The 144,179-nt window shown below is 42.9% G+C and overlaps 2 protein-coding genes across 4 annotated transcripts; both read left to right on the top strand.

The window, feature by feature from the left end:
• The first annotated feature begins 7,404 nt into the window (after window positions 1-7,404).
• Window positions 7,405-17,892, top strand: LOC112214696 (myozenin-2-like). The gene is made up of 6 exons (XM_042298360.1): window positions 7,405-7,629; window positions 8,777-8,860; window positions 9,742-9,908; window positions 11,773-11,878; window positions 14,096-14,282; window positions 17,259-17,892. Exons 2-6 carry the CDS (start codon window positions 8,779-8,781, stop codon window positions 17,497-17,499), a joined length of 783 nt encoding a protein of 260 aa, XP_042154294.1. The 5' UTR covers window positions 7,405-7,629; window positions 8,777-8,778; the 3' UTR covers window positions 17,500-17,892.
• A 19,864-nt stretch (window positions 17,893-37,756) lies between these two features.
• LOC112214883 (inactive ubiquitin carboxyl-terminal hydrolase 53-like) lies at window positions 37,757-92,446 on the top strand. 3 transcript variants are annotated; one of them, XM_042298358.1, is made up of 18 exons: window positions 37,757-38,218; window positions 56,975-57,166; window positions 57,321-57,695; window positions 58,604-58,696; window positions 58,925-59,059; window positions 60,976-61,086; window positions 61,990-62,072; window positions 62,204-62,288; window positions 62,878-63,024; window positions 64,890-65,039; window positions 67,465-67,633; window positions 69,427-69,579; window positions 70,975-71,121; window positions 75,897-76,713; window positions 79,903-79,970; window positions 89,165-89,234; window positions 89,444-89,982; window positions 90,204-92,446. In XM_042298358.1, exons 3-18 carry the CDS (start codon window positions 57,552-57,554, stop codon window positions 90,278-90,280), a joined length of 2,988 nt encoding a protein of 995 aa, XP_042154292.1. In that variant the 5' UTR covers window positions 37,757-38,218; window positions 56,975-57,166; window positions 57,321-57,551; the 3' UTR covers window positions 90,281-92,446. The 3 variants fall into 3 exon arrangements, with proteins under 3 accessions (XP_042154292.1, XP_042154293.1, XP_042154291.1); XM_042298359.1 differs by having other exon boundaries at window positions 56,975-57,695; window positions 89,447-89,982; XM_042298357.1 differs by having other exon boundaries at window positions 56,975-57,695.
• The last annotated feature ends 51,733 nt before the right edge of the window (window positions 92,447-144,179 follow it).

The following is a 144,179-nucleotide window of genomic DNA, read 5'->3' as shown; positions in this document are numbered from 1 at the left end:
TTTTTTGAGTTTGTACTATAGGATGCAAATTTCTGTTTGAAAAAGCTAGCTTTAGCTTTCCTAACTGCCTGTATATATTGGTTCCTAACTTCCCTAAAAAGTTGCATATCACGGGGGCTATTCGATGCTTATGCAGAACGCCACAGGATGTTTTTGTGCTGGTCAAGGGCAGACAGGTCTGGAGTGAACCAAGGGCTACATCTATACCTAGTTCTACATTTTTTGAACGGAGCATGCTTATTTAAGATGGTGAGGCACTTTTAAAGAATAACCAGGCATCCTCTACTGACAGGATGAGGTCAATGTCATTCCAGGATACCCCGGCCAGGTCAATTAGAAAGGCCTGTTCACAGTGTTTTAAAGTGTTTTAGGGAGCGTTTGACAGTGATGAGGGTTGGTCATTTGACTGCAGACCCATTAAGGATGCAGGCAATGAGGCAGTGATCACTGAGATCTTGGTTGAAAACAGCAGAGGTGTATTTGGAGGGCAAGTTAGTTAGGATGATATCCATGAGGGTGCCCGTGTTTACAGATTTGGGGTTGTACCTTGTAGGTTCATCGATAATTTGTGTGAGATTGAGGGCATCAAGCTTAGACTGTAGGATGACCGGGGTGTTAAGCATGTCCCAGATTAGGTCACCTAGGAGCACGAGCTCAGAAGATAGATGCGGGGGCAATCAATTCACATATGGTGTCCAGGGCACAGCTGGGGGCAGAGGGTGGTCCATAGCAAGCGGCAACAGCGAGAGACTTGTTTCTGGAAAGGTGAATTTTTAGAAGTAGAATCTCAAATTGTTTGGGTACAGACCTGGATAGTACGACAGAACTCTGCAGTTGATTGCAACACCGCCCCCTTTGGCAGTTCTATCTTGGCGGAAAATGTTATAGTTAGGGATGGAAATTTCAGGGTTTTTGGTGGTTTTCCTAAGCCAGGATTCAGACACAGCTAAGACATCCGGGTTGGCAGAATGTGCTAAAGCAGTGAATAAAGCAACCTTAGGGAGTAGGATTCTAATGTTAACATGCATGAAACCAAGGCTTTTACGGTTACAGAAGACAACACATGAGAGCACCTGGGGAGTAGGGATGGAGCTTGGCACTGCAGGTCCTGGATTAACCTGTACATCACCAGAGGAACAGAGGAGAAGTAGGATAAGGGTACGGCTAAAAGCTATAAGAACTGGTCATCTAGCACGTTCGGAACAGAGAGTAAAGGGAGCAGGTTTCTGGGCACGATAGCATAGACTCAAGGCATAATGTACAGACAAAGGTATGGTAGAAATAGAGTACATTGGAGGTAAACCTAGGCATTGAGTGATGAAGAGAAAGATATAGTCTCTAGAGATGTTTAAAACCAGGTGATGTCATCACATATGTGGGAGGTGGAACAACATGGTTGGTTAAGGCATATTGAGCAGGGCTTTTGGCTCTACAGTGAAATAAGACAGTAATCACTAACCAGGACAGTAATGGACAAGGCATATTGATATTATGGAGAGGCATGCGTAGCCAAGTGATCGTATGGGTCCAGTGAGTGGTTGGGCTGGCTGGGAACACGGCGATTCAGACAGTTAGCAGGCAGGCCTTAGAGGGACGTCGCAATGGGGGAAAAGTCTGTTTTTGCCTGCTCGTGCGGTGACGTTGATAGAACAGTCGTGGAATTAGTAGGGTTGCAAGTAGCAGAGGGGTCCAAGTCCAATTGGCAAAATGGGTATAGTGGTCCAAGAAACTGGCCGGTGGATCAGCTAACAGTCCAATATGCTATAGATAGCTAGCAGGCTGTGGTCAGCAGAATGAGCCTTCAGGGGAAGTCACGCCTGAGGGGCCTTTTGGGATCCTCGGGCAGATTATGTCGGTATTCCAGTCGTGAAGGATCTGCGGGGTTCCGTGCCCCGTACCGGCAGTAGAAGGGGTCTGGATATTGTAGCCGAAGAGTGGGCTTCAGGAGTAGCCCAGGAGCCCTAGCTGGGAGATGGTTCAAGCGTCGGCTAGCCGCAGGCTAGTTGGTGCTTGCTACGGGACAGAAACGTTAGCCAGGAGTAGTCAACCCGGGTTGTAGTTAGCTAGCTGCCATGATCCAGATGAAAGGGTTCAGAGTTTGCGGTAGGAGAGAAACATAGGAGAGAAACACAGGTCCGGCATGCGCTGGTTTGAAACGCGTTGTATTAACTGGCGAGAGCTTTCCGAGCTAAAGGTTAGCTGACTGATAGCTGGTAGCTAGTTAGCTAGCTAACTTCAGTTGAGGTATTCCAGTTCAGAGGTAAATAGAAATACTTTAGAAAAAAAAACAGATCCACACCACATTGGGTGAGGCGGGTTGCAACAGAGTATTTTGAAGTTGAGGTTTAGGAAAAATATTAAAAAGAATGCGAAGAAGAAGATATATACATGGGACGAGACAAGACAAAGAAAGACATCTGACTGCTACGTCATCTTGTGTGTGTGTATGAGTGCATGTGTGCTAAGGTGTGAAGAATCAGAGCAGGTCAGTCCAGTTCAAGTTTTCATCAGTCTTTTGGCTTGTATATAGAAACCGTCTCTGAGCCTGTTGGTATCAGACCTCTTGCTCCGATACAGTCTTCCTGGCGGTAAGGGAGAGAACAGCTCGTGGCTGGGGTGTGTGGGGTCCTTGATGATGCTGTGTGCCTTCCTCAGGAATCACTTCGAGTAGATGTCCTGGATGGGTGGGAGCACAGTCCCAGTGACGTACTGGGCCATCTTCACCACCCGCTTTAGGGCCTTGTGACGGGGACTGAGAAATTCCCTTACCAGGCCACAATGCACAAGTCTTCAGCGATGTGGATGTCGAGGAACTTACAACTGTTGACTCTCTACTGCAGTCCCCTTGATGTGGATCTGGGCATGTTCCCTCGTCTGCTTCCTGAAGTCAACAATCAACTCCTTTGTTTTGCTGACGTTGAGGGAGAGGTTCCTGTCTTGACACCACAATGCGAGTTCACTTACCTCCTCCCTATAGGCTGACTTGTCTTTGTTGGTTATCAGGCCTACAACCATGGTTTTGTGAGAAAAACTTGATGACGGACTTGGTGTCGTGCAAAGCCATGCAGTCGTTGGTGAACAGGGAGGACAGCAGAAAACTAAGGACATACCCCTGTGGGGCCTCTGTGTTAAGATTCAAGATCCAGTTGCGGAGGATGGTGTCAAGACCCACAGCTCTGAGCTTGGTGTTGAGCTTGGAGGGAACAATAGTGTTGAATGCTGAACTGTAGTCAATGAACAGCATTCTCACATGGGTGTTCCCCTTTCCCAGATGTGTTGCGGCCATGTGAATAGCAAAGGAAATGGCATCTTCCATGAATCTGTTGAAGCGGTAGGCAAATTGGAGTGGGTCCAGTGTGCCTGGCATGCCACCTTGTTTTTCTTGGGGACTGGGATGATGGTGGTCTCCTTAAAGCAGGTGGGGACCACCACCTGGGACAGGGAGAAGTTGAAAGTGTCTGAAAAGATGCCTGCCAGCTCGTCAGCACACACTCTGAGGACACGGCCAGGGATGCCATCTGGGCTGGTGGCTTTGTGAGTGTTCACTGAAGTTCTCACGTCAGCTTCGGACAGAAAAAGAGCCTGGTAGTCCAGAACAGCGAAGTCTTTCTGGATGGCTCGGTATTGTTTGCCTCGAAGCGAGTATAGAATGTGTTAAACTCATCTAGGAGGTAGGCTTTGTCAGTCAGTGATAGTCTGTAATCCTAGCCATATGCGACGCAAGTCTGAGTTGTCATACATCAACTCAAGTTTGAGTCTATATGAGTCTATATTTTTGCCTCCCTAATGGTTTTGCGGAGCTCGTACCGGCTTAGCTTGTATGTGTTGCGCGACACAGAGTCATCGGTGTTCGTTCTGCTTACATTCAATTCTGCAGTACAGGCTCTCAGCATTGTACGGATATCAGTATATCCAGGATTTTTGGCTGGGGTATGTCCAAATTTTTATTATGGGTACAACATCATCAACACATTTCCTAATTTACTATACACTGACAATGTATATTCCTCAATGTTGATGACGAGTCCTGGGTGGATGACTCTGAACATATTCCAATCAGAATGTTCTCAAAACAATCTTGCAGCATTGAAACTGCTTCCTCTGTCCAGTGCCACACTATTCTCTGTGTTGGTGGATCCTTCTTGAGTTGCTGCTTGTAGGAACAGAGAGATGTGATCTGTTGGCTGAAGTGGGGTCGGGGGATGGCTTTGTTATCATCACAGATGTTTGTGTATACATGGTCAAGCATGCCGGATCGTCTTGTGGGCCAGGATACGTGTTGGTGATATTTTGAGAAGTTTTATTTTAAACGGGCTTGCTTCTGGGAAACTGACTGCTTCCGGGTGAGAGGATTCTTGCTGTCAGTTCGCTTAGTGTCGCCTTGGTTTTTGCTTGTGGTGGCATGTCCACAGCTGTGCTGCCTTCAACACAGTTTGACCACAGCATCCTCCTGGGTTGACTGAAGGAATACATAGGTCTCGACAGTACCACCCATAACTGGTTCACCTCATACCTTTCAAACCGCACACAATATGTTGATGACACACAGATCTACATAAAACCAAACCCTGGATTCCCTCTCTTCGATTAACACCCTCACAAGCTGTCTAGATGACATAAAGGCCTGGATGTCAAACAACCTCCTGCAACACAACAATACTAAAACAGAAGCAATCCTCATCGGCACTCCCCATCACACCAAAACCAGTCCCATCACCACTCTTACCTTTGGCAGCCACTCCATCCCACTGTCCTCCTAGGTCTGCAACATTGGGGGTGTTACTGGATTCCTCCCTCATTTTCTCTGACCACAAAATCTGTCTGCAAAAAATATTTATTTCACCGGAGAAACATCACCCAGCTTTATCCTGCTCTCTCCAAACCTGATCTGGAAAAGATGGTCAACTCCCGAGTCACCTCCCGACTCTATTACTGCAATGCCCTCCCCTAAAAAAGCATCCACGGGCTGCAGCTTGTGCAGAACAGCGCTGCCAGTGTCCTCACAGGAACACGGAGATCTGCCTACATCCCACCCATTCTAGCCTCTCTCCACAGGCTACCCATCCAAATTAGAAAAAATTGAAGCCTCCTGTTAGTCGTCAATACCCCTCAATGCCTATGGTATCCAATACCTCAAGTGAACAGCCTTCAGGGTCACTCTAGTCAAATGATCAAAAGACTCCTTGCAGTCCCCCCCACCTCCGCCTGCCCCAGACCACCACGTCCTTTAAGTCTGAGCTTAAGAATCACTTCTTCAAACTGGCTTTCACATAATACTTTCTACGTTGTGGTGTCATTTGTTGGTCTTATATGTTTGTTTCAAGTTCTATTGTTCTGTCCTCGTCACCTTTATTATTTTGTGTATCTTGTATGGTACTTGACCGCTAATGGAATTTATTATTATTATTATAACACACGTGAATTCCCTCGGCATATAGTTGCTATTTTAGCGTCAAATTATTGCACATACATTCTGAGCAAATAAAGTAATAACTAATGCAAAAATCGCCATTTTACTAGCCATGTGTGCAGCACTATGCTTGATGTTTAGTCCCTCCGAGTCACACGCTCCATAGCCATTGGGTAGGGTTTGTTAGGGGGACTTGTTGCCTAGGAGACAGTTACATAATGGCAGGGGGTCTACAGCAGCTGTGCTATGGAGAGTGGTGCAGCATTAGAACAAAAGAGCAGTCCTGTCCCACTGTCAGCATGTGATGATGCTTCAATCTCCAAGTTTGATGCCACAAAGTAGCATAACGCAACAGTCAGCAATTGAGTTGGATAGACTAGAATAGGATAGAAGTAGTGAAGAACTGTGAATGTTGTTCAACAAACTCCTCAACATCCTCGGTTTCTGTTTTGGTGTAAAGATGAGGGATGGCCTGGAGAAATGAAACCACTATCAAATTCATAGACAGAGCCATGGATGCAAGGACTGACCATCCAATACATTAAAGTTATAGTTTTAAGCATGTTTTTGAAGCTATACAGTGTTTGTGTATAAACATTGGAGTAAACCAAGCTTATATTTTGGTTTATGATGGGGTATGACGGTGGAACTAAGGTCATAAGGCATTTATAATTCTTTAACAATCAATGGGTAACTTTATATATAAATTACTTTATAGGTCCAAAAATGTATGCAGCAACTGCAGATTGCCCCTTTAAGGTTTATATAATCTAATTCGTGCTTGTGGATGAATTTACTTCTGCCTTTCACGAAGTTATAGCTAATTGAAGACCATTCAAAAAGCCTACAAAGTTCCAAAATGACAAGGCTGGGTGCAGTTAGGTCCTGGTAACTAAACTATTGGTAGTCCCATAGTCGTTGATGCATTTGGTGCACCGGAAATATAAAACCCCACCTCTCAATTAACTCTACTGCCACCTAGGGTCCAATACCAAAACGGTTCCTTTCAGCAGCTTAGGAAGAGTTTATAGCAGATACATATCCAATCATTTCAGCTCCCTGAACAGGCCGTTGAGGTCTACGCTACAGATATGTGATAAGGATTGGTAATATAAGGGTTTTGTCCTTGGCTCTACTGGAGGGAGAGGGGTATTTACAACCCCAGCCACACACACTTTCCAACATGTCCTTGCCCATCAGACCAAGGGAACTATGGGAGATGGTATGGTGTCAGAAAGGGGGGGGGGGAGTAGTGGCTAGGCAGGAGCTAGCTCGGCAGCAACCCCTGCACCCAGCCTAAGCTTCTGTACAGACACTGAGCCACGAGCGAGAGGGAGGGAAGGGGAGTGGTAGCCGCTATATTTAGCCCCCCACCGCCCGAACCACATACCATTGGGCGTGTTCGAGCGGATCACTTTTGTCTAGTCAGTGACCATTGTTGGTCACCGCCTTTCGAAGTGTGTTGCATTATAGAGATAAAAATTGGCCGACATGCGCCTGCCTACATGTCGACAACATGAAAATCACGTGATTAAAAGGTCACGAAGATGACTGCAAGTTTCTGCAGTTGCCCTTCACCAACTTCATCCTGCAGCCGTCACCTGCATTGTGGAAGGAAGGCTCTACTGCCAACCAATCATTAGGGTCTTTTGTTTGACCCACGGGAACATGACCAAAGACGTGACTGAAACCGGAACCAACTTTGCCGCAATTCAAATATAGCAGGCTACATTGGAAATACTGTATACAGTGTAAATGGATTTCATATTTGAGGCTCCCTCTCACTAATTGATTGTACAATGTACACACATATGATTTCAGTTTGTGAGTGTATGATATGGGGGTTGGAGATGTTTATTTTGATTCTGCCATGTCGATCTGAGCCTTAGTGTCCGACTTTCGGCTGTCTAGTTTCACCTACCTTGACTTCACTCCTCGGTCCTTCACATAGTCGGGTTGCTTTAGCCTTACCACTCAAACATGCCCAATAACTAGGACACACACTGACACCCACACAGCCAGTCACTCATCCAGCCAGCTACCAAGCCCCCTCACCTCCCCCTCCTTCTCACTCACCCCCGTTAAGTCTTCAGCACAGGGGAGTGCAAGGACCCGCGCAGGTCGCCCCACCCAGTCTGACCTCCTCGCCCCACGTCTTCCTAGCTTCCGTAAGGATACAGGCACATGCTGAGACGCCCCTAAAAGGGACCTACACACAGGTAAGGTGTCATAGGCATAGGGTCACTTCCTAGGTGCTGTGCCTATATGTTTTGCTGGGTGATACCACAGGGTGACATTGATGTTTCAAGCTTGTTTGGGACTTTCAATAGTCCAGGCGTTATGATTGACAGAGCTGTAGTATTGTCCAATCGAACAGTTTTTCTCTTGCATCCCCATGTCTTGTCAATGTAGGACAACTTGATGTAAGGTACACACGTAGTATGTCTACTATATGATCCCTCATAAGACTTAATGCAGCCTGATATGTAAATGGCTTACTGTAGGGTGATGAATGTCATAATGCACGATGATGTCAAGCAATATTTTTCACAATATTTCCAAGTTCTCCATACATAGTGTTTTTGGTGCTATTCCCTCAAACTTGACACTTTTTCAACAGTGGATACAAATAGATTTAAAGAGCGTATGAACTAACAGTGAGAACTTCTTTGGACGTTTATTGACCTCTCTGGAGGTGACACTAGCGACGCTAGAGCTAAGAATGCTTTAATTAAAATGGTCAGATTGTCGTATAGGAATGGCCCTCAGGCCAAGTGAATAGACAAGACAAGTACTTTGATTTCTCTGCACGTTACTCTGCTGTTGTCTTTACCTAAATGATGTTTACCGAATGACTTACTGAATGAGCAGCTATTCATACGGATACAGATTTTTATGTGGATTTCAAATGAAAACAAGATGGTGCATCGTACATCTAGACCAAGGAACACAATGGTATGATGTGGACTGTTGCTTTTCCCACATCTTGTCAACCGTCACACATGCTTGCTGTGACATTGCCCGTCCCATACCCAAGTCCTTTCTCAACCCAAAAGGGTGATCCCAAGCATATTGATTCTCGCTTCACCACCGAGTGAGTGTCATGTCTGCCGAGCATGTGCTTGGCGTTTAACGGCTCAGGGTTATTTAAAAGGGATGTGTTAACTTTGCCCTTTCAGCACTACCAATAAATTGTACCTGCTGCGGTGGGTGTTTGTTCGTGGCAGAGGGAGTGTAATGTTGGTGAGGATAGCATGCCTTACTGTGCTGCGCGGCATTGCTTCCTTTGGTTTGTTAAGCTAGTTGCTACGGCACAAGGCGTGCCGTCACATGCTGTCCCTTGTGATATTGTTTCCCCGGGGGCAGGGATGTCGCAGTTCTCTACCATGACGACCAACGAGAGGAAGATGCAAGCTGCAGCCATCTGTAGGGAGGTACAGGGTCCTGAAGGTATGGTACGACACGTGGCCTCTCTCTCCCCCCGCTGCCTCCCTTCATTCATTTCTAATGTAAAAAAAACACATGGACACACATGAACAATTTAACTGCAGTCATACAGTACAGACAAATACATGTGTGTGTGCCTGTAAACAAAGACAAACACGCACTCTCTCTCTCTCTCTCTCTCTCACTCAATCTATACAGACTCTGTAACGGGGTATCATCTAGTTCACTACTGGTTTCCAAGCAGCACCATTGAACCGGTCTGCGGCCTTGGATATAAATAAGCAAATGTGAAGTTTTTTTATTACTCAATGTAATCAATCCCTTTGTCGTTGTCCTTTGAACAAGCTATTTCTGGGAGGGGACAACTGCATGGCTCATTGGGGAGAGAGAGAGAGGGAGAGCCTGAGGGCCACTGACAGCTGAGGGATATTCTGTCAGGCTGGTTTGCTTTTGGCTCATTTGATTATGAGGGGGGATTTCACTGCTAATCACAAACAAGGGGGCCAACATGAGAGGCTGTCTGACACAGAAAGATTATTAAAAATGTATTGTATTATTGACAGCATACAATATATTAAGTCAGCGAGATGGGTAATGGGAATATGTTTACAGTGAAAGGTAAATCAGTAGAATGTAAATAGACAAATGTGAATATTGTCAGTATAACGAGCATAACTTACTCTGACAGACTACAGACTGTATGCATAATAGGGTCATTAAAAAGTAAGGACGTGTGGGACACTAGCTCAGCCAAACACAGATAAAACCATAACAAGGGCATGCACAGCTGAGGTACAGAATGACACAACACACACACACATCACCACCCACCTTTCCCCATACACACCATCCCTACTTTCTCAGAGCTGTTGTGTCTCTTCCAGATGCAGAGATGGACCTGGGGAAGAAGATGAGTGTCCCTAAGGATGTGATGCTGGAGGAGCTGTCTCTGGCCTCCAACAGGGGCTCCCTCCTCTTTGAAAAGCGCAAGAGGCGCTCTGAAAAATACACCTTCGAGAGCATCCAGAATGTAACCAACACACAGATCAATGTAAGCAACACAAACCCCTTCCATGTACAGTACACGCTAGAATGTGAACGCTAGCTAGATGAAAAACTCTGGATACTACAACGACAATCAAAAAACTGGAACAAAGTTGCTGTTTCAACATGAACATTTATGGGAAAATGAGCGATGAGGGAGATAACCGATACCATTAGCATTTGTTTTGGAGCTCTACACGATTGTGATGAGAGATTTAAAGAAGGCTCATCACAGAGTTTCCATTCGGTTCATTCAAACCATTATCAATAGCGTTCGAAGAGCTTATCTTGTACTGTAGGAGACTGTCATCTAGTGATTCATTCTTCCCAATCCTATAGTTGCCTATACACTGACGAGGAGGAGAACGGCAACAGACACTTGACGAACACTATACCTAATTTCCTGATGAAACACATAAGCGCTTGAGATGATTATCAGACTGCAGCCTTACTGCTGCTCAAGACTCGGACACATTGCAGAAACAGCCTAACGGCTAGAGTAACGGATAGGGGGTGACGGATAGGGGGTAACGGATAGGGGGTTGTTTCTGGATAAGGCCTTGTACTTGCATAATAGCTATGAGATTCGGGCATAAGTTAAAAGTCCTGTTTACAAGCTTTGTGTTTGGATGGGCAGTGTGCCAAGTCTTCATCTTTTCGTCCCGGCAATTTAGGCCACTTAGGCCCTAGCGGCTACTTTAGGCCCTAGCGGCTACTGTAGGCCCTAGCGGCTACTGTAGGCCCTAGCGGCTACTGTAGGCCCTAGCGGCTACTATGCTACTCAGACCATACAGGGACATTTCCCAATATACTTTACCAAACTAATTGAAACAGAGAGTCCAATCTGTTTCTTTCCATTTAGAAGTCACATCCAGGACACTTCCTCTGATACCTAGTTGTTTGAGCCTGTAAACACACACACACACACACACACACACACACACACATCCAGGCAACTGCCGAAATAAAGGAAACACTTGAGTAAATGAGGGATACAAAGTATATTGAAATCAGGTGCTTCCCCACAGATGTGGTTTCTGAGTAAATTTATCAATTAACATCCCATCATGTTTAGAGTCATGAATAACATTCCCAGTCGCCCATTATTTTGTCTACCATGGCTAGAAGAAGATATCTCAGTGACTTTGAAAGAGGGGTCTCAGATGAGCATAGAGGGTTTAAAGGGTGGGTCGTGTGTGTGTGTGTAAGTCTTAGTCACTAGATCTCAACCCAATTGAAAACGTATGGGAGATTCTGGAGCAGTGCCAGAGATAGTGTTTTCCTCCACCCTCACCAAATGAAGTCATTTCTCATGGAAGAATCCAATAGATTCTGCAAGTGTCTGGAACTCTATGACAAGGCGCATTGAAGCTGTTTTGGCTCGTGGTGGCCAAACACTCCATTAAGACACTATATACTGGTGTTTCCTTTATTTTGTCAATCACCTGTACATTTTAAGGTTGTTTGGAATATATTGGACACTGAATCTAATGAAATTATTAAAACTCTAAATGAAAATAGTTTGATCTTGCAGTCCCCGTTTGTTTACCTTTTGGGGCAAAGGGGAATTTATTTCAAGTTGTCAACATTTCCTGAGGAAGTCCTGGCATAAATTAGTACAAATATCACTGGGGAGGATGAAAGTTACCCACTGTGGACCACAGCACAGGATATTCATACATGGGAAAACAATGCTCCTTATGTTACTGGCTCTACATAAGACAGTCACTGAACTCTCCATCGTTCTCCCAATCTCACTTACTCTTTCTTAACCCCTCTATATCTCTGACCTTTGCTCTAAACTGTCTCTGTCCTTGCCTTTTCCCTCCCTCTCACCTTCTCCTTGGAATGGTGTAACTCTTCAAACGCAGAGTCAAGAAACCACAGAAAGCAACAGCTTGGGAGTGGAACAGTCTAAAACAACCACGAACACGCCTGATCCGAGCAACACCCCCAACCCAGACAACATTGCACCAGGTGGGTGCTGCTAATGCGACAACCTCTGCTCTAAATTCATGACCCCATGACCCCTACGACTCATTAACCTGGATGTCAGTGGAGTCATTAGCATGATTTATACTAGCACGGGTGAGCCGGTGACATTGAAGTCATCAAGCCTTGGCCAGTTGAAAACATTTATTGGACACCTGCATCGGGCACAGAGCTCAAAACCTTAGGCCAAATTAAAAATTACGCAGCCCGGTGAGAATATCCCTGGCCTTATGTCCTTTCAAGAAAGTAACCCTAGCCCCTTACCCACTAGACAGGATTTTACTTTTATTAAGTAATATGGTCATAGCTACATCTTGCTCTATGGTAGAACTTTTGGTGCTAGTAACGTTTACTCCTTTATTCACATGAGGTAAGTGTATGGATAAAATAGGTGTTGGTCCAGCTGGATTTAACAAACTATGAAATGTTTAGCTACAGCGTGGCGATAGTCTTCATTGTTTTGGCATTTTATTAATTCCATTGCATTTTTTTGTACTTAGGCGTCTTCGTGGGGGAAAACATTATTCTTGAGTGGAATCTTCCGGCTCCAGGGCAGGAGCATTCCTTCTCCTTCTCCCCCCTCTCTATCTTTCTCTGTGGATCTCTCCCTCACTCTCTGTATCTATCCATTCTCCCCCTTCCCTTCCCTCACTTTTTATGGGCGACCTTGGGGATAGTTTGATAACAGTCAAGTTTCCTCCACAGGAAATGCGCAGAGTATTTCCTGTGTCCACCACTCGCTATCCTCTGAGAACCATCAGGAAGAGAATGGCGCTCGGATCACGCTCAACCTCCTGATCCAGCACCGTCAACATAATATGGACACCAGTTAAGCCGATGAGCACATGGAGACAGTTTGTGATGCTATTTTGGGAACATACGACTACGCCACCACCTTGAGTGGGAGGAGAAGTCCGTGGACACAGCGATAACAGTAGCCGAGAATTGGGGTCAAAGGGTATCGGATGTCACACAATGACTCTTAAATTAGCCAAGAGATGAACCCAGATGTTTCACTTTTGGGTGTCTAATGGCTTGTTGAATAGTGTGAATAGGGAAGGGAAGCAAGGAAATGCTGGCTACCGAATAAATCACTGCACCGCAATCAGACTCGTGTTGAAATGTTACTCCACTGATATACCCGTATCGATAGCCCTTTACATTACAGAGTGGCAAAAGGGCTAATATTATGGTAATACAGTGGTAATAGATATGTAATACTACAATGTTATCACCATGGTAGCACTTTATTCATTGCTGTAATGTCAAGTGCTACCCAAATATCTTATCCCTCTGGTAGTGTGGGTCTGACGGACTGGCTCGAGATCATGACGCGAACGTGAGAACATTTGGAACAATGCTTCACATTTGGAACAATGCTTCAAAACATGCAGTCAAAACTTTGTCTCTAGTCTTGTTGTCTATATCTACCATGCCTTAACCCCATGTCATTAATACAGTGATCTCCCTTTCATCTTCCCAACCCCCAGTGTTTCCTGCAGTGCGGCAGTCACAGTACATTTCCCACAACACATTGGAGCAGCCAAATGTGCAGCCATGCTCGTGAACACTTCTCCGTGGCCCCAAGTAGATCTTGTGGTTTGCGTTTGTGAAGGAAGTTTCTCAAAAAAAAAACAGCAGAACTCCCCTGAGGAGACAATGTTTGGTCTTTCTCATTTCCTCTTTTGATAAAACAAACTCCGAATATTTTGTTAGTTGTAAGAGGGTTGGACGTGACACAGCAACACTCTACGTTACGTAACACGTGTTTGCAAGGCGCCCCTGGCGAAGAACACTAGTTTTGAAGGATACTTATTTGGATAGGCCTTCCCTGTCACCCTTACACCACAGAGTAAAATGTCCTTCATGTTGGTTCACTGTGAAACTTAACCATATTTTGGACCATACAGGGAGAACCCATACATTGCTGCACTTTGTTTATATTGAGGTTTGTGCAAGACAAAAAATTCAGCTTGAGAGTACTGTATATGACCTGATAGATTCCTCAAATGGCATTGTAAATCATTACACCATCTCTCTGTTATGCAGTTTCTCACTGCCTCCTCTTCCTTATTTCTATGTCTAGCTCTCCCTCTGATTCTTCCTCTCCCGCTCTCAACTTCTTCTACCGCTTTGACAAACTGTACCGAATGGAGTCACAGGGCCCTTACACCAGATTCTCTCTCCCCCTCTTTTGCCCAGGTTATGGTGGACCTCTAAAACAAATGGAACCAGAGAAGTTCAACAGCACATGCCTCCCCAAGTCCTACCACTCCCCCTGGGACCAGGCCATCTACCACAGCGACCCCTCCCTGGCCGATAGCCTTGTCAACCACCTGGCAGAGCTAGAGGCCAAGCCTGAAGGACCAGGGTACAAGAGCTTCAACAGGTATGACTGATGATGGACCTGTCCTGGACCATACCTTGGCTGAAATAGTACAGTACTTGCCATGCCGGAGGCTGGTGCAGTAGTAATGCTCCCGACTCTAGACAAATTATACCCCCAGGTTCAAGCCTTCGCTCAGCTGACTGAGGGCAGCAGGTAGCCTAGCGCAGTGGTTCCCAAACTGTGGGGCCCCCCCAAATTTTTTATTTTTATAAATACATACAGTACCATTCAAAAGTTTGGACACACCTACTCATGCAAGGATTCTTCTTTATTTTTAAAAATAATTTTCTACATTATAGAATAATAGTGAAGACATCAAAACGACGAAATAACACAAATGGAATCATTTAGTAACCAAAAAAAAAGTGTTAAATCATAATATATTTTATATTTGAGATTCTTCAAAGTAGCCACCCTTTGCCTTGATGACAGCTTTGCACAATCTTGGCATTCTCTCAACCAGCTTCATGGGAGGTAGTCACTTGGAATGCATTTAAATTACCAGGTGTGGCTTGTTAAAAGGTAATTTGTGGAATTTCTTTCCATCTTAATGTGTTTGAGTCAATCAGATGTGTTGTGACAAGGTAGGGGTGGTATACAGAAGATGGTCTTTTACCAAATTGGACTAAGTCTATATTATGGAAAGAACAGCTCGAAGAAGCAAAAAGAAATGACAGTCCATCATTACTTTAAGACATGAAGGTCAGTCAATCCGTCAAATTTGTGCAGTCGCAAAAGCAATCAAGCTCTATGATGAAACTGGCTCTCATGAGGTCCACCACAGGATAGGAAGACCCAGAGTTACCTCCGCTGCAGAGGATAAGTTAAAGTTAAATGCACCTCAGATTGAAGCATTTATTTTGGCTGCAGAGTTCAAGTAATAGACACATCTCAACATCAACTGTTCAGAGGAGACTGTGTGAAATCAGGCCTTCATGGTCAAATTGCTGCAAAGAAACAACTACTAAAGGACACCAAATAAGAAGAAGACACTTGCTTGGGCCAAGAAACACGAACAATGGACATTTTACCGATGGAAATCTGTCCTTCGGTCTGATGAGTCCAAATGTAAGATTTTTGGTTCAAACCGCCGTGTCTTTGTGAGACACAGAGTAGGTGAACGGATGATCTCCGCATGTGTGGTTCCCATCATGAAGCATGGAGGAGGTGGTGTGACGGTGCTTTGCTGGTGACGCTGTCTGTGATTTAAGGCACACTACCACAGAAATCTGCAGCGATATGCAATCCCATCTGGTGTGCGCTTAGTGGGACTATCATTTGTTTTTCAACAGGAAAATGTCCCAAAACACACATCCAGGCTGTGTAAGGGCTATCTGGCCAAGGAGAGTGATGGCGTAATGCATCAGATGACCTGGCCTCCACAATCACCCGACCTCAATCCAATTGAGATGGTTTGGGATGAGATGGACCGCAGAGTGAAGGAAAAGCAGCCAACAAGTACTCAGCGTATATGGGAACTCCTTCAAGACGGTTGGAAAAGCATTGAAGCTGGTTGAGAGAATGCCAAGAGTGCAAAGTAGTCATCATGGCAAAGCGTGGCTACTTTGAAGAATCTACAATATATTTAATTTGTTTAACACTTTTTTGGTTACAAAACAGGATTCCATATGTGTTATTTCATAGTTTGGATGTCTTCACTATTATTCTACAATATAGGAAATAGTAAAAAACAAAGAAAAATCTTAGAATGAGTAGATGTGTCCAAACATTTGACTGGTACATTTAATTACATTTTTTAATGAACTCAGTTCTTCTTTCAACTTACTTGAGAACGTTGTAATAGTAGAGTGCAATTTTGGAATTGGGTAGTGCATCATCAGTTTCCTCTTGTCATGTCAGTCATTGCATACCTCAGAGAGGTATTTATAACTTCTCAGAAATGTCCAGATAAACTAGCCCACGTTTTTTTAGCTAGGTTCTTTGGCCCATAGATTTTGTAGCAATGTTCGAGTCACTGAAATATCACATGGCATGGTAAAATGTATAGAATTGCAAGAAAATGTACTTTAAAAACTGCTCTTTGTTCTCTGCACCCCATGACAAAATGTGTAGAATTGCAGGAAATACACTTTAAACCTGCAAACTGTTCTCTCCATCAACAAGAGGGGTTGGACAGTTTGTGTCATGAACAGTGCTTGTGCCCATAGAAATAGACGTGGGGTGTGGAATGTTCCCCAATGCTGCAAGGGGGGGATTGAGTGAAAACCGCTAGGCCAAGGGTTCCCAAAGTTTAAGAGCCAGAAGATCGCTGGTTCGAATTCCAGAGCCAGCACGGTGGGGGAAGAAATGCTGTTCTGCCATTGAGCAAGGCAGTTAACCCCCAACAACTGCTCCCCGGGCACGGCTGACGTGGATGTCCATTATGGCTGGCCCCCGCACCTTTTTGATTCAGAGGGGTTGGGTTCAATGAGGAAGACACATTTCCATTGAATGTATTCAGTTTTGCAACTGACTAGGTGCCCCCCCTTTCCCTGACTGGCTGTGCCTTTCCTTACTGTTCTTCCTCCTAGGTCTATCCCCCGAATCTTGTTTCTAACTCTGTCCTGACCCTCCAAAAATATATACATTAAGGAGTTTTGATACTCAGATCTCCTTAAATAAAAAGATGATGCTTTACCCTTGCAAGAAACAAGTAGTGTTTCGAACAGTTGGTTTTCTACACAACATTCTCTATGTCTACTAGGCAGAAATGTATAGAAATGTAAACTTGCTTTTACACTTTGGTAGCGGATGAAGTGTCCACTGACATACTGTACATTCCTTTATCTGACTCACAACATCGTCAACAGATACACCATACATCTCTTACCATACATCCCTTACCATGTCAACAGAACATGTCCTCCAGCCAGAGGCTTAGACTCTTTGATGACTTAGTCAATGTGTCACTTCCCCTCTGCCTTGTTAGTAGTGCAAGGCTAATATTAACATTGTCAATCCTCTATCCATCTCCAGAGTGGCTACCCCGTTTGGCGGCTTCGGCGGCAAGTCCACCATACCGGCCCCATTGTTCAAGGCCCCCGACGTGGAACACAACACCATGCCGGAGCTGTACCCAGAGCTCCAGGGGGAGCCTGCGGTGCAGAGGCCCACATTCAATAGGGTGGCCTGCGGCTGGGCGGGGGCCAGCACCCCCGTCATCCTCCCCAAAATGCACCTGGATCCCATGTTTATCCCAGAGTCCGATGACCTTTGAACTTCTGGCAGTTGCTCAATCTTCTGAGATGCTGCTTGGTTTGCTACCCAAAAATCCTTCCGCTGGGTTAGGGTCAGAATAGGGTCAGGGAAGGAGGCATTTTTGATTGCCTGATTAGGGTTAGTTAGCTACTTTTTTGTGGCGAAAAATGCAAGTTTCTCTGATTAACTGATCTGCCCATGCCCAAGGTGTTCTGCCTATCTCCAAACTGCACTTGAAGTAAGTAAACCAGCTAGTTTACACTAGCTACAGTTACTAAATACAGTATAGGATATTTACATACTGCACATTGATGTGTATAAGATATAATGAATCTGCCTGATGACATTTGATTACTGTATTAGTTGTTTTTGAGCTAAATAAAATGATGTAAAGCACAATGTTATAATTTCAGTTTACAATTGAATTGCATTTTTTCCTGCTGAATTACATCAGCATATACAGTATCCCTTGTGATTGAGACACATTTTTTTATACTGAGTTACAGTTCATATACTGAAATCAGTCAAATGAAATAAATAAATTAGGTCCTGATCTATGGATTTCACATGACCGGGAAGCATACAGATATGCTTGTTGGTCACAGATACCTTAAAAAACAAGTAGGGTCGTGGATCAGAAAACCAGACAGTATCTGGTGACCACCATTTGCCTCATGCAGCACAACAAATCTCTTTGCATAGAGTTGATCAGGCTGTTGATTGTGGCCTGTGGAATGCTGTCCCACTCCTCTTCAATGGCTGTGTGAAGTTGCTAGATATTGGCGGGTACACATAGATCCAGAGCATCCCAAACATGCTCCATGGGTGACATTTCTGGTGTGTATGCAAGCCATGGACGACTGGGTCTTTTTCAGCTTCGAGTAATTGTGTACAGATCCTTGCAACATGGGGCCGTGCATCATCATGCTGAAACATGAGGTGATGGCGGTGGATGAATGGCATGACAATGGACCTCAGGATCTCGTCACAGTATCTCGGTTTATTCAAATTGCCATCGATAAAATGCAATTGTGTTCATTGTCCATAGCTTATGCCTGCCCATAGCATGATCCCACTGCCACCATGGGGCACTCTGTTAACAACGTTGACGTCAGCAAACCACTCGCCCACACAACGCCATCTGCCCGGTACAGTTGAAACCGAGATTCATCCGCGAAGAGCACACTTCTGCAGTGTGCCAGTGGCCATCGAAGGTGAGCATTTGCCCACTGAAGTCGGTTACAATGCCGAACCGCAGTCAGGTCAAGACCCTGCTGAGGAAGATGAGCACGCAGATGAGCTTCCCTGAAACGGTTTCTCACAGTTTGTGCAGAAATTCTTTGGTTGCGCAAACCCACAGTTTCATCAGCTGTCCGGGTGGCTGGTCTCAAACGATCCCGCACGTGAAGAAGCCAGATGTGGAGGTCCTGGGCTAGCATGGTTACACGTGGTCTGCGGTTGTGAGGCCGTTGGACAGGCCGCTAAATTCTGTAACACGTCGTCAGACGTTATGGTAGAGAAATTATCTGGCAAAAGCTCTGGTGGACATTCCTGCTGTTAGCATGCCAATTGCACGCTCCCTCAAAACTTGAGACATCTGAGGCTTTGTGTTGTGTGACAAAACTTTACATTTTAGAGTGGCCTTTTATTTTCCCCAGCACAAGGTGCACCTGTGTAATGAGCATGCGGTTTAATCAGCTTCTTGATATGCCACACCTGTCAGGTGCATGGATTAGCTTTCCAAAGGAGAAATGCTCACCAGCAAGGATGTAAACAAATATGTGCACAAAATTTGAAAGAAATACGTATTTTTTCTTCTCATGAAACTTGGGAACAACACTTTACATGTTGCGTTTGCACTTTTGTTTACCTGCTTATCTACAGAACTCCACATGCAACTTCATTCAAATTCAAAAGTGAGATTCTTTCATGGCTTTATGAATAATAAGAATAATCTGGAGCCATTATTTTACAGATTTGACTTCATGCACTCCATGAAAACGAGGAAAGTATATCACACATGATATAACGGCGTTGGGGATGGGGGCACCCTGGGCAGTTATGATGAGCACAGAGAGGGAGGGAGTGAGAGAGATATACAGACAGCCAGACAGACTAGCAGTCAAATGAATATATACAGACAGACACAGGCAGGGAAGTAGACAGAGAAAGACAATCCATTCAAACAGAATCTTGACATGTGTAAAAGACAGCTTTTTGTTTAGCTGCCCATCCTCACCAGAGCAGTGTGAAGCAAGTTAAATGTACTGCCCTTGTGGCTTGCAAGACCGGTCACCGGTGATCTGAAAAAAATTGGGGTCTCGGCAAATGTCAGCTTTCGGAGAGTGTTTTTAATCTTTTCTCTCTGTACATTTAAGCAATAAGGCATAAGAACCCAGGGGTTATCGTGTGATAACTCCTGACTAAGGGCTGTTCTTAGGCCCAAGGTTGAAGCCTAAATGGTTTGAGGGCCTTATGGTCTTTATAAAAAGGTTGCCAACATATTTATAAAAATAATGACATTTTCATTAAAAACATTATTTTCATATATTATAAATCTACTAGAGAGCTGGGAATATAGTTACAGGATGAACAGGTGAATTTTTTCAGCCTTATACCATTTCTCAAGATGAAAGGACAAATTCAGCTACCACAAAGAGAGAACTTTATACTTCATAAAACAACACATGCCAAAGACAGTTCTCCATCTCATGTAAATCGGCTGGACAATTAATCTTTCTGCATTTCAATACTAGAAAGTTGCTGCAAACCCACTCCCTATTGCCCCATAATGACAGGGACCACTGATTATGGTTGACAGACAGCGGTCAAATGGGGTCCAGTGGCTACATGCATTCCTAGCCTCTGTTTTGGCAATCTGTGTAATGCACTGGCCCACATGAACCTCCCCGTTGAATGTCTTATTGAATCCTTCTTCATCAGTCTCCTGAGCGCTCTGTGTACACTCAGCATCTGAGCATGGCGGCATTGCCAAGACCGTTACGCTATATCCAGCCTGTTTATCAAGAATGGCCTGGCCTCTCTTTGAACTTTGACTATCCCCGGTATCAAAACTCAGATAGGAAATATTTGGCTGGTGATGGGTTGGGTTCCCCCAGGGGTGTATTATTTGGCACGGGATAGCATGACGGGAGGTGGGCCGAGCGAGTCGAGGGGCTTTTGATTGGCAGACCAAGACATCCAGGAATATGGTCGAAGACAAGGCCTGCCCAGTCACTACTGTACACACTGTGCTCTGGGGAGTATTGTAGATGAGAAGATAAATCAGCAACTCTTTGAAGGGCAATGGGAGTGTTCTTCAAAAATAACCATTTCAATTAAATAATTTCATTGTTAAAAACGGACACGTTTCGGGCGAATGCCTTCGTCACGGTATTTTGTAAAATCCAACAAAAACATGGCCGATAGTATAGACCATTACCCGGGTTATGTACCACACTCTCTGGGGCATTGCGGAGAAGATAAGACTACTTTTGCCCTTCAAATCGTGTGATTGCCAGAGATTGTGAAACGCGGGACAGACAGACTCAACAATCACAATTTTCATTGGTTTTCGGAACTTCATAACTACTACCCAAACATGCCAATGGTGTTCTTCTTGTTGTTACTTCTAACAGAGTTTAATAACATGTTAGTCTGCCGTCTGAATGTTTATATAGCACTCCCACGGTCTTGCGAAGCCATCAATTGGTGCTGTTGCTACTGCATGTACAGCCAGTGAGTGTCATGGAAAAGTACTTCAGTCCCCAGAGAATTACTCTGCACAAACAGCACCAAAAGCCACTTTTTTTTTGCAGCTGACACACACGGGCTCTAAAAGGGTGAGACTCATCTCCCAAAAGGGTTTCCTCTAACCTTTCAATGTCTCATGTAAAGAGCCTGAAACAGAGTAATAGCAGAATAGATTCCAGGCTAATAGCGGGCTATTGTACAGGCTAAAACGGCAAGGTCTCACAAGCACAGCTAAAGGGAGGTGTTCTGAAAGTGAATGCTGTACTGTTGCTCTCATGGGCACCTGTTTCTGTCTGAGAATGTGGTTCCTCAGAGGACCATGGGACATATTTGGAGAGTTTTACTAGTAACATTTTATGTTGGTTTCTACCCTTGTCTTAACTCTGCAGGCAGACACAACTTTCAAACATACAGCGCTGCATTTGGGACGTGGGATAAGTAGTCCTTAGTGACATTTGACCTCCACACGTGTTCTAAATGACTGATATCCAACCATTGGGATTTTTGGTCCTCCAGGAGTAGGTCTAATCCCAGACACACCCACAGACAAAACATAACTTTTAGTTAAAATAGCATTTAAGAGGATCTCCATTTAAAGTACTGTTTGGTCCAGGAGTAGACCTCTTTTTCAGTGTATATCCAATGTATTATTAACAATACTGTAGATGGTGTGAATATACTGCAGGCTTTGGCCTGGTTCTAGTAAATGGACACAGCAAGTGGTCTACTTCACAGGGGTTGCTCAACCCAGTGTGATGGACAAAAATACAAGTGAAGAAAATATCCTGAGGTTGGTATAGGGTTACTGATGAGGTGGGGTCAAAGGGTAACAGGGCACATGCACGCTCCATGGGAGATGTGACTCAAATGTCATAAATGGCAGTGCTATATCTCACTGTATATAGTTTTCCAATCAAGTAGTAGCGTTTTTTAATCACACCATTACTGATTAGCCTAGTACACCAACTACATCATTACCGATTAGCCTACCAGGTCATTACCGATTAGCCTAGTACACCAACTACATCATTACCGATTAGCCTAGTACACCAACTACATCATTACCGATTAGCCTACCAGGTCATTACTGATTAGCCTAGTACACCAACTACATCATTACCGATTAGCCTAGTACACCAACTACATCATTACCGATTAGCCTACCAGGTCATTACTGATTAGCCTAGTACACCAACTACATCATTACCGATTTGCCTACCAGGTCATTACTGATTAGCCTACCAGGTCATTACTGATTAGCCTAGTACACCAACTACATCATTACCGATTAGCCTACCAGGTCATTACTGATTAGCCTAGTACACCAACTACATCATTACAGATTAGCCTACCAGGTCATTACTGATTAGCCTAGTACACCAACTACATCATTACCGATTAGCCTACCAGGTCATTACTGATTAGCCTAGTACACCAACTACATCATTACCGATTAGCCTACCAGGTCATTACTGATTAGCCAACTACACTAACCACACCATTACTGATTAGCCTACCACATCATTACTGATTACCCTACCACACCATTACTGATTAGCCTACCACACCATTACTGATTACCCTACCACATCTTTACTCATTAGCTTACCACATCATTACTGATTAGCCTACTACACTAACTACATCACTACTGAGTGCTGCGCCCACGGTTAATCACAGACTGTTTTTTTTTATCCAGAGAACTTCAGAGAGTACAACTAAAACCTAAAACTCTTTCCTCATTGAGTGCGAGTTTTAAAGTTATAACTGCATAATTAAACACTGAACAACTTTGGTTCATGCAAGCAACGATGGTAATTAGATAGCATTGAGACAACTGAACAACCAAGATTTAGTTCCTGTTTACATGAGAGCCTGCATCCTCGAGACACCAATTAAACAGTGCAGTTTCACAACGAGCCAGCCCATGACCTTTCCCTCTGGGGTTGATCTACAGTAAATGCCTCCCCTGCCGAATGGCCAATGTACAGTATGTATTAACCTCTCTCATTGGTTAATGGGCAGGAAAGAGTAATGAACTTACAAGCAAGTGACATGCTTGAAACAAAGTTATGGCTTGGAATCGAGACGACAACTTTCCCTTCCACAATCGAATGCCCTTTCCTGTTTCAGGAGTAGACATTTGAGGAGGAAAAAAAAAAGAGGTGGAATTCCACTCTTTGTATTTTGTCCATACAAAATCACCCTCCGTTTTATGACGATGTTGAAGTGGAAAGAATAATAAATGTCTCCTATCCCTGATTGTGGAGGCTTTGTTTCCTTAACAGACAGTACCGAGGCGATAGCATCACTTCCACTGCGAGTGCTGGGCCCAGACTGCCACGGATACTGCAAACACAGCAGCAAAATATAACACAGTCACCACTTGGCCGTGTGCGCCAAAGTTAATGTAACATGGTCAATTGCCCAATTTTTTTTTTGCTTAAGTCATCCCCCTTTTCCCCCTAACTGCAGCAGTTAACAGCTCACAGCAGCGGTGTATAATATGAGTCGGTGCAGGGCTTTGAAAAAAAAGGGCAGATGAAGATGTTGGAGAGGAAAGTTCAAGTGAATTAATATATACTGTATATCTACACTCTTTGCAGTCGTCCCTGATTACGTAACGCTTGTTAACAAGACACCTCACCTGCACCAGAGGTTTCTTTGTATATTACTCATTTCTCGGACTTCATGCTACATGCAAAGTGAAGCATGTCAGACTGACACACACATACACTACATGTCCAAAAGTATGTGGACACCTTCTTGTGTCCGCAGTCGGCGTTCCAATTCATCCCAAAGGTGTTTGATGGGGTTGAGGTCAGGGCTCTGTGCATTCCAGGCAATTTCTTCCACATCGACAAACCATTTCTATTTAGACCTCGCTTTGTGCACAGGGGCATTGTCATTCTTAAACAGGAAATGAGGATGTTGCCTGTAATCCATAGCTTCTGGTTGGGATGTGTACGTATGGTCAATGTGGGGACGATGTTGTCGATGCCGGTGACTGATGTGGTAAACTCCTCAATGCCATTGGTTGAATCCCGGAACATTTTCCAGTCTGTGCTAGTGAAACAGTTCAGTAGCTCAGCATCCGCTTCATCAGACCACTTCAGCATTGAGTGCATCCCTGGTACTTCCTTCCTCTCAAATTGTGCACAAATTTGTTTACATCCCTGTTCGTGAGCATTTCTCCTTTACCAAGATAATCCGTCCACCTGACACGTGTGGTACATCAAGAAGCATGATCATTACACAGGTGCACCCTGTGCTGTGGAAAATAAAAGGCCATTCTATAATGTGTTTTTTTCAAACAACACAATGCCACAGATGTATCAAATTTTGAGGGAGCGTAAAATTGGCATGCTGACTGCAGGAATGTCCACCAGAGCGCTTGCCAGATAACTGAATGTTCATTTCTCTACCATCCGCTGCCTCTGACATCGTTATAGAGAATTTGGCAGTACGTCCAACGGGGAGCAGTTTGCTGATGTTAACGTTGTGAACAGAGTGCCCCATAGTGGTGGTGGGGTTATGGTATAGCATGCATAAGGTACAGACAACAAACACAATTGCATTTTATCGATGGCAATTTGAATGCACAGAGATAACGTGAGGAGATCCTGAGGCCCATTGTCGTGCCATTCCTCCACCGCCATCACCTCATGTTTCAGCATTATAATGCACTGCCCCATCTCGCAAGAATCTGTACATCATTTCTGGAAGCTGAAAATGTTCCAGTTTTTCCATGGCTTCCATACTCACCAGACATGTCACCTATTGAGCATGTTTGGGATGCTCTGGATCAACGTGTACAACAGCGTGTTCCAGTTTCCACCAATATCCAGCATCTTTGCACAGCCATTGAAGAGGTGTGGTACCACATTCCACAATCAACAGCCTGATCAACTCTATGCGAAGGATTGGTGTCATGCTGCATGAGGCAAATGGTGGTCATACCAGACACTGACTGGTCATACCAGACACTGACTGGTCATACCAGACACTGACTGGTCATACCAGATACTGACTGGCCATACCAGATACTGACTGGTTTTCTGATCTTACGTCCCTACATTGTGATCAACAGATATCTGTATTCCCAGTCATGTGAAATCCATAGATGAGGGTCTAATATAATGTATTTAGATTGACTGATTTCCTTATATGAACTGTAACTCAGTAAACTCTTAAGTTGTTGCGTTTATATATACATATACACAGATGTGTGTGTGTGTGTGTGTGTGTGTGTGTGTGTGTGTGTGTGTGTGTGTGTGTGTGTGTCAACCTGGTTAACAAGCTCTACCCATTCACCAAGGAACCATCCATAAACTATTGGCTGTTTGGTCAATATCAGTCATGATTACAAACAAATTAATGACAGGATTCTGAATACACTCCCCGTTACGTCCTTCTTATTCACCATGTACCCACTAATGTCCAAAACAAAACACTTGAACATGATGTTCTGTCTAAAACACTACGGGTAGTGCTACTATTGAATTACCACTAACGAGCCGCTATATAAAATGTGAATACCCCTAGTTACATAAGAGAGAGATTAGACACGGTTCATTTCCACAATGGGGGCCATGGGTGCTAACAACTTGTTCTAGGCCTATATTTATCCAAGAATTATAATCTAGGGTATCCAGTCCACCCACTACCCAGAGTGGGTGAAAATGCACTTTGGAGAATACATTTTACTTCCTTATGTTATAAAAGACATTTTAGCCAGACAAATATGATACATTTTTTACAAGAAAAAGTGTGCTTCACATAAGTAGGAACAGTTCTGTGAAAGAGCAAGCCCGACAATGTGGCCTTGTTTTTGAACGCTAGCGGTTGTCCCCATTTTCAAACAGCGTCTGCCCATTGCCAATAATAGAAACAAGTATGGATTGAAAAACCAGACAGTGATGCTGAAAATATCCCTGCTGTCCTTCAAATGGCTTGCTGCATTTGGGGTGAAACGGCATTAAGCCGCCTGGTGACCCAATCAATGTCACCAACGAAATCAAAAATAAACATGAGCTGATTTCTCTCCACCTAGGGGATTGGTCAATATGTTTGGTAGGCACAGTGAGTCATGGGGGATGCCAACCTAAATTGCTAGCTGGTGAGAGAAACATCAATAGTCCAAACTAAGTGAATGAAAACATAACATTTGGATTTGAGAGATGTCAGATGTTAACTCCAAATTGAACGCAGCTTATTGCTTTTATCTGCTGTGTTGGGAATTGAGGGAAAACGGCTTGGGTTGGTGATACGCCAGAGGACATGGGTTTGTCATTTGAGCCTCCGGGCAAGGCACTGTGTTCAGCAAATCACTAGCTGTTCACTGGGGGCTTTTCTCAAGGTGAGAAGTCAGGGCAAGCAGAGGCAGAAATCCTCAGTGGGCCGTTTATGTGCAGGCAGTGTCTCCTTGCAGAGCTGGCAAAGTCTATGTAATTAATCTTTAATTAAAATGCCCTTCACAACCCAGTCGAGGTAGGGTAGTGTTGAGGATCAGTGGTTTGCTATGCTGTCAGATGTGTTCATGAACTGTTTGGTCTCGAATTCGGAAATCTATACTTTGCATAGAGGGTGGGTTGTAAAATACCAGTAACTTTCTAAAAAATTCCCAGGTTTCCAGAAGTCTCAGTTGGAAGATTACTGGAATCAGGAAATCAGGAATCCTACAACCAGGATTTCTGGTAAACTTGGGAATTTGTGGAAAGTTACTGGAATTTTGCAACCATTTGTGTGTGGATAGAGCAACTTCTCAACCTCACTGATTCTGAGCATAACAGACTTGAAAAGTATTTAAATGCCAATTAAATGTACTCCTTTCTACAGGGAATATGTTCAAATTACACTGCTCAAAAAAATAAAGGGAACACTTAAACAACACAATGTAACTCCAAGTCAATCACACTTCTGTGAAATCAAACTTTCCACTTAGGAAGCAACACTGATTGACAATAAATTTAACATGCTGTTGTGCAAATGGAATAGACAACAGGTGGAAATAATAGGCAATTAGCAAGACACCCCCAATAAAGGAGTGGTTCTATAGGTGGTGACCACAGACCACTTCTCAGTTCCTATGCTTCCTGGCTGATGTTTTGGTCACTTTTGAATGCTGGCGGTGCTTTCACTCTAGTGGTAGCATGAGACGGAGTCTACAACCCACACAAGTGGCTCAGGTAGTGCAGCTCATCCAGGATGGCACATCAATGCGAGCTGTGGCAAGAAGGTTTGCTGTGTCTGTCAATGTAATGTCCAGAGCATGGAGGCGCTACCAGGAGACAGGCCAGTACATCAGGAGACGTGGAGGAGGCCGTAGGAGGGCAACAACCCAGCAGCAGGACCGCTACCTCCGCCTTTGTGCAAGGAGGAGCAGGGCAAGCAGAGGCAGAGCCTTGCAAAATGACCTCCAGCAGGCCACAAATGTGCATGTGTCTGCTCAAACAGTCAGAAACAGACTCCATGAGGGTGGTATGAGGGCCCGACGTCCACAGGTGGGGGTTGTGCTTACAGCCCAACACCGTGCAGGACGTTTGGCATTTGCCAGAGAACACCAAGATTGCCAAATTCGCCACTGGTGCCCTGTGCTCTTCACAGATGAAAGCAAGTTCACACTGAGCACATGTGACAGACGTGATAGAGTCTGGAGATGCCGTGGAGAACGTTCTGCTGCCTGCAACATCCTCCAGCATGACCGGTTTGGCGGTGGGTCAGTCATGGTGTGGGGTGGCATTTCTTTGGGGGGGCCACACAGCCCTCCATGGCCTCGCCAGAGACACCCTGACTGCCAGTAGGTACCGAGATGAGATCCTCAGACCCCTTGTGAGACCATATGCTGGTGCGGTTGGCCCTGGGTTCCTCCTAATGCAAGACAATGCTAGACCTCATGTGGCTGGAGTGTGTCAGCAGTTCCTGCAAGAGGAAGGTATTGATGCTATGGACTGGCCCGCCCGTTCCCTAGACCTGAATCCAATTGAGCACGTCTGGGACATCATGTCTCGCACCATCCACCAACGCCACGTTGCACCACAGACTCTCCAGGAGTTGGCGGATGCTTTAGTCCAGGTCTGGGAGGAGATCAGAGAACACCAAGATTGGTGTTGGCCACACACACTACTAAGCCTCATTTTGACTTGTTTTAATAAGGACATTACATCAAAGTTGGATCAGCCTATAGTGTGGTTTTCCACTTTAATTTTGAGTGTGACTCCAAATCCAGACCTCCATGCGTTGATAAATTTGATTTCCATTGATAATTTTTGTGTGATTTTGTTGTCAGCACATTCAACTATGTAAAGAAAAAAGTATTTAAAAAGAATATTTCATTCATTCAGATCAAGGATGTGTTATTTTAGTGTTCCCTTTATTTTTTTGAGCAGTGTAGTTCAGATTTGTTTTCCATGGCAGTTTTATGCCCATAGTCATTGTTAAGAAATATGGTTGATATAGAGTATCGTTGTAGCTATTCAGAAACACCTAAACAGCCATGTATTTTTAGTTGTTGCCACAGTCCTCTAAGACAGGGGTTCCCAAAACTTTTAACTCGAGGCCCCCCCCCCTCCAGCATTGGAAAAATCCGGCACCCCGCCCTGCGTGCATGCGTGCGCATGTGCCACGTGTATTTCGATGGGCACGAGCACTGTTTATGAAACAAACTGTCCACATCCCTCTTGTTGGTGGAGAGAATTTTGCAGGTTTAAAACTTATTTCTGGCAATTCTACACATTGTCATGGGGTGCAAAGAACATTTTGCAGTTTTAAAGCTCATTTTCTTGCAATTCTAGACATTTTGGGATGTCTAATGTGTATTCATGTGATATGAATGACAGAAAATGGGCTACAAAACAAACAAAAAGATGTTAGCTGGCATGGGCTAGTTGATCTGGACATTTCTGACAAGCTATAAATAGCTCTCTAAAAAAGGTATGTACTGAATGATGATGCACTACCCAAGTTCGAAATTGCACCTTGTACATTCTACTATTACAACGTTCAAGAGCAAGTTTAAAACCGGAATGAGTTCCTTGAAAATATTTTTAGATGTATATTTCTGTCGGGGGGGGGTGATACGCGTCCCCCTTGCCTACCCCTCGCGCCCCACAGTTTGCAGTTTGGGAACCACTGCTCTAATATACAGTCTCCATTACCTCTGAACAAGAGAAGTGCTAAGCGTAATGCTGCTGGAAGGACAAGTTTGGTTTACAGCTTTGGCGTTGTGCTGTCTGCAATGCCAATGACCCAGAGCTGGACAATGAGAGACCAATGAGCCGTTGATTCCTGGGAGGCATTTACATTAGGTCTAAACCGGACAATGACCTGTCCATGCACATGCTGCAACTATACAGTAATATTCAGACAGACTCAGTGTTGCAGAGCGATGCTGATGTGGCACAAATCTGTGGATTCAACTGCTGATATGCAAGCCATCCCCAAGGTCACAAACCAACTTTTGAAATGTGTTACTCAACTTGGAAAGGAAATAGCCGAAGCCTGATCCATCTGTACACATAAATATTCAGTGGCATCACTTCAAAGCAAGGTGAGGATGTCTAATGTTGGGAAGAGAGCGTCAAAAATAAAGTCAGCTCAGTACATGTGCAAACCACCCTACTGATATCAAAACACTTTTTTATTCATTCTTTCCTGTAAGCACAGAAACATTCCTAGCCTCTTGGGAGGGACTGGTATGTTATCATGTTCCTAGTGTAATTGCACTTCAGTTTGTTGTTGAAGTACACCAACTTTATTTCAAGTGCTGACTTCTTAATTCCCGTCGAAGAATTCCCCACCCGGTGAGGGGATAATGTCCTCTTCCTTACTGTAACAAGCCAGTGTCCACTGCATGGTTTTGAATTGGTGATTGTTGATAAGGGCTCAGTGGCGTAGGCTCTTAGCTCACATCACTTAAAATGATTAACACACTAAATGTGTTCCTTGGTCTGAGAGGAAGCACTATGTGTCCCCCAGGGAAACGTTTGTCGAGGGAAAAGGCATTGTCTCCTCTATTGCGCTTTCAAGTACTTCCTGGGGAAGGCCCGGGCCATACTGTGACCCCCTTTCACCACACATTTGATCGTCACATCGGATTTCCACGACCACTCTTTGCCATTGGACAGCTTTGTTTAAAAGCCAATGTTTAATTCAGTGCAAGCTCACAAGACATTTTGCCCGCCTGAAAATGATTAGCTCATATTGGGTTGTACAACTGATTGGATCAAGTGTGAGAGCTACACTGCATCAAAGCTGATCGATAGGACTGGTTGCCTGGCGAATCAAAATGAATTCTTCTGTTGCTCTATGTTTGCTACATACTTCAGTCTGTGGTGGCCATTGTTGAAGCCGTTTGTGGTGACATCAAAACGAGGGGTGTTGTACAAAACAAAGTCATCAGTGATTGGATAATCTCTAACCAATCCGAGTATCAAAGCCAATGATACATTTTCGAAATGCCGCTTCACCCACGTGTGTTCTGGTTCTGGCCCAACCCATCGGTTTGTGGGACCAATCAGAACCGTTAGAATGCGTTGGCGTTCTAAAAATTGTCTGGGAGGTACTCGGATCCATGCAGAGAAGAAACTAACGTCCTTGGGCATGGCATAGCGTACGGTCGGAGCAAGGAGTCTGGGTAGGCAGCCAATAGGACCGGAGCCCAAAGCAGCAGAAATTATATTTCATCACTTTAAACTTTGTCCCAAATTTAGCTCACTACTTCAGGATCTTCAAGATGATAAAAGAGGATTGCACTCTAAAGACTACTGTCAATCAAAATACAATGCCATTCAAAGCGCTTTCAAATCTGGGAAACAGATGGTTGAAAATTTGAGGTTAGATGACCTTTGCAAGTCTGTGTATATTCCTTTTTTTCTGCCCCATAAGATGGCAAAAATAAAGCCACAGCCAAACAAAACTGTGTTTGAGTGAAAAACATGTAATATACAGTACCAGTCAAAAGTTACTAATTAAAAAAACATTTTTTAAATCCTACATTGTAGAATAATAGTGAAATCAAATCAAACTTTATTTGCCACATGCGCCGAATACAACAAGTGTAGACTTTACCGTGAAATGCTTACTTACAAGCCCTTAACCAACAGTACAGTACAAGAAGAATCAAATATTTACCAAGTAGGCTAAAATAGTAATAATAAAAAGTAACACAATAAGAATAACGAGGCTACATACAGGGCACACCAGTACCGAGTCAGTGTGCAGAGGTACAAGGCTAGTTGAGGTAATCTGGACATGTAGGTGGGGGCGAAGTGACTATGCATAGGTAATAAACAAACAGCGAGTAGCAGCAGTGTACAAGAGGTGGGGGGGTGTTGTCAATGGCGATTTTTATGAATTGTTCAGCAGTCTAGCGGCTTGGGGGTAGAATCTGTTGAGGAGCCTTTTGGTCCTAGACTTGGCGCTCCGGTACAGCTTGCCGTGCGGAAGCAGAGAAAACAGTCTATAGAGACTGGAGTCTGACCATTTCATGGGCTTTCCTCTGACACCGCCTATTATATAGGTCCTGGATGGCAGGAAGCTTGGCCCCAGTGTTGTACTGGGCCATTCGCACTACCCTCTGTAGCGCCTCACGGTCAGATACCGAGCAGTTGCCATACCAAGTGTTGATGCAACCGGTCAGGATGCTCTCGATGGTGCAGCTGTCGAACCTTTTGAGGATCTGGGGGCCCATGCCAAATCTTTTCAGTATCCTGAGGGGGAAAAGGTTTTGTCGTGCCCTCTTCACGAGTGTCTTGGTATGTTTGGACTAGAGGTCGACCGATTATGATTTCTCAACGCCGATACAGATTATTGGAGGACCAAAAAAAGCAGATACCGATTAATCTGCCGATTTAAAAAAATGTATGTGTAATAATGACAATTACAAAATACTGAATGAACACTTATTTTAACTTAATATAATACAGCAACAAAATCAATTTAGCCTCAAATAAATAATGAAACATGTTCTATTTGGTTTAAATAATGCAAAAACAAAAGTGTTGGAGAAGAAAGTAAAAGTGCAATATGTGCCATGTAAGAAAGCTAACGTTTAAGTTCCTTGCTCAGAACATATGAAAGATGGTGGTTCCTTTTAACATGGGTCTTCAATATTCCCAGGTAAGAAGGTTTAGGTTGTAGTTATTATAGGAATTATAGGACTATTTCCCCCTATACCATTTGTATTTCATTAACCTTTGACTATTGGATGTTCTTATAGGCACTTTAGTATTGCCAGTGTAACAGTATAGCTTGCGTCCCTCTCCTCACTCCGACCTGGGCTCGAACCAGGAACACATCGACAACAGCCACCCTTGAAGCAGCGTTACCAATGCAGAGCAAGGGGAACAACCACTCCAAGTCTCAGAGCGAGTGACGTTTGAAACGCTATTAGCGCGCACCCCGCTAACTAGCTAGCCACCCCGCCAACTAGCTAGCCATTTCACATCGGTTACACCAGCCTAATCTCGGAAGTTGATAGGTTTGAAGTCATAAACAGGGCAATGCTTGAAGCATTGCGAAGAGCTGTTGGCAAAACGCACGAAAGTGCTGTTTGAATGAATGCTTACGAGCCTGCTGCTGCCTACCACCTCTATCAAATCATAGACTTAGTTATAACATAATAGCACACAGAAATACGAGGCTTAGGTCATTAATATGGTAGAATCCGGAAACTATCATCTCGAAAACAAGACGTTAATTCTTTCAGTGAAATACGGAACTGTTCTGCATTTTATCTAACGGGTGGCATCCATAAATCTAAATATTCCTGTTACATTGCACAACCTTCAAATCCCCGAGCTGACAAGGTACAAATCTGTCGTTCTGCCCCTAAACAGGCAGTTAACCCACTGTTCCTAGGCCGTCATTGAAAATAAGAATTTGTTCCTAACTGACTTGCCTAGTTAAATAAAAGGTCAAATAAAAAATAAATATGCAACGCAGGACACGCTAGATAAACTAGTAATATCATCAACCATGTGTAGTTGACTAGTGACTATGATTGATTGATTGTTTTTGATAAGCACATTTTTAAATATATTAAAAAAATAAAAATAAAAAAATAAAATAAATAAATAGGCCAAATTGGTGTCCAAAAATACCGATTTCCGATTGTTATGAAAACTTTAAATCGGCCCTAATTATTCAGCCATTCCGATTAATCGGCCGACCTCTAGTTTGGACCATGATAGTTCGTTGGTGATGTGGACACCAAGGAACTTGAAACTCTTGACCGCTCCACTACAGTTTGGCCGGCCATTTCCTGTAGTCCACGATCAGCTCCTTCGTCTTGCTCACATTGAGGGAGTGGTTGTTGTCCTGGCACCACACGGCCAGTTCTCTGACCTCCTCCTTATAGACAGTCTCATCGTTGTCAGTGATCAGACCTACCACTGTTGTCGTCAGCAAACTTAATGATGGTGTTGGAGTCGTGTTTGGCCATGCAGTCGTGGGTGAACAGGGAATACAGGAGGGGACTAACTACACACCCCTGAGGGTCCCCAGTGTTAAGGATCAGCGTGGCAGACATATTGTTGCCTACTCTTACCACATGGGGGCAGCCCGTTAGGAAGTCCAGGATCCAGTTGCAGAGGGAGGTGTTTAGTCCCAGAGTCCTTAGCTTAGTGATGAGCTTTGTGGGCAGTATGGTGTTGAACGCTGAGTTGTAGTCGATGATTCTCACATAGGTGTTACTTTTGTCCAGGTGAGAAAGGGTGGTGTGGAGTGCGATTGAGATTGCGTCTTCTGTGGATCTGTTGGGGCGGTATGCGAATTGGAATGGGTCTAGGGTGTCTGGGAGGATGTCGTTGATGTGAGCCATGACCAGCCTTTCAAAGCACTTCATGGCTTGAGTGCCACGGGGCGGTAACCATTTAGGCAGGTTACCTTCGCTTTCTTGGGCACAGGGACTATGGTGGTCTGCTTGAAACATGTAGGTATTACAGACTCAGTCAGGGAGAGGTTGAAAATGTCAGTGAAGACACTTGACAGTTGGTCCGTGCATACTTTGAGTACACGTCCTGGTAATATGTCTAAGAACAGTGGCTCTGAATGTTGACCTATTTAAAAGTTTTGTTCACGTCGGCTACCGAGAGCGTCATCACACAGTCATCCAGAACAGCTGGTGCTCTCGCGCATGCGTCAGTGTTGCTTGCCTTGAAGCGAGCATAAAAGGCATTTAGCTCGTTTGGTAGTCTCACGTCACTTTGCAGCTTGCGTCACTGAGAAGCTCGCGTCTGGGTTTCCCTTTGTAGTAGTGAAGACATCAAAACTATTAAATGACACATATGGAATCATGTAGTAACCAAAAAAGTTTTAAACAAATCAAAATATATTTTAGATTCTTCAAAATCGCCACCCTTGATGACAGCTTTGCACAGTCTTTGCATTCTCTCAACCAGCTTCTTGAGGAATGCTTTTCCAACAGTCTTGAAGGAGTTCCCACATATTCTGAGCACTTGTTGGCTGCTTTTCCTTCACTCTTCGGTCCAACTCATCCCAAACCATCTCAATTGGGTTGAGGATGGGTGATTGTGGAGGAGAGATCATCTGATGCAGTACTCCATCACTCTCCTTCTTCATCAAATATCCCTTACATAGCCTGGATGTGTGTTTTGGGTCATTGTCCTGTTGAAACAAATTACAGTCCCACTAAGCGCAAATCAGATGGGGATGTCGTATCGATGCAGAATGCTGTGGTAGCCATGCTGGTTAAGTGTGCCTTGAATTTTAAATAAATTACTGACAGTGTCACCAGCAAAGCACCCCAACACCTCCTCCAAGCTTCACGGTGGGAACCACACATGCAGATTGCAAATTTGTACTCGTCAGACCAAAGGACATGAACTTATCCTCTGCAGCAGATTTAACTCTGGGTCTTCCTTTCCTGTGGTGGTCCTCATGAGAGCCAGTTTCATCATAGTGCTTCATGGTTTTTGCGACTGCACTTGAAGAAACATTCAAAGTTCTTGAAATTTTCCGGATAGACTCTCTTTGCTTATTTCAGCTGTTCTTGCCATAATATTTACTTGGTCTTTTACCAAATAGGGCTATCTTCTGTATACCAACCCTACCTTGTCACAACACAACTGATTGGCTCAAACGCATTAAGAAATTCCAAAGTAATTTTTAACAAGGCACACCTGTTAATTGAAATGCATTCCAGGGGACTACCTCATGAAGCTGGTTGAGAGAATGCCAAAAGTGTGCAAAGCTGTCATCAAGGCAAAGGGTGGCTACTTTGAATAATTTATTTTAATTTGATTAACACTTTCTTGGTTACTACATGATTCCATATGTGTTATTTAAAAGTTTTGATGTCTTCACTATTATTTTACAATGTATAAAATAGTAAAAATAAAGAAAAACCCTGGAATGAGTCGATGTGTCCAAACTTTTGACTGGTACTGAACGTGTTTGGTCAACAACTCAAATCATTAACTGTAAAAGTTGTCTCTGAAGCTTGAAATTACATCATGTTTTGCCTCTGGTATCATGTGACCTTGTTAAACTACTCTTTCTCAAGGCACTAGGGGTTAATGAGTTACATTTTCTATTTCCATGAAGGAAATGAGAGTGAGCGAGAGCAAGAGAGACAAATCACAAATCATCATCTGCATGGTGTGACCCAGAACTGTTATTTGTATTGATTTAACCCTTACCTATCCAGGAAGCTCACTGAGATGAAAAAGAGATTCTAAGGGAGACCTGGTCCAACAAATACAGCAGCAGAGGGAACAATGTGCCAGTCAAATATGAGACGTAACGACTTACAGACGTAGACACACCATAAACAAATTACAGATGTAGACACATACATGTAGGTTACAACTATAAAATACAAAAGTGGAGCAAAGTAGCCTATACTAAAGAATATAATACAATAATAGAATGCACAATATTTGCATTCTACACTACTGATTTTTTTGTTGTTGAATTTTTAAAATAATTGTATTGCTTTCTTTATATAACAGGATTGGGCAGATGTTGTTTGGATAACAGGATTCTTACATCACATTTTTGTAGGCCCTACAGCTGGGGTGTAATCATTTGTCCAAACAGTAGCATTTTGCAACGAAAAGAGAGAGTCTCTATTGGACAAATTCAGCTAGGTCCCGCCCAGTTTAATTTGCTTACATTTAAGAAACATTTTGCAACAGAATTGAGGTAATGATGTCAGTTCTTCATAATCCACAAGCACAGGTAAAATTGACAAAATATTCAGAACAGGTTGATTTGTCCTCCACAATAATTTAATATATGATATGAACATGCCATAAACAATGGCAAAATTTGTAGAATTGCAGACTATATATTTTTTTTAAAGAGTAGCATGAGATGAGCAATAAAACACCATATTTTTCTCTGAGCCTCATTATATATATTTTTTAAATGCAGGAAGTTAGCCGTTTTCCTAAAACAATCTGTTTTACTCCCATAAATATCATTATTGTTCGTTTTTGGGGGACCCCTGGAGGTTGGTGCCCCATGGCCCCAAATGTTGGCTGGAATAATATTTTGGCTGCCCCATCGAGTTTATACAGTCGGGAGACAGACTGATCAATATTCAACAACACAAGTGTCAGTCTGACCATGGTACTGTATGTTCACACTCAATTATTATTACACAGTATGTATGTATTTTATTTGGACATAAGGTAGGGGAACTCGAACTATAATAAAACTCTGTCTTCATATTTTGCGTCTTCTTAAAGCTGCAATTTGTAACTTTTTGGACGACCTGACCAAATTCACATAGTAATGTTGGTTATAGATCTGTCATTCTTTTTGAAAGCAAGTCTAAGAAGATGTAGATATGTTCTATATGTGTTATTTCTATGCTTCCATTCTTAAATTCATTTTTTTGTGTCTTACTTTCCAGTTTTGCACACCAGCTTCAAACAGCTGGAAATACAATATTTTTGGTCATGAAAAAGATATTTCACAGCGGTTTAGGTGGTACAATGATCATCTACACTATTTGCTTGTTTTGACACATTAACTGAAATTTGGTGAACTATTAGAATTGTAGCAACCAGGAAATGATAATACAACTCAGTCTTAATGATGATGAAGATATCCTTCCACTTACAGCTTTCAAAATCCCTCTCCATATACCCCTCAAGAGATAAATCATGTCAAACTGTGTAGAATTACAGGAAATGCGTTTCAAATGTAAAAATAAAAAATCCATCTACTGTTCTTTGGACTCGTCCCACCAATATCTAGGCTACACCACAATTTCGCCCTTGTTATCCTTGTTTTAGGCCTAATTGTCGCCACATTGCTTGCGTTGGAAGGCTGTATATGTAGCCGAAGCACCGCAGGCTATTAACCTGGACAAACTATGTAAAAATGCATAGCCAACCGGTATGCTAAATTCGACTCCTTCCACACCTGCCGCCACAATATTCTCAAACTGCATCCTACCTGAGGGATTGGTGGCGGAAAGTTCACAAGAAAGTGCAGTGAAACTCCTCCCTTCGCTCGCAGAGAGTCGTGGTTGCTGCCTGTGCGAACGTGGTTCAGTAGGCTACAGAGGGCTGCAGTAAATACAGTGCCGCTCAAGAGGCGGGGTTTGACCTCGCAGCTCTGAAAACATCTCTAATCCAGTATTTCAGGTGCCGAAGTCGATCATTGCTCACTACATCTGCGCATCAACAACTGCAAGAAACATACGACTCTAAAAAACGGAATAGCCTACAGCAAGTGAATGTGACGGATGGTGTCAAAAATTGGAATTATACAGGAAGAAAGAGTCCGTAACAACGATAACAGCAAAGTTGTAACACGTGCTTTTAGTTATGTGGTTTAATTTATAACGAGCCCTCTGTATTTTTTTTTACCGCAACGACTGTTGGGACAGTATCATAGGCGTCGTCGATTTCTTCCCGAAACTCCTAGGCTGTTTCCATTTCAAGAATTCAAACACATTTGGAAGAGCTGCAAATTCCCTCCTTGTGATATATTGATATTTCTTTAAAACGGTGAGTGTTGTGTTCTTTTGGTTTAGGTTGGGTTGTTTGTTATTTTCTCTCTACTATTTCCAGCATCCACGCGCATGAGGCGTAAATGTACCTGAATTACAGGTAAACTCATTCGAAACGTATGAAATCGCTGGTGAACTTCAGATTTGTTAGCCTATTATATATATATATATATATATATATATATGTGTGTGTCATTGGCCTATTCATGAACGAAACAAAAACGTCAAACTATTAGTGCGGTATTAGTAGTGCTTATATGACTGCATGAAACAAAAAGTAGCCTTCATGTGATATATATATAAATACAAAAAATTGTGGAAGGGCCTGGCTTGACATATTTCCTCATTGTTCTTGCGACATTGTATCAACACACGAACAAAGACTAGTCTGTCACATAGCCAGTTGACACTGACAGCAATTCATAAAAGTTAATTTATTTAAATCCTCCCAAACCCATTTCCCATAAGCTATGCCATATTTTTGTGCCTGATCAATCATGTTATTGTTAAAAATCTCCAACAAATAGGCCAAAATACTTGTGTAATTGCAACCGTGGCCTGGTTTTATTCTCACATACACCTGAAAGATGCAGTGAAATGTTGTTTTTACAGGGTCAGCCATAGTATTATCACGCCACTGGTGCAAATTAGGGTTAAGTGCCTTGCTCAAGCGCACATCGACAGATTTGATTTTTCCCCACCCAACTCGTGTTGGCTACTCGAACCAGAGACCTTTTGGTTACTGGCCCAACGCTCTTCTAGACTACCTGCAGCCCCCAAAATGTCCAATGCAGCAGTTTTTATCTCCAATATCCAATTATTTCTGGGTAACAATTACTATGATTGTTTTCAATTAAAATGGTCAAAAATGAACAAAAGTGGCTTTTTTTTTAGCAAAGAGCAATTTCTCAAGCAAGAATTTTGGGAGGACTGTCACTGCTCAATAATCCCTCTGAGTGGGAGGGGAAAATGGAAAATTAGCAGAAATTGACAGAGCGGTTTGGAACTCTTTCTTATTGGTCTATTAACTCATTTGATTTCACCAGGCAGACCAAAACTCCATCCCACCAAAACAGGCAGACATTTGAGTCTGTCTTTTCAACAGCTCTTACACTAAAAGGGCATTATCATTTTCAAAATGTCACAGTATTATTCCAAACTCGGTGTGGAAATATACTCTCACCGAACAGTTTTAGGTACACCACCCCGTAAAAAAAAATGTAGCGCTTCTACAGACCGTGAGTCACATGGCCTTGGCTTGCTATATAAAGCAGGCAGACCGGCATCGAGGCATTCAGTTATGTTCGATTGAACGTTAGCATGGGCAAAACGAGTGACCTAAGCGACTTTGAGCGTGGTTTGATCGTTGGTGTCAGGCACACCGGATCTAGGATCTCAAAAACAGCTGCCTTCCTGGGCTTTTCATGAACAAAAGTGTCTAGGGTTTCCAGAGAATGTTGCGACAAACAAAAAACATCCAGTCAGTGGCTGTCCTGTGGGGGAAAACAGCTCGTTGATGAGAAAGGCTGAAGGAGAATGGCAAGAATTGTGCAAGCTAACAGGCGGGCCACAAACAGACAAATATTGCTGCAGTACAACAGTGGTGTGCAGAACAGCATATTGGAATGCACAACTCGTCGATCCTTGTCACGGATTGCAGCAGATGACCACACTGGGTTCCACTCCTATCAGCTAAAAACAAGAAGTGGCTCCCGTGGGTAAGCGATCTCCAACACTGGAGTATTGAGCAGTGGAAAAACATTGCCTAGTCCGACGAATCCCAGTTCCTGCTGCGTCATGCTGATGGCAGATTCAGGATTTGGCGTAAACGGCATGGGTCCATGGACCCATTTCTGCCTGGTGTCAACAGTACAGGCTGGTGGTGTACCGACCTTCCAATCTGCAGCAATTGCGTGATGCAATCGCATCAGCATAGACCAACAACCCTGTGGAATGTTTCCATCTTGTAGAATCCACACCCCAAAGAATTCATTCTGTTCTGTAGAGGGCTAGTTTTGTTAAGAACCGCAATGTTCCGTCTGAATATTAACACTCATTGCTCGCGGTACCGTTTTGGAAGCATAAGGACCTTTTCTTTCATATCAGAGAGAAATCATTTTCTAAAGTGTAATTGATACACAGCCTTTATAGGGCTAGGGTTAGTTTTCCCACATGGCCATGTATCCATGTTACAGCCATAGCCGTGGGAAGTAGGGGTGCTGAGGGTGCCTCAGCACCCCCTGATAAATCACAATTTAAGAAGAAAAGTAATTAATACTAAAACACAATTCCCCAACAAATGAGTACACTAGGCCTTTATTACTCCTTTATGAGTGGAGCAAAGAACTCGTCAGCAGAGCAGGGAGAAATGTATTTCTAGAACCGTATATCACAATTGAAAATTGATTCATGTTTAGACGGAGTATTTTATTTGGCTGTTTTGGCTGCCAGAGCCAGGCTACCTCTAAAAAAATAAAAATAAAAGGTCCTTGGACTTTAAGGAGTAACGGTAGGCTCCTTAATACATCTTGGGCTAAGCTACTTAGGCATTTCCATTCATGAACATATCTGTTCTATAATGAACAAAAATATAAATGCAACATCTGAAGTGTTGGTATGTTTCATGAGCTGAAATAAAAGATCCCAGAAGTGTTCCATATGCACAAAAAGCATATTTCTTTCAAATTTTTTAAATCCCTGTTAGTGAGCATTTATCCTCTGACAATATAATCCATCCACCTGACAGGTGTGGCATATCAAGCAGCTGATTAAACAGCATTATTTAAAATTATTTAAGGTAAGTTGACTGAGAACATGTTCTCATTTACAGCAACAACCTGGGGAATAGTTACAGGGGAGAGGAAGGGGGATGAATGAGCCAATTGGAAGCTGGAGATGATTAGATGGGAATTATGAATTTCGCCAGGACAATGGGGTTAACATCCCTACTCTTACGATAAGTGCCATGGGATCTTAGTGACCACAGAGTCAGGTCACCCGTTTAACGTCCCATCTGAAAGACTGCACCCTACACAGGGCAACGTCCCCAATCACTGCCCTGAGGCATTGGGATATGGCCCTCCAATGCCACTTCCAGCAGCATCTGGTCACCCATCCAGGGACCAACAAGGACCAACCCTGCTTACCTTCAGAGGCAAGCCAGCAGTGGGATGTATGGTGGTATGCTTCTGGCACATGTGCACCTTGTGCTGGGGACCAAAGGACCTCCACATTTGGCTTCTTCACCTGCGGGACCATCTGAGACCAGCCACCCGGATAGCTGATGAAACTGAGGAGTATTTCTGTCTCTAATAAAGCACTTTGTGGGGAAAAACACATTCTGATTGGCTGGGCCTGGCTCCCCAGTGCATGGGGCCTATGCCCTCACAGGCCCACCCAAGTCTGCACTGATTTCTTTATATAAATCTTTGAAATGATTGTGTTTAAAAAATATATTTTTGTTCAATATATTTGTCATGATGACCACTAGTTTCTTAACACTGCCAATATCACATTTCTGTACATGATTCACTTTTACAGAACATTCAGCAAACATCTGAGTGATAAGCAGACAGTCAATTAGTATTTTTACCACATAGCTCAGTGCTTTTGAAATACTGTCTTTTTGTATGACCAGGTGAGTACAGTTTGTACTCAACTCCCCAGTGAGTTACACTGATGTGAGGCGAGTCTTCGACACCTTATTTTTTCCCTAAAGCCTTGCTAGCAAAATTAATACCTCATCCTGTCCTCAAACATCAGGCTCTCTTTTATTTTATTTTTTTATATTCCTCACAATCAAAGGCACAGAGGTCATTAAAACCCTGAGTTGTGGGTAAGGTATTACAAACCGAATGAAAGTGATCTCATCAGAAACCAATGGTTTATTCTAGACTATATGATATTGTAGGCTACTTTTATGTACATTTATGTGAGTTTCTTTGAATTATTTAGAGGTGAGCGAGTGGTGTTCACTTAGAATAAAGCTCAATATGAACGTGTTATGAATATAGCCTACTTATTAATCTATTTTGGGACAACAATGAGCCTCGATTGTGACCGGGTTAGATTTTCTCATTTGACAAAGCTCCAAATTCAGTTGAATTGATATGAATGATAGTATATGTTTTAGAATAAACTTCTTTCCATCACAATTAATATTGGAAAATAGACTTCATTCAGAAATTATTCTCTATTTTACACAAACCGTATGCACTCCTCAGTATAACAACTCAACATTTTGATGATCTTTTTGTGACATTCGCTTTATTGTACACCACTAGATAATGCTGTTTTTAGCCCATGGATAATTTATCATGCTAAACTTTTTTGGCGATCATTTCATTAGAACCAGTAAGGTAGCTTCGAGAAAATAATAGAATGCTGAAGGACCAGCTTGTTTCTGTAGCAGCATGGCCCATGTTACACAATGTGTTTACTCAAGAAAATTAATGGGATATTTAAGGGAGGAGTTGTTTCAGAAGTTCATGGTTGTCTATGGAAGTTTGTGGGTGGGATGTTTTTGTGCTTCACTGGGATAGTCAAATCAAGTGCCATTTGGAAAAGAAAAAGTGAAATCTCAATGCAGTGCAGTTCACCAGTCAGTTCTCATCAGCACTATTTATGAGGTTTGATTTTACTGTACCTGGTAGTATTGTAGTACGAGTCTGGTCTCGAGACCACATTGAGTGTGGCCTTGACTCTGTGTCAGTACATTTGTACTTGGTCTTGGACAGTGAGGACTAGTAATTTCTTCCCAAGACCAGCTGAGTAAAATAACTCAGAATTATCAGCATCCATTCAGTCAGCGCATAAAACTTCTTCACCAGGCCAAATATCTACGCTCCTTTTTTGAAACATTATATTAACAGCCTTTATATCTATTGTAGACATGTTTGCATAGTGGAGAACCTATAGGCCTTCAGTGTGTGACAGGTTCCTGATTTTGAAAGGACAGCAACCGTAATACCAGCACACTCATGCAGGAGAGTGAAAATGTAAAAAATCTCTAGGAATTAAAAAATAAAACATAGGTGGGCTGTTGGGGAAACTTTTTGGCAAAATTAGTGTGCCCCACTTCACTGCATAGGGCCGGTGGAAAGGCGGCAGTCGCACACAGCATAATGTTAACGGATAAGCAGTCCATAAACTTGGTCATAATAAGCCAGTAGGTCCCAATCATAAGAATACAAAAACACAAACATTAAGCGTTTCCAAACCGATTCGGGATGCACTGTTTCAGTTTCAATGACTCAATATTCTGGACAAAAATGGACGAATGTAACTAAGGCTGGAATGTCAATGCAATCAAACTAGCAACGGCAATGATCACAAGTCACTCATAACATGGCTAATAGGCTAGCATGTCTATTTATGTAGTAAGCTAAAAACACGGAGCCTAACGTTTGCTAGCTAGGAGGATGTCATGCCATTGGAGGAGTGGGTGTTTATTTTTTGGTGGCTATATACAGTTAGTGATGCAGGTATCGTTTGGTTAGCTAGCAAGAACTTGAACGACTGTTACTGTTGACTAACCCCATTCCGTACAAATCTGCGCAACCGCGGCATTCAAACGAGGCTGCAGTGAAAACTCATGGGATTGTAGCGACTGTGTTGGCATCAAAATCTGGGGTGTGAACTATATTTCTATTGAAGTGTTGTTTGACATGGTAATGGCCCAATTAGTATTGGAGAAAAGTTTTAAAAAACGGACCCCTCTGACGCTGTACCTTTTTAAAATTGTGACATGATGTAGCGTACAGCACGCATAATGCAACTCCTTCTGTGTCGGACAGCTTCTCCACCAGGTGTAGTGCTTCTCTCACAGATTCAAAACAAGAAAGGGACAGGATAAGGGGGATATCTAGTCAATTGTACAACTGAATGCATTCATTTTTTTGCGTCATCACTGCAGCCATCATGGCTCTCAAAAGCCACGACAACCGCTGTTTACTTCTGAAGATAACTTTAGCGCCGCCCTAAAAACACGATTCAATTCGACACTAACCTTCAAATAGGTATGTAATAACACATTATATAAACTCCTTGTAGTGTTTATTTACATTTTAGAGGTGATAGATTGGACCGATCGGGTAAAAAAAAGAAGCTGTTTCCCCACACAGCTTTCCCTATCACGCAGTAGGTTTCACTTCCTGACCTGCCATTTTTAAAAAGACCAGACGGAGCTCATTGCTTTCTTAAATCATGCAGAGATGGGCAGCTAAAATAAGGTCAATTGTACCTTACAGGGTGATGTACAAAAGTGCGTTAGCTAACTATAAACAGAATATCTCTTGTGTATGTAAATTCACTCTGGCCATCTACTCCAATTTCAGAGCACCCTCAAATCAAATTAAAGTTTATTTGTCACGTGGGCGGAGTACAACAGGAGTAGACCTTACAGTGAAATGCTTACTTAGAGGCTCTAACCAATAGTGCAAAAAAGGTATTAGGTGAACAATAGGTAAAGAAATAAAACAACAGTAAAAAGACAGGCTATACAAGTAGCGAGGCTACATACTGATACCAGTTAGTCAGGCTGATTGAGGTAGTATGTACATGAATGTATAGATAAAGTGACTATGTATATATGATAAACAGAGAGTAGCAGCAGCGTAGAAAGAGGGGTTGGGGGGGGTCACAATGCAAATAGTCTGGGTAGCCATTTGATTACCTGTTCAGGTGTCTTATGGCTTGGGGGTAAAAACTGTTGAGAAGCCTTTTTGTCCTAAACTTGGCATTCCGGTACCGCTTGCCATGTGGTAGTAGAGAGAACAGTCTATGGCTGGGGTCTTTGACCATTTTTAGGGCCTTCCTCTGACACCGCCTGGTGTAGAGGTCCTGGATGGCAGGCAGCTTAGCCCCGGTGATGTACTGGGCCGTACGCATTACCCTCTGTAGGGCCTTGCGGTCAGAGGCCGAGCAGTTGCCGTACCAGGCAGTGATGCAACCAGGACATGGGAGACCGGGGTTTAATTCCCCGACGGGGTGGAAGGAGTAGGCTGTCCTTGTCAATAAGAATTTGTTCTTAACTGACTTGTGTAGTTAAATAAAGGTTACACTAAGAGCATAACATTTCTGCACCCTAATTTTGTAATTCTAGTCTAACCAATACCCAAATGGAGATTAAGTGAAAATAAAAATCTCCTTGATTTGTCAAGACCAGTCCGCATGCTTGTCTCAGAGCTGTGCGAAACGGTGTTAAAATGTTGTAGACTTTTGCTTCAAATCCTATTGCTTCTAACTTCAAGATGCTCTTTAAATAAATAAGACCTACACCACTTTTAACAGCACATTACACAACACTAGTGGGACTCATGTCACCTACAGTATATCAAAAAATATGACGTGACTCTCCTCCAATAATGTATTATGTATAGAGGATTGGAGGATATTTCTACAATTCAGTGATATTTATTCCCACGTAATTCCATAACTAAATAAACATCGGCATTTTGAAAGAGTATTTTTATCATTATTTTATTAATGAAATCATTGTTTTAGTTTGAACGTGCAGACTGGTACTAAGAACAGAACAGTCGGAACGTTTCCCTAGTCAGCGCCATTATTAGTGCGATGCCCCTTAAATATTTTGGCGATTTAGTTTTTCATATAATGTAAAATGAACATGGGGTGAGACATTCTTGAACATGGGGTGAGACATTGTTACTAATTTGTAAATGAAGCCAGTTTGTTATTTAGAATTATTTCTGTTTTTAGAGGGAGAAAAAACAAAAACCTACAGTCATCTTATGGGTCTCCCAGTCGAGGCCGGCATGGGTATTGAACCAGCATCTGTATCAACACAGCTGTCTTAGACCATTGCACCACTTAGGTGCTGCACAATGTGACCAGTCGGGAGTGACCTACAGTACTACAGTACGAGCAAAATAAAATTATAATAACCTTAGTGTAACAACAGTTTTAGCAAGTAAAACTGAAGTCGTGTACAATTATCAGTTTCTATTTAGTTTTATGTCGCCCATTCATTGTCAGTCAGACACAGTAGGACCCAAAAGCATAATCAGTGCTCTAACTCCCCCTTGTGCTGGTCTGGAGCAATGAAGTGGTGACTCAGGGTACCGTACTAAACCACAACTGACCTCTAAGTCCCACGGCGTAAGCTTGCAACTTCTTAAAGGAGGAACCACTGTATATGAACAGTTTTCATGTTGCTAAAATTCCACTTTAAATGCAACAATGTTTCAATACATGCGTTATTTTCAAAGAGATGTCAAACAACAGCAAGCGCACTGCAATAGAGAACACATTTCTACTCACCAGAGGATGATCATTTGAAACTTAATTTCTTATTGAAAGTTATTCTTGAAAAGGGAGAGGCTAACAAATTAGCAACAACATCCTCTTTGATAACACCTCCTGCAAACTAGCCGACAACAAAAGCTAGCTAGACCGTGGGAAAAATACCGCTCGGTATTGAGTTGCCATATGATTTTGTAAAACAGTCCCACTCATTAAGTCAAAGTGTGATTGGTTGATTCCACTGTCACTCGAACATTTTGCCCAAATACAGTTGAATGGCAGATGCCTTTTTATCTAGCTTCCTAGCCAATGGCTGATTTTTAGCTAGCTAGATTGATCTTCCCAGAGACCATTGTTAATCCTTTCCTTTCGAACAAACTGAAGAGATTTAATTATTATAATCAATATTTTATAAATCCCTTCTCTGAAGGCCCATTGTTCCCCACTGTGGTTAGTAATAATTTGTAGAGTGGCTCTATTTTCCTTCAGAATGCATTTTTTTTCACTATTCGAATGTCTAAAGAATCCATATGTTGTTCTGAAATATGAACACAGAAGTACTGGACATTTTGAACTGTTATGGTGGTGACTTGATCAAATTTACAATAATGGTCTTGAATTGGACTCACATTTTTCTGGTCTTGATTTGGTCTTGGTCTTGAACACAACACTGGTACCTGGCTTTGATGATAACTTGTGCCCCATTTGTTGGCCTATGTAGCAACTGCATCGTCCATTCATTAAAGCCACAGTCTGGAGGTGGTAGGCTACATCAGAGTGGACCACTAACTAAAATGTAGACAATGGAGAAAATGCATCCAATCACATTTTCACTGTAGTGTTCAAAGAATTTACATTCCCTGCAAGCAACATTCATTTTTCAAACATGTTTTGAAGCTATACATACTTTTCTTACAAATTACACAAATCTTACAGGCATTAAAGGGCTAAGCCAGAGTGCACTAAAACCCTCTCATACACACACCCTGCTTGCAGAATTTCAATTAGCTGCTGGAACTGAATAAACTCATTAATCTGTTTTAAAATAAATGGGGGGTGGTGGGGGGAGTTGTTGGCCATGGCTCTAACATTTATTAGCAAGTCGTGGGAAGCAGCGAAACATTTAGGAAGTAGTCTGAACAGTCTAAGGGAGGAAGTTATATTTCAATTGGAGCCTTTAAAAAAATAAATACAGAATCTGTTTTTGGGAACATTTTACTTCTGTTCTCTCCCTATTCCACTCTCGCTGTGACCGAATGGGGGCTGTTCGTTGAGTGGCTCTCAGCGAGGTGTGGCTGACCTGTTCAGTTTCACAGGGTTCAAGTAGTGTCCACGTGCTGGAATGTTTCAGCAGGAAGTTCACACAGGAAACTTCTGTTTGCCTTGGAAAATCAAATAAAAATATTTGGGTTGCGTACACATATTTGAAGATGTTATCGCAGGTGCAGCAAAATGCTTGTGTTTCTAGCTCCAACAGTGCAGCAATACCTTTTAATCTATCTATCAAAACAATTGAAGAAATTAAGAAACATCCTAACGAGCAATGTCAGAGTTATTTATATCTAAATAAATAAGTGTGTGGACAATATATTAATAGAAAAGGTGTGTACAGCTGTAGTTTTATAAGATTAACCTTGACTAGAATACAGAATGTGCTTTTGGAAAGTATTCAGACCCCTTGAATGTTTCCAAATGTTATGTTACAGCCTTATTCTAAAATTTATGAAATAAATAACAATTCTCAGCAATCTACACACAATAGCCCTTAATGACGAAGCGAGAACAGGTTTTTACCAAATGTAAATAAGGTATTTCTGTTTTCTATTTTAATACAAGTATTCAGACTCTTTGCTATGAGACTCGAAATTGAACTCCGGTGAACCCTGTTTCCATTGATCATCCTTGAGATGTTTTGACAACTTGATTGGAGTTCACCTGTGGTAAATTCAATTGATTGGACATGATTTGTAAAGGCACATCTATCTATGAAAGGTCCCACATTTGACAGTGTTTGTCAATGCAAAAACCATGGAATTTTCCATTGAGCTCCGAGACAGGATTGTAATTGAGGCACAGATCTGGGGACGGGTACCAAAACATTTCTGCAGCATTGAAGGTACCAAAGAACACAGTGCCCTCCATCATTTTTAAATGGAAGAAGTTTGGAACCACCAAGACTCTTCCTAGAGCTGGCTGCCTGCTAAACTGAATAATCGGGGAAGAAGGGTCTCCTCAGTAAAAGGCACATGACAGCCCACTTGGAGTTTGCCAAAAGACACCTAAACTCTCAATCTCTGATCTGATGCAACCAATATAGAACTCTTTGGCCTGAATGCCAAGCATCACGTCTGGAGGAAATCTGGCACCATCCTTATGGTGATGCATGGTGGTGGCGGCATCATGCTGTGAAGATGTTTTTCAACGACAGGGACTGGGAGACTAGTCAGGATTGAGGTAAAGATGAATGGAGCAAAGTACAGAGAGATCCTTGATGAAAACCTACTCCAGAGCGCTCAGCACCTCTGACTCAGGTGAAGGTTCACCTTCCAACAGGACAACAACCCTAAGCACACAGCCAAGACAATGCAAGAGTGGCTTCGGGATAAGTCTCTGAATGCCCTTGAGTGGGCCAGCCAAAGCATGGATTTGAACCCGATCGAACATTTCTGGAGAGACCTGAAAATAGCTATGCAACAATGCTCCTCATCCAACCTGACAGAGCATGAGATGATCTGCAGAGAATAATGGGAGACTCCCCCAATACAGGTGTGCCAAGCTTGTAGCGTCATACCCAAGAAGACTCGAGGCTTTAATCGCTGCTAAAGGTGCTTCAACAAAGCAGTGAGTAACTGGTGTGAATACTTTAAAAAATACAACATTTTATTATTATAAATTAGCGAACATTTCTAAACCTGTTTTTGATTTGTCATAATGGGCTATTGTGTGTAGATTGAGGGGGGGAAACTATTTAAACAATTTTAGAAAAAGGCTTTAATGTAACAAAATGTGCAAAAAGCCAAGGGGTCTGAATACTTTCCGAAGGCACTGTAAACCGTGTTCTATGACTATATACATATGGCAGGGCAGGGTACTGAGCTGAGGCCTGCTAGTGGTGACTATTTAACAGTCTGATGGTCTGGAGATGGAAGCATTTTTTTGTTGTCTCCGAACTTTGATGCACCTGTACATCTCCGCCTTCTAGATGGTAGTGGGGTGAACAGGCTGTGGCTCGGGTGACTGAGGTCCTTGATGATGATCTTGGCCTTCCTGTGACACCGGGTACTGTGGATGTTGTTGAGGGCAGGTAGTATGCCCCTAGTGACGTGTTGGGCTGACAGCACAACCCTGCGGACTGTGCAATTGCCGTAACAGGCAGTGATACAGCCCAACAGAATGGTCTCAATGGTGCGATTGTAGAAGTCTGTGAGGGTCTTAGGGAACAAGCCAAATTTCATCAGCCTCCTGAGGTTGTAGAGGTGCTGCTGTGCCTTCTTCACCACACTGTCTGTGTGAATGGACTGTTTCAGGTCGCAAGTGATGTGCACGCCGAGGAACTTGAAGCTACTCACCCTCTCCACTGCGGCCTGTGGATGGGGGGGTCGTGCTCTGCGGTCTCCTGAAGCTCTTTCATTTTGTTGACGTTGAGTGAGCGATTTATTTCCTGGCACCACTTTTGCTCCATTCTGCAGGGAATTCTACAGTTTTTGTTTCTTTCTGTTATTTCAGGATTTTCATCAGAGGGGTCTTGTTTCATTTCCCCACAGCTGAGCCCAGTTTCCTCATGGTCAGCTTGCATTTTTACATGGTCAAAAAGGTTTGAGGATTTTATGTTTCATGAAGTCGTACTGCCAAGGCCTCTGCAGCAACATCTAGGGATTGTGACATACACAAGTGTTTTCGATTGAAACCAATTGAAGCAAAAATGTGTGTGGGAAGCAAAGTGAGGCAGGTTCTGACCGAGTGTGGGGGACGATATCAATAAACATTGGTTTTCTCTTCACTTTCGCACTTCACTGCATTTGCCTAACGGCAGCTTTAAATGAAGTAGTCAGTGAAGTATTGAGCGCACATTGGAATGGATCAATACCAAGGTTTGGGTCAATTTCAGTTCAGAAAGTACACCAAATTCCAATTCCAAATTTCCCTCAATGAAAAACATGGAATTTGTGTACTTCCTGAATTGACTGGAATTCAAAATTCAACCCTGGCCAACACCGAGAAGGCTGGCTTTAACTGTCTGGTGTCTGCCCCACATGGGAGAATTGTTGAAGTCCAGGGGCCTCATTTTCCCGCAAAGGTTGATAGTTATAAACATAGAACTTGACGGGAAAGTGTGCGTATCTCTACGCAAATCCCAAACCATACGTGCGCACAACTTCAAGAAGGTTGGTCAACTGTATTGCAAGCAAATAGGCTTATTGATTGTTTTGGGGGGAAATGGGAGATGTTTGTTGCACAGGAAATATAATAATGGTAGGCTAATAAAAACATTCAAACGTAGGCCTAATGATAAAACGGAGGCATTTTGAACAACAATTTGCATTTATTTTGCATAGATGTGGACTGTAGCATTTACTTTTAAATAGTTAGAAAGGACAATGAATCTTGCAGAATGCGCGGCCAGTGTTTGGCACCCGCTAGGCGGCATGCATTTTTAGTTTGAAGAAGTCACTGAAACATTCTGCCCAGACCTCTACAGAAATGTGATCATATTTTTCATTGGGCTTTCTTTTACGAACTGTCACAATCCAGTTTCAACATCTCCAAGTCATACAGAAAATGAGGGTGTTTTTGTTACTATACAAGGTGAATAGACAGCCTGGTAGTGCTGTAGCGCTCAAATATAATATGTCTCTGATTTTATCGATGAGAATATGTGTATATGTTGACTGTTTGATTACTATTTGATTTGAAATGTACACGTGGTTGATAAATGAGGCCCCGTTACATGAGGGTGGAAGGGACATGACATTTCCAGTTGGTCAAGGATGTTTCCTCTGTTGATTTAATGGATGGCTAACTGTATGTCAATCTACTGAGTCCTTAACTTGCTGTAGGTTTGCAGAACATGGCTTTGAAAGCAGTTAACCACAGTTTGATTGTTTCTGGCAAGAACATATAGGCCCCAATAGTACCAGCTGAGAATATTTAGTAGGTTTTCATTTTATTTTTTGTACCCCCTTTTTTCTCTCCCTAATTGCGTGGAATCCAATTGGTAGTTAGTCTTGTCCCATCACTGAAACCCCCGTACGAGCTCTGGAGACGCGAAGGTCGAGAGCCGTGTGTCCCCTGAAACACAATGCCCTCTTAACCTGGAAGCCAGCCGCACCAATGTGTAGGAGGAAACACCGTACAACTGGCGACCGTGTCAGCGTGCATTGCGCCCGGCCCGCCACAGGAGTCGCTAGTGCGTGATGGGACAAGAACATCCCTGCTGGCCAAACCCTCTCTGACCCGGACGACACTGGGACAATTTTGCACTCCCCATGGGTCTCCCGGTCGCAGCCGGCTGCGACAGAGCCTAGACTCAAACCAGGATCTCAAGTAGCACCTCTAGCACTGTGATGCAGTGCCTTAGACCACTGTCACCACTCAGGAGGCCCATTTTGTAGCTTTAATATATCTATATCCATTCTAACTTAGGTTTTTCAGTATGCAGTTTTCCACATATGTCAGGGAACTAATCAAATAAAATCCTTGTCAACCTTCAACGCCTTTGTCTGCTTTTTCCTTGCCAAATTGCCGTAATTTTGCGAACAAACAGAACACTCAAATAAAACCTCGGAGAGCATAAGCAAGGAAGGCAAACTTCTGAACCTTCGAAGTGTCAGCAAACGACAGTAATATGTTTCCTTGGTAGGTATTTGTTTTGTGTAGTGTTGAATTGGGAAGTTAACGTTCCCTTTATTCCCCAAGTCTGTGTGAAAACAACTTACGATTGTTCAGTTTATTACCAACTGTAGGTTCTAGAGGGAAACTGTAGTCTTTAGACATTTTATATAGGAATGTGTTCTTGGCTGTTAGTTCATCAGATACCTCACTTGTCCCCTGTTATATTTTTGTGCATGAGTAAGTATAGTGACAATGGATGGACATGGTTTCTTTTGTTATTTCCAAAACATGCGCTGTCTGGTTCTCATCTATTTTGGGTCAGGCGGGGTGTCATGGCAAACAGTCTCCGGTGGTGTCTCGGGGGGATTTAGGATATTTCCATTTCACACGTGCATGTAATGTGTGAAACAAGAAGAATTCTGGGGGGGGGCGTCATAGCAAACAGTGGAATAGTTTCTAAAAGTATAGAACATTTTTTTTTTTATAGCAGCTGTCTTAGGTTATTTTAAGTGTGATTTCTGAACATGTTGAGTTGACCACAGTCAGGATTTGGAACAGATTGGTCTAATTAATTTAATAACACACAGGTCAAAGTGCTGGGAAAAACAACTTGTTTGAATATGTTTTTAAATTAGTCATGGAATATTACGAACGTTAAGTTGCCGTATTAAAATTTTTGGCAGTCATCCAAGTTATGTTGCCATAGACAGCTCTTAGCTAAAATGTCAAGAAAGAAAAAAGTATATATACACTTTTCATTAAGATTGACACCCATAGATTTATCCTACTGCATACATTTAAAGTGCAATGAGCCACACCATTTCTCATTTCTCCTTTATTGTCTCATATGCCAGAATCTCAAGATGAGCAACATCTTCAGAGAGAATATGATATACATTTAAAGACCATTGTTAATACCTAATTTGATTTGAGGCCAAAAAGCAGCAGCTAGCCTGAAAGCACTGGGCATTCTGTCACCCCAGGGAACTAGTTTCACCACTGAATGTGTTCTCCTATTGGGAAAGCCATCCATCAGTGTTGAGTCGGAGTCGGCGAGTTGTGGGGAGGGACACGCTTTAGCCGTCACAAAGGTGTGTAATGCGCCAGCTAGGTGGGATGATGTATTGATCTGCATTGAGCAAAGGCACACTGCACCACTGTCTAACATCAAGGATTCAGTATGGAAATGCCTCGGGGAGTTTCATATTGGAGGCAACGAGTGGGAAAGTCAGTTATTGAAGTTGTTACACAGGTATTAGGGCAACATGATGTCAAATTAAAACACACTGAGCTTTGCCTTTTTGTGTTTCTGTAAAATTGCCAGTGGCTGCTTCTTAAACAGTCACGTTTTGTTATTATTTATCTGACATATGTTAAAGGAATGTTACAGTTTGATGACAGACCGTCTAATGAAAGGCTCTTGACATTTCCATATAAAATACATCAGTTAAACCTCTGAGGCCATTCATCAACACATCGCTAATAGATCAATTACATCACCAGATGACTTAAATGTCCCGTTTGCGGTCTTCATGTCTAACAGACATACCCTGTCAAAAATGCTGACGCAGAACAGACACTCTAGCTGATTGCTCAAAGGTGCTAGCCTTATCATTTTTGCTATGACGAGATAATTTTTGTTTGTTTGCGCTTGGAATTCGCAAGACACTAAGCAAGACTCTCTCTTTACAAAGGACGTCTCAACTCCTTCATGTGCTTTGGTCGATTCCAAAAAATCCAGACCAGTGAAATGACTCTGGTGACCCCTCACTTGGCTACGAATCAACATAATGCTTAGGATATTACTGCTGACCAAATAATGATTTTAGAGGAATATTGTGAAGCAGAATAACAGAAAATGACTGACCGTACACAAAAGTGCTTCAGTAAGAGGAAGTCTGTGTCTGTAATTTTCGGTTTATCTTTCCAGTTCTAGTCAGGGATGCAAATTACAGTTGTTGTTGAACAAGGATATGCAAAACGAATCCAATAGAGATGTGATGGATAGGCCCCTTGAAAGGCCTGCCATCTCAGTTGAATGTGCTTTTCATTGAGATCAGATGTTTGTTGGTGGATTTTGCATGTCTGCACTTTTTGTTAGACCCAAGGATAAGTGATCAAGCCACACTGTGCTTTATAAACAAGTCTTGCCATCATTAACAAAGACTCATTTTAAAGCTGCAATATGTAAGCAGTAGATCTGTTCTATGTGCGGTATTTCTATGCTTCCTGTTCTTAAGTTTTGCCTCTTATTCTTTCCACACTATACATTGCATGTTTTGTCACAAACTGAAATTCACAGGGGATTAATAAGGATCCACCCCTCTTTAAAAATATATATATTTTCACCTAAAATGACATACCCAAATCTAACAGTCTGTAGCTCAGGACCTGAAGTAAGGATATGCATATTATTGATACCATTTGAAAGGAAACACTTTGAAGTTTGTGGAAATGTGAAATTAACGTAGTGGAATTATAACACATTTAGATCTGGTAAAAGATAATACAATGACAAAAACATGCATTATTTTGCATTTAAAACAAATGTTTATAACATCTTTGAAATGCAAGAGGTCATAATGTATTATTCCAGCCCAGGCACAATTTAGATTTTGGCCACTAGATGGCAGTGTATGTGCAAAGTTTTAGACTGATCCAGTGAACCATTGTATTTCTGTTCAAAATGTTGTATCAAGGCTGCCTAATTGGTTTATTAATACATCTTCAAGTTCATAACTGTGCACACTCCTCAAAAAATTGCATTTTATTATTTCACTGTCAGAGCTATTCTAAATTGGACAGTGCAGTTAGATTAACAAGAATTTAAGCTTTCTGTCAATGTCAGATATGTCTATGTCCTGGGACATTTTCTTGTTACTTACAACATGCTAATCGAATTAGCCTACTTTAGCTCAACCGTCCCGCAGGGGACCCACCGATCCGGTAAAGGTTTTAACCAATGTATAACACTTGTATTTTCACGAGTGTTTATTACTATTTTTGTAATTTGAATTTGGCGCTCTGCAATTTCACCGGATGTTGTCGAGGTGGGATGCTAGCGCCCCAATGAGCCCAAAGAAGTTAATAATGGTGTTGGAGTTGTGCTTGGCCATGCAGTCGTGGGTGAACAGGAGTACAGGAGGGGACTAAGCACGCACCGCTGGGGGGCCCCCATTGAGGATCATTGTGGCAGATGTGTTGTTGCCTACCTTCACCACCTGGAGGCGGCCTGTCAGGACGTCCAAATGATGATAATTCTCCACATAAAACCCCTAAAGATGGACTAGCCCATCTGGCATTTGCCAGAACTGCCCTATGGCAAGTCCGTTTCTGACTGCATGCCTTAACACACAATATCTACCTGTTGCAGTCGATTACTAATGCTGTGGATCTATTTGTTGATTGTTAAGCAATGAATGGCACTTCACTGGTCTACATGGGTGCTTGTGAGCTGTAGAATACAGGATTTGCATCATCATGTAGTCAGAGGTGCCTAACTTAAAACAGAAGTATGAATTGTATGACCTTGGAAACTGCTGCTCAGTGTCATTTTATAGCTTCTAGATCATTTCCTCTGATTATCCCACTTGTCTGAACTTCCCCTAACCACATTTTTAGCTATATAAGTAACACTAATGTGAATAGAATACACATTTGTGTTCCTCAGCTAACATTTACAAGTTTCAAACAGACAGATAAGAACAACAAAACACCACATGGTTTAGGAAGCTTGTTGGTTGACTGTGGTCTGCTGGTTCCCCAGTGGGATGTGTCACCCTAATAACCTTGGTACTGAATTGCCCGGCTCCTTTAGCACAAATACAGTATATGTACATGCATTGTACTTAAACAACCCTTAACCAGCATGTCCAAAGCGAGCAGATGACACCGGCAGCATTCTGGGAAACAGCTCTGTTTGTCTCTGTCGTGGCTGCCTTACGGGTTGGTTATTGCATTTGAAGTTCAGTGTGCCGGTAGGCCCTTGAGCATGTGGGCTGCACTGCTTCCAGGATCAACTGAATCTCAAATGGTTGATGACACGTGTCCCGGTTATGTTTTTGAGAGGAGATGGTGAGCAGTAGGTCAGGCTGGGCAGGATAATGCCATGTTAGCCTAATGCTAAGTCTGCTCCAAGGCGAACACGCACATTGGCATGGCTATGAGAGGCACTATGTGGCTTAATGTTGAAAGACTGGCCATTGACCAGGCATTGAACCTGAAGGAAGGCGTGCTGCAAGTATCTTATTTGCACTACATTGTTTACTGGGCAGATGATATTACCGTGTAACTTGGCATAGCTCCCATTTTATTGTTTAACCTTCAACTCGGAAGCTGGGGCACGACTATTCAAAGTGACAAGGTGACGAAAGGTTTAAGCTTTACAGCATGTAATATGTATGTACAGTTGCCTATAGTATCTTAGTTTGGTGGACTTTGGAATTTGTGACCTGATTTCTCGGTGAAGCCTGATGTTTACTATTGCCAGACATATAATTTACTGACTAGAAGGATCCAAACACCCCTTTTTCAATAAAGGTCATACAGTATTGCACAATAGGTCCTCAAGAGAATGTTTCTCCTGGATATTCATTTGTTTTCAGTTAAATTATTATTTTTGTTGTGACTCAAGTCTCCTTTCACTCCTTTTCTTTTACAGATCAGACCCAATTGACATCCAATGGTAAGAGCTGCCTGGATAGATCTTCGCTATGGATGAACCTTGGAAAGGGACGATCAATTCTATTTGACTGCTCTATAACGTCAGGCCAATGTGGAGAGCCCCCAGAGACAACCGGGACCCACAGCCCCTCCCATCCCTGTACTGAATCCCCAGTGCAGAATGATCCAGGTTGGAGAATGTCTAACACCCCTACTTCAGGAGTCAAACGGCTATGCATAAGAACAATCGGACTAGCAATCTGTTTTGAAAGTATTTTCTCTGGATTCAAAAGACTTCCTAGCCAGTGACTTAAAATAAAAATACATTTTTTGTGACATTTCAGACTTTTCCAAGTGGTGGACAAGGTAACATTACCTTCCTATCGAGCTGTGGAGAGGTGGCAGTAGTCGCCCATGTGTAGCAGGAAAATAGCTGCTGATAGCGGAATAACGTAGCCTCAGATTGTCGGGGTTCGTTTCTTGACTGGGCGAGGGATCCCACCGCTACCAGCAACGAGCCCCAGTCTGCCTCACCGAGTCACTCCACTCCCGTCCAAAGGCAGACACTCTATCAAATGGCATGGGCCAAGTTCTTCAGAAAGCCGGGGGGCAATCTCGCCAAATCCTACCAGCCGGGGAGCATGCTGTCTCTAGCCCCCACAAAAGGCCTGCTGAACGAGCCGGGGCAGAACAGCTGCTTTCTCAACAGTGCCGTGCAGGTGAGTCCTAACTTACCAATAAATAGTAAATTGTTACTGCATGTTTTCTTCATATGCAGCAGAGGTAATGGCCATGAATAGAAATGCTTTGTTTTTGAATGGTTATGTATCCAGAACAATGGGATGGATCTAGAGACACTGTTAATCTCTGATTAGGGACATTAGTAAAAGCTTAATGTAAATTGCAACAATGCCAAATCCCTTTATTGCAACACCTGGTAAGCCGAGTCGATACAAAACATGTTCTCATTTCCAGTAGGCTACGTCACTCATGTTAGCGTTGCATAGTTTTAAGAAAGGACTCGACAGCATGTCCCCCCGGACAAAAATATTTACCAACACCAGCATTACGTTACAGCCTCAAAGCCCATAGCTTAGTCACTGTAAATATGTCAGTATGTCCCGGCAAGTTACTGGAAGGTTGTTTTTGGCTCGTGGGATGGCAGTTGGCGACAGGGTTGATGGGCGCAATCATCCCGCGGTGAGGTCACTCTTCCAGGCTGTGACTCAGGGGGGCGAGACATGGCTGAGCTGGGTGACGATGTCTGACACCGAGGGCTATGTTTCCAAGGAACAGTAGCCTTCCTTTATTCCCCCTCCCTCCCTCCTTCCTCTGTCCTCCTCCATGGCCTGACTCAACCAGAGACCCCCTTTAAATCTAAGCACCATCTACCACGGAAGGCCATCATTTCCACCCATAAATATTAACTGGCCCTGAAGTGTCACATTTGGAACTGAAGAATTGTTTTCTAAAACAAATCTCATTTAAAACCGGTCTTTCATCAAAGGTTATCAGGAAGGATTAGCTGGGCAAGTCTGGGTTATAATGAGAGTTGGGTGTGGATAATGAGGAACTTAATGAACATGACAATACTTTGTCAATATATTTTCTTCAATCCATTGTTCAGGTGCTGTGGCAGTTGGACATCTTCAGACGCAGTCTGAGGCAGCTTCCTGGGCACTTCTGTCTCGGAGACTCTTGCATCTTCTGTGCGTTGAAGGTATGCACCCTACATCAAGTCTTACAGTTGTTGCAAGCAATCACAATATATTAAAATTACTTTTTAGGGCTTTATTGTTGCTGACACGTAGTTGTCCCTTGAACTGCTGTTAATAATTCATTTAAAATGTTTTCATTTTCAGGTTCTTGAAAGTCAGTTAGGTTTGTTCAGAAACCTTGAATTAAATGAATGGTCTGGTTAATTCCCAACTTCTTTCCTTTTCCGCAGGGCATCTTCTCCCAGTTCCAACACAGTCGGGAGCGCGCTTTGCCGTCGGACAACCTGCGTCATGCTCTGGCAGAGACCTTTAAGGACGAGCACCGCTTTCAGCTCGGCTTCATGGACGATGCTGCGGAGTGCTTCGTAAGTTTCCCATGGTGATCGACCAAGCTTACCGGCTTAACCCAGGTATCCAGTGGTGCCTCTGAGCGGAGGCGACTGGGGCCTCCCCAGGGATAGACTGGAATGTGTGTTGGGGACATATGAGGGCAGACGTGCTGTAACAAATATTTCAGCAAGGTCACCGTCTGAAAGAACCCTGTCCCCTCTCCCACCAATCTCCTCGACACAACCCGAAATATATAATGGTGGCGGGTTATGGAAGCAGAAGCACCATCTTTGGGCCTTTACGGTTTCCTCACTGTGTATGCAGCATCACTCCGAGTGGTTTAAAGATGTCTCTATGAGCACTCTGAATGATTCATTATAACCATAACTATTCAGTCCACTTGTGCTTAGTTTGGCGATCATCCACTGTAATAGTAATGCTTTCTTACCCTGTTCTTTTTAACACTCATTCTATACCCAACAGGGAAAATGTCATTACAAGCTCAGACCCTGGAATGTTCAGATGCTTCAACACCAACTAAGAAACATCCAGGATTTAGGAATATTACTGTACATTACATCTAGTTTTTGACTTCATCTTCGTTAATGATTTGTTCCTCTTTAGCCATAGGGATTAGGGGACGGTACACTCCAGTACATTGTGTTCTCTGTCTGCGAGTATTGGGTTTGACGCCGTAGTGAAATTGCTGTAAACCTACTCAGCACAAACGTACACTCATTTTCTGTTCAGCGCAGCAGCTCTCGAGTGGGGAGGTCATTCACTCAGGAGGGCTCATTCTACAGTGGAGGATAAATGGATTTGAAAATTAAGTCTCTCGTTCTCTGTAGAACAGGAGGTGATGAGAAAAAGAGAGGCCAGCCAAACCAAATAACCAATGAGCTCACTCTCCGAGCTCCCCGGCAACACAGGGAACTACTCACACAGGCCGTTAGTAAAAATTTACCTCAGACTCCTGTGGTTTCCGTCTCGTACTGGAGTTTGTTTTGAATAAACAATGATTTAGAAAGAACCACAATCCAATCAAATCCAAGGTGGTGGTCAGAAGATCAGGTGCCAGACAAAACAAAAAATGAAATGTTTGTCCTGTAACCAATGTCCCATTCTCAGTTTGGCAACAACCCCGTTTTAATGATATAGCTAGAATAGAAATGTAACGTGAGATCACAGGGTTTTCTCCCTTTATTTTTACCTGCAATTTGGTCAGGCATGTCATCTGAATCATTCTAACATTGTTACAACTGGTTTAATTCTCAATGTACGTTTCGCTGTGTGCATGTTCAGATTTGGCAAGGCCGTGCATATAGCCATTCTCTCTTTTTCCTAAGGACCTAATAACCATGTGAATCTTAGGTTCACATGCGTAAATTAAAGACCAAATCAAGGCCCTGTAATGCTTCAGCCGGTACGACTTGGATTAATTTCTGAGCAGAATTAGCCAGTGTCAGATTAAATCGCTGTGAAATGGTGTAGGTCTAAAAGCAGCCTGACTCTTTCATAAACCCAGTGGGATTCTGTAGCAACGTGTGAGTTTCAAGTGGAGGCCGCTTGCACTCAGACTGGTTCCTTAACTACAGTAGTGAGGCACCGCATAACTCCCTAGCTGTTAAATGTCACAAAACAATACAGGTTTATACAGATGTATCAGGGGGGAAGTATTGGTTTACCAGATGTTATTTTTCTCTTTTAGTGGTACATTAAGGAGATAAGTGTATAGCTGAGGGTGAGTTGAGGGCGATACATGCTGAGGAAAAAATTATTAGCTGATGATTGCTAATATTTCAATAGAGGGGGGCGATTACCAAAGTTTCAATTTGAAAATGTGAATATTCCTTTGGATAAGATCAAGCTAACTTTGCTAATGGTGATTCGGTGAAAACTATTACATGTTTTGTTTTGACCCATTTCTTATCGTCATGGTATATTTCCACAGGAGAATATTCTGGAACGGATCCACCTGCACATTGTGCCTGAGGAGACAGATGCCTGCACCTCCAAGTCCTGCATCACACACCAGAAGTTTGCCATGACACTCTACGAACAGGTTAAAGGAAACTCCTAGCATTTGGTAGCATACACACACACAGGTCCATATCCAGTTGCAGGCACAGGGATCACACACACACACACACACACACACACACACACACACCATCCGGGGGTACAGCAGCAGCCACATGGAACACTGTCTGAGATAGGAGCTACCCAATTCGTCACATCTCCAGAGTGGGGTTGCTACTCTGGAATAGAGAGGGGGGTTTTCCTCAGATCCCTCCCTGCCGGTATGATGTTCATCTCACTAAATCCCAGAGCAGTCCTGTCGTCAACGTATCAGACAGCTTTGATGCAGGGTTTGATGGTGATGCATAGGTGGCCAACTCTGAGAGCAGGTAGATATGCGAGCTCTTCTTCCAGCAGGGTTTTACACACCTGATTCCATTAATCAGCTGCTCAACAGGTTAGTGGAATCGGGGGTCGTGTGGTGTTGGGACCGCTGGGGTCAGAGCGCGTTGTGTTCGAGTGCACTGTAGCGGATAGTTTGCTGTGCTACAGTTACAGTATGGTTGGAACAAAACACCTGTATACCCCAGTAGCTCTCCAGCAGGAGGGTTGCTTTGATGTTTCGGTAGAGGCCCTATAGTGTAAAAGCCAGCAGTGCTGTGGCCCAGTGTTGAGAAAGGAGGCAATAGATGACGTCTGAAGACCGGACACAAAACACAACTCACCCCGCCTGCCACTTTTCCTCTCAACTGACAAACAATCCACTCTCTTCCATCACAGTTCACACAAACACCCTAAAGTAGTAATTTCCCCATAACTGCCCCCAAACTACTACACCTCGTGAAATGACACGCTGACTTGATAATTAGTGCTTGGCAGTGGCTAAGCGGCGCCTAGCTAACGGCCATGTGTCTGTGTTGTGTTCCTGTTCCCCTCTCCCCTGCAGTCTGTGTGCCGTAGCTGTGGGGCATCCTCCGACCCCCTGCCCTTCACTGAGCTAGTGCATTATGTCTCCACCACTGCCCTCTGGTAAGCCATGCTTACTGACGTCACACAAAACACACATTCTCCATGTTCCTCTTAGGGTTACTGAGTGACTTTTGTAGCTTTGTCACTCTCTCTCTCATATTTTTCTCTCACACTCTTTCTGGTTCTCTCAGTCAACAGGTTTATCAGAGGCGGGACGAGTCATTTGGAGAGCTGCTGCAAGCGGCCAGCACCATCGGGGATTCCCGAAACTGTCCGGTAAGTGTCTGTCCTATCAAGCATTAAGAAAATCATACATTGATGTCAATGGCAGTTTTGTGCAAAAACTAGCACACGCATATCTCAAGTCAGGATGCAGCTCCATTCTCATCACACTAGACAACTAGTAGGGGGCGATGTCGGAAAGTCACTAGCAAGACAACAGCAGAACAGCAGAACCCCCCCCCCACTGTGAAGTCATATTTAGGGTTCTTGTTACTTAGTTGTCTGGTTAGTTAGCTAATAGAGCTGGGACGATAGCAGTATCGCAATATTTTTTCCCATGGCAAAAATGAAAACACAAAGCCGATCAAACTCTTTGGTCCTTTAAAAACCTGCTTTATGTAAAATATTGTGTGCTATAGCTTGGAAAATAAGGACATGTGACTCTGGATGACAACCATAATGATGTTTGTTTCCAACATTAGGGCTGTTTTCCTAAAGATGTGAAATCCACTTTCTGTTTGTTTCCTTGCCACGATTCAAACGAGTATCGCAATACCGGTATTGTCCCGGCCCTGTTAGCTAAACTGGTTAGTTAGCTCTGCTCCCCTAGTTATCTGTCTCCTCCCTCTCTCGCTGTCACCAGAGTAACTGTGGCCAGAGGATCAAGATACGCCGAGTCCTCATGAACTCCCCGGAGATCGTCACCATCGGCTTCGTGTGGGACTCAGACCAGTCAGACCTCACGGAGGACGTCATTCGCTCGCTGGGCCCACACCTCAACCTCTCTGGGGTAAGGATGGCAAGCCAGCAGGGACAAAAAGTACAACAAACTGATTATATTATTACAAAGATCAGTTCAATATTGTAGCGTAGTCTTTCCCAAACTTGGTACGGAGGCCCCAAGGGTTGCACATTTTGGTTTTTCCCCAGCACTACACAGCTGATTCAAATAACCAAATCATCATTAAGTTTTGTATTATTTGAATCAGCTGTGTAGGGCTGGGGCAAAAACCAAAACGTGCACCCCTTGGACTGAGTTTTGGAAACACTGATGTAGCGCTTTCAGTCTGCTCTTGTGTTTTGTTTATTGAAAGTGATGGGTCGTAGAGAAACTAAAAAAGGTTCAAAGACAGTGGAGAAGTGTACTTTTCCAATCACTGTCATAAAAAACCCATTGGGCAATGCAAAGTTGGATCTTTGATCGGGGCCAAAGACCTGTGAAAAAAGTTAGTGATGGCCAAGACCTTCCACATCAGATTAAAACATGTCTAATTCTCTGTCAGCCCGTCATAAAACAGATTAGTCAAGTAGTGTGATTAAAATTGCCAAAGCAGTGATTGCACCCAAACAAAATGGCCACCTTACCCCCCCCCAAAATGTGAACCCTGGAAATAGGAAAAACAACAATAATACAAAAAAACAACAATAATACACTATTTAGAATTGGTCGAGCTCCTAAAATATGGTTCAAATCACTGCATTCTGGTTTTACTCTCTTTGCTTTCTGTCTTTTTCTGTTTGTTTGTTTGTTGGAGCCTCCACAGCTGGTGTTCCTTGCCCTGGTTGTGTTGGGGTCAGTTTATTTCGGTGCCATGGAGCATATGGGGGAAATAAAGTGGGCTTTATCCCTGCGTAAGTCGGAGCGTTGCGTAAGCAGTGCGTGGTGCAATGCCCAGTTGGCCCATGCCGCTGATCAAAAAGCCCCTGCTGCATGGCCAGATCGTGTCAACACCCCCTCAGTGCCACGATGGAAGAGTACAGTGTTTGTGTGCGATTTGTTTGTGAGAGAGTCAGAGAAAGGTTACATGTGAATGTGTGTATATTATGTGTAAGAGAATGGTGCGTGTCTGGAAGGTGTGTGTGAGTCCATGTTGGAGTACAGAGTGTCCTTGGCATGGGTGTACAGGAGGTTTAATTTGTAGCACTCAACTCTGGCTGACACTATCCCTGTTCCTTCAAGAATAAAAGGAAATGAGCTTCACTGAAACCTGCTACAAATCTAGAACAAACTGTCATAGGCCAGGAACAACATATTACACAACACCATCTCCCTTGAATACTACAAGCACAGATTCCTCTCTTCCCCTCTCCTTGTTTTGAGCGCATTCCAATACTGGATTAGTCTAGCTCGTCTAGCAGAACCCCCCCCCCACCAAGTACCACAAAGGGCTTGATTCATACTTGTACTGTTCATGTGACTGTGCTGGGTGTTGGAGAAAACCTCCCCCTGCCTAGGAATCCATTGTCTCCTATGACCAAAGAGAACCAGCCATTCAGGAAAAACAAGAGGCTATTTCACAACCTCCTCATCCAGTGGTCTATTCAAACTGGTGGGAGGATGACATTATACTGACGATTGCCTGAGCAGCTAGAGATGTGTAAATTTACCATGCAGGCGATGCCAGCAATAGTTGAAGGGCAATTTTACTGTCCAAATGCTACCGTGTGGATGACAAACATGAATGTTTTTGGTAAAATGCTGTATATCTGACTGAGAAGGTTCTGCTGTGTGATAAGACTGTTAGTCCATTGAGCTAAAGTTTGGGGAGCCAATTTAAGTCTTTAGGTCTTAGTCAAGATTACTCATGGGCAGGGTGGGAGTGTTTTGGGCAAAATTTGACCAAATAAAGTAATTTTAAGTGTGTGTGTCTGCAGCTCTTCTACCGGGTGACAGACGAGCATGCCAAAAAGGGAGAGCTTCAATTGGTTGGGATGATCTGTTACTCCAGTCGCCACTATTGTGCCTTCGCCTTCCACACCAAGTCCGCCAAATGGGTGTTCTTCGACGACGCCACAGTCAAAGAGGTGAGGGAGGGGAAAAAGACATGCAGTCCTCCTATCAAGGGAGTGAAAACACTACACCTCAACCGACACTCATAGCATCTCACTCTTTCGCTGTGCTAACATATGCTGCTTGGACCACACACGTATAAATGCATGGACAGGCGCACACCACACGCACTAGCCTCTGTCTCGTTTGCTGTAGTGGTTCACACACACTCCCTCTCCGACACTATGACCAGAACAAGGAATTCACCAAGTAACTAAAGTAACATTTTTGTCGGTAACTTTCTTTAAAGGGATTTAACTAGTTGATTTGAAATAAAATCAGGAATACAGTCTGACATGAGAGGATTTTCCAGGAAGCTGATGTATAATATCATGGGATAAAAATCTGCTATTATCTGGAGCTAAAGCCTCCCTAGACAACAACTCAAAGTGCAGAAATGTACTCGTCTGAGCTGATGAAAAGGAGACTGGCTCCCTGAGCCATCTCTTATCTCCACCATCTTCTTATAAGGGCCACATCGATCTTTCTTCACCACCCCCGGGTTGATGACTCTTCAGTGGGGTTGAACAGTCTGCAATAATCACCAACACCCACACATGTTTGCAAGGGTGCACACACACACACACACACACACACACACACACACACACACACACACACACACACACACACACACACACACACACGCATGCAGCAGCACTAGTATTAGGTTTTCCCAGTGGAAGCAAGTCTTTCCCTAGTTAATTGCATCATCAGTCATCCAGTTTTTTTTTTTTTTTTTTTTTTACCTTTATTTAACCAGGCAAGTCAGTTAAGAACAAATTCTTATTTTCAATGACAGCCTAGGAACAGTGGGTTAACTGCCTGTTCAGGGGCAGAACGACAGATTTTTACCATGTCAGCTCGGGGGTTTGAACTTGCAACCTTCCGGTTACTTCTGGTTACTAGTCCAACGCTCTAACCACTAGGCTACCCTGCCGCCCCAAGTTGAGCTACACTGTTTAGTGGACTTCCACATTTCAGGATATCAAATTGAAATGACTGATGGTAAGAATTGGTATGTTGTGTGTGTGCATGCATATGTGAGAATGATAATGTACAACACTGGGTGTGTCTGTGTCCAGTCCATTTGATTGGACTGCGGTGCAGAGGCTGGCTGGCTCGGAGTCAATCCAGCAGCAGCAGCTTGTGCTGTGTATGCACTTCAGCCCGACTGGGACAGAGTGCTACAAGCACAGCACCCGAGCCAACCAAATAACACGCCATATACCTGCTGTGTTGCTACTCATTCTCTTACGGCCTCACACCAAGTAATGAGCAGAAATACCCTACAGTTTATGGATGGCTTTTAAAACTATATTTATATTTGACATTTATGGTTGCAGTTTGTTGACTGTCATAATTGCTTGTATCAGTTATTGCAGGGGTTCAGCGGTTCCACTAAGCCTATGTTGTTGTTGTCCCAGGTGGGGATCAGTGGCCAACATGAAAAATGTCAACTTTGAGCACCCTCTCTCCATCTTTTAATTAGACCCCCCCCATTTTACTGTCACATTCCTTTCTTGCTCTTTCTCCTTCCTGTCTCTCTCTCTCACACCTTCTGCTCCTCTCTCCTTCTCCTTCCTGTCTCTCTCTCTCACACCTTCTGCTCCTCTCTCCTTCTCCTTCCTTTGGTTAATTAAGGTGTACACTAGCAGCTGTTAGCCTCCAGTCTGCCTCTGTGGCATTTTGTAGTGAGGCACGAACTCTGTTCAGCTAATGTGATTGTGAAACTGCTTCAACGCATAATATTCACTTATGATCCAAGAGAAAGGGACAATGTGCTTTCGCAGTGCACAACAATGTCTCCTTGGACATTCTAAAATGATATTTCCTCCCTGAACCCTTTTGTGACATGTCTGGTCTATGGTCACCATATGTTTTGAGGGTAGTGGTTCAAAGAATGTCCCTGAATTCAAGCAAGCATTGTCAACATTTGTCCTCTGGGGTTTTTGTTTGTGCACTATCAATTTAAATGAGGCATAAGATAGTATGTACTCTGATAATAATATTTCTTAGAGCCCAAGCCCTTTAAATGTATGAACCAATTCAATTACAAGTCAGCATTTTCTGCACGGTGTACTCCAAGGTACCTAACATTTACATAGTTAGGTTTTGGCAACTGATGCTCATCAAATAAATAGTCTCTTCAAAAGTAGTAATGTGTATTGACTGGCACTAAATGACACATTTGGCTTCTGACAAGACCTCTCTGTCTAATGAGATAAGGAAAACTGGTCGGTGCCAGTAAGACACGGGGAACATTTTATTTTCTTGTCACATTGGGAAAATGCCATTTCGCCTTTCTGCCTGTCAAGCAGGAACACACACACACACACACACACACACTCTTCATGTGAGTCTCTTATTGACCTCCCAGTCTCATCTCCCCTATCCTAGATTGGGACCCGGTGGAAAGATGTGGTCACCAAATGCACCAAAGGCCACTTCCAACCCCTCCTCCTATTCTACTCCAACCCAGATGGCAGCGCCATCTCCGTAGACGACACCTCGCGCCAGAACACTGACCACTCCTGCTACAAGTCCCCCGTCAAAGGAGACGTCCAAGGTATACATCGCAACAAAGTGACATTCTTTTTTTAATTTATAGGAAGAACTACACACTACCCCTAGAGTCATGGAACTTTTACAGCACATTGAGGGGAAATAACTGCTTTCAATTTGCGTATCAAAATGATGCACAAATATATATATATTTTTTCAGGATGCCAACAATATTAAGTCAATTGTACAATCACTTTTCATGGTGTCATCAACCCATGATGTGACTTCTGTTGTTTTTGCGATGGCGATGCAGTCTATCTCGTGGTCTTGGTTTAGGTCTTTTGGAGACCAGATTCAAATGGCCCCCCTTTCCAAAATGGTTGAACGACCCCCTTAGCTTCACTCGAGACGATTCCCAGGAACCACACACCACGTTTATAATTCATAGTTCCTTTTAATTCATGCTTAACATGGGGATGCTATATTTAAGTTGGTGCAGTAAATTCTCAGCGAGAGGGGGTCCTAAAATAAGTGCTTCTATGAGTAGAGATCTCCGGCAAGAGCAATTTGGAATTCATGCCAGCAAGTGTTGCCAATGGTGTGACTGTGGTTACAACTTCCTTTTAACAGTGTGTACTAGCCAAATGACCACCACTGCCACAGAGCAGTGGTTCTCAAACTTTTTTGGCTAGCATCCCCTTTAACTATTTTGGTCTAAATTTGAGCCCTGTTCCGGATGCACATGAGTTGCTTTCTGTGAAGTGTTAGCCTCACCACATTCAGTCGGAGATAGACTGTAAAAACAAAAAAGGGGTGGGGTGGGGGGACTACAGTACATGTTGTAGTGTAGAATTCTGTTTTGTTAATATGATTGGGTCGATGGGTCTGTTCGGGCCACAATTTTGGCATTTTGAAGTCTCTCAATGTGCTTGAGATTTTCTGTTTTGACTGTATGACCAGAAAATACATGCAGTTGACAAAAGTGACTGACTTTACAAATACGTGCTGGACTTCAAAACAAGTTTGGGATGCCCATCACTTCAGTTGGATTTATGGTTGCAAAATTCCAGTAACTTAACTAAAATTCCCTAAATCCTGTTTGGAGGATTCCCAAATTCCCTGCTTAATTGTTTCCTGATTCCAGGAATATTCCAAACCGGGATTTCTGGAAAAACTGTCAATTTGAGGAAAGTTCCCAGAATTTTGCACTCTAGTTGGATTACTGTTTATTAGTGAATTAGCTAACGGTGTTCCAACCTTTCTGTACCACTCAATACTTGATTTGAAACTGAACTACGAGAGTTCATGAGCAGAAGGCATTGAACAATATCTATATGTTTTATTTTTTATTTTACTACGACCTCGACCATAATACCCGTCGCTGTTGGCAATATCAAGAAGTTGTACATTTGTACAGCTGAACATTTCTGTGTGAGGATTAAAAACCTCTGGATTTGTTTGGGGTGGGGTTTATCCCCCGTAATGATCTGCTCTCTAACTCTCTGAGCTGGCCTCGCCCCCAGGTCGTGATGGTGACTGCGGCTCACTGGCCTTCAGAGGCGTGCTTTAGAAGAAAGAGAAAATGTTCTGTTACATTTTCAAAAATGTTGTTAATTGGGTCGCGCTAAACTATAGATTTTTTTTAATAGAAATTTTTCCAGAGATTTTTGGAATCAACTGAAATGTAAATGGTAATAGGAAGCTTATTTACATAATACCTAAGAATTGCTTGTTGGAATTGATCCCCACCCTGGTTTGTCTCACCAGTAGAAACGGATCCATGAAGAGACATAGGCCATCCATATGTAAAAAAAAAAATAAAAGATTCTGTCCCTCTCCTCCTTTTCGACCAACCAGCGCCCTCCTCTCTACTTCCGGGCCCCAAGAAACTGGACCTGACCAGAGAGAACCTGAATGCCCTGCTGGGCCCCAGCAGCTTCAAACAGAATAGCCAGACCCCTTCCACCTTTACCTGGGGCAGTGGCCAGACTGGCGGGGGCCGTGGACCAGGTACGACAAGGGGTTGGTGGCGGGAGGATATGATGGGAGACAGGAAGAGGAATGGGTATTTCTACACATAGCTATGGAAGATGGGTATTATCAGAGTGAGACATTTGCGAGGTACATGATAGGTATTGAGAGAAAAGACTGAAAGATGTGACGGGGTTAGAGGTAGAGAAGATTGCAGGTAGATTAGAGTTACTATAGAGGGGGGGGGGTGGAGCATGGATAGAGGCAAGAACAGCCAAGAGGGTAGAGGGACAGCCTTTGAGAGGAGTAAGGCCTGGGAGGGAGAGGGGCCAGAGTTTGAAAAGTGACCTTTATGATGGAAGGGAATGAGGACACATGGGAGTGAGGGATCAGGAGCACGAACACCTCCAAGGAGAAGAGGCAAGCGAAGGCGATGACAAGAGAAGCAAGGAAAGAGCATAAGGGCAGACTCTTTTAAGCACCCTATTCCCTATATAGTGCACTACCTTTAACCAGGGTCAAAAGTAGTGCACTATAGTGGAATGAGGGCGCCATTTGGGACACAAGCCTTAGTTATTATTGCACATTCCTTTGTGATTACGGAGGATTGCGTAACGTCTGTCCTTGTTTAGGTCCCCCTTTGTTGTTACTCCCTGCTTAAAGCCATCAGCTCAATATGATGCATTTTGAATGTTTTCTATCCCCCAGCACTGGAAAAGTTACCAGTCGCTCACGGCTTTTGAGAACAGCAAGGCCACCCCGAATGACTGAAAATAATAATCATAGCAGTCAAGTATCTTGTGGGAAAGTGATGAATTGTCCTCATGACACTTTATCCAGGCAATAGAGTGACTGTGCAATTTGCAAAATTGTCTCGTCATTGATTTCAATGTGAAGCCGAAACCTTCAGTTCTTATTCACAGAGAGCCTCTTCTAGCACATTTTCTGTGCTACACAGAGTTGTTTGGCATTTTCAACGACCGCAGCACATGCTTCTAGTTCTATCCATTGTATCCGACTTTCTCCTATTTTACGAGAAGAGGCTACAGAGATGAGACTTGGGGAGGATAGAAGGAGAGAGAATTTCTTCCGTGGGTTCCATCTCAGTGCATTTCCCCCCGTGAAGCAGAAAAGCACGGCGTGTACATCACATCGATCGGCCCTAAACTACTCCTTAAACTCAGCACTGTTCAATTCCTCCAGGGGGCTAGTCAGGGGATGGAAGGGAGGAGTAGTGGAGGTGGAAGATGGGGTGGGGGTGGCTTAAGCGACTGTAGTTTGTGTTGGGATTAGAGGTACAGTAGAAAGGACTTTACCCCTTCGTGTTTGACGGCTTGTTCCTTTTGGTGTGTGGTCTATTGGAAGTCACTCTGTTTCTCAAAATGACTGAAATAGAATGTAGTCTAGAATGTGTTTCTTTCCCCTGTTGTGCAGTGAAGCTGGGCACCAGTGATCCTAAGAGCCGTCTGAAGGACATCTCCAGAGAGGTGGTCATGAAGGCAGGGGAGGTCCGGGGAATGCACCCCTCCAGGAGAGACCAGGACAGGACAGAGAGGAGGAGACAGGACGCCCGATACCGAGGTATGGCGCTACACACACACACACACACGCTACACACACACACACACACACACACACACACAGTTTACATACACATGTCCTTGGTCGAAGTAAATATCATAGAAGAGTGGTATTGTCTTTAGGACAGCTGTTTTTTTTAGTTATGACATTTGTGTTTATGTAATTATTGTATCGTGTGTGTTTTATAGTTTTGTTCAATGTTGTGTTAGTGTATGTAAGTTGTTTTGTCTGAATCTTTGTTCACCCTGTTGCTGTTGGACAAGGTCTCTCTTGAAAACGAGATTTTAACTCCATGAAAAAAACCTGTATAAATAAAGGTTGAATAAAAACACGCGCGCACACACAGGGAGGAAAAGTAACTGATATGAAATGATAGTGGCATTGCACTATGCATGTACGCACACACACACCAATGAAAATAGAAAATGATCCTTGACACATTGCTCTACACAGTACACATGCAATCCATCATTACCACCATAAAGATGCACAACAAACCAGCGGTGCACTGGAATGGCCTACCAGGCAGGGTGGTTTGGGAGCAATGTGTCAGGATGGGGATCATGTCTCCCTCCCTTTTGAATCAGGCCCTTTTACGTACCTTTCTCTATTATCTCACTGCTGGATACTGTGGTAGGCTGTATACCCTGTTCTATTTGGATTCCTAGCTGCTGTCTGGAGGTGCTATTCAAATGTCTTGAGTGATCACACGACAGTGTGAGAGTAGGATCATAGAATTCCTGGCCCTGGACCCATATCGCTTATATCTAGGCCAGCAAAAGAAATAAGGCAACATCTATGGCCGCATGAGACCCACTACCACCCTCATATAGCCTACCTTCTCTCATCCAACCATAAGTACCGTAATTGCTGGACTATTAAGCGCACCTGGATATAAACCGCACCCATTGAATTATTAAAAAATATGTATTTTGTACATAAATAAGCCGCACATGTCTATAAGCCGCAGGTGCCTACTGGTACATTGAAACAAATGAACTTTACACAGCCTTTTAAACGAAACACGGCTTGTAACAAAAATTTAAACAGTGGCCTACCAAGAAAGTCATTGGTCACCATCTTCCTCCTCCTGTGCACTGAAACCACTGAAGTCATCTCCTTCGGTGTCAGAGTTGAATAGCCTCAGAATTGCTTCATCCGATGTTGGATCGTTTTCATTGTCGCTCTCGTCACTTTCATCCGGAGGCAAATACCCCGCTGAGCTCATGCTGCCCCTTCAACACGAAGCAGTCCAGCCTTTTGAAACCCGTTGATGATAGTGGATTTTTTGACAATGTTCCACGCTGTCAGGACCCACTGGCAGACTTGACCATAAGTTGCTCTTCGCATGCGGCCTGTTTTAGTGAAGGATTTCTCCCCACTTGTCATCCAGGCCTCCCACTGAACAAGGAGCGCCAGCTTAAATGCACGATTTACACTGATGTCGAGCGGCTGCAAATACTTTGGGCCATCTGCTTTTCTTCCCTCTGAAAGCTGTTGTCTTTTTGCACTGAGTCAGTTCCTCACGCTGCTTTCCAACGTCTTATCATCGACTCATTAAGGCCAAGCTCCCGTGCAGCAGCTCTATTTCCTTTTCCAACAGCCAGATCGATCGCCTTCAACTTGAAAGCTGCATCATATGCATTTCTCCATGTCTTTGCCATGATGAGGGTGACAAAATTACTACCGTAATCAGAATGATGGGAAGTTTGAGCGCGCTCGATTTACGTAATGTGTTATGTGACGGTGCTCAGTTTTTTTTGGTGGCATGAATCTTGTGAAAGCGGGAAAAATCCATAAATTAGCCGCGTCATTGTATAAACCGCGAGGTTCAAAGCGTGGGAATAAAGTAGCGGCTTATAGTCCGGAAATTACGGTAGTCCCTCAAAGGTGTTGTGGCTTGCTGTGTGTGTTGGTGGGGGACTTACAGGTAGATCGATGTGAAAGCAATCTCTAAAATTGTTCATAAGAACGGATCTAAGGATCAGCATACCCAAAGCCTAACCCGAACCATTGGAGGAAAATGCCAAATTGATCATAGGTCAGTGTCTAGAGGCAACTTCACCCCTTTCCTCCTTGGTCTCTAACCCTCTGTTGTATTTCTCTCACCTGTCATGTCGTTACATTTCTGTAAACACCAAACGGGTTGGAAATAGGGGCAAGGTGATAGGAACTGAAATTGAACTAGCCCCCACAGCCACTATGTTAGCACCAGGCTCATGTCCCATTATGATTGAATGCACCAGGCTAACAGAGGCTAGCATCATGGCTTTGATGAATGGTGAGGCTGGAGGTGAGCTAAAGTAAGTGGAATACATCTATATATAATACTGCTTGTGCCCAGGCTAGCTCTCTTCAAAGGTACTTGATCGTTTTAGTTTCAAGTTTTAATGCTGTACACACGATCAGTTCCACTACCATATTTACAATATGCAGGGATACCGGAGTGGTGGAGGTATATATGTATAGGGGTAAGGTGACTAGGCATCAGGATATATGATAAACAGGGAGTGTGTGTGTTGGCGTGTCAGTGTGTGTAGGGCCCTATGAGTGTGCATAGAGACAGTGGGGAAAATAAAATACAAGGATCAACTTGGACAATCCGTTTAGCTATTTTGTTAGCTATTTAGCAGTCTAATGGCTTGGGGATAGAAACTGTTCCATAGCCTGTTGGTGTCAGACTTGGCGCACCAGTAGAGCTTGCCATGCAGAAGTAGAGAGAACAGCTTGGGTGCCTGGAATCTTTAACAATTTTCCGTCCCGTCACACTTGGAAACATAGCAAAACAAGAAAGTTGGCGTTCAGGTCAGATAGGGAGAGTTGGTGTCAATGGGAGACATTGGCTTCATTGCAAATGGCACCCTATTCTCTCTATAATGCAATACTTTTGACCACAGGGCTTTGGTAGTACACCATGTACGGAATAGGGCTTCATTTGGGATATTGGAGCTGGTGTTCCCAGGACACGTTTCCCTCTTCATCTAGCACAGTGTAACTGTGTTGACATTTAGCTTCCAATCCTAACTGACACGCATGCCGTGTTAGCATCGCTACACGCATAGTTAGACTGTCTTTGTCGCACGTGTGTACACATGCGCACACACACACACACACACACAGCTGGACCAGTTCACAGAAACCCTTACATAGACGGACACAAGTGCACAAAATCACACATCAAATATCACACGAGTTTCTCACACACGCCATGTGAACAGGGCAAGTTACGGTCGAGGTGATTTAACCCTCGCGCTTCCCGTCAGCAGATTCCCTAGCCATAGTGACTCCGTCTCTCAGGGGAGGTTCCATCCTAAGGCGCTGTGGATTGTAACCTCTCATAACTCTTTCTGCACACCTGAGACCTCAGTGCAGGCTTCAATCCTAGACCACACGCCCTGTCATGCTATTAATTCATATTAATATGGGGATTTAAACACACTTTTATACCCGACCGCTTCCCGTTATAAAATGTATATCCAGACCAGGACATATGTAGAAGGTGTGGGAATCGAAACCCACAACCCTGATGTTGGAAGGACAATGCTCCATCCAACCGAGCCATTGGACCCGGTCATCCTAACGTTGAGTAATTGTCCCTTAGTGCGTCTTCGGTTAGAGCTCTTCAACAAAGACTAACAGTAGACTATCAGTAAATAAAGTTAGACGGAAATGAATAGGGCATATATTTAGCAAGTTAAGCTTATGCATACCCCTCCCCCTGAATAACATATCCCTGTACTGTTCCAGTGGAGATGTCCAGTCTAATTATATTTTTCGAAAGTGGCTGGCATGACTCGGTGTCCTTGAAATACAAACACTCGTGTACACACACACACACACACACACACAAACACTATGTTCTCAAAGTCATACACATCTCCAGGCCACAGACTCCTCTATTCAAGGAGTCATGGACAGCCAGCAGGGAGTATGTATACAGGCACTGTATACAGACATACACACACGCACACGGCCACCTTTCATCATTAATATCTCCACAGATGTCACAGCGTGAGGTTGCTAACCATACTGCTATGCCACGGAGATGCACACGGTATCCCGGCGTCCGTTATTTACACCTTCCTCTTGTCTACAGACGTACAACAGACCACGACGACCTCATTGTTCCCATACTCCACTACACCCCTGCGGTCTTCCTTAGCAAACGCTGGCCTGGAATGACCTTGCCAAGTGCAACAATTCTAACTTTCAATGTGTCACACTACACTGGCATTTGGCATTAAGGGCGGCAGTTTGGATACTACGCCAGCTCGAGGGCAATGTTGGAATCTGCATTTCCCACGTGGAAAAAGAGACTTTCTTAGCGACATCAACCAGAAAAGGTTATTTTCCTAAGAATTTTAAGGTCCTCTCCCTTCGCACCCTACTTTCGCCTCAGGTGAATTGATGCGACTCAGTGGGTTTTGTTTGCCTCTTTGGACAAGCCTTGGCGACTTTTTAATGACAGAGGTATTATATAAGAAAACATGGAACAAATTTGTCTTGTCATGTGGAATAACAGCTTCTTGCAATGAAGCTCGAAATAGGTTTTGCTAGAGGATTTTCTACCTCATTGTAGCCAACAAATTGAAGAGGACAGCAGTTTAACATGTGGGATAAATTATCTTGGGCAATATCTGTAGAAAAAGCTTACCACATCCTTGTAAGTAGCAGACAGACTTCTAGGACAATGTCCTTACAAAATGTGTGTTCATGTCTTCCTAAACACTACACTTGAATAAATTCTCATAAAATCCTGCTTCTCTTTCCTTCAGATCCAATATCAGAGAGATACTCGCGCTCCGTCTCCCCGCCGGAGAATGGCTTCAAGCAGTACCTGGATACGCGCCTGTATGCCAGCCAGGGCAAAGGGCCCACCAGGACAGAGAGGGCCCCCCACTTTGGCGGCAGGTGCTCCTCTCATGAGGGTCCTCCTCACTCCCATTCCAGGGTCCAGGTACTACCAGCCCTGACCAGCGGCAGCGAGGGCTCCGGTGGCAGCCATTACAGCCGGAGACTAGAGCAGCTTTCTAATGGCTACGACACGGACAGCAGCCAGGAATCGCGGGAGCGCCCTGGGAGCCGGGAGGGCGGTCGGAACTCCAGCTCCAGCAGCAGTAGCAGCAGCAGGCCAAGTCGGCCATGGAAGCCCATGCGCGAGGTGCTAAACGTGGATAGTGTGATAAGCGGTAGTGGTGGAGGGAGTCAGGAGCACCGGCAGCACAGTCCCCACCGGAGACCCTCCAGCCAGGAGATGGCACCACCCTCCAACGAAAGAGACAGGGAACAGGACCAGGACTTCACATGGGGCGGGCGTGAGGAGCACAAGTCCAAGAGCCTGATGACCATCTACGAGGATGAGCAGCGGCCTGAGACGGGCGACAGCCGCAGTTCACTGGAGTCAGAGGGCAAGGACAGGTCAAAGGTCAGCACGCTGAAGGTGCACAGCGACAACTGGAAGATCCAGCGCACCGAGTCGGGATACGAGAGCAGCGACCGGCTTAGCAACGGCTCGGCCAACCTGGACTCGCCCGTTGTAGAGAATTTTACGTCCAAAGAGCTGAGGCCCAAACCTGAGGTACACCTGACAAGGTAAACAGGAGTGTTATTTTCTGTCTGCTGTTGATTCTCTTATAAGATCATTTGAAGCACTAAGACATTTAGTTAATATACAGTGCATTCGGAAAGTATTCATACCCCTTGACTTTTTCCACATTTTGTTACAGCCTTATTCTAAAACTGATAAGTATTTTTTCCCCTCATTAATCCATACACAATACCCCATAATGACAAAGCAAAAACTGTTTTTTAGAAATGTTTGCAAATTGAAACATCACATTTACATAAGTATTCAGAGCTTTTACTCTACTTTGTTGAAACTTTTGGCATCGATTACAGTCTTAAGTCTTCTTGGGTATGACGCTACAAGCTTGGCCCACCTGTATTGGGGGAGTTTCTCCCATTTTCCTCTGCAGATCCTCTCAAGCTCTGTTAGGTTGGATGGGGAGCGTCGCTGCACAGCTATTTGCAGGTCTCTCCAGAGATGTTCGATCGGGTTCAAGTCCAGGCTCTGGCTGGGCCACACAGACATTCAGAGACTTGTCTCAAAGCCGCTCCTGCGTTGTCTTGGCTATTTGTCTCGAAGCCACTCCTGTGTTGTCTTGGCTGTGTGCTTCGGATCGTTGTCCTGTTGGAAGGTGAACCTTCACACCAGTAGGAGGTAATGAGCGCTCTGGAGCAGGTTTTTTTAATGTACTTTTCTCTGTTAATCTTTCCCTCGATCCTGACTAGTCTCCCAGACCCTGCCGCTGAAAAACATCCCCACAGCATGATGCTGCCACCACCATGCTTCACCGTAGGGATAGTGCCAGGTTTCCTACAGATGTGATGTTTGGCATTCAGGCCAAAGAGTCCAATCTTGGTTTCTTCAGACCAGAGAATCTTTCTCATGGTCTGAGAGTCCTTTAGGTGCCTTGTGACAAACCCCAAGTGGGCTGTCATTTGCCTTTTACTGACGAGTCGCTTCCGCCTGCCCACTCTACCATAAAGGCCTGATTGGTAGAGTGCTGCAGAGATGGTTGTCCTTCTGGAAGGTTCTCCCATCTCAGCAGGGAAACTCTGGAGCTTTGTCAGAGTGACCATCGGGTTCTTGGTCACCTCCCTGACCATGGCCCTTCTCCCCCGATTGCTCAGTTTGGCCAGGCGGCCAGGTCTAGGAAGATGCCACAGTGTTCTTGGGGACATTCAATGCGGCAGACATGTTTTGGTTCCATTCCCCCAGATCTGAGCCTCGACACAATCCTGTCTGAGCTCTACGGACAATTCCTTCGACTTCATGGCTTGGTTTTTGCTCTGACATGCACTGTCAATATGTGGGACCTTATATAGACAGGTGTGTGCCTTTCCAAATCATGTCCAATCAATCAAATTTACCATAGGTGGACTCCTATCAAGTTGTAGAAACATAAAGGGTGATCAATAAAAAAGGGTGATCAATAAAAAAGGATGTACCTGTGCTCAATTTCAAGTCTCACAGCAAAGTGTTTGAATATTTATTTAAATATATTTTTTTTAAATCTACATTTGCAAACATTTGTCATTATGGGGTATTGTGTGTAGATTGAGGATTTTTAAATTGATCAATTTTAGAATAAGGCTGTAACGTAACAATGTGTAAAAAGTCAAGGGGTCTGCATACTTTCTGAATGCACTTTATAGCCTACTTTTGGATTTTTCATTCTGTTCTATTCAGATATTTTTGAGACGCCTTTTATTCACTCGCTGCCTCCCTTCAGCTATAATCTCTTCACTACTCATGTTATGATTTGACTCAACTTCAAAATCTCTGCCATTTATGAATAATTAGACGGTGCAAACAACCCATTCTGAGACTTTTTATTTTATTTTTATACAGACGTGCACACAGCAGAATCTACCGAGGTTATTGTGCTAGAGTCTTCAGTGTTGGCTCGCCAGGCGATAATGATCCCAACTAGCTGACGACTGCTTTCTTCCCAAGAGGCACAGTCAATAGATGGGCAAACACCAGTCTGACCAAAATGCGTTATGCAATCCAGCGTCTATTGACAGTAGTGTAGTCATTATAACAAGATAGTACAATATGTTAATTAATCCTTATGTATATGATATAAATACCTTACTCAATGAGTGAATGATTTGTTTTCGATGAGTCAGTACTACGACTATATACACTGAGTAAAAAAAACATTAAGACACTTTACTAATATTGAGTTGCACCACCTTTTGCCCTCAGAACAGCCTGAATTAGTCAGGGCATGGACTCTACAAGGTGTCAAGCATTCCACAGGGATGCTGGCCCATGTTGACTCCAATGCATCTCACAGTTGTCAAGTTGGCTAGATGTCCTTTGGGTGGTGGGCCATTCTTGATACACACAAACTGTTGAGCGTGGAAAAACCCAGCAGCGTTGCAGTTCTTGACACAAACCGGTGCGCCTGGCAACTACTACCATACCCCGTTCAAAGGCACTTAAACATTTTTTATTTCCCATTCACCCTCTGAATGGCACGAATACACAATCCATGTCTCAAGGCTTAAAAATGATTCTTTAACCTGTCTCCTCCCCTTCATCTACAGTGATTTGAAGTATATTTAACAAGTGACATCAATAAGGGATCATAGCTTTCACCTGGTCAGTCTGTCATGGAAAGAGCAGGTGTTTTTAATGTTTTGTACATTCTGTGTAGGTACTTTACTTGACCAAGAAATCCATGTCAAAATCTGTAAGTGAAATCTCTAAAAGGCCTTAATGTACGTAGATAATCTCTTTACATGCGTCTGTAGATCACTGCACTTTATTGCTAGTTGATTTCAAGAGGTGATAGTGCCACACTTATAGCTTATTGTATTGACACCCCTCAATTCAGTGCTCCATTCCTGTTAGGGCACAATTAGTATTGACTCTTCTCAGTCACCTGAATTCACCAATGCACCAAACTGATCGAGAAATGGATGTGAGCCATGCATGGACTAAAATAAAAAAGCTGTTTTGTAGATTTAGTATCAGATTACTCATTAATAAATCATTCACAGAACAAAGTAGTGTGGAGTGGGATCTGGGTGGGTGGGGGTGTTATTTCTGTGTTTACTCTAGCAGGTTAGATCCAAAATAATCTCTTTAAAAGGTTGGAAAAACCTGCATGTGGAGAGATGCCATACAATGGGACATGCATAGAGAGAAAGGCCTTTGTCATGTGGTGTCAGCGTTTGACTCAGCCCTGCCCAATTTGTGAATTTCAGGGATCCCTTCCCTCGCCGGAGAGGTGACGACTCCAAGACTGACATCTTGCACTCCTCTTTCTCCTATGGTAAGCACTACAGGGTAAAGTCTCCCCTACAGTAGGTACAGATCTAGGATCCGCTTTCCCTCCAAACACTGGTAATTCACCATTAGTTGTCCGGCCTTCCCATGATGCTTTGTGCCAGTTGCCTTTCAGCTCTTCACGTACACGATTCCTTATTTGTTTTGTACACCTGCTTCTCAGGTACTTTTTAATGATGTTGTCCTTGTTTGTTAGTTCTCAGAAAAGCCATCTGGCAAAATTCTCACTTTTGCCCAAAGCAAGAACACGCAAAAATTATTAAACGAGGCAGCTGTCCTAATTTCAAGTCAATATTTTGGCGACCTAGATGAGACCTCATTTAGACTAAATGGATTGTTGTGTTTAAGAGGCAGCTGAACCTTTCCGATGGTAGGAAATATAATTTTCTGTCAGCCACTATGTCTGATATGGAGGGAAGGAAGACTGGTGGAGTCATTATCATCAGAGAATGATAATCTTTGTCATTAGGTCCTAAAGTTTAATTTCCCCCGATAAGTTTAATGTGCAGTATAAGGTTTAGCGATATTAAGAAACGCCTCTCTGTAATTTCCTTGATTTATGGTCCCATCAGTTGTGCTAAGGTCATAGCCCAATGGTGGAGATTCTGTAAGGAAGCACATGTGAGACCGATTCCTCATTTACTGGATCTGACCTTTTCCAGAGGAAAGTTTGTGTTCGGTGCAGTGCACAGAGTAATATGATGTGTCCTGACCTGAACAATGCATGTATGAACATGAAAAGTGGTGTGGAGAGGGGTGAACATCAATATAAAGTGTTTTTTAACACTTAATCAACCACTTTCAAAGAGAAGTAGAACAAATCACTAATTCCTGTGTCGGATTGACGATAAAAAGCAACCATCTTTTAGTACACATTTTTTTTCCAGAATAAAAGCCAGGTTTACAACTAGCTATAATAGCTATTTTTTTGTCCCCAGACAGGATAAAGGGAGATTAGCTGACATGAATAGCCGCAGGGTGGTTCGCCGCTCAGTCTAAGGGTGAGAACGTCTAAACGAGTAAAAGGTGCATGACAGCCCGCTTTGAGTTTGCCAAAAGGCACCTAAAGACTCTCCGACCATGAGAAACAAGATTTGAACTCTTTGGCCTGAATGCCAAGCGTCACGTCTGGAGGAAACCTGGCACCATCCCTACGGTGAAGCATTCTGGTGGCAGCATGCTGTGAGGATGTTTTTTCGGCTAGTCAGGATCGAGGGAAAGATGAACGGGGATGATAGTGGACATCTTGAAGCAGGTGGGGATAACGGTCTGAGCTAGCGACAGATTTGAAAATGTCAGAACACAACAGCCTAAAGGACACAGAGTATGGTAGCTACTTCTGTGAATTTGCGAGGCATGTAACAAGACATTGAGATTTTTTCCAATAGAAACTGAATCTTAGGAGTCGACTCCTAGCCGAATCGATAGGATTTGAGGACCATTGCTGGCAGCAGCGCAGCTCTGTTGTGAATTCATGTTTATTTTTATTAATTTTTCTATCCGTTTTAAGCGAAAACTGGTATAAAAAAAGGCAGTTTAAATGTTTCTTTTTCTCCATTTGTTACATCCCTAGCTCAGACACCCCTTACATATACTCTCTGATTTTCATCACATGTTCCCACTGTCTGACCCATCTATTCCACCAGAGAAAAAACATTGTTTTGTAATGCTCCAATCTACGGCAGCCCTTTAAACACCCGTCACCAATTCTCAGAATTGAAATCCATGGAGTTTGTCCTTACAGAGCAGGGATGATGAGCGAGCTTGCGGGGGCCTCCCAGCTGTGCCCAGCTGAGCAGAAAATGCCACGACCGGGCCTGTCAGAAGGTGGAATTCCCTCATGGACATAAATAAAATGCCATTGTCTGTGGCACCAAATATTTTCTCCTCACCTCCTTTTATTGTGTCCCTTCTTGATAACAACGAATGGGGTGAATGCGAGGTCTCAACCAATGTTTACAGAGGGAAGGTGGGTTGGTTTTATATAAGTTTGGTGAGCTGACTAATTGAAGCGGAAAAGGGTAGTGTTTTGTCTGCCCTGTGCTAGCCCTTGAGCGTCTTTGTATGCAGAGCAGAGCAATCCATGTGGAAATACTCCCTGGCAAGGAAACAAATGCTTTTAAGCCTTGATGTATTTTTCACCGCTGGGATTTCTGTTCCCCTGCCTCCCCCCTTTTTTGAAAACAGTGGTGACCAATGAAATAGATTTTAATATTTTTTGTAGCTTATTGCACACACAGTGGGACTACAATAGAATCAATTGATTTAATTGTTCCGGCACCATGTTGATTCATTGCCTTGCACTTGGCTTCCGTGATATTTATCTGTAACAAAATGTCATATTTCCGATTTTGCGTCTCACAAAGACACGGGGGTTGGAACTTAAAATCTCAAATTTGGAGGGGTCTCCCAGGTGGCGCTGTGGTTAAGGGCACAGCTGGCGCTGTACTGCAGCGCCAGCTGTGCCACTAGAGACTCTGGGTTCGCGCCCAGGCTCTGTCGTAACCGGCCTCGACCGGGAGGTCCGTGGGGTGACGCACAATTATCCTTGTCTCATTGCGCACCAGCGACTCGCTAACCACTGCGCCCGGCCTGCCACAGGAGTACATGGTGTTTCCTCCGACACATTGGTGCGGCTGGCTTCCGGGTTGGATGCGCGCTGTGTTAAGAAGCAGTGCGGCTTGGTTGGGTTGTGTATCGGAGGACACATGACCTTCGACCTTCGTCCCGAGCCCATACGGGAGTTGTAGCGATGAGACAAGATAGTAGCCACTAACAATTGGATACCACAAAATTGGGGAGAAAAAGGGGGTAAATTTGGACTCCTCATAAGAGCTGATATGTATTTTGATTCGATACTGTGATTTTATTGAGATTCGATGTCCCAAACATATTGTTCACCCTATGTCTGCTGCAGAGGGACAAGAGAGAGCCATGAGGAAAAACATTTTGATCAGTCATGGAAATAAGTGCTGAAAACAACTCGTCTCCCTATAAGATTGAAAACAAGTTATGAATGGAGTTTTGGTCCAGGTAAAGCCAATTGGTGCAAAAAATAATATAACAATATTGTCGATACAATATATCATTAAAAATAATATCCCGATAGCTACCTATTGATTTTGTTCCCCCATCACTACTTGTTGATAACTTGAGTGTTCGATGTTGTCACTCTATTTGTGCCTGGGATGTTGCCTCTGCTCCCTGCCATTTGCAAATTGTATTGACAAGCTACAGTGTTTTGAAGTCAATTTGGCAGGAGTTCAGCTGTGGTACTCTGGCCTGGGCTTGTGCTGCAGATAGGTCTGAGTAGATTCCAGAGGTCCATTAGAGGCTAAAATCCTTTTTAAAAGCACATGGGTGTGTGGGTGGGAGAATAGATGGCAAAACGATAAAAAAAAAAAAATCTAAGATTGTAAATCGTAAACACCATTTTAGAAACCACAAACCTTTGTTTTGTCTGGATATATAGTGTTACGTCTACAAACAACAGTAATAAAAGTTCAGAACGTGGATGTCTCTCTTCTAGAACAGCCATCCAGATATTGCCCACCCAAATGACAGCGCTATATTCCCTGTTGCCGGTATGCCAGCCTAACCACAGCGTACTAAAATGGATGCAATGCCTTTAGAGAAGGCGTTCTGTGTGTGTGTGTGGCTTCGAAAGGTCACGGCCACTGGGGGGGAGATAAAGTCCAGCCGCTTCAAACAGCCATATCCAAGCAGTAAATCATGCCCTCACTTGATTTACTCCGATTGGCTCCCGCGGTTCCCCAGACGCTTGTCTGGAGACCATAGTCACGCGCTCTGCAGTGCTAACTGTTGTTTTGCTATCGTGTTAGCACAACATCCCTAATGCTGCCTGAATATGCCCCCTTAGACGAAATATGGACCTCTCTCATTAACTATGAAAGTCACATGTTGCAGTTGATAATTACCCGTCCTCTTCAATGCACCAACCTCTGTCACCAAGACACAAAATATCTCTATTCATCAGTGCTGACAACTTGCTATGTAGGTGTTAATTTGTCTGTGAAATACGGAAGATTTTGAGCAAACAAGTGAACATCGTTGTGCTCAAGCATTTGTGGTGGCGTGTATTAGTGTGTTTCTAAGACTTTGCTTTGAGAGCAGGTCTTAGCTCTGCTGCTTCCACCTGTTGAGATGGAAAGAGTGCCTTTTGACTCCCATTGGATAACCAAGCCATGTCTGCTTTCTCAAGGAATTAATAGGCCTCTTTTGCATATTAATTTCAAACATTCATCCAGTCAGGTGTGCTATCATTTTTCTTCCTTTTGTAATACTCACATATTTGAATGAACATAGTAAATAGAAGAACCTATATTCAATTAATGGAAATGATTAACATAAAGCCTTTTCCAGGCAGGGGTTCTCTCTGTCCTGTACCAAATTACATCCTATTTCATATACACTGAGTATACCAAACATTAGGAACACCTTCCTAATATTGAGTTGCGCCTCCACCTTTTGCCCTCAGAACAGCCTCATTTCGCCGGGGCGTGGACTCTACAAGGTGTCGAAAGCCCAATGCTTTCCACAGTTGTCAAGTTGGCTAGATGTCCTTTGGTTGGTGGACCATTCTTGACACAAACCGGTGCGCCTGGCACCTACTACCATACCCCGTTCAAAGGCACTTAAATCGTTTATCTTGCCCATTCATCCTCTAAATGGCACACATATACATCTATATTTAACCTGTCTCCTCCCCTTCATCTACACTGATTTTGAAGTTGATTTAACTGGTAACATCAATAAGGGATCATAGCTTTCACCTGGTCAGTCTGTCATGGAAAGAGCAGGTGTTAATGTTTTGTACACTCTGTGCATAGTACACTACTTCTGACCAGTGCTTTATGGGCCTGGTAGTGTAATATATAGGGGATGGCGGATTGGGAGTTGGGTTGTAATGCTCCCACGCTCCCAGGCTTAGCTAGACCATTGACACCACTTAACAAGCCAGTGACTTATGTGTTAACCTTTTCGTTAACACCCTCGGAGTACACATATCAGGCCTTTTTAGGTTTAATGTTCTCAGACCAGGGTCTCATCAACACACCTAGAAACCATACAGAGTGGATGGATTACGTTGAGTGATGAGATTTATGGACAGGGTTGGGGTTTAAAGTGATGCTAGAAATGTTTTGTATAATTTCAGCTAGTAGTTTTGAAAGTAGTGATCGTGAGCCACAGTTATGTTCTGAAAAATGTTTTTTTTTTTTCTGCAATTCGTATAATACGTTACAAATTATAATTTGTACAATATGTTACACGTGTAGGTGCTTAAGATCCCATTCAAACCCTTTTAATAACAACCTCAAATATTGTACGAAATTTGTAATGATTTTGAAATAAAATGACTTAGTGGCCAAATGGTCCATTATTTCCTAATTGAATTTGAACAAATTGCCTATGTAAATGTGGAGTTGAAATGATTGATTCATGTATTGAAGTACAGAAGTTGAGTTTAAAACTGAATCTGAGCAACGCGAAGAGTCGAAAGCTTGCGAGATCCTGTATTTTTGTGTCCCTGCCATCCATACCACCTGGAGTTATATTCCTCTGATCTGTGTGCTATTGTTGTTTCAAGCTGGAACAGGAACCATTTATTAGATGTCAATAAATACTCTTGCCAGTTTTTTTGTCCCCCTGATCACTTTGATCACCATCAATTCACATTTAGATTTATCGAAAGCTCTACATTTTTACCATGGTTAACTTTTTTCTCCTCCCATAATTGATTCGCACCAGAAACTGAATTGCAATGTGAATGCAAGTATGATTGATGTTGCGGATTTTGAAGGACTGCAGATCAGCAGAAAACTCTGAGGTCTACAAATCTTGGCTCTGCAATCTTAAAATTGAAACGTCTGACATTGCCTCATTTTGCTGCATCAACACAGCTACTTAAGACGTTCAACGAGCTGTCAACATTCTGGTGTTATCATAAAAAAACAGAGGTTGGAGTTCGTGATGACACGTTTGATATTTGCAAAATAACCTTTAGCTCACAAAGATGCTGAGCTATGATGGTAGAGCTTTTGAAACAAAATGACATCACTACTGTGATTTAGTAAGATGATGATTTGATTGGCTTTCGGCACATGAGAAGGTGTCCTTTTCCGCTGCGCTGTGTAGTCCCATTCGCTGAAATGGTACCTTCAAAACCGTCAGCGCTGGAACACAACACTGAATGACGTACACAAAAACACCAGAGGCCATAGTCAATCACAGAGAGTAACTGGTTTTCAAAGTGTATGTTCTCAATTTGGATTCATCCAGTAAACAAATGTGTTTTAAGTGTCGTTGTGAGGAAATTTAGTATATATTAGCGGTTTCGATTCAATAAGAACCCAAGCTTACACATGTTGTTTCTTATGCCAGCACAAGCAACTTAATGCAACAGTTTTTTGAACTATACAATTGAACTTGTGGTGCCCCTAACTTCTAGGAAATGAACCAAAACCACATGAATTTATTAATGCACCCTACCTAAATTACTTTGTGGGTCTCTAATGGTTATATTTGTAACACTATGGGAAAAGTGCACCACAATGCTATTAGTGACCCCGACTCTGCCGTTAATCACTTAAGAGATTATTCAGCCATTGATTAATATCTAGTCTGATTGCTGATGTCTGAAACATTTTTGTGATTTTAAAGTGCGACGAGGCATCTCTGTAAGCAGTGACCGCAGCCGCCTCTTTGTTATATAGCAGCTACTCTCCCCAGTCCCTCAAGTTCTCTCTTTGCAACAGCCCACAACACCGTAAAGAAGAGGATTTGCTACAGTAAGGCCCAATGTAGTGGAGGGCTGTAAACTGCATCCTCGCTTTGTTTTTCATATTCGTATTGTTTGGGTTGCTTGTCCACATTACAAATCAACAGCGTCAAATTGAGAATCGCCACACGGATTTTAGTGGCTTAAAAACACGCAGGGAGGGGAGGGAGAGAAAAAAAAGAATGAAAACAGAGCCTGGACTCTGGAGTCCGATCCCAGCGTAATCATAGCATGCCAGCAGAAGGGATTTAGACAGTAATGCTCCTGCGGAGAGTGCAAAAAAAAAAAAAAAAAAAAGGGGGAAAGTCGAGTGTGCTGACGCGCCACAGATATCCTAAGCCACTCGCTCACCTCTCCAACCCAGTCAGCTGTTCAAAGCCCGACAGTGCTGCAAACACACCCACCTTGTCAGTGTGCTTATATACTGAACAAAAATATAAATGTAAATTGTTGGTCACATGTTAGAACTGAAATAAAAGATCCCAGACATTTTCCATATGCACAAGATTATTTCTCTCAAATTTTGTACACATATTTGTTTACATCTCTGTTAGCAAGCATTTCTCCTTTGACAAGATAATCCATCCACCTGACAGATGTGGCATATCAAGATGCTGATTAAACAGCAGGATCATTACACAGGTGCACCTTGCGCTGGGGACAAAAGGCCACTATAATGTTCAGTTTTGTCACACAACACAGTGCCACATGTCTCAAGTTGAGGGAGCGTGCAATTGGCATGCTGACTGCAGGAATGTCCACCAGAGATGCTGCCAGAGAATTTAATGTTCATTTCTCTACCATAAGCCACCTCCAATGTCATTTTAGAGAATTTGGCAGTACGTCCAACCAGCCTCACAACTGCAGACCACGTGTAACCATGCCAGCGCAGGACCTCAACATCCGGTTTCTTCACCATCGGGATCGTCTGAGATCAGCCAGTCTGTCAGCTGATGAAATTGAGTTTGCACAACCGAAGAATTTCTGCCCAAACTGTCAGAAACCGTCACAGGGAAGCTCATCTGCATGCTCGTCTTCCTCACCGGCGTCTTGACCGCAGTCCGGCATCGTAACCAACTTTAGTGGGGAAATGTTCACCTTCGACGGCCACTAGCACGCTGAAGATATGTGCAATTCACAGATGAATCCCTCTTTCAACTGTAACGTGCAGATTGCAGACCGTGTGTATGGCATCTTGTGGGAGAGCGGTTTGCTATTGTCAATGTTGTGAACAGAATGTCCCATGGTGGGGTTGTGATATTGGCAGGCATAAGCTACGGACAACGAAAACAACAGTTTTGGGCCATTCATCCATCGCTATCACCTCATGTTTCAGCATGATCATGCACTGCCCTATGTTGCAAGGATCTGTATACAATTCCTGGAAACTGAAAATGTCCCATTTCTTCCATGGCCTGCATACTCACCTGACATGTCACCCGTTGAGGCTGTTTGGGATGCTCTGGATCTCGCCAATATACAGCAACTTCGCACAGCCATTGAAGAGGAGTGGGACAACAGTCTACAGGCCACAATCAACAGCCTGATCAACTCTATGCGAAGGAGATGTTGCGCTGCATGAGGCAAATGGTGGTCACACCAGATACTGACTGGACTTCTGATCCACGCCTCTACTTTGTTTTAAAGGTATCTGTGAACAACCGATGCATATCTGTATTCCCAGTCAAGTCAAATCCATAGATTAGGGCCTAATGAATTTATTTCAATTTACTGATTTTCTTATGAACTGTAACTCATTCAAATATTTTAAATTGTTACATGTTGCGTTTTATATTTTTGTTTAAGTTCTCAGTTTGCGTTAGCAGGGATTAGCATTGTTAACCTGAAGGCAAGCAAATGGGCATCGGCTTGGTACTTCAGCTCTGGCTCCCTTTGAGGGGCCTCAGCCTCGCTCATGCCTGGTCAGACAGTGGTACACAGGGGGCCCGGGGGCACTCTACCAGACTTCCGCTCTACTTTGATACCTATTCCCCCAGCACCTGGCTAGGCCCTTAACATGACCCCAGTTAGATAACATGTCTGTGCTAGAGACAGGCAGGAAAACTCTGTGACCCTGTTCGAACATGGGATCAAAGCAGAGGCACAGCAATATTTGAGTGGTTTGTGTGTGTCAGTGAGGGTAAGGTTTGACAATGTATTTAGAGAAGTAATGTTTGGTACTTGATTCAGAATAGGGCAGTGTTTAAGTGTTTTGGGCTAAGCATTTTTGTTTGTTTTGTATGTTTTACTAGATATAGAGGAACATATGCCAACTATAATCCGTCTTACAATAGCAATACATTCATACCTTACAAATGTCAAATGCTTTAGCAAATTCGTAGCAATTTACCAAATCTAATGAATGTATTAATCTATTTCAGGTGAACACCCAGCAAAGTTTCCAGACCTGCAAGACTCACATCTCCTAAAATTGAGTCCAAGTTCCCAAAGGTAAAGCATGGTCATTGTACTAGTTTCAGTGGAGTGAAAGGTTTCTTTCTTTGATTCTTTACTATAACTGAAAAGTAATGGAAACAATTGACCCATTTTGATGTGCCAGTATTGATGCTTGTGATAAAGTATTACATCTTATTCTGGATAGACTGTTCTCCTTCAAGTTTGAAAATATATTGATGTATGTCCTATTTTCCTTGCGGCAGAAGAAGAGCCTTCCGATATACGCATGGGATTCTGGAGAGGACGGAAGGTCTGGATGACGAGCAGGAGCTCCAGGAGCCCATTTGCACAAGCGCCAGGAACGAGGCCAAAAACGGGCCGATACTCTCCCAAACCATCCTCCGCAGGTGGATTGAGACGCCCGTCGAGCACAAGCTCTCATCAGACGCTAGCTCCAAGTCAGGCTCGTCGGACCAGGACCGGAACGATCTGTCGGCCAGTGAGAGCGGAGAGGAGAAGGTTCCCAGTTCAATGCCAGGGGACGACACGGACGAACTAGACTCCCCGGTGACAGGGGAGATAGTTCTACCTATGGGCCTCCCCACCACCTACTTCTCTGTGGACAATTGTATGACAGACACATACCGGGCAAAATACCACCAGAGGCCCGCCCTGCACATGATGACGAACGCTAAAGGTGGGGAACAACGCATGTCGTCTGGTGAGAGCGACCTGGGAGAGGGAGGCCTCCCCATCCCAGATTCCCAACCTACAGATCCCCCCAAGAGCCAGCCTGAATCAGGTAACTGGAGCTCTCTGTAGGTAATTTGCCACGGAAAGTGGAAGACACTTGGAGCCCTAGTTGTTTGTGGTCATACCCATGTCACCATTTGTGGTTTTAATGTGACCAAAGTGAAAGCATGTTTTCTACTATAGATTTTTTGGGTCATCAATAAATGTTATAAACACTTTAATTAGAAGTCTATTACAAGGGTGAATAATATATGTTCCTGTCTTTTGCAGGTTACTACTCCAGTAAAACTATAGCTAAATGGAATCCTGTAACACCCAAAGGACTTGATGAACATGGGTTTCTATGATGGAAATTCTACTGTTGAAGGGGCCTGGTACGAAAGCCACAGTTAGAGAAAATGTAACCTCCTTCTACAATTTTTTAATCCTCTTACGGTGATGCTTATTTGCTTGTAGAGATGTCATATCAGAAGACAGACATGAATCTGGAATGCCAAAGAGATTGGTAACTCCCAGAGGCAGTAAAAGTCTGAAGAGTACTCTTCAGTTCAGCAGTAGTCTCAGGAGTCTTACGCCATGCCTGCACACCGGTCTTCATGTGATTGGGATTGTGGCCACTAGATGGCAGCAGCAGTAATTGTGGATTTGCACAGTAGAAAGCCAAAAGTAAATTACGAAAGAGGATCCAAACCTAGGATGGTTCTTGGTCGATGCAGGGACCTGCTCGAACTTACTTCCAAGGTCATTCACAGGTTGGCTCACTGAAGAATGTTTCCCACGAAACCACTTTTCCCCTCCAAAGATGATCAAATAAACTACATGTAACAATGACAATAACTCAGCTCTAACCAATTTACACTTTAGCCAGAAAATCTATGAAATGCTTGTATTTGTTTCTCGAATTACGGTCATTTCATTGTTCTACAGTGACTGCGCAACCTCTGCCTATGTAACAAGGTGAGGTAAATATGCCTTGAGCAGGTTTTTTACTTTTAATGTCCAGTGTTGATGCAGTCATGGAATAAGGGAGATTCAGTTTGTGTGCACTTATGCATTGTTTTTGTAGGAGCACTACTTTAAAATAAGTCCCAAGGGTCCCCCTATGTGGCCACAGAGGAACCTAATCTTGGGTGAATCTGTTCCAGTCCGAGGTTGAATGAGTGTTTTAAAGGCCCAGTGCAGTCAAACGTGCTTTTTCTGTGTTTTATACAGTATATATTTCCACACAGAGATTGTGAAAATTATATTACAATTTTAGTGTAAAAGCTGTTTGAAAAGACTGCCTGAAATGTCAGCATGTTGTGGTGAGACTGAGTTTTGACCTGCCTGTTGTGGTGAGACTGAGTTTTGACCTGCCTGTTGACATCACCAGGAAGAAATGAGTTGATTGACCAGTTCAAAAGAGTTCCAAACCTCTGCCAATAACAGCTAGTTTTCAGTTTCTCCCTCCCCACTCAGCACTCCCATAAGGTCCTATCAAAATTGTTGCTTGAGAAATTGCTCTTTCCTAAGAAGCCTCTTTTTTTTTTTTTTTTTTTTTTTTTTTTTTACATTTTAATTGAAAACAAATCACAGTAAGGTACTTAATTGTGCCCCACAAATATTTTTATATTGAGATAAAAACAGCTACTTGTTAGGAGAGAAGCATCTCAAGTCATTGGTATATGTTCTAAGCTGCCTTTTTAACCCTGCCATCCCAGGGGTGTATTCACTAGGAACCAAATGGATGAAGCGGGGAGTGACTAACCCGAACTTGTTCAATAAGAAACACTCATTTTTGTTAAATGGTTTGCACTAACAAATACACCCCTGACAATTCGCTGCTGTGTTTTGTATGGCTTTCTATCCCCAGTTCAGATCGCCTCTCACACTCCTTTCCAGATATAAGCCTCATTGTTCGCTCTTTTAATGTTTCTCCTGTCACATACTGGGCAGTGTGTTAAAGGTACGTTACTTTTCATGTTGTCAAACCATGCTTCTGTTTGTCTCCTGGGTCAAACACGTGTCAAATTCATTTAGATGTTCCTGTAGAATGGAACCAATTGAATTTGTTCCAAAAGTCTAAACTCCAAGCTAAATCCAACCCACCTCAAACTTGTAAGTATTTGAAATATGAATTTGACCCAGGTCTGTTTGATTTACCAAAACCTCAAGAATGGATTGATTACTGGATGTAAGGATTTTAAGAGTGAGGTAAATGAAGTAGAAAATTCCCGCTTTTCTGCAGGTATTGTTCTAGTTTGACCCAGAGATTATCACAACATTGCCTACATGCTATGTCATTTTTTTTCATGGCGGACCATTCTAGTGATGCTGTAAGAAAGTAATTTTTGTTGTAAATGTTTTAATATATTGCTCGGCAGACTTCACTGCACAGTGCCTTTCTAGTTTTCTATGTCAAGTTGAAATAGGAGCCGTCATTTGTACAATATGTAATTTTTCTAGATGTTTTTTTAACATTCAATTTCATTTTTGATTAATAATTGTTTAATAAATAATTATATTTAACCATAGCCATGTCCAAGTTTTCTAAACCAGTTATTCTCATATAACATTAATGTACATATCCATAATTATAGATAGACTACTTGGGGTAAATATAATTTCTGCAAACCTGAACCTAAATCTCAAACGTATTTTATGACTATGCCTGAACACGAGAGATAAGGGTAAATGTAATCAAACAAGTCTACAAAGATATAAACAAAAAAAGAAACGTACTCTCTGTCAACTGCGTTTTATTTTCAGCAAACTTAATTAACGTGTAAATATTTGTATGAACATAAGATTCAACAACTGAGACATAAGCTGAACAAGTTCCACAGACATGTGACTAACAGAAATGGAATAACGTGTCCCTGAACAAAGGGGGGTGGGGGGTGTCAAAATCTCTAAAGTAAGTCAGCTTCTGGTGTGGCCACCAGCTGCATTAAGTACTGCAGTGCATCTCCTCATGGACTGCACCAGATTTGCCAGTTCTTGCTGTGAGATGTTACCCCACTCTTCCAAGGCACCTGCAAGTTCCTGTACATTTCTGGGGGGAATGGCCCTAGCCCTCACCCTCCGAGCCAACAGGTCCCAGACGTGCTCAATGAAATTGAGATCCGGGCTTTTCGCTGGCCATGGCAGAACACTGACATTCCTGTCTTGCAGGAAATCACACACAGAACGAACAGTATGACTGGTGGCATTGTCATGCTGGAGGGTCATGTCAGGATGAGCCTGCAGGAAGGGGACCACATGAGGGAGGCGGATGTCTTCCCTGTAACGCACAGCGTTGAGATTGCCTGCAATGACAAGCTCATGATGCTGTGACACACCGCCCCAGACCATGATGGACCCTCTACCTCCAAATTGATCCCGCTCCAGAGTACAGACCTCGGTGTAACACTCATTCCTTCGACGATAAACTCTAATCCGACCATCACCCTTGGTGAGGCAAAACCGGGACTCGTCAGTGAAGAGCACTTTTTGCCAGTCCTGTCTGGTCCAGCGATGGTGGGTTTGAGCCCGTAGGCGATGTTGTTTCCGGTGATTTCTGGTGAGGACCTGCCTACAAGCCCTCAGTCCAGCCTTTCTCAGCCTATTGTGGACAGTCTGAGCACTGATGGAGGGATTGTGCGTTCCTGGTGTAACTTGGGCAGTTGTTGTTGCCATCCTGTACCTGTCCTGCTGGTGTGGTGTTCGGATGTACTGATCCTGTGCAGGTCTTGTTACGCGTGGTCTGCCACTGCAAGGACGATCAGCTGTCCGTCCTGTCTCCCTGCAGCGCTGTCTTAGGCGTCTCACAATACGAACATTGCAATTTATTGCCCAGGCCACATCTGTAGCCCTCATGCCTCCTTGCAGCATGCTTAAGGCACATTCACGCAGATGGTCAGGGACTATGGGCATCTTTTTTGTGTGTTTTACAGAGTCTGTAGAAAGGCCTCTTTAGTGTCCTAAGTTTTCATAACTGTGACCTTAATTGCCTAACGTCTGTCTGCTGTTAGTGTCTTAACGACCGTTCCACAGGTGCATGTTCATTAATTGTATATAGGTTCATTGAACAAGCCTAGGATACAGTGTTTAAACCCTTTACAATGAATATCTGAGTTTACATGTACTGGAAGAGTAAATGGGAAGGCAACAGTAAAATTATACAAGGAGTTAAGTGAAGTTAGTGCAGTGAAAAACTAGATTTTTCCGTGTTTTAGATTTCTACACTGATGATGGAATAACACATTGTGATAATGAACTTTTAGTGTAACGAGCTGTTTGAAAAGACCAACTAGTTTGGGGATTTTGGACCCCTTGGTGACATCACTCCAATTAGGCCCCTCAGACCACTCCCAGACAGTCCTGGCAAAAATGATTGCTTGAAAAGTAGCATTTTTCTAAGAAGCTATTTAGTAAAACATTTTTTTAACCGTTTTAATTGAAAACAACCACAGCAAGGTACTTAATTGTAACCCAGAAATGATTTGATATTGAGAAAAAAAATGCTGCAATGAACTTAAGTGATACATGGAGAACAAGAGGCTTAGCCATGGAGGCTTGGACACGTGAAGCTCTGCTAACATCTAGATTAAGGTAAGCCCCGGAGGAAGAGGAACATAAACCGGGCCTATAGAAAGTCTACACCCCCTTTGAACTTTTTTTTCACATTTTGTTGCATTACAAAGTGAGATTAAAATAATTATTGTATTTTGTTTTGGTCATTGATCTACACAATACTCTGTTAAAGTGAAAATACAATTCTACAGATTTTTTTTTAAATGTATAATTTAAAAACAAATATAGTTGATACATAAGTATTCACCCCAAGCCTAAATGAGCTCAGAAGTTAAATCTAGTTTAACAAATCACAAATTATATTGGCTAAATCTGTGTGATATAATAGGAGTCGATATAATTTCTTTATGACTACCCCATCTTATGTCCCACAAATACAGTACATCTTTAAGGTCCCTCAGTCAAGTATTGAATTTCAAGCCCCGATTTAACGACAAGGACCAGTGAGCTTTTTGAAAGCCTCAAAGAAGGGCAGTGATTGGTAGTTGGGTAACAATATAAATCAGACATTGAATATATATTAAGCATGGTCCAGTTAATAATTATACTGTGGATGATGTATGAAACAGACATGTCAAAGATGCCGTTGTCCTTCAGAGCTGAGCTACAGGACAGGAAGGAATGAGGACATTGGTGATTTTGAAATGGCTACAGAGTTCAATGACTGTGATGGGACAACTGAAGATAGATCAACAACATTGTAGTGACGCCACAATAATGACCTAAATCACAGAGTGAAAAGATTAATACAAATATACAGAATACAAATATTCCAAAACATGCATAAGTATGCAACAAGGCACAAATGTAATACACTTTTTGGCCAAAATGCAAAACCTTATGTGTTGTGTTGGATTTCCCCAAGCATAACTTAGTAACTGTCTCCTTATTTTCAAGCACAGTGATTGCTGCATTATATTATGGGTATGCTTGACAGGAATTTTTTAGCATGACAAAAAACAGGATGAAGCTAAGCACAGGCAAAATCCTAAAGGAAAAGCTCCTTGAGTCTACTTTAAACCAGAGACTGGGAGAGTAATTCACCCTTCAGCAGGACAAACCTACAACACAAAGCCAAATCTACACTGGAGTTGCTTACCAAGAAGATGTTGAGTGTTGAATGTTCCTGAGTGGCCAAGTTATAATTTTGACTTAAATGTGTTGGAAAATCTATGGCGAGACTTGAAAATAGCCATGATCCCCAACTCCTTGACAGCACTTAAATAATTTTGTGAAGAATAATGGGCAAATATTGCACAATACAGGTGTGCAAAGCTCTTATGAGACTTACCCAAGAAGAGTTACAGCTGCAATCACTGTCAAAGGTGTTTCTAACATGTATTGACCAGGGGCGTACTTATCTAATCAAGTAGTTTTGTTTTTCATTCATCTTTTAAAAAATTACATGTTTATAAAACATTGACAAAAAAAAGACAAATCAATTTTAATCCCACTTTAATCACAAAGTGTGAAGAAATTCAAAGGGATGTAAACTTTCTATAGGCAGTGTATCTACAGAGTGTGTGTCCACGTAATATCTCCTTTCACCTAAAGTGTACACTGGTTTACTACTTTCCAAGAATCTAAAAGCATTGGACTGGAGGAGGCATACCATATATATTTTTTTATATAATAGAGAGTTTGTCCGCACAAAAATGTTTACACCACCATTGCGATTATTTATGTACATAAGAATTCTGTTGTATCACAAATCACAAATGGCTTGTAAATCACGGAGCCAATGAGAAACGTAAGAGGACTTTAGTACACGACTGGTGACCTCTATAGATCCTCAAATGATGACATGTTCAGCAAATGTTGCCGAAGTGCACTCCTAAGGACATTGCACCATCTTGTGGCGTTAATGGGACTGACAACCTTGTGCATAAAGACGGTAGCGCCATGCATTTACCACAAAATCCTAATTTTGCCGCATTGTAAATTGCTCTACGTTGCTCTTTTTTAAAATGGTCATTAGCACAGTATACATGATCCCAATGTTTGCTTCAAGACATCAGCAATTAAAATATGTTGTTGTTGATTGTGCTGATTTAACCGTGTCGTGCGCCGTAGTTTCAAAACTCAATGGATCGTCCTTAAGCAATGACGTCATATCTGAATTCTGCGATCTTCATGTATGTTCGCTCAACCGCACTCCGATCCCGAAGTTACTTTGTAGTAGCAGGTTAGAATTTACACAGCAGGTTAAGAAAACGAACGGAGCAGGTTAACCACTTTACATCGAAGTGCTGCGAATAGAGTCCCATCTCCAACTGCAGTTGCACGTTTTCAAATGAAACCTGCCGACCAAGCTATTGCCATTAGGTTCATGATTCACAACTGAGCACTACTTGGAGGAATGAAGTCAGGGTTGAAGAGCCAGGTACCGAGAGACTGTTTGGCTTAGGCTGCTGTGACATTTCAACCTCCTGTGTCATATTACTGATTTCATCCAACTCGTTCAGGTGTATGGGGGATCATGAAACATGTGAAGGCATTAGGGGGTGTTTATATATATATATATATATATATATATATATATAATGACTGAATTGCAGACATGAATTAACCAGCTTCAATGGGATTTACGTATGACCTTGACAGTTGACTACAGAACGACTAACATTTGGTGTTATACCCGACTTTCGAGAGTTCTAGTTCTAGTATCATTACTCATAACTCGCCTGGGAAATGCTGCACATTCCAACACAGGTGCCAGTGTCAAACCCAACAATTCTCCCATTCAAAAGTCACTGCATTGGCCACAAACAGCTACAGAAGGATCCGATAGGGAGGGAAACCGGTAGGCGATGTGGGTTTTGGTCACCAGATGGACTGGTTCCTCAGCTAATTAACTGACTAAACACTTGACAAAGGAAGGTCCACACTGATGAAGCGCTAACTCAAGGCTCCATTAATTTATGGGCAAAGACAGACTCCCCAGCCGGTGCGCTACCAGGGCGGGACGTGGTCTGGAGAGCAAGCGAGCCACCATTTATTAAGCAGGTGCAACAGCTCCCCCGATACCCAGGCTTGCGCTAACTTGACGTTATCCCCAAAGAGAGTTTACTCTGAATATTGTCTATGTTGTGTTTAGAATAGAAATCGCCGTCGCGGAGTTATCAATCAACCATGTTGTTCTTTATCTCAAACTCGAGTAACGTTTACAGAACGAAAGCAACGAATGCCATATCACAACAGATATAACCCAACAATAACGGCACTGTCACACTGTGTGCTTGCAGTTAGTCTAACTCTCAATGTAGCTCTAGCTAGATTACAGCAGTTAATTAAGAGCCTGTGAATTAGGGAAACCCCAAATCCCAATTGAACCTCTGGTTAGATCCATGTGCCATATTTTCCATACCGAGTTCTAGCGTGCTGCGCGTACCACCAACTACATTTAGTCACTTGTAAAATGTCGATTCTTTAATGTTTACCTTGTAATTAGCCTGAGTAAACGCAAGATTTTCTTTGGGTGCTTTCTCTGTAGTTAAAAAAAAGACTCAAATTGCACCCGATATTCAACTGTTTTCCAAAGGAGTAGGAAGTTAGTGATTTACCATTCAATTCATTCTTAAAAATATATTATTTAACACTTACTGTTTACCTGTGCTTGTCCTGATTTTTAGAAAGTTGTCAGTTGGAATCCATAGTTTTTCTTTAAATAAAAAATTGCATTCCATGCATCCCCTGCCAAAACTGTAAAGTCATCCATGCATCTACGGTATGCTTCTTCTCTGTTGACACAGGCTCCTTTTGGCAGAGGTCGTGTAAAATGTTACATCCAAAACTACAGATTTCAGCACCCAAAGAAAGGAATACAGGACAAACATAGGTACATTTAAGAATTGACATTTTTACAAGTATCGACTGATAGTGAATCAATGTAATTGGCTTCCCTCCACTGACACTCGTATCAACTTAACTCCGTAGAAATATGGATGGAGTTAAGTTTACATACGGATATATACCTTATTTAGATAAGTATTCAGACCCTTTGCTATGAGACTGAAAATTGAGCAGATCCTGTTTCCATTGATCATCCTTGAGATGTTTCCACAACTTGAATTGAGTACACCTGTGGTAAATTCAATTATTTGGACATGATTTGGAAAGGCGTACGCCTGTCTATAGAAGGTCCCACAGTTGACAGGTGCAGGTCAGAGCAAAAACCAAGTCATGAGGTTGAAGGAATTGTCCGTAGAGCTCCGAGACAGGATTGTGTGGAGGCACAGATCTGGGGAAGGGCACCAAAATATTTTTGCAGCATTGAAGGTCCCAAGGAACACCGTGGCCTCTCACTCTTAAATGGAAGAAGTTTGGAACCACCAAGACTCTTCCTAGAGCTGGCCCCTAGCCAAACTGAGCAATCAGGGTAGAAGGGCTTTGGTCAGGGAGGTGACCAAGAACCCAATAGTCACTCTGACAGAGCTCCAGAGTTCCTCTGTGGAGATGGGTGAAACTTCCAGAAGGACCACCATCTCTGCAGCACTCCACCAATCAAGCTGGCACCCCTCATCACCTGGCCAATACCATCACTACAGTGAAGCAAGGTGGTGGCAGCATCATGCTGTGGTATGTTTCTCAGCGGTAGGGACTGAGAGACTAGTCAGGATCAAGGGAAAGATGAACAGAGCAAAGTACAGAGAGATCCTTGATGAAAACCTGCTCCAGAGTGTTCAGGACCTCAGACTGAGGCAAAGGTTCACCTTCCAACAGGACAACAACCCTAAGCACATAGCCAAGACAACGCAGGAGTGGCTTTGGGACAAGTCTCAATGTTCTTGAGTGGCACAGCCAGAGCCTGGACTTGAACCCGACCGAACATCTCTGGAGAGACCTGAAAATAGCAGTGCAGCGACGCTCCCCACCCAACCAGTCAAATGTGCTTCAACAAAGTGAAAGGGCTTCCAGCCGATAAGCATGAAATATTTTCTCTAAATATCACTGGCCTTTTTTTAAATGGTCTTTACTCTTTTAACCTTCTCTCCATCATTAGTAAGCATTTCACGTTATATTCTACACCTGTTGTATGGCTGGTTGTATTCGTCACATGTGACAAATAAAAATGTATTTGATAAGGTCAGAAGAAACTACATTAGGCTATTCTCCTTCTCTTGTCCTTTAGAGGGCAGCAGAGGATAACAAAAACCAATGCCCTTGCACATCTCCTCAACACCCATCTACCCAAAACTATCACAGAATCCATAACAGGCAGGTTAATTAAAGATATAAGTCTCACAAAAAGACATTTCCTCTACAAGATAAGGCCCCCTAATCTCATTAATCCCTGCATGCAATCAGCCTCAAACGTAATTAATAAATTTATAGATCGTTATTTGTTGTAGTAATTGCAGAGTCTCTCGACTACAGACCATTTTACTAATCATAGCTAATTAGTCTACCATCCCTGCACAATGTCTATGCAGAAATAGGGTATTGATCCCGGGACTGTCTCCATTCGCGCCTCGAAGAGAATGAGGCTGGATGGAAATTGCACGGCTCACTTCTTCTCTCCAATCTCTCTGTTCCTATTTCCAGGTCAGTGCCGCGAGGTAGTCAACCATTATTTGACTAAAAACAAACTGACGGTGCCAGCTGACTACTTTTCGTTTGAGAAGGAGAAGAGGTGAGATGATGCCTTTGCAAAGTTCCTGAAACTAGTGATTTGGTGTCATCAATAATATCAACTCTGTCAATGGAATGGTTGAAAATCGCAATTGATGGATATAAATACTAGACATCACAATTCATTGTGATGAATTTCTTGCACTCCCGAGGGGTGAGTAAAACTCACCTGGTGATCACAAAACCCCTATTGGTGAGACGTCACATGGTAAACCCAAAGGAACCAAGGTGGCCCTTTCTATCATTTCTGCCATCTGGGTAGCAGTCTACTCCTGATTGCATGGGTTGTTTGTCACACACAGAGTTTGGGTGTTTGAGTCTTGGCTGACACCGAGAGTTATGCGAGTATGTGTTCCCTCCTCTGTGTCGCTTCCTGTCAGGGCGGCTCGTCCTCCGCAGCTGGCTTACTTCATTAGGAGCCATCAGCCAGGCTGAGCACACTGTCAGAGGCAGGCTTCTGCTTTGTCATTTCCCCCTCTCTCTCGCTTTCTTCTGTCTCTCTTTCTCCTTCCCCCCTCTCCCTCTCTCACCACACATCTCCATGTGATTCCTTACTCTGTCAACCTCCCTTAATCTCTTTCCCCTTGATAAATGTACCCCTTCTCTCACTCTGCCTCCCTCTCCCTCCTGTCCTCATCCTTCCATCACATCCTCCTCTAGTTTCTGTACCATATCGGTCTCTCTCTACACACAAACACACACACCAACACAAAGCCCCCAGGCCTCTGTAGTAGGAACCGGATTATATAAAGACGCCTCTAATTTGGGGCAGTAGAACGTGTGGAATCTGATTGCTTTGGAAGATTTAAAAAACTGGGCGGGCTGGGGAAGTAAAGTGGTAGGGGTGTAGTCTGTTCCAGGGATTTACCAAATGTTGAGATTTGAGAGGGTGGCTTAATGGAGTACACAGAGAGAGCAGACTGGAGGCTAGGCTGGAGGTTTGAGACCACACACACTCCGAAAAAGCTCTCTCCAGCAACCTTCCTCAGGTTGTATGTTGTATAATGAGATGCTGCATATTCTGATCCATGTTTGCTGTATTTGTTGATGGGTGTTCATTGAAAGACTGAACATGTTTAAATCTGACCTGGGTCAGATATTTATCTTGTTGTTACTTGCCATCTGAAATTTGAGTTGGCTGATTCTTTACCATATTACGATATGGAACAAAGGAACAGTATTTCTTTTATTTTATGAAGTCACTTTGAAGTCTCTTAATAAATAGGAAGCTCCCTGTATACGGTGTCTTGGACATGTCATGTCAAAGTTCTTGGTTCAACACTAGGGGGCAGTGATATACTGTTTGACATTTCCCTTCTATGTAGATTCCCATTTACACCACATGCACACGTGCCTCTCCCACTTGCATGCATGAAACGAGACCAATGTAATGACTGTGACACAGACACATACATTGACAAGAAACAATGTCTTGAGAGAGAAGAAAATGCCAATCATGGTGGCAACGTGTCTGCGTTTCCCACAAGGCCAAGATACGTTCAGTTTTAGTCACGGTGAAGCTACCTGAAGGCGATGGCAAACCTTTGGTTGGAAGAACACTCGGGTCGGGCCACCCTGATTTCCATTGGCAGGTTAATTGACATTTTGCAGGGCCAAAGCTCAGACACTAGCGGGCTTTTTGCGAAAATATGTGGATTAGAGTGACAGAAAAAAAGGTAGGGAGCAAGAGAGAAGACAAAACAGTGTATTGGCTATCAGAGGCTTTCATGAATAAACTGCCTTGCTTTTAACTTTTGCTCTCTGGGACTGGCGAAGCACCGTTTAATTGCCATTTGAAGGGTTTAATCCCTTGCGAAGCTGAAACGCATTATTTTTCTCTCTCTCGACCGTTAATAATCTTCCCCCTTTTCCCTCTCAAAGCGGTCAAACAGTGTTAACGTATTAGCACTTTGACCCTGGTAGACACAGTCTTTTTTACATTTTTTAAACCACTTGCAAAAATTTTCACGACAGAGCTCGGTTGTCGTTGCTCAGGCCAGCACTCGGACAATTCACGCTTTAACCTTCATAGCTGTGTGTCTTTTGATTCTCGACAGAAGGGACATTGACTGCCCCGCCCTTATTCGCCATTCATGTTAAAGAGGAAAGGAAAGAGCGGAACACATTTTAAAATGGAAGGATTTCTATTTCTAGAATGGAAGTGATAGATTTGTTGGGTATTACCTGGATTATATTTCTGCCACTGTACCACAGGTTACCCTTATATGCTACACTGTGTTGTGCTATTCCACATTTTTAGCTTGTTTGGTGTGGCTTCAGGTTTTATTTCGTTTACCATCTACCCCAGGGATGGATGGGGTTGGGGGCCTCAAACAAATCTGAACTCATCATGAGGGGCCGCAGTGGTTCTCGGGTCTGTGTACCCATATCCAATTCTACACAGGCAGTCAGAGCCCTAAAAAAATTGTTGTGAAATTCTACACATTTCTTGCAATTCTACACATTTTGCCATAGGGTGGAGTCCAATATTTTCAGTTTTTTAATATGATATCTGATGATCAATGGCCGACCCCGGTCTGTAATTCGACCAATAAAAGCTTGCCGCTAGACTAACTTCCAAATCTGAAAAAAGTTAGCTGACATGGGCTAATTGAGTGACTGTCAGTGAGTGACTGTCAGTGACTGACATAACAAGAGAAAAACTGCTGATGCACAATCACATTTTGAAATTGAACCTTGTGTATTCTACTACTGGGCATTTCTATCGAAAATGACCTATGGCCACCAACATGTGAAGTTTATAGAGGTATGTCAAATTAAATCTAAGAGTCTACATTTTGGGGAAATGAAGGCAAGAATACATTTTTCAACCATTTTCCATTAAAAAAAATTAAGCATAAGTTAAGGCTTTGATTTATGGATAAACAGATGGAAAAGGGTTCTTAGAAATTGTTTACCTTCTATACATTTAAGAAATATTGCTTTGTGCCTTGTAATTCCATTACCAAAAAGACACATTTTAAAGATATTTTCTCATTACTCTCTCTCATGAGGGAGGATAATGAAAGTTCACAGAAGTAACTATAATGGTAGACCTACCAATTAGTTATTGTCATTTTACTAATATCAATATTGTTTATGAATTATTAAGTGATTAAAACTCGTAATTCTGGTACCAAATTGGTAACGGAATTACCCAAAAATCTTTAACGGAATTCCTGCAACTGAATTGGATACAATGGGAAATCGTAATAGCCACAAACCACAGTTGGGTCACCTGCTACAATGATCCTGTCCACTGGCAATACTGTCATGTTCAGCTTATAACAATTCTCTTTGTCTTTCTGTCATCTGGACAACCCATCTCTCTCCCTCTAGTTATTGTCACCTCTCCCTGCTCTTACTGACACCTAGCCATGAGCCCCCTCTCTTTCCATGTACTGTAACCAGCATCCTCACCTACTGAGCACTGACCGACACCAGACATTTTTTTGTTTTGTTTTACCTTTATTTAACTAGGCAAGTCAGTTAAGAACAATTTCTTATTTTCAATGACGGCCTAGGAACAGTGGGTTAACTGCCTGTTCAGGGGCAGAACGACAGATTTGTACCTTGTCAGCTCGGGGATTTGAACTTGCAACCTTCCGGTTACTAGTCCAACGCTCTAACCACTAGGCTACCCTGAAAAGTAGTTGACATTTGGTCAGTCCGCCCTGGTCACAGGCGGACTGGACTGGATCAAATCTGAACCTGTCACAGACGTATGTTTCACAAGTTTGGATAGGACAGTACAATACAATACAGTATAGTGAGTAGAGCACCGTACAGTACAATGCAGTACAGTACTACAATTCAGACAATACCGTACAGAAAAGTATAATACAGGTGAGTAGAGTACAGTATATTGTATGGTACTCTGCTCTACTTTACTGTACTCTACTGAACTGTTCTGAACTCTACTCTATCCTACTCTACTCTACCCTACTCTGCTGTGCTGAATTGTACTGCACTGTACCCTACTGTGCTCTGCTGCGCTGTGATGTCCAAACTTGTAAAACAAGAGGAGAATAACATTAATATTCATAATCTTCCATTTCTGTGTAGTACAGATCAAAATCAAATCAAATCAAATTTATTTGTCACATACACATGGTTAGCAGATGTTAATGCGAGAGTAGCGAAATGCTTGTGCTTCTAGTTCCGACAATGCAGTAATAACCAACAAGTAATCTAACTAACAATTCCAAAACTACTGTCTTATGCACAGTGTAAGGGGATAAGAATATGTTCATAGAGATATATGACTGAGTGATGGTACAGAGCAGCATAGGCAAGATACAGTAGATGGTATCGAGTACAGTATATACATATGAGATGAGTATGTAAACAAAGTGGCATAGTTAAAGTGGCTAGTGATACATATAATTACATAAGGATGCAGTAGATGATATAGAGTACAGTATATACGTATGCATATGAGATTAATAATGTAGGGTATGTAAACATTATATTAGGTAGCATTGTTTAAAGTGGCTAGTGATATATTTTACATAATTTCCCATCAATTCCCATTATTAAAGTGGCTGGAGTTGAGTCAGTGTGTTGAAGGCCACTCAGTGTTAGTGGTTGCTGCTTAACAGTCTGATGGCCTTGAGATAGAAGCTGTTTTTCAGTCTCTCGGTCCCAGCTTTGATGCACCTGTACTGACCTCGCCTTCTGGATGATAGCGGGGTGAACAGGCAGTGGCTCAGGTGGTTGTTGTCCTTGATTATCTTTATGGCCTTCCTGTAACATCGGGTGGTGTAGGTGTCCTGGAGGGCAGGTAGTTTGCCCCCGGTGATGCGTTGTGCAGACCTCACTACCCTCTGGAGAGCCTTACGGTTGTGGGCGGAGCAGTTGCCGTACCAGGCGGTGATACAGCCCGCCAGGATGCTCTCGATTGTGCATCTGTAGAAGTTTGTGAGTGCTTTTGGTGACAAGCTGAATTTCTTCAGCCTCCTGAGGTTGAAGAGGCGCTGCTGCGCCTTCTTCATGATGCTGTCTGTGTGAGTGGACCAATTCAGTTTGTCTGTGATGTGTATGCCGAGGAACTTAAAACTTACTACCCTCTCCACTACTGTTCCATCGATGTGGATAGGGGGGTGTTCCCTCTGCTGTTTCCCGAAGTCCACAATCATCTCCTTAGTTTTGTTGACGTTGAGTGTGAGGTTATTTTCCTGACACCACACTCCGAGGGCCCTCACCTCCTCCCTGTAGGCCGTCTCGTCGTTGTTGGTAATCAAGCCTACCACTGTTGTGTCGTCCGCAAACTTGATGATTGAGTTGGAGGCGTGCATGGCCACGCAGTCATGGGTGAACAGGGAGTACAGGAGAGGGCTCAGAACGCACCCTTGTGGGGCCCCAGTGTTGAGGATCAGCGGGGTGGAGATGTTGTTGCCTACCCTCACCACCTGGGGGTGGCCCGTCAGGAAGTCCAGTACCCAGTTGCACAGGGCGGGGTCGAGACCCAGGGTCTCGAGCTTGATGACGAGCTTGGAGGGTACTATGGTGTTAAATGCCGAGCTGTAGTCGATGAACAGCATTCTCACATAGGTATTCCTCTTGTCCAGATGGGTTAGGGCAGTGTGCAGTGTGGTTGAGATTGCATCGTCTGTGGACCTATTTGGGCGGTAAGCAAATTGGAATGGGTCTAGGGTGTCAGGTAGGGTGGAGGTGATATGGTCCTTGACTAGTCTCTCAAAGCACTTCATGATGACGGAAGTGAGTGCTACGGGGCGGTAGTCGTTTAGCTCAGTTACCTTAGCTATCTTGGGAACAGGAACCATGGTGGCCCTCTTGAAGCATGTGGGAACAGCAGACTGGTGGTCTGCGCATGCTCTGAGGGCGCGGCTGGGGATGCCGTCTGGGCCTGCAGCCTTGCGAGGGTTAACACGTTTAAATGTTTTACTCACCTCGGCTGCAGTGAAGGAGAGTTCGCATGTTTTCGTTGCAGGCCCTGTCAGTGGCACTGTGTTGTCCTCAAAGCGGGCAAAAAAGTTATTTAGTCTGCCTGGGAGCAAGACATCCTGGTCCGTGACTGGGCTGGTTTTCTTCTTGTAGTCCGTAATTGACTGTAGACCCTGCCACATACCTCTTGTGTCTGAGCCGTTGAATTGAGATTCTACTTTGTCTCTATACTGACGCTTAGCTTGTTTGATAGCCTTGCGGAGGGAATAACTGCACTGTTTGTATTCAGTCATGTTACCAGTCACCTTGCCCTGATTAAAAGCAGTGGTTTGCGCTTTCAGTTTCATGCGAATGCTGGCATCAATCCACGGTTTCTGGTTAGGGAATGTTTTAATCGTTGCTATGGGAACGACATCTTCAACGCACGTTCTAATGAACTCGCACACCGAATCAGGATCAGGGACCTGTTAACGTAATTCCGTTACCTGGTGTAAATCCACTTCACTTATTGTAGCTCAATAACCAGAATAGATTTTTTTTCCAGCAGAGTAGGGTAAAGCAGAACTAATCTCCCTGCAGGTGTAGTTTCCATGTGGACATTGCACAAACATGGCAAGCTTGAGTGTAGATACATTTATCAACAAAAAAAATCCATGGGTGTGTTCTTGTTACAAACACAAGACATTTTCTGAGGTAAATGGGCAATAATATTGATTTGCTTAGAAAGAGAGTATGCCTACACTTTATCTACAGCTCTATGGGGGAGGTTCTGTCTTCAAGTCTCTAGTGGGCGATGAAGTCCCTTCCATCTATGTATTGTATGACAGGTTATGGGCAGATGCAGTCAGGTGGCAGGAATCGTGGAGAGTTTACCTCAACCCATGGATCAAGGTGACTTGTCCTGGTGACAAGTCACCCCCTTGTATAATTGTAATGCTGAGTGCAAGTTCAGACATCTGTATCAACCTGTCTTTTAGTCGGGTGGACAAAAACAAACCACCTCTCCTGTCCACCATCTTTAGAAAAACAAGGTAGAGTTGATACACAAAGCACTGATTACATTATCAGTGGTTGTTAGGTGAATTCCAGGACAGACAAAGGATAGTATTTTGACCTATGAGCAGATGAAATGTGACCATCCTGAAGTGGGACTGGTGCCTGCCACGTACTGCCTCAGCCATCTGCTCCTGATATGGTAGGGGGGTTCCCACAACACTGCTGAACAACAACTCTACCAGGTTTTGTTAGTAGCTTGTGAATTAAATAAAATATCATCAGTATACATATGTGACCAACCACCTGGATTCGGTCGTATATAGCAACATTTGAAATTGTGTTTTTTACACTGGATAAAAGTAGATCATATATCATACACTGCAGTTGAGGAACAATGGGAAAGTATTTTTGCTTTGAAAGTTGATAAACTTGTTATCCCACTTTTGAGAAAATGGGACTTTAATGTTTTGGTACACCTACTGGAGAGCTCTTCTTTGCCTACACCCATTCAGCATCGTTCACACCCTCTTAAACTTTAGACCCACCCGTCTCTTTAAGGATTCACATGTGAGGCCATGTGCTAAACAGAGTGCGTAGTGCAGTAAAACAACCAAAGTTTTCAAGACTAAAAGTGGTAAAAGTAGTAGCTCACAATAAGGAAAAACTCCAGGTATATATATCTAATATCTATATATATCTAATCCTTGGCCTATGTCCTAATCTGATTTTGGTGCAGGTTATTTTGGTGCAGGTTTATTTGTCACATACACAGGATACAGAAGGTGCAAACAGTACAGTGAAATGGTTACTTACATAGTAGCAATGTCAAGATTGTCTAGATACAAATATTTTATCAATATTTTATAATTATTAGATGACGCTCTCCCAGACACACTTGTATAAATTGATGGGTCTTGTGAAAGAAATGCTATAACCACCCCCCAGCCACATCTAACTAAGTGAATGAGTCACTATTGTCTACACATGTTCATGAAATACAATAGATGGCCTTAATCACCACGAGACACAACTATAAATACCTAGGTTTCTGGCTAGACTGTAAACTCTCCTTCCAGACTAACATTAAGCATCTCTAATCCAAAGTTAAATCTAGAATCGGCTTCTTATTTCGCAACAAAGCATCCTTCACTCATGCTGCCAAACATACCCTTGTAAAACTGACTATCCGATCCTTGACTTCGGCTATGTCCTTTACAAAATAGCCTCCAACACTCTACTCAGCAAATTGGATGCAGTCTGTCACGGTGCCATCCGTTTTAGTCACCAAAGCCCCATATACTACCCACCACTGCGACCTGTATGCTCTCGTTGGCTGGTCCTCTCTACATATTCGTTGCCAAACCCACTGGCTCCTGGTCATCTATAAGTCTTTGCTAGGTAAAGGTCCTTATCTCAGCTCACTGGTCACCATAGCAACACCCACCGTCGCACGCGCTCCAGCAGGTGTATTTCACTGGTCATCCCCAAAGCCAACACCGCTTTTGGCCGCCTTTACTTCCAGTTCTCTACTGCCAATGACTGGAACGAATTGCAAAAAAATCACTGAAGTTGGAGACATATCTCCCTCACAAGCTTTAAGAGTCAGCTGTCAGAGCAGCTTACCGATCGCTGCAGCTGTACACAGCCCATCTGTAAATAGCCCATCCAACCAACTACCTACCTCATCCCCATATTTGTTTTTGTTTTTCTGATCTTTTGCACACCAATATTTCTACTTGCACATCCTCATCTGCACATACACTTGAAGTCGGAAGTTTACATACACCTTAGCCAAATACATTTACACTCAGTTTTTCACATTCCTGACATTTAATCCTAGTAAATATTCCCTGTTTTAGGTCAGTTAGGATCACCACTTTATTTTAAGAATGTGTAATGTCAGAATAATAGTAGAGAGAATGATTTATTTCAGCTTATACACTGCTTGAAAAAATAAAGGGAACACTAAAATAACATCCTAGATCTGAATGAATTAAATATTCTTATTAAATACTTTTTTCTTTACATAGTTGAATGTGCTGACAACAAAATCACACAAAAATGATCAATGGAAATCAAATTTATCAACCCATGGAGGTCTGGATTTGGAGTCACACTCAAAATTAAAGTGGGAAACCACACTACAGGCTGACCCAACTTTGATGTAATGTCCTTAAAACAAGTCAAAATGAGGCTCAGTAGTGTGTGTGGCCTCCACGTGCCTGTATGACCTCCCTACAAGGCCTGGGCATGCTCCTGATGAGGTGGCGGATGGTCTCCTGAGGGATCTCCTCCCAGACCCGGACTAAAGCATCCGCCAACTCCTGGACAGTCTGTGGTGCAACGTGGCGTTGGTGGATGGAGCGAGACATGATGTCCCAGATGTGCTCAATTGGATTCAGGTCTGGGGAAAGGGCGGACCAGTCCATAGCATCAATGCCTTCCTCTTGCAGGAACTGCTGACACACTCCAGCCACATGAGGTCTAGCATTGTCTTGCATTAGGAGGAACCCAGAGCCAATCGCACCAGCATATGGTCTCACAAGGGGTCTGAGGATCTCATCTCGGTACCTAATGGCAGTCAGGCTACCTCTGGCGAGCACATGGAGGGCTGTGCGGCCCCCCAAAGAAATGCCACCCTACACCATGACTGACCCACCGCCAAACCGGTCATGTTGGAGGATGTTACAGGCAGCAGAACGTTCTCCACGACGTCTCCAGACTGTCACGTCTGTCACATGTGCTCAGTGTGAACCTGCTTTCATCTGTGAAGAGCACAGGGCGCCAGTGGCGAAATGACCAATCTTGGTGTTCTCTGGCAAATGAAAAACGTCCTGCACGATGTTGGGCTGTAAGCACAACCCCCACCTGTGGACGTCGGGCCCTCATACCACCCTCATGGAGTCTATTTCTGACCGTTTGAGCAGACACATGCACATTTGTGGCCTGCTGGAGGTCATTTTGCAAGGCTCTGGCAGTGCTCCTCCTGCTCCTCCTTGCACAAATGCGGAGGTAGCGGTCCTGCTGCTGGGTTGTTGCCCTCCTCTGGCCTCCTCCACATCTCCTGATGTACTGGCCTGTCTCCTGGTAGCGCCTCCATGCTCTGGACACTACGCTGACAGACACAGCAAACCTTCTTGCCACAGCTCGCATTGATGTGCCATCCTGGATGAGCTGCACTACCTGAGCCACTTGTGTGGGTTGTAGACTCCGTCTCATGCTACCACTAGAGTGAAAGCACCACCAGCATTCAAAAGTGGCTAAAACATCAGGCAGGAAGCATAGGAACTGAGAAGTGGTCTGTGGTCCCCACCTGCAGAACCACTCCTTTATTGGGGGTGTCTTGCTAATTGCCTATAATTTCCACCTGTTGTCTATTCCATTTGCACAACAGCATGTGAAATTTATTGTCAATCAGTGTTGCTTCCTAAGTGGACAGTTTGATTTCACAGAAGTGTGATTGACTTGGAGTTACATTGTGTTGTTTAAGTGTTCCCTTTATTTTTTTCATCACATCATGTATTTCTTTCATCACATTCCCAGTGGGTCAGAGGTTTACATACACTCAATTAGTATTTGGTAGTATTGCCTTTAAATTGTTTAACTTGAGTCAAACATTTCGGGTAGCCTTCCACAAGCTTCCCACAAAACTTTGGGTCAACTTTGCCCCATTCCTCCTGACAGAGCTGGTGTAACTGAGTCAGGTTTTTAGGCCTCCTTGCTCGCACGCACTTTTTCAGTTCTGCCCACAAATTGTCTATAGGATTGAGGTCAGTGCTTTGTGATGGCCACTCCAATACCTTGACTTTGTTGTCCTTAAGCCATTTTGCCACAATTTTGGAAGCATGCTTGGGGTCATTGTCCATTTGGAAGACCTATTTGTGACCTATTTCTTCCTGACTGATGTCTTGAGATGCTGCTTCAATATATCCACATAATCTTCTCCCTCATGATGCCATCTATTTTGTGAAGTGCACCAGTCCCTCCTGCAGCAAAGCACCCCCACAACATGTTGTTGCCATCCCCGTGCTTCACAGTTGGGATGGTGTTCTTCGGCTTGCAAGCCTCCCCCTTTTTCCTCCAAACATAATGATTATCATTATGGCCAAACAGTTCTAATTTTGTTTCATCAGACCAGAGGACTATTCTCCAAAAAGTACGAGCTTTGTCCCCAAGTGCAGTTGCAAACCATAGTCTGGCTTTTTTATGGCGGTTTTGGAGCAGTGGCTTCTTCCTTGCTGAGCAGCCTTTAAGGTTATGTTGATATAGGACTCGTTTTACTATGGATATAGATACTTTGTACCTATTTCCTCCAGCATCGTCACAAGGTCCTTTGCTGCTGTTCCGGGATTGATTTATACTTTTCGCACCAAAGAACGTTCATCTCTAGGAGACAGAATGTGTCTCCTTCCTGAGCGGTATGACGGCTGCGTGGTCCCATGGTGTTTATACTTGCGTACTATTGTTTGTACAGATGAACGTGGTACTTTCAGGCATTTGGAAATTGCTCCCAAGGATGAAACAGATTTGTGGAGGTCTACAATTTTTTTTCTGAGGTCTTGACTGATTTCTTTTGATTTTCCCATGATGCTCAAGCAAAGAGGCACTGAGTTTTAAGGTAGGCCTTGAAATACATCCCCAGGAACACCTCCAATTTACTCAAATGATGTCAATTAGCCCATCAGAAACTTCTAAAGCCATGACATCATTTTCTGGAATTTTCCAAGCTGTTTAAAGGCACAGTCAACTTAGTTTATGTAAACTTCTGACCCACTGGAAATGTGATACAGTGAATTATAAGTGAAATAATCTGTCCGGGAATAATTGTTGGAAAAATTAACAAGAAATGTGTGGAGTGGTTGAAAAACGAGTTTTAATGACTCCAACCTAAGTGTATGTAAACTTCCGACTTCAACTGTATATCACTCCATGTAAATTGCTAAATTGTAATTACTATTGGCCAATTTTTTTGCCTTACCTCTTTACTTCATTTGCACACACTGTATACAGATTTCTCTATTGTGTTATTGACTGTAAGTTTGTTTATTCCATGTGTAACTCTGTTGTTTTTGTCGCACTGCTTTGCTTTATCTTGGCCAGGTCGCAGTTGTAAATGAGAACTTGCGTACCTGGTTTGCGTACCTGGTTTGGGCGTACCTGGTTTGGGTATGTAGGTCATCCATACCCCACCCATCCATACCAGTTGTGATGCACTAACTTTCAAAATATCCTTTTGGACGAGACTGATTTCTTATCCTATTTACACTATGTAGTCAATTTCCACACTAAAATGAATGTTTCTGACCCGTATCGATGCCACATAGGCTGTTTATAACCAGATCAGCTGGTTCTAGGAAGCAGTTCCCGTTTAAGTCACGACAGTGTGTTACAATGTCATCATACAGTCGACATAGAGCCGAGCTGAGAATTCGGTGGCTTGCACTTCGGAGTAGAAGAAAATGGGGCGTAACACATTGAACCACTCATACATCCATAAGTGCTGCTTTTGCCATCACCTAGGAAACCGTTCCCAGCTGCTGCCACTTGCAGCCACACTCTTACGGTTACAGGAGAAACACAGGGGTACATGAGTGTAAAGGAAAATGTATAGTAAATGTGTGTGTGTGTGCTTTTAGCATGAGCAAGCCACTATGAGGAAAAGCTGACAACACACAGCTGTCCTTCAGCATCCTCCATATTAGGAAGGTTTATATAACACGAATTAGCATAATTTGCAGCAGCACCACAACATCAGGCGGTTATGTTCTGGAACACGCAAAATCGCCACTAATAATCTACCGTTCAATCATCCTCGAGTGGGCTCAACTTTTTCCCAGCGATGTCGTTTGATACGAGTGCAAAGAATGCAATCATGTTCTCTTTGACACTTGTATAAACAGACAATGGCTGTGAGCTTGTATGTTAGTGGCTGCTGTAATCCCCCATACACTGCCTGTTTGTGTGTAAACAGCTTTTAGCGGCTTCCTACGTTTTGTCACCTGATGACTGTTGAGTGACATCTTGTGTAGAGTACAAAAGCGAGGAGGCCTCTTCTTAGTCACTCTTTTCCTCAGAGTAGTCATTCTACTGTTTTTCTCCAAAATGGAGGTTATTGTATTCTCCCCTGGAATGATAAAGTGCCTCTTAAAGGTTGGTCGCAAATGGGTCTTCCAATTGGACAATGACCCCAAGCATACTTCCAAAGTTGTGGCAAAATGGCTTAAGGACAACAAGATATTGGAGTTTGCATCACAAAGCCTGACCTCAATCCCATAGAAAATTTGTGGGCAGAACTGAAAAAGTGTGTGCAAGCAAGTAGGCCTACAAACCTGACTGAGTTAAACCAGCTCTGTCAGGAAGAATGGTCCAAAATTCACCAGACTTATTGTGGAAAGCTTGTGGAAGGCTACCTGAAATGTTTGACCCAAGAGAAACAATTTAAAGGCAATGCTACCAAATACCAATTGAGTGTATGTCAACGTATGACCCGCTTGGAATGTGATGAAAGAAATTATAGCTGAAATAAATCATTCTCTACTATTATTCTGACATTTACGTTCTTAAAATAAAGTGGTGATCCTAACTGACCTAAGACAGGGAATTTTTACTCGGATTAAATGTCAGGAATTGTGAAAAACTGAGTTTAAATGTATTTGGCTAAGGTGTATGTAAACTTCCGACTTCAACTGTATCAATGACCTTGAAAATGTTCATCCTGATCTAAATCAATATGCATGATTTTGCTTAAACTGTTTGGGCATTCACAGTGTGTACGATTTTGACTCCAGTCCAAATGACCCAAGTCACCCCATTGCTCATCTCAAGCATGTATATTAAACGGAGATATACCCTTGTAATCAGGCGCTTCATAAACAACTTAATTTTCATTAAGCCCAATAACGACACATTTACATTAAACAACGCTGAGATTAATGCCTCCATCTAGCTACACTTGAGAGGGACGCTGATATTATTTCACCCCTGAACCAGAAAGTATGAAATATACTTATACTTATAAGGAGATACAGTATTTACTTATAATGAGGGGACACTGAAGCAAATACTCAAGTGAACATTTAGGGGCCATATAAATCAAGCATCTAGGATCAGGTATCCCCTTTCCATGTCATCTTATTCATTGTGATCTAAAAGGCCAAACTGATCCCAGCCCCAGAAGTAGTTTAGCACTTCTCTGCTCTGTTTTCAGTAAGTTTAAGCATCTTGTCTCTCTAGCTTCCATTTCATGATTCCTTATATTATCTCACAGGAAAAAGCTTTGTTTCTCTCAAGTTGTCTCCTAAGTTGTTGTCCCATCTGTTCCTATTGAAGTTTGTCTGACTAAAGACAAGATTAAGATCATTCAATGCAGCACTCCTTCACTTTGTCTTATTGCCCATTAAAAAGGAGATTGGAGTTCCACTTTAAGCTATATTGTGTTGGCAATTTTGCCAGGCAATTGAAAGTAACTACAGTATCCACTCAATAAATGGTTAAGGACAGCAGGGAGATTGTTCAAGATTGACTTTGAAATTGGACGACAGGAAATTCCTTCAAACCGGCCACTAGGAGCAACAATGAGCGCTAATACCATCAAGTAGGCTTGGGTTTTGCTAGGGCGTTGTGGATGAGGATGGTAGATCAGTGTAATCCCATGACTCTGGATCAGAAGGTTGCATGTTTGATCCCAGTGGTGGACATTTAAAAAAATAAATGCTTTACCCTATCCCAAACCCTTACCATAACCATCCGGAGTGTGTGCCTACATTTAACCCTTCACTTCGAAAATTGACCGTTTGAGAAACTTCTAATTCTGCAGTGAGCTTGTTGAGGAGAGACCCATAACGTCATGGTAAAGTGGAGAAAGGGACATAATAATCCTTGGCATATTTTCCTCACACTTCTAGATAATACACATGCTTACACGCTGGTGTGCGGACGACACACACGCTCACAATCACACCTGTGCTGATACACGCAAACACACACACACACATAAATCAAATCTCTCTCTCACATACACACGCCAATGTCAAAATAATTTATTTTGCGATTTCACAAATATGAGCTGTGATTGCTGGTTGTCGAAGGTCAGTCAGCAGTTAATACGTGAAATGATTGGTAGAGTGAGGCTCGTTCCCATTATCTTGTCCCTTTCATAGTAATTATCGCTCCTGCTCTTTCTGCGTCACTGCTCTCGTCTCCTATCGCCATTGTAATTGTGATTGACTGGCGCCGCTGCCAAAACAGCGCCTCTGAAAAGGCATCAGACACCCATCTCATAACCGGACCGATGCTTCATCTCCTCCTTCACACTGACTGACTCTCCATCCGTCCATCTGATCCTATCCTTTCATCCCTGTTTGAGGTGAAAATGGCAGCTAACATGTTTTGACCGGACCACACATTTGGGGGGGGGGGTATAACAAGCTCTTGTGAAGATGCAGAAACTGATTGCGCGACGTCAATAACTCACCTGTGGATAAGAAATAAGGTGGACATGTCGCAGTGTTTCTGCTAAACTGACAGTCATCAAGCATCATCGATGTTTACACAGAAAAACATAGTCATACATGTCCTTACACGTGACACGCCCTCCTTCACTCACTTCCAATAGGGTCTGGCTCCAGCAGGTTTCACACCACAGATGCTGTGAGACATACGAGATGTTACCGCCACCAACAGCATGGGTGGTGAAATTACATTTAGAATTAGAAGCTAGGTAGCTAGTGTGTGCTAGCTAGTGTGTACTTGAAAGCTAGCTAGTGTGTAGGTACTAGCTAGTTAGAGGGTACTAGCTAGCTAGCCTAGCTGGTGTGTACTAGCTAGCTGCACAAGCAACAGTGGTTAACGTAACGCCTTGGACCAGGGCTAGTGCCCCGACCGGTATGTGCGTAGCACACTGACGTCCTGGAACAATGCTACTGACTCACGTGATACACGAAACCAATAAACTTCTACAAGTTGCGCGCGCACATACCATTTGAAACGCAAAAAAATATGCATAATCTGCAGCTGGATGCTTCTTCTCACTTTTGTGATATGGGTAACAACAATGGCAACACATTTGTTACATGGGCAACCCTCACTTAGGGCAACCCACACACTTCACAAAAACCTCTCAGCCCAGTGTTATTCAACCCTGTGTATATACCGTCTTGTGTTCCACTACTAACGCACGTCATTCAACTAATCATCAAGCACTTGATTTGTGCTGGAACAAGCCCTGCACATCCTAGTCCCCAGGACCAGGATAGGAAAAGACATTGTCTGGTCCCGTATGCTGGATGTTTTGAAATGTCGAGACAGTGCCCTGGTTGATGACAGGTCTGAATGATACACCTTGTCAGAGAGGGGAGTTCATCAGCAGAGACGGAGAGTGTCATCGATCGAGCTGCCTTGAGCCTCGCCAGGTAACCAATTGTATTTATCCTGCTCTGGATAAAGCTCCCCTCCTCACTCTGACAGACATTGGCACACACCGAAAATGCATACACACGCACGCACGCAAGCACGCAGAGAGACACATGCGCGCGCACACACACACACACAGAAAAGCACACACATATTCCACTGTGACAGCCAGGCTGCCTGGAAATGTTTGTGATATTTAGCAGACAGTGGGAAAAGTTGGGATCAAACGCACTGGATTGGCAGCGGATCCACGGACAAAAAAACAAGGCTAGGAAATGGAGCTCCGACAGATTTTGAAACACTTGTCATGCATCTGTATAGGCTTATTTTAGTAGTGGGAGATGGGAAGCATCAAATCAATCTTTGGCAGAAAAAAAACTTGAAGTGATAGAATATGTCCTCAAAGCTGAGGGGTCAATGTCAGCATGTCAACTTAATTTTTTTTCTAGAATGTTCCGTCACCTATACCATTCTCATTTGGGTGCAAAACAAGTATTTAACAGGATGACATAGTTGATAATGTGTGACAAGAACCATTTGAGCATTTCAACAACCATTATGGCAATGACAGTAAACAGAATGGGAGATGCAAAACACTATTAAAGTGGCATTTCGCTCGCAACTCTAGCATTAAAGAGGCAATGCATCACAAATAATGTACAAAGACGAAGTTAAAGAGAAAATGAATTAGACGCCTAATCTTTTAGCCAGGAGCTTTACCTATAATGGCTATAATCTATGGACTAATATGTTTGAGAGAGTACTTAGTGGCAATTCATATTCTGCGATGCCTCGAGGCAATGGAAGAACATTACATGTTTTTTGTTTCTGTTTATGGTGGCCTATTTTTTTTGTTACTTTTATCATTATTTTATGTTCAGAAAGAAACTTCCCTCACGCAGACAAACAAACACCGATATGTGCACACACACAAAACGGCATTCAATCAGCAATGACACTGATACAGCAGATGTGTGTGGTGTTTTTAGAACCTGATATCTTAGAAAACCCATATGGCCGACATTATGACTTTTTGAATGTAAACAAAACAACGAATGTATTAATGTGTGAATACATTTGGCAGTGTTGCTGCTACAACATGTGTGGTGTTTGTCTGTGGTCAGAGTGTATACTTCCTGGTTGTGGACCTGGAAAAACCAACATGGCTGACAAAGTTAACGTAAACAAAACAAGAATTGTGTTAATGAATGAATGAAACCACATACATTCTGGAATGTTGTTGCCATAGCAGATGCGTGGTGTTTTTAGAATGCAGATGGCCATGGTCAGAGTTTCTCTTCCCTGGTTATAGACCTTGAAGAGTCTTGCTAATTAGTGAGGTGGACCAAAGCATCTGTCTGGTCATCTAAAAGTATCTCACCATGTGGTATTGTGTCAGCGACCGTCTGGCTGCGCGCCGGAGTCGCGCCTCGGCGGGTGGGGTTAACATTGCAATTAAATTCTGCACAAAGACGCTCTCGCAGGTACTGTAGCTAGTGCTCAATTTCCCAGTGACCCTGACCCTTCGACATATCCTTACAGTCAAGTTGTGTGTCGTTGGTTTGCACAGTGTGTTTGCCTCAGAGGCCATTGTAGGCTTCTTTGTAATGCCAAAGGAAGATGGTCAACAAATCGTATACATCTTATAATCTAAAGATACTTGATTTAACGTCTGTGTTTCACCTTGTATTATGATAAGGTCCATGCAAAGGAGAGTAGCATCATAACTACCAGGTGGTACGATGACATTTATATTTTACAAGACAGTTGCCAGTTATCTCTGGGTTGTAACATTATGCATCTTTTCTTTTAACACTTCAAATTCAGCTGATTCAGTTGAAACAGAAGAACCCTGTAGATTACATAATGAAAATGGATCATTTTCTTTCACCACATTTGTCATGCTCTGACCATAGTTATGTTATTTTACTCTTTGTTTTAGTATGGTCAGGGCGTGAGTTGGGGTGGGCAGTCTATGTTGGTTTTTCTATGTTGGTTTTTGTGTTCGGCCTAGTATGGTTCTCAATCAGAGGCAGGTGTCGTTAGTTGTCTCTGATTGAGAGTCATACTTAGGTAGCCTGGGTTTCATTTTTGGTTTGTGGGGGTTTGTTTCCGTGTGAGTGTTTGGGCCACACGGTACTGTTTCGGTTTTTCTATTCGTTTTTTGTAGCCCCCTCCCCCACAAGAATCATAAACTCGCTAGGCGAGCTCCTGGGTGGCCAGGCATAAAAGCTAATGAAGCACCCAAGTCCCCTTTGGAATATAATGAGTGCACTTCACTCTAAAGAAGGGGCCATCTCCAAAGGATTTGCAGAGTGTGTGTGCCTACTTTGCTGAGTTCTTAATCATGTCACAGAGGAGGAGCTTGATTATAGGAGCCATAAGTCAACTTCCACTCCTAGACTGCGTCCCAAATGGCACTCTATTACCTATATAGGGGGCTCTGGTCAAAAGTAATGCGCCAAATAGGGAATAGGTTGCCATTTGGGATGTACACATAATCTGGAAGGAATTATGGTACGCTTGATTGAATTCAGCACAGTTCAGCTTCGGTCCTCTTAGCGGTTGTCAGATAGGACTGGGTTTGTTCCTGCTAAAAGATGAGTCACAGGGAGCCTATAGAATGCAGGCCCTCTTATTCTTGTCCTGTTGGATCACCATCAAATTTGGCTTGGGTCGGCAAGTAGCCTAGCGGGTTAAGAGCGTTGAGTGTTGGGTTACTGGTTCGAATCTCCGAGCCAACTAGGTGATAAATCTCTCGATGTGCCATTGAGCAAGGCACTTAACCCTAATTGCTCCTGTAAGTCGCTCTGGATAAGAGTATCTGCTAAATGACTAAAATGTTGAACAAGTGCTTGTAACATTGACCAAATTGTTTAAGCAAATAGAAATGTAGTTTGAATTAGAGGCTACAGGGAGTTTCTACATAGCACTGTCATACCTTTCCAGTTCATTTTCAGTAATACTAGTAGCTGGTAGTTCCTGGATGGAGCATCTCTTTCACAAGAATTTATGACATTTTACTACAACACATATGGACAAGTACTGTAGGTCTTGCAAGTGACTGGTCCAACACCAATTAAACACCACTGCTTTCAAAGCCTGCAAGGTACAGCTTTGTCAACTCCTCAACTTGAAAAGGCTGTCTCTCTGTTTGCACCTACTAATGGGAGCCATTACAATAGAAGTTACTGACAACTAGGTCGACACTACAGTATGACGGTGGACGACAGTGCCATGAGATGTCTCCACCTGAGGCACACATCCCTACACACACCCTTCTTTAGATTTAGGACATTGGCGTGACAGAGTATGCATGTTAGGGAGTTGAAAGGACCTCCCCCTCTTCCCTCCCTCTTTCTCTCCATTCTATCTCTCCATTGCCTTTCTGTCTTTTTGCATCGTGTCACAGTGTCATGGGGCACACCTGTCTGTTGCAGCTGTCAATTACTTCACCGAGTTACAGACTGGCACACAATTAAAGTCCACCTCACGCACTGCCCCACGCCGATAATGAGTTTCCCCAGCCATTGATCAAAGTCACAATCCCACTCCAGCCCCAACTGTTCCCAATTAACTTTTCATTTTTCCACCCTCTCTATCTAAGTCCATATCCTATGTTGAGTCAAGTGAGACTGTTGCTCTATTTAAGTCCCAATGCTCAAGCTGTGGGTTTCCCAAAACAAGGGAGCGGGATTCTAATTTTCAGTGTCACCGTTAGACTTTGTTGAAGCTTTAAGGATGAAATGTAAGACGCTTTAAAGTAACAGTAACATAGCTGTTTTCTTTTGAAGGGTGGGTCAGGTGGCGGAGCCTGGAGGTTAAGAGCGTTGGGCCAGTAACCAAAGAGCTGGTTTGAATCGCCGAGGCGGCAATGTGGAATAATCGACCGTTTTGCCCTTGAGCAAGGCAGTTGACCGCCAACAATAACTGCTCCCCGGGCGCCGAAGATGTCTGTTAAGGCAGCCCCCTGCACCTCTCTGATTCAGAGGGGTTGGGTTAAATGCGGAAGACACATTTCGGGTGAATGCTTTCAGTTGTGCAACTGACCAGGTATCCCCTTTCCCTGGGATATTTCTAGAAAGCAAGCGAAGCTAGTAATTACTAAGACATAGCACGGAGCCCCAGAACTCTTGGCTGCTGTACATTAACTACCTATCTTAAATCTGCACAATAACTGATTGGACTTTGTATTAATTCTCACTGATCTCATACACTTGGCCAGTCCTATACTATTAAGCAGCAACTGCTACATACAGAAAGCTAAATTGCTATTTTCATCTTGCAGTGTGTAAAGTACAACAATACTACTACTACTACTACTACTACTACTACTACTACTACTACTACTACTATGCATAAGAGTGGTTCGCTTATTGGCGTGCACACCATCCTAGGCTGTCAGGATAAATGGGCATCCTCCTCTAAATCATCTTCCCAACCGAGCCCCCTTCAAATCCTTTGCCTGCCGCTCAAGATCATTTAAATAGAGTCTGCAACTCATGATCAGTTGATGTGTGTACATATACGTTGTCATTACGCCAGTGTCAAGTCGCAAGTTGTGGAGAGGCCTAGCTCCCTCGCACATAATAGAGGTATAACATTGCTTGTTTGTTGGGTGAAAACCCAGTGAAGCAGGAGGTGAGAGATAGAGGGAGAGGAGTGTAGGAGGGAGGAGGGGTGGGATGGTGGTGTTGGCGTAACGGGATGAGCCGAGCATGGCAGCACACAGTGTTCGAAGCCGGCGGGCACGTGTTTCCATAAATGACAGTTCGGCGCAGATGTGTACCTCCTTGTCACGCTTGCCTATCTAAATAAAATGGCTGCCGTGATTGCTGCTAAGACCGGTGGCTATGTACTGTAGGTGTCTCTCATTTGGAATATTCAATCAGGGAGACTATTTTCAGCCCCAGTCTCTTCTTATAGTTTGAGCCAAATAATTCTAAAATAAATTGGCGAAGGTTCACAAGGTAAACACCATACCCCAAATGTTGGGATTTTCAAATTAGAAGCCTTCGGCTAAAGATCCGAATCTTGTGGGAAATACATGGTAATTAATTAATTTCTCTTCACGGCTCACTAGTGGCGGGAACCACGTTGAGTAATGAGGGAAGGGAACGGTGATAATGAAATGACTAGCGTACAAGAAGGAGGGAGGTAAAGGCTGGGGACAGTACAATTGCTCCATTGGGGTATATGCATATACGACCAGTGTCATTGTCATTGTTTACTGTTCACCACCCTGTGCCCTTTGAAATCCAGAGCCATCTCCCCACATTCCGTGACCTATTGACCGAATGGGGTCAAGGTCATCCTTTGTTATCGAGTATGTGACTGGGTGAGGAGACATGCCTCATGTCAACTCAACTGTTGGGAAACTGTTTGGGGGAGATATTGAATGGATGGAAGGATGGGGTGGAGGTGGAGGTGGGGGGAAGGGGGGAGGGCCAGGCATGTACATGGCTGATAAGGTGTTGGGCTGTAAATAGGTGGAAAGACCTGTCAATACTCTGTCACAACTGCAGACCTGAGACCGGGTTAGGTAATGGAGGATAGAAAGCGTCAGGTAGCCTAGTGGTTAACAGTGTTGCGCCAGTAACTGAAATATTGCTGGTTTGAATCCCTGAGCCAACTAAGTGAAAAATCTGCCTATGTTCCTTTGAACAAGGCACTTAACACTAATTGCTCTGGATAAGAGTGTCTGCTAAATGAGGGTTTCGCAAACTTGGTCCTGGGGTCCGCCCTGGGTGCACATTCTGGTTTTTGTCCTTGCACTGCACCGATTCAAATAATCAAAGCTTGATGATGAGTTGGTTATTTCAAATCAGCTGTGTAGTGCTAGGGCAAAAACCAACACGTGTACCCGGGAGGTTTTGGGACACCCTGTGTTACATGACTAAGATGTCAATGTCAATGCTTCAAGTTCTTACAGTGTCTCTTGATGCATTCCAGAGGGACTCTCAGGGATGATCAATTGAATGTAGCTCTGACACACTAACACTAGTTAAAATAATCAACCAATCATTAAGCCCTTGATTGGCTGAATCAGTTGGTTTGTGCTGGGCTAAAACAGACATGTGCACCCCTTTGGGATTGACCTGGAATGGACTGAGAGACAATGATATTATTGGAGCTGCAAAACAATCACAAAACATACAAAATTATCAGCTTGTCTGTGTGGCAACATGTGCATGAAGAGAACAATAGAAATCAGTAGTCATAAGAAAACACTGCGGCAACCTGAGCTGAGCCATGTATGGCTTCTGAGTACCTGGACTGAATGATTGGGCTGTTATTTTCATTGCCTGCATACTGGGACTATAATGTTGTTTACAATAACATAAAATCTACAACTTGTTTTTATCTCGATTTTAGCATTCAGTGAGTTCCTGGGTGGTGAAAACAACTCTACTTCACTGTAAAAGGGTTTGTCTACATTTAATGTGAGCGTATTTTTGCAATCCGTCAGTGAGTATAGGAATAAGACTTAATGCTACAAGCCAGTTGGTGCTGTAATTCAAATAATAGGTCATCCAAGAGGAAAATGAACTTGATTACAGGATGTCATGCCAACGGTTTCTGCGTCAAGCAGAAGCCATTCATCCCACGTGAGAGGCGGACTAATGGGTACGTTCTGTTTGCATACACCAATGGCGAAAACTTGACTTTTCAATCAAGATATTTTGCTACTATAATAATTTAACATGGCCCTTTTGTAGCTCCAATTTAATGCGCCCATTCATTCTGTAATCCTTGAGAATGCAATTTTCAGCTGAACAAAAATGTAATTTTTACCTTTTCATGGCAATTAATGGGTCCAAAGTATGTCCTGAACTTACCAAGTGTAATTTGTGTGCTATTAAGACAGAAAAACATTCTGTTCAAATTCATTGCAATGGCACCCGAATTACCTTATCTCAATCTCTTCAATTTGATGTCTGAGTTAGGTCTCTTTGAATTATTGTGTACATAACGAAATGAACATGCATCTCTAATTATAAATATTGATTGGGTCAGTATTGACTCTTCACTGATAAGCCAAAACCATACTCCTAAAACATTAGCCGTTAATTTATCCAGTACAATGAAACTGATTAGAGCTGTTGTGTCATCACAATGTAACAACACCGTAATTGACCATAGGTAACAGTAATACTCTATGAAAGTGACTCATCATTTGCCAGCATAGAAAGAATATAGTTAAAAGAGGAGTTAACATGCACACCAGTAAATTAATCTTATTGCTCCAAAAATCATCGTCTTAGAAAAGGGCTTGTACCAAAATTTTGATTTTGGGTGATTTGATTGAAATAATTGAGGGAAATGACTCCCTCACACACAATTTTACCTCTGCACAATTATTATTATTTAAAAATAACACATCTAGAATAGTGTTAAACTCATTGATCTGAGATGAGAACAGGATGTTTTAGGAGAAAAGGGAATATGGATCCACATAGCCAATGAGTAGGTGGAATGTTTAATTCAAGCTTTGACTCACTACCTCATTACACTGCCCACTTCACCAGTCACTTAGACTTAGCACTACAAAAGGTCACAAGGAAATATGGACAGAACATAGCATTGGGTAGAGCTGGGTGATGTGGACAAAAATCCATATCTCAATAAATTGCCTGAATTCATGCGTTTTTAACATGTATTATCCTTTAAACTACTACTGCTAGTTTGATGGTTGTAGCCATCAATTGTCCCATTTACAATCGCCCATGTTGGCAAACTTATTTAATTTCAAACTTCACATTTCTCTAGTTTAGGCTACTTATCGCAAAAAAACAATATCAGAAAAATGCCTGTGATCAGTGTGGTCTGTGTCGATCATTTTCAGTTTTTCGTCCCAGCTTTAGCCTTGGGTGAGTCCTACTGTACAAAAGGATGAACAAAGGCAGCCAATGGTCACAGACAAAAAGTGTGGAAATCTTTCCTTGTTACTTCCCTTGTTACCTCCCTGTCACACCCTGTTCTGTTTCACCTGTCCTTGTGATTGTCTCCACCCCCCTCCAGGTGTTGTCCATCTTCCCCATTATCCCTTGTGTATATATAACTGTGTTCTCTGTTTATCCGTTGCCTTTTCGTCTTGTTTGTCAAGTCAACAAGTGTTTTGTGTTTCAGCTCCTGCTTTTTCCAGTCTCTCCTTTTTTCATCCTCCTGGTTTTGACCCTTACCTGTCCTGACTCCGAGCCCACCTTCCTAACCACTCTGCCTACCCCTGACCCCAAGGCTGCCTGCCGACCTGTACCTTCGTTCCCCTCTGGATTACTGACCTCTGCCTACCACGACCCTGAGCCTACCCCCCCGTCCTGTACCGTTGGCCCACCTCTGGTTACTGACCCCCCATATCAAATCAAATCAAAGTGTATTTGTCACGTGCGTCGGTTACAACAGTGAAATGCTTACTTACAGGCTCTAACCAATAGTGCGAAAAAAGGTATGTGTGTGTATGTTTGTGTGTGTGTGTGTGTGTGTGTGTGTGTGTGTGTAGGTAAGTAAAGAAATAAAACAACAGTAAAAAGACATTTGAAAATAACAGTAGCAAGGTTATATACAGACACCGGTTAGTCAGGCTTATTGAGGTAGTATGTACATGTAGATATGGTTAAAGTGACTATGCATTTATAATGAACAGAGAGTAGCAGTAGCATAAAAGAGGGGTTGGCGGGTGGCGGGACACAATGCAGATATCCCGGTTAGCCAATGCTGGTCGGGCCAATTGAGGTAGTATGTACATGAATGTATAGTTAAAGTGACTAAGCATATATGGTAAACAGAGAGTAGCAGCAGCGTAAAAGTGGGGTGGGGGGAGCACACAATGCAAATAGTACGGGCAACTATTTGGTTACCTGTTCAGGAGTCTTATGGCTTAGGGTTAAAAATGATTGAGAAGCCTTTTTGTCCTAGACTTGGCACTTCGGTACCGCTTGCCATGCGGTAGTAGAGAGAACAGTCTATGACTGGGGTGGCTGGGGTCTTTGACCATTTTTAGGTCCTTCCTCTGGTCCTAGGTAGTTTGTGTTGAATTGAAGTAGCTAAGTATCAAAATGTAAGCTGGTAAATATCAGATAAATACAGATGGACAGTACCATAATAGAAAGTGCTGTTGTTATGATTGTTAATTCAATTGAAAGCCACTGTAGCAAGGCGGATGTCGTTTCATAGCCATACTTGGCTGTAGTCCGTCACCTCTCAAAGTGGAGCATCTTTTGGGTTGATCTATCTACTCGTACCAGGAACCCACACATAAACAACACTCCACCTTCCCTCAATTTTACAGCTTTTGCAGATTTGTATTTGTTTGTCCGACCGCAATTTCAAAATGATAAACAGGACAACATTAGCATCAAAACACCATTCTTGTCAGCGACGTGGCGGGCACCTTGATTTAGTACACATGCTCATTAAAGAGAATATTTCTGATAGCGTTTATTTGCCTTTAAAGTGTGATTCATCACTCAGGTGCCTCTGTAATATGTTCTTGGGACACCATGAGTTATGGCTTATTAAATTAATCACTTTTAATGGTGCTTTTCAGAATGGAAATGACCTCACCACCAATGCCCACACCTCCTCTCAATCTATTGCCGCAGTGACATATGCTTGGACCACACACGTACGCACACACACACACACACAGACACACAGACGCGCACACATACACACTCCACTGGTGTGTATGTGTCTGTGTGTGAGGTATTTCCCTAATGGAAAAAATAACTGCGCCAGCGCTCCGTCAAACTATTTCCCGTTGTCAGCACAAATGTGCCGGTCGCTCTTCACTCTGCAATGAACACCAATGAGATTTATGGACGTCGATGACTGATTTCATTTCTCCCCCAGCACTCCTCTCTCACCCTTTTGAAACCAACCCAACACTTCAATTTCTCTGAAGTCTTCCTAAGTGCAATGAATTGCTAGAGAAATTAATAATCTGATGAAGTCCAAGGTTTTAATTTAGCTAAATTCTCCAGAGCAGGTTATAAATGCCTTTGGATCATAATTCAAGCGTTGAAAAAAAAACGGTGCGAGTGTGTGTGTGTGTGTGTGTGTGTGTGTGTGTGTGTGTGTGTGTGTGTTGCCCTGCATCTTGAAGATGGGGAGCAGATGCTGTGAGATGGGATTTGCGAGGCCACAGCACTTCTGACCATGATGAAGAAGATCACACACACACACACACACACACACACACACACACACACACACACACTAGCCTGGGTGCAGCTGCTGCATTGTGTTTGATAAACGTTTAGAAGGATAATTATTCACCTCAGCGTTATTCATTACTGTGGTTCCAGAGGATTACATTATTACATTTACATTTCTTACATACTATTACATTACTTGCTTCCCCTGGTCCAAATGCTCTTCATCTTGCATTGGTTTGAATGTGTTTTCTTCGACTCAAATCCTACTTGTCCTGTAAAACCAATCACACAGATGTTTTTTTGTGTTTGCCTGTTGTGTGTTTGACGTGCGTAGGAACATGTATGAACAAGTATGAGTACCCGTCTCAATAAGAGAAATACCCAGATAACACAACTTTTGCCATTATCCACCTGAATTCCATCTTCAGCCCTCTTAAGAACAGGACCCTTGTAATTACTACTGAACACTTAAAGGAAACATTAATAGACTCCGCCACGTTTGTGGAATCACTGATGAAGACTCACAGCGCCTCAAAGGTATACGCTTTGAATCAAAACGTCTAATATCGCCTCGTGTCACCATGTACGTCGCGCCTGCCTGGACCGTTATGGAAGCAGGGTGACTCACACTCAACAGGAGACGTTCAAAAAGGCGAGGGCTGAAAAGACACTGATTAACCTGTCGTGTTCCAGGCAGGTATCCATTAGCTCTGTCTAAACGCCATGAAATTAACATGAGTCCCCCACCGGGGACTCATTGAACTGAACTGATATGTGCCATCTATACGTTTGCTCTTCTGAATGTTCAGACCGGTTCCTCCATTCAACGCTTTTCCACTGATGTGCCTCCGAATGACCCTTTTTATTCCAACCCATGTCAAAGACACACATTTCACACTTTGCCTCTCACACATCTTAGAAGATCTCGTGGAGTGACAAGACCTGGAGTTTTTTTAAAGGTCTCTCACGGTGCTATGCCTACTGATGATGATTAGTCGACGGGGGGCCCGAAAGAACAAACAAGGGGTAAAAAAATAGCCAGAGGAGAAATTCACTGTCTTAAGAATTAAGAACACATTTTTGAACCTCCCATAGAGATGACAGTCAATTCTTGAGAAATGCACTTTGCATCAGTGTGAACTCTACTTTGTATTGGTCCTGATAACTGCACGTTCCAGTTTACTGCCTGCTGTTATTATAGTCCCAAATAGCTGCTTTCAACAGGAAGTCAACTGTATTGAATATGATTGACCTCACTGACCTCTCATTGATCATTTAATGGCATAGATTGGTCACACGATGTAAAATGGCAAGTATAAAAACCGGCTGATACTGCAGTCCTTGAGGGCCAGGGTTTGGAATATCTGATAAAATGGGAATCTATAATTACCTTCATCCTCACTCAAATTTTTGCATGTTTTGGGCGTCTTGCTGTAACCCCCCCCACACACACACAGCCCACCCCAGTGTGGAGTATCCCAGTGACTGTGTGTTTGGCATGATACTCGGGGTAATAATTTGCCGTCCCTGGTAAAGAAATTAAGTGGGAAATTACCCGGGATTGAAGTAAAAAAATCCTTTCACGCCAGGGGCTCCTTTTCAGTCAGCAGGTTGGTTCAAAAGTTTAGTATCTTCTCTCCCGTCCTTCTGTCCCTCCTCCTTCTCCTTCTCTCACTATATATGTGTTCCCCTGTCAGAGAAGAATAGAGAGCATGGTTGTTCTGATGTAGGATTTGATAGATTTGTTTTCTGCCACATTCATTTGCTCCATATCAGAAAGTTGACAGGCCGTAAAATGAAAATGTGCCTTAGACTTTCAGCGTGACTGTTTGAGGTCAAAATGTGAAGGTTCTCCCTGTGCATTCCTGATACATGTTTCTCTACATCTTAAAGTGCTTTACATACAAATGATACAGTGGGGCAAAAAAGCATTTAGTCAGCCACCAATTGTGTAAGTTCTCCCACTTAAAAAAAGATGGGAGAGGCCTGTAATTTTCATCATAGGTACACTTCAACTATGACAGACAAAGGAAGAAAAAAAATCCAGAAAATTAGTTGCAAATGATGGTGGAAAATAAGTATTTGGTCAAAAACAAAAGTTTATCTCAATACTTTGTTAAATACCCTTTGTTGGCAATGACAGAGGTCAAACGTTTTCTGTAAGTATTCACAAGGTTTTCACACACTGTTGCTGGTATTTTGGCCCATTCCTCCATGCAGATCTCCTCTAGAGCAGGGGCTGTTGCTGGGCAACACAGACTTTCAACTCCCTCCAAAGATTTTCTATGGGGTTGAGATCTGGAGACTGGCTAGGCCACTCCAGGACCTTGGAATGCTTCTTACGAAGCCACTCCTTCGTTGCCCGGGCGGTGTGTTTGGGATCATTGTCATGCTGAAAGACCCAGCCACGTTTCATCTTCAATGCCCTTGCTGATGGAAGGAGGTTTTCACTCAAAATCTCACAATACATGGCCCCATTCATTCTTTCCTTTACACGGATCAGTCGTCCTGGTCCCTTTGTAGAAAAACAGCCCCAAAGCATGATGTTTCCACCCCCATGCTTCACAGTAGGTATGGTGTTCTTTGGATGCAACTCAGAATTCTTTGTCCTCCAAACACGACGAGTTGAGTTTTTACCAAAAAGTTATATCTTGGTTTAATCTGTCCATATGACAGCAGCTGCACTTGCGTGGAGCCCCAGATTGAGGGAGATTATCAGTGGTCTTGTATGTCTTCCATTTCCTAATAATTGCTCCCACAGTTGATTTCTTCAAACCAAGCTGCTTACCTATTGCAGATTCAGTCTTCCCAGCCTGGTGCAGGTCTACAATTTTGTTTCTGGTGTCCTTTGACAGCTCTTTGGTCTTGGCCATAGTGGAGTTTGGAGTGTGACTGTTTGAGGTTGTGGATAGGTGTCTTTTATACTGATAATAAGTTCAAACAGGTGCCATTAATACAGGTAACGAGTGGAGGACAGAGGAGCCTCTTAAAGAAGAAGTTACAGGTCTGTGAGAGCCAGAAATCTTGCTTGTTTGTAGGTGACCAAATACTTATTTTCCACCATAATTTGCAAATAAATTCATTTAAAAAATCCTACAATGTGATTTTCTGGATTTTTTTCCCATTTTGTCTGTCATAGTTGAAGTGTACCTTTGATTAAAATTACAGGCCTCTCTCATCTTTTTAAGTGGGAGAACTTGCACAATGGGTGGCTGACTAAATACTTTTTTGCCCCACTGTATTTATGGATTGATGTTTTGTATAAAGGCACACTTTTTAAAATTCCTATTTAGATAAATAAAACAACAAAAATTATTATTTTGGGGTGGCAGGTAGACTAGTGGTTAGAGCGTTGGACTTGTAACCGAAAGGAATCCCTGAGCTGACAAGGTAAAAATCTGTCGTCCTGCCCCTGAACAAGGCAGTTAACCCACTGTTCCTAGGCCATCATTGAAAATAAGAATTTGTTCTTAACTGACTTGCCTAGAAAAATAAAGGTAAAAATGAAATTAAAATTAAAATTGTGAATGGGGTGATACTGTGTTGGGAAGCTGTATTCCATTTTCTCTTGTTTTTAACGGTAGTTTCCTGAACCCAATTCATAATTAAAAAGTGACAGTTATGGATAGAGTCCTGCTTTTCAGGTAATTAGATTCCATTAAAATGCATGGCGTCTTCCAGTGATACCAACAAACTCTAATTAAAATGAATTTGATGAAAACAGGGGGAAGTATTGTTTTCTCGTTTGAAAACAAAAGGGACAGTTAAAGGAGAAACAGAAACACTAGAAGAGAGGAAGAACTAGTTGTATGAATAACATTCCCCATACTGTTCAGTAAGACATTTAGGACAGTCATAATTAGCAATTATGATTTATCAAACTTTTACTGATTTTCCTTAAACAGTTGGCAGAAATATTTTATGCATTAATATTGTGTTCGATAATACCTATTCATTTATATGGCAGGCCTAGTCGCATGAACAGATACCGTGTAATGACACATCGTTTGAGCATAGGTACAGTATATTACAGTTTTGTGGAGCAAAAGCAATCTATACAACAGCTATTCTTTAGTGGTCATGCTCCGACAGTACACGTTTTGAAATGGTACACTGAATGGGATACAATTCAACAGAAATCGAGTATCTAGCACACATCTTAACAACAGTCACTTTACTGTTGTTTACTCCCTCAACTCAACAGGTTCCAAAGTAGTAGGAACCAACCAACCAGCCAGTTCCTTTGAACTGTTCCTCTGTGTCCCTGTAAGACCGATCGTGATGTGATGTGAGACCAGTCCGTAGCAGCCCACTCCGAAGGAAAGCGTTGTGGAGTGCACAACACCCTATTGCTCTTTCCGCCTGGTCCCCCAGCCTGTGTCATCGAGCGGCGCCGGATGATGGAGCACTCTCATTCCGAGTTGGGAGAGTCGGCCAGAGACCCAGTTCTTTAAATATACCCTACCTCTGCCTGCCTCTCGATCCAACTCGTTCAGAAAGATAAATTGACTTTGTGACGCCCGCTCAGATCGCATACTGTCCCTGGGTTTTGACAAACAAACCACATGTTTGTTTGTGTTCAATGTATAGTGTGTCACATGGGGATCATGTGACCCTTTTCAAGTACTCATAAGTGTCATAGGGGGTTTTATACAACGGTTGGGTCTAATCCAGAATGCCGAATGGTTAAAATCGCATTCCAGCCGGTGTCTATTCCACAAGTTACCACCGGCTAAATCTATGACGTTAAAATGCCTATTTACTCTGTTCCATCTGACTGCGCAATCCACTGTCTCATCAGCCCAGCTAAGCAATTTATAAACTTGATATCCACTATAAAAACTATAGTGGATATCAAAAAAAGCAACATTATTTCACATTTATTTTAGATTAACATTTAGTTTTCAACAGCGGAGTCAGATTGCTCAGGTCTAAAATGGGTACTGGGATTTATTTGGGGGGGGGATGTATTACACTGGCATGGGTATCATATTGGTGTATTTGTGCTTGATCATTACTCTGTGGGTGCTGTCAATTGTTCATCAAAATGGATATATTTTCACGCAGACTATTTTTTAAATCTAGTTGTAGTATTTTTTCCATCACCCAAGCTGCTAAAATGCATGCATAATCTATACTGCCCCTAGTGGCTTTACATAGCAATAGCAAGACACCACTACTGTAATTCTATAGTGCTTAATTAATTAACTCAAACAGTTCTGTGTAGAGAGAGACATTAGAATATGTTTAACTAGTCACGGGAAAGCAATTGGAACCGTGAAATAAATATATGTTCTAGCAAATCTCATTTAGTGGTCGACTGATCACACAAGATGATGCTCGACTTGACAATTCACTATCCCCCAGTGTCTCATATTTGGTTCCCTTCTCCATTATATTTGACCTTTTCTCCATTTCAGAAATAGATGAGTAGCTTTCCCCAAAAATGTGCTATCTAATTTTCCACTTAGACGTGCGATATCACCAGTCAAATAATTTAGTTGTCAACATCTTTTCAGTGTAATGAAAATTCATTTGATGAACACTAAACTGACTGGATTGTCAAAGAAACTCTAATGGCAAGTCCTGTTACACAAAATTTGTTGGAGGAAACACGTGCACTCAAGTAACCCACGTCGTTGATACAGTCTTGACTGTTGGTGTGTTCTGACAACATACAGGTCTGTGTCAGCCATTTACGCCGTGAGGGCTAATTACTTTAGCTCTCAAACACCCAGGTCTGTTAAAATGACGAGCCTCAAGAACATCTCCAATGACATTTGAAGACCAGAGTATTTCAGGTCAAGAAAAGTAGATTCTGCACATGACTTGCATTCACAATGCACAAACCACAATGCAATTCTTCACCAAAGCAACAACTTGGGCGAATGTTATATTATTTCGTACAGTCACACGTCAGGTTAACTGTATTTGGTTTAGCGTTCATGCTTGGAAACCAACAAAGCCAACAGAAGAAGAAGGGATGGAAAGGAAAACCTTTGAAAATATCCCTCAGGGCAGGAGGCCCTACTTACTGTATGTGCTTCAGTATATTAGAGTATATAATCATGAGGAGGATGTAAATGCTTCCTTTTCATTGAGGTCAAATCAACCATTTAACCTCCCAGATCGAAGATTGGTCCCCCTCAAATACTTTGACAGATCTGCTGCATTGATGCATTTCGTGAAATGTGGTTTCCCAGCTAGCAGCAGGAGTGTAAAAGTCCATTTTTCACTAAAGTACCCTGTGATGTTGTAAGGCCATTTATATACAATGTCTTGCCTCCACACATCCCCCTGGCACTTTGTAAGCACTCTGTAGGCAGCTCTGTTTGATGGTAAAATCAACACAAATTTCTGTCTTTCAAAGCCTTTTTCACAGCCCCATTTTGTGCCTGAAGGGTAAACTAACATCCATTCTATGTTGCCTTTATGAGTCATTCCCAAACACAAAGAGATCATGATGTATTTGTAACTTTGCCAAGATTGAAACTTCAGATTTCTCAGCTTTCCCACATTGTCGTCGCTGTGGTTTTGTAGATTTAATGATGCTCATACTCGGAGACAGCCGACAACGGATTCTTTACCATTTCAGATGCACGGAATCAATTAGCCTCGACGTTGAGGAAGTGTTATTTGGTGCGCTTCCTGTGCAGAGTTTTGCCAGCTGTCATTTGACTTCACTGTCTTAACGGAGGTAATCTAACCCATGCTGGGCGCCTTGACACTCTTGGGATCACATCTTCTCTTTCTGAGTGAGCAAGTACTTTGCAGTGGAAAAAGGGACGCCTTTCCCCCTCCATTACAATAATAATAATAAAGTAGAGAGGAAGGAGGGAGAAGCCCTGATGAGGAGTTTGATGGTAGGGAACAAAAAATGCAGAAGACATAGAATGAATGGCATCATCAGTGGTGGCTCTTCTCGTTCACCACCCACTTTGATGGGATAGCAAGTCTGACTGAAAGGAATCAAAACCCATGTATACTGTGTGCCACAACACTGGGTCAGCCAGTTAAGCTAAAGCCTAGGCATTAGCTCGGAGAGGTAACGCATGTAATCAAGGAAACTCATCTCTCGAACCTCTGTTACACACGGTTGGTGTCAAAGGTCGAAGTGAGCTGACGCGTTAGCCACAGATTGGTCCGGCAAGACTCTAAACCAGCCACAGTCATTGTGTGTCTCTCTGCAATTTAATTGGCGGCGCGTGACAATACTCTGAATGTATGTGTTATACAATTTGTTATTGTCGTCAGCTGAATGCACTGCTTAGTTCATAGAACCATCTTGTGTAAGTAAACTTTGATATCTGCTCTTGGCGGCGGGAACAAATCCAGAGGTTAGAGTGGGTTCTAGTGTCTTTAGTGCATCTTGAAAATCAAATATGAATTGAGAGAAATGCCTCTAGCTTTTGAACGGTTAGAGGTGGTAGACACTATGACCCCATGCTGGAAAGCTGAGACTCTCAGGAACACGTACTGTGTGTGTCTTCTGTTTCTATGACGCACACAGGACTCGTTACAAGGGAGAGTGAGGAATCTGCACATAATTGCTGGGGGGAACAAAATTGATTCTCCACAAAACATCATGCACAAAGATTGCTTGATGATCATCATCTTCTCTGATGTTTTCCTGAACTTTCCAATACCTTTCTGATGAATTTCAATCACTCCAAAGCATATACAGTACTTCCTTCAGATTGAATGAAATACATGTGTAAATATCTTTGTGCTATACAGTGCCTTCAGAAAGTATTCACACCATTTGTTCTTTCAATATTTTGCTCTGTTACAGCCTGCATTTAAAATGGGTTAAATTCAGATGGTGCGTCACTGGACTACAGACAATACCCCATAATGACAAAGCGGAATTATGTTTTTCGAATTTTAAAGAAATTAATCAAAAATAAAAAGCTGAAAAGTATTCAACCCCTTTGTTACGGAAAGCCTAAATAAGTTCCGGAGTAAATATTTGCTTAACAAGTCACATACTAAGTTACATGGACTCAGTCTGTGTGCAATAATAGTGTTTAACATGATTTCTGAATGACTACCTCATAAATGTAACCCACACATACAATTAATTATCTATACGGTTCCTCAGTCGAGCAGTGAATTTCAAACACAGATTCAACAACAAAGACCTGGGAGGTTTTCCAATGCCTCACAAAGAAGGGCACCTATTGGAAAAAAAGAAGACATCGAATAACCCTTTGAGCATGGTGCAGTTATCAATTACACTTTGGATGGTGTATCAATACACCCAGTCACTACAAAGATACAGGTGGCCTTCCTAACTCAGTTGCCGGAGAGGACCGAAACTGGCCAATGGTGACTTGAAAATAGTTACAGACTTTAATGGTTGTGATAGGAGGATTGTTCAACAACATTGTAGTTACTCCACAATACTAACCTAAATGACACAGTGAAATGAAGGAAGCCTTTACAGAATAAAATATTACAAAACATGTATTCTGTTTGCAATAAGGCACTACAGTAAAACTGCAAAAAAAGTGGCAAAGAAACAAATTTTAATAGATTTAATTCAGGCTGTAACACAACAAAATGTGGAATAAGTCAAGGGGTATGAATACTTTCTGAATGCATTGTCACTTTTGATTTAATGGAGAAAGGGCCAGATTCAAAAGTTTCTAATTATTTCTACACATGTTTCTGATACCCCCAAGAGCCTACAATAGGGAATTGTATAGCTTGATGGAATATCATTTTATTATAGTATTTTAAATATCATGTGTGAATCCATTTCATATCAAGTATGAATCAATTACACTTCGTGACACCCCAATCCTCCTTCTCTGATGGATTTAGGGGTTCGCCCAGCTAGCTTGTTTCACAAAAGTCGCTCCCTCAGAAATATTAGTGACAACCACTGCTCTAAACATTTGAAAGAGTTGAGTCAGGCCCATAAACTTTTATTGGGAAATGAATGCTGGAACACTTTGTCAGCAAGCTACCCCATCTTCAGACAGTATTTTATGTGAACGTTTTCATCCCTCATTGATAGTGACAATGAAAGATTTTCATGCCATTCCTACCAGTTGCTCAAGGCTGACAAGTGCTTCAGGTTGTTATCGGACCGGAGGAGAAACAAAAGTGAGTTTCGCTCTGTCACTACTCACCTGTTTCTCACGCTGAACACAGAGGACTCCCTCGCCAAAGACCTGCTTTCACAGAGTCTCTGGTCATCCATTTTAGTAGTCTCAACACTGAGCATGGCAGAAATCCTGTATACCCACCCCTCCCTCTCTCCCTTTCAATCCATCTCTCTCCTTCCCCCTCACTTATACCATGACTGAATTTTCACGCATCATCTCTGTGAGTGTATTGGAGTTGATGGGGTGCGGAAAATGACGAGGATAAGAGTCAGACAGCTCCTGTTCTGCCACTCACTGCCCCCCTCCTCACTCTCTCGATCCCTCTCCCCATCCTGGCTCTGCAGTGTGTGCTTGATGGGCATGTCTGGGCATGTTCTGCTTCAGGTGGGAGAGTTGAAGGTAATATCTGGATTATCCAGCCATATGCTCTTCAGGGGCCAGACAGGGAGCCTGGTGTCCTGGGGCCACAGCTAGGGACCCCTTCACCCCCTATGTAAAAGGGACTCCTTGTTTTCAAGTCCATGTCTGAATGAAAACTGCTATTTAATGGTGATGGGTTGTTCGAGAATGAACAGCTCTTTCTGAACAGCTCTTTTTGGTCAACTTTGGTAACCGAGTCGCATCGGTGAAAGAGCCGTTCATTTTATTGGTCAAGTACACAGTTAGCAGGTGTTATAGCGGTGCAGCAAAATGCTGATGTCATTAGCTCCTAACAACGCAATCAAATTTGAATATGGCTACTTCTGCTTTTTAGAGCTCACAATGACTCTGCAGTGAGGATGGTGAATCATCACTGCAGAAACAATAACAAGTGGGGAGAGCAACTCATCTTGCAGTGTGAAAAAAAAACATATATATATATATATATTTTTTTTTTTGCAGGTGGTGTATTAATTTGGTCAGGTAAAAATGTATTTGTAACGTGCATGCACGATCTGACATAATGGTAGCCTACCGTTTGGAAGCTAAAATGATGTGTCTCTTTTATGTGAATGGAGCCAAATGATGCGGTTCACCGAAAATGCCCATCACTACTACTTATGGATCTGTGCAAAACCAGTGCAGCAATAAATGTGACTATCAATTCCATTCAAAAATTACAAGCCAGTGCAATTGACAGATTCTACGTTATTTTGTCTTCTACCATAGCTATGCTATTTCTACATTCCGATACTAGAAAAGGCGTTACATTTCATTACATCTCATTATATTTTGCTTCCATTATAGCTTCCTATTCATGCCATTTTGCTGCATTTCAGTGAAGCTCCTTTGTTTTGAAGTGATTGATTTGAATTACCTTGTGTCTTAAATCTTGGTCATATTTTTGAAGAGGCTTTATTCTAATCTGGGTTACTTCAGCTCTGAAAGGCTCCGGCGCCGTCAGAAGAATGGAAAGAGATATTGTTCCTTTTCCCGCCACTCCACTTCCCTTTTGATTTCTTATCTCTTTTATTAGCGCCTCGTTATTACTACTGCTCGCTCACTGGCTTTCATTATCCCTTTTTTATGCCACAATATTCCCCTGGAATTGTTATCGTAGGGAGAGTTCATCTTGTCGCGCTGTTTATATATGATTGATTTGTGGGGTGCTGATCACTCCCGTCCACCCCTTGCTCAGTGCCGACTTAGCGGATCCAAGGGGTTAGTTATTCATTGGTGATAGACATCTTTATTAGAGGAAGAGAATGCTTTAAACCCTTAAGCACAGGCATTTATCTGGGAGCGCCGGCGTCTAGCTGCCGAGCAGCCAGACAGACCGGGGCTAATCCATCATGGACGGGGCGATGGCCCGAATGCCGACCGTTTGCCCTCGCCGTCAGCCTGAAGGACTGAACGAGGCCCCGAGTCTGAGGGAGGCGAGGCGGGCGTGAGTGGGGAGTGCTTCCCTGCATCATCTCCAACCCCCCAGTGTTTACCAATAGAACATAATTGTCCTATCAGTCAGAGGTCAAGGTTAAACTAACCATAATAGGGGATGTCAGTGTTTTTCAACCACTATAAAAAATTTATAATCCATAGAAGCGCCAGGGAAACACTCTCCCTTATAACAGAATATAGAGTTTACAGCAGTCTATCTTTCTTCAGGGTTTTTTTCATGGCTGCTAGGCTGAAGCAAAAAAGCAGTAGCCCCTGAAAACATTTGTGGGACTCAGCCTATTTTCCAGTGAGCGGATGGCAGCCTGCCTTTATGTAATCATGCGTCTGGGTAATGAAGTTGGTGTTTGCCCTCCTTTGCCCGCCAGTGATGGCAAATGTCATTAAGGCTTGTGAAGATGGTGATTCAGAGCACTCGCATTAAGCTGCGTCTATGAACATGACTTGTTATTTAAAGACCCATCATTATCCTCTCCCTGTGGTATGACAGCAGTTGGCTTCAATACTTAAGGGTGAGGAGTTTTCATTTATTTCCTGCTCTTTAGCCTTTCTGAAATGGAGTTGGGTTGCTTTACCCCATCTCATGTTAGTCATGAGAGGTCTTTAATATAAAATGGATTAGCATAACTGGTCACAGTAACGTTGTGTATTTATGTAATGCTATTTTAGGGTTGAGAATGCACCGTTTTTTCATGGTACTCATATATGAGGTCTTGACATAGTTATCTCTTAACAAAATAGCACTTACAGTACATGTTATTGGTAGTTCAAAAGTTATCTTGGCTCAAATGAAAAGTTGCGCTCAGAAGTAAATCCCCTTTGCTGGAGGGATGGGTTACTGTATTAATAGGTGTCAGTCTCCATGAAATGCACTGTTCTCCATCTCCTACTTTAGATCTGACAGCAAAATGAGGGGCTATCGCTTTAGTGGGAAATAAGATGGGAGATCGAGTGTAGCACTGAAACATCACTAGATTTATTTTCCCCTGGCATTTTGAGCCAATTGATTATTCATGCTTGGGTCGCCAATTTACATTAGCGACCCGGATGCCCCTCTAAGATGATTGCTTACATGCGCTTCAGTGATCTATATTTAAAAGTTTAATTACCATTGGTGAGCCATTACCCTCCATCCCGGCATCACAGAGTGTGGGTAGTAGCGGCCAAACTCCACAACACTAATTACAGATTGTTGTCGAGTTACGGTTCGTTCCCAGACATTCGGCCATGGCAGTGACCGCTTGGTAGGCCAGAGGGGGTTCAAGGGGGCAGTCAAAGTCTCACTGAATCCCACGCAATGACCTCACTTCCTCTTTTCATGACACCTCTCTGATTAAAGAAGAAGTATGACTCTATTTATGCTGTGGAAAGTTAATTGTTTTTTCTTCAAAAATTCTTATCAAATACCAACTTCTCTCACCATCTCCACCAATTCGAACCACACATTTCTACCAGTGTTCATTGGGAAACGATGACAATAGATACATTTTTTCACTGTCATGCCTTGCAAAATGGCATAATTATACCACTGTATACCACTATACCACTACATCACTCACTCCTCATGTGTTCATTATCTGGGATTGAGGATGTGTCAAATGTTGTTTTTATTTAAATTAATTTTTATTTCATTTTATAAATGAAGAGTAGGAGTTGTGCCATTACTCTTTTTTTAATCACTGTTTCTATGTGAAGTAAATGGGATGGTTTTTAACCCTAAAAGCGCCAACATATTTTAACCCCAAATTGGAAATTATGACAAAAAGACACATCAATAACACTTTTCTTTAATTAACCTTTTGTAACACAAGTAAATGGTTTAAATTCCCCAAAATGATTATACATGTATTGTAAAATGTGATGTTTCAAAATGTTTTTGTAAGTTTTTCATGTTTTGAACATATATTTTGATCAATTTCCTCCATAGCCACATGTTATGAACATTTGTCTGTTATTCATTCAAATCCCCCCAAAAATCCACTAACAAAGTGTGTGTGTGTGTGTGCGCGTGTGTGTGTGTGTGTATGTTACCTCACATTTCCTTGGTAACACACACACACACACTTTGTTCTCAAGTAAACTCACACTAGCGTACGGTACCTCTTAAAATGATCGTTGTTTATGTGTATTCGAACTCTTGCAGGAACCATTATCAAGGACATTCAAATCTCATCAACTGAGACACATTGAACTTGGTAAACTTATTGTTATTTTTCAAAGTGTGAAAATGGTTCATCGTCATAAAATAACCCACCATCACAACAGTCAACCTAGATTTTGATGAGTAAAAAACATAATTGACTCTCCCAGGGCTGGTAGATGAGCGAGCCCTCAACACTGATGGACCAAACCGGCAAACCTGCTATATTGATCAAATAAGAAAAAGAGGCCCCTACTGTATGTAGTGCACTACTTTTGATGAGTGCCCATAAGGCGCTGGTCAAAAGTAGTGCACTATGTAAGGAATAGGGTGTCATTTGGGACTCAGCCCATACTTGTTGGATCAGGGAACGGCATCCTTGACTTTCAGGTAATGGAACTGTCATCCTCTCTCTCTCTCAGATAAAAATCAGCCTCCCTTCTTCTCCCCTCTCCCTCCTTCCTCCCATCTTGTCCCTCTCCTCTGCCATATTAAAAGCTGTATAAATCTGGAAGGTGGTGACACCATTATTGAAATACATTTTCTATCGTTTTTTTTCTTCTTTTCGCCACCAGACTAAAACCGAAGAGCCTGAAGGATGGGAGAAACAGACGAATGGTTCGGCATAATGATGCCAAACGACTACTCTCACTAACATAAAGTTATCAACACTGCCTTTGCAAAATGAGAGTAGCTTTCCAAAATTCCCAGGTTTCCAAGAAATCCTTGTTGGAAGATTCCTGGAATTAAAACAAAAACTGGGACTTTTGAGAAAGACACCGGAATTTTGCAACCCTAGTGTACGCTCTTCTTTGCGTTATGACCTGGTACAACATACCCATGCTACCAATACCGTCCAGGCAGTTTTAATCCATTTTATCTGTCGACGAAGTAGCAGTTAGCTATCCATTCCAAATAAATGACGCGATAATGATTATGCATTTCGCAAGAAGTTTAAAAATATATTTAGCAAGGAAACACTGGTGTTAATCACACCACTATGTAACCGCCTACTGATATGTGTGTCAGTGACAGGCGGACATGCCTTAAAAGAGGGGTGTAATAGTACTGTATAGATCGAGCCTTGCATTTCTTTCCTAGACTCTCACACTTCCTTTACTTTGTTCACAGTAGCAGAGTAGTGTGTTGATACAGGATGTTGTGAAAGGTGACTCAATATTATGTGAGAAGTGCCGGCCAAAGCTAGCCTGGTGTGACCTAGAATGGACAATGCAGAGGCAGGAAGGGTTCTTATTATTTTCTCCACTGTAGTTTTCATTAGCGCTATTGTGCAGAAGGCGGAGGTAGCTACGACTGCAGAGCTAACTATTTGGCCCGGTCCCTCGCCCCCTACGCAAGGGGTCAGCAGTGATGAGTCACTTCCGCCCCTTCCCGGTTCTATTTCGAGAGCAGCTGGGAGCACGGGATATTCCGGGCAATCTTCCGGTGTGTGTGTTAGGGACATCAAGTCAGTCCAGTTGGAGGGTGCAGTCCTCTGGGAAGATGCCAGAAGTACAGTTCCCTGACTCCTCTCTCTGTGTGTGTGTGTGTGTGTGTGTGTGTGTGTGTGCTAGGGACATCAAGTCAGTCCAGTTGGTGGGTGCAGTCTCTGGGAAGATGCCAGAAGTACAGTTCCCTGACTCCTCTCTCTGTGTGTGTGTGTGTGTGTGTGTGTGTGTGTGTGTGTGTGTGTGTGTGTGTGTGTTTATGTGTGCTATTGTCCACTAAGGAATTGGGAAACATTCCATCTGGACATGCTACTCTCACATTGCCAAGGTTTCTCCTGCTGATTGTGTGCCACGTGCCAATGCTCTGGTCTCTGGTCATCGAACATGGTGACAGCATGACCAGTGAATCGTGCATGTCCTAATGATGCTGTTACTTCTTTTGGTCTGTTATTTTTTGATAGTCATTCATTTTACAGGTGAGGTTACAGTCACAACAAAGATAAAGATGTACAATTTCAATGCAGTAAAAGTGAACTTTTACGGAATAAAAAAGCCGTACTCTTTTCATGTATAACGCTCTCAAACACAGGCTTTAATAGTCTACAGTAATTCCAATTTCCTCCAAGATTTACTGAATATTTCCCATAACCCTTATTCGTGCTCAGCATAATGTTCTGGTGGAGCAGCCTGCATCAATCAGTTTGTTATCTGATCTGGCACCTGCCTTGACCAGTTGGTTCGACACGCTGCCGACATCACTGACAAACAAACCTGGATTAACCATCCATCCCATCTGCCCCTTACATATGTCATCTCATGTCACGGACTGGGCCACGACATGGCTACCATTCTGTGAAATTAGTGTTCTCGTTTTGTACCTGCAGTGTGTTAAGCCATCGAGGCAGAGATGCAGCCAGTTAGCTAATTTATCATTTTCAATTAACTGAGTATATGTAATACAGTGCAATAATGTACCATGACATTGGTTGTAGTATGGAAAATAGCTTACATCAATATTAGTCATAACCATTATGCATAAAGGATAGACTGTCATTTCTTAGTTTAATACACTACAGAACGGTGCCGTGAGTCAATGTGTGCTTAGCCCAGAATTACATGAAAATAAGGGCTTTGGGCTTAATGGAGTGTGTGGAAGTCCATATACTGTATGTCAATGTATTGTCTAATATTGTTTGTTAGCATAGTAACAGTTCTATCTTAACATTAGGAGAGGCAGCGTTGCACAGAGGTGAGGAGCAGGATAATAGTAAGTGTTACATGAATTGTTTTTGTCTCCTGGAGGTTAATATTTGTACTCTATGTAGTTCATTAAATTCATCCTTTAAGTAAACAATGCATCACATACTAACCATGTCCCTCGGGTTGATATTGAATGACATTCCTTCTTTTTTTCTCTTTTGTTACCAGGCAGAATAGAACATATTTTTCAATTACACCCCCATTATCCAACACTACCTCAGCATATCTCTAGATTCAATATTATTTCCGCCCACATTTGAACACCAGTCGTTTTCCCTCACGACTGTAAACAAACTTGAGCCAAAACGGCCAACGACGCATCTTAATTTCCTTCTGAGTGAAAGAAAATGGAAGTTGATAAAAGCGCGGAGGAAATCCTGGTCTTTTTCATTATTTATTTCTTAAATACATTCTCATTACTCATTATCTCTTGGCAGTTATTATTATATATATTTTGGAATAAACAAGAGATAAGTGAAATCCCCCATCTCGTCCCCCAGCCTAGGCCCAGACCTGCAGCCTCAGATAATGAATGCAATTAAGGCCTTGCTGCATTAAACCACAGCGTAAACAGAGGGCTTAGCGGCAGAACAGTATTACCCATACTATTTTTTATTTAAGGAGAAACGGAGAGATAGGGGAAGCGTTACCTTGAGGGAGACGACTTTCTGACAGGAGAGGAGAACATAGAAGCTCCCATAGGAGTCAGCTGGAGAGTTTGGGAAAGTTGAGGTAAAACTAACCATGAGAGAACAATAAATGTGTGTACCCTGGGCTATGATAACTAGTCGTATTTAAGAGATTGCAGACTCTGAGATTGCAGACCCTGTTCTATTGATGTTCCCTTTCATAGTTGACAATGTTATATACGACAATAGAAAATAAAATCATCGTAAACGGCCAAATTCACCATCTTGAATTTGAATGCATTTCAATGTGGCAATTAGCTAGCATCTGTGCTGAGGACACATTATGAATGTCCTATTATTAAGTCCAACGAATGTTCATAGACTATACTGTATGTTCTTATGTACAATCTTTTTTGTTTCTATTGTTTATCACATTTTGCTAATATTTTGGTAAAACATCTGTGCACTATTCACATTACCCTCCCAAACACCTGTGGTAAGTGATAGCGAGTTAGATGTGCATGTTGAGTGAGGGCAGCGGTAGCATGAGACCAATGTTCCAACTGCATAATGAAGTCTCCTGCTGTGAAAACAACAGCAGGGTTTCACAATCTCTCTGAAGCGTTACAATGTAACATCTCCCCTCATATAGAGAGACCAGGAACATTTCCGGCAAGGGTTCAAGTACCACACAAACACAATGCAGCCTCAGGCTATAAGCTACTGTATGGACTGAGCAAAACCAAAACAGGTAGAGACATTACAACAAAAACATAATATGAGGGAGGAAACTAGGAAGTGGAGTGTGATTTCTGATGTCGACATTGATACACTAGACCCCTCATTTTATATACCATGGATACCAACTGGTCCAGGGTTTGTTGTTGTTTAATCTGTTAATCATGTTTTAGTTTTCTAATTTCCCGAGTGTACCCATGAGGCCCCTTGAGAATGAACACTTATCCCTCAAAGTCACTGGCAGTTACGCAAATGCACTATGGTCAGGAAGTGGCTCCTAGTTGTAAGATAAGCGCAACATGCAATATATCTTATACCGAAGAAAAATATAAACGTAACATGCAACAATTGTGATTTTACCGAGTTACAGTTCATATAAGGAAATCA

The sequence above is a fragment of the Oncorhynchus tshawytscha genome, linkage group LG15 (assembly GCF_018296145.1).
Source record: "Oncorhynchus tshawytscha isolate Ot180627B linkage group LG15, Otsh_v2.0, whole genome shotgun sequence".
Taxonomy (NCBI): Eukaryota; Metazoa; Chordata; class Actinopteri; order Salmoniformes; family Salmonidae; genus Oncorhynchus; species Oncorhynchus tshawytscha.
The sequence above is the reverse complement of the archived record's forward strand: the minus strand, read 5'-3'. Positions and strand labels throughout refer to the sequence as shown.

Excerpts from the sequence above, each read along its gene's own strand:
- LOC112214696 (XM_042298360.1), top strand. The coding sequence starts at position 8,779 with ATGTCGCAGTTCTCTACCATGACGACCAACGAGAGGAAGATGCAAGCT. Across the intron at positions 9,909-11,772 it reads TAACCAACACACAGATCAAT|AGTCAAGAAACCACAGAAAG; the intron begins GTAAGCAACACA and ends CTTCAAACGCAG. Across the intron at positions 11,879-14,095 it reads CCCAGACAACATTGCACCAG|GTTATGGTGGACCTCTAAAA; the intron begins GTGGGTGCTGCT and ends TCTTTTGCCCAG.
- LOC112214883 (XM_042298358.1), top strand. The coding sequence starts at position 57,552 with ATGGCATGGGCCAAGTTCTTCAGAAAGCCGGGGGGCAATCTCGCCAAA. Across the intron at positions 65,040-67,464 it reads ACGACGCCACAGTCAAAGAG|ATTGGGACCCGGTGGAAAGA; the intron begins GTGAGGGAGGGG and ends CCCCTATCCTAG. Across the intron at positions 89,235-89,443 it reads TTGAGTCCAAGTTCCCAAAG|AAGAAGAGCCTTCCGATATA; the intron begins GTAAAGCATGGT and ends TCCTTGCGGCAG.